The sequence below is a fragment of the Cupressus sempervirens genome, chromosome 5 (genome assembly GCF_028749045.1).
Source record: "Cupressus sempervirens isolate cs-2001-9-10 chromosome 5, ASM2874904v1, whole genome shotgun sequence".
NCBI classification, from domain to species: Eukaryota; Viridiplantae; Streptophyta; class Pinopsida; order Cupressales; family Cupressaceae; genus Cupressus; species Cupressus sempervirens.
The window spans coordinates 467,683,388-467,827,566 of record NC_143122.1 but is presented as its reverse complement, the minus strand read 5'-3'; the positions used below and the strand labels follow the sequence as shown (position 1 = coordinate 467,827,566).

At 33.4% G+C, this 144,179-nt stretch overlaps 1 pseudogene; it reads right to left on the bottom strand.

The window, feature by feature from the left end:
* Window positions 1-25,390: 25,390 nt before the first annotated feature.
* LOC149556781 (jasmonate-induced oxygenase 4-like) lies at window positions 25,391-95,496 on the bottom strand (annotated as a pseudogene).
* Between the last annotated feature and the right edge of the window lie 48,683 nt (window positions 95,497-144,179).

Genomic DNA, 144,179 nt, shown 5'->3' with positions numbered 1-144,179 from the left:
AACAATAGAACCTAGAGGAAAGGTTGAATTATGATATGGAAAAGGAGTACAAGAATCAATGAAGAAAATGATATCATAATGCATTGATAATATAATTATGGTTGCAAAGGGTGGTTACACTGAGCAAGTTTAGACGAACAAGTGAAATGAAGTTTGTCTACCAAGCTTGACCAAGTGGACAATAGGTGTTGAGGAAAGTTAGTGCAAGCCACGCATAAAATTGGCTGGAGCCAAGTAAAAGTCTATTTTAGTATAAGCCAAGTGAAATAGTTGATTCTGAGCACCAATAAAATTTAGTTTGTGTAGAGTGATTTTATAATGGATGTTGAGCAACACAGTATTGCTCAAGCATTAAAAGCTAGTTAATTTTGAGTGTCATCATTATTAGAAAGACCATAAATTTGATGGATCATGAGTTGTCAAAGTTGATTTCTTGAATTATGTGAACCAGATGGAAGATAAGATTGATTATATGGTGGCACAAAATTCATGGTAAACTATTTTGAGGTGAATTCAAGAGGATTGAAGGAGAAGTTTCTAGAAGGGAATGGAATGAAATAAGGAGTAGATTCATTGAATCCTACCTAATCTATCCTAACCCTAAATTAGATAATGGAGAATGAATGACAAAATATCTTAATTCTCTATTTATAGAGATGGTTGGTCAAAAGAAAAGGTTGTTGTTGGAAATATAGGAGTAACTGAGGGGGGAAGGGGGGGGGGGGGGGGGGGTGAATTAGTTACTACTAAAATAAATCTCAGATCCCTTAGATGTCAATAATAAATTTAGACTGAGAAAATTGATTACTACAGTTACTCGGTAAACACATAGAAAATGCTATCACTCGGTAAATGCAGAGTGTGAATTACTTTTAGCAGATCTTAAAACATTAATAGTAATTAATTTTCAAGCATAAGAGAAATAATATGAACACATGAAACACCAAGATTTAATGTGGAAATCCAATTTGGGAAAAACCACCAATGTAACTAGTTATTTTTTTTCACTCTTCTAAAGTGAGCCCTGTTAGAAGCCAACCCTATTAAAGGGTACAAAACACACTGTTAGGTGTTAACTTGTTAGAGGATTTTAATCACCCTGCTAGGAGAGGCCTTGTAAGAGGTCTCAAATAATTCAATATAATTTCCACCTTGTTAGAGGATTTACAACTGGCTGTTAAACCAACTCTGTTAAGAGATTTTATATCACTACTACAATGGTTAGAGAGTAACAATGAAATGACCTAATTTTGATGCAATTAAATTGCTGAATGTAGATCTTTTTTTTGCTTAAACTAGATCCTTCCTGATAAAATATTACTTTTTTGTTCCACAAGGATACCTACTTATCCTTCAAGTTCCCTCCCTCTCTTTTCTTTTCAATCTAATCAACACACTTGCACACACACTAGAAGTCTCAACTTGACCTTTTATTTATATCTTCCAAATTGTCAAGCTAGCCCAAATTTAAATTACAATAACTAATATTTAACATCATAGTGAGATAGAATCAATACATAAAGTAATTAAGCTTCATATGCCCAAATAAGAAAAATCCTTCATAAGCTTACCCTGCTCGGTAGAAACTAACTTTGGAACGATTTCCTATGTTAACCAATAGAAGCTTGGTTAATATTGTGAACTTGTAGAAATCCTTTAGCAACTGAGTGAACTTGGTGAATGTTAACTCTATCCAAATTTCCCTTCATTAACCAAGTGAGTTTAGTTAACAATCTTTTCTACCCAAATTCCTTCGACGTTTGAGTGAGCTCGATAGACACTATCATCTATTCAAAGTAAATCTATGAATGCTCAGTCGACAAGGAAAACTATCTTTACTAACCAAGTAAGCTTGATAAGCATTGACTATCAATTGATATGACATTTGTTTAACATTAAAGACAACACAAAATTAATCAATTGTATCCAACAATCTCCCTCTTTGGCATTGATGGCAACACAACATGTCATAACACAATGAAATTTTGAGAACAAGACTTCCTTTGATAGAAAGTTTCTCCCTCTTTGATTTCACATGAGAACTTCTTCTTTATGTTGTATTCTTTCTTTGCATAACTTCTTTTCAAACTTCTCCCTCTACAAAATTTTAGAAAGATAAAGATATGACAATAAACTTCTCCCTTTTTGACAACATGCCAATGACAACACATCTGAAATTTGTATCAATGTACCTTGAGTACTGATTCATATCCAATATTCTCTTGATTATGCTGCATCAATTGATTGATCTTTAGCTTGGTTCTTGTTGATACATCAGTAAACTTTATTTAGTGACCTTTAGATAGGGGAATGACCCCTAGCTTACAACTTAGATACAAGAATGCATCCTTAGGTAATGGCTTGGTGAATATGTTTGCAATTTGTTCTTTTGCATGGACATATTCCAATTGGATTTTTTTTTCTTGCACCAGTTCTCTGACAAAGTGATATTTTATAGCAATGTGCTTTGTTTTGGAATGCATTATTGGGTTCTTTGATATGTTAATTGCATTGGTGTTATCACAATACATGCCTACTAGCTCATTGATTTCAACCTTCATTCCTTCCAGCAATTGTTTGAACCAAACAAGGTTAGAACAATTTATTGCTGCTGCTATGTACTTTGCTTTTGCTGTGGATTGGGATGTGCAATTTTGCTTCTTGCTTGTCCAAAATACTAGCCTTTTACTAAGAAAGAAAGCTTCACCACTGGTGCTTTTTTTGTCATCGAGATTTCCTACCCAATCAACATTAGTAAATACCTTTAGGTCTAGGTTTCCTCCAAGTTTGTACCATAAACCATAGTCTTCGGTACCTTTTAGATATATCAAGATTCTTTTGATTTCCATCATGTGATTTTCTCTAGGTTTAGTGGAGAATCTTGCCACTATCCCAGCTGCTAAGGCACTATCATGCCTTGTGTGAACTACATACTGTAATTTTCCAATCATTGATCTATATAAGGTCTGATCTACTTCTTTAGAGTCATCATATTTGGTAAGCTCAAGTCCAATACACATGGGGGGTACCAAATGGTTTTGAATCTTCCATACCAAACTTCTTGAGTATCTCTTTTACATAATTTGATTGGGTGATATAGATACCATTTTTGTTCTACTATATCTGCAATCCAACAAAGAATTTTATTTCACCAAACATGGATATCTCAAACTCTTTGTTCATTTGTTCTAAAAATAATTTTCATAGGCCATCATTTCTTGTAAATAGAGTATCATCCACAAATATCTCTGCCAACACAATTTTGTTATTTGGTCCTTCCTTGATTTATAGACTATTGTTATCGTTTGTTCTCTTAAAACCAATCTGTATTAATTAGTTATGTAGTCAATCATACTAGGCTCTAGGAGCTTGTTTGAGACCATACAATGCTTTGTGTAATTTATAGATCATGTCCCTTTTGTCAAGATCAAAAAAACCTTTTTGGCTATTCAATGTAGACTTCTTCATCAAGAATGTAGTTTTAACACCCATTTGATATACTTTGAATCCTCTGTGAGCTGCATATGCAAGTAGGGTCCTAACACCTTCTAATCTTGCAATAAGAGCAAAAGTCTCACCATAATCAATTCCTTCTTCTTGAGAATAACCTTTACACACTAATCTAGCTTTGTTTCTTGATACTTGTTCATCTTCATTCAACTTTTTTCTGAATACCCATTATTTTCCAATCACATTTTTATCTTTAGGCCTAGGAACAAGAGTCCAAGTTTTATTCTTTTCTATCTATTCTATTTCTTCGTTCATTTCCTCAATCCAACTTTCATTTTCTAGAGCATCCTTGACACTTCTAGTTTCAAAATTAGCAAGTAAACATGTACCTTTTAATTTACTTCTTGTCATAGTACCTTCTAATTTATCTCCAATAATATGAACAGGTGCATGAGGCCTTCTGACATACTTGGCCAATACAGGTTCTTTGGCTTTTGAATGAATTGCACTATCTTCATTTTGAGTTTCAACTTCTAGCTCAGGTGGTTCAGACTTGGTAGGCATTAACTTGGTAGCTTGAGAATGTGACTCGAGTCTTTGTGACTCAGTTTTTACTTCTTGCAACTTGGTAGCTATGGAAGATTTGAGAGGTGAAGTCTCCTTATTGTTAGATGTGCCTGGCAATGTATCATGTTCAGAGTAAACAAATCTTTTGTAATCTTTTGGTTCCCTTTTGCTTTCTTCTTCAGTCTTTTCTGCAAATTCATCAATTCTCACATATACACTTTCTATGATTTTATGAGTAAAAAAATTCAAACATTTATATGCCTTACTTCTACAAGAATATCCTAAGAATATACCTTCATCACCTTTTACATCAAACTTGCCTTTTCTAGACTCTTTCAAGATAAAACATTTACTACCAAATACTTTTAGGTAACTTACATTGGGTTTGTAGCCATACCATAATTCATAGGGAGTTTTATGTGAGTCCTTCTTCAACTATACTCGGTTCAAAGTATGAACTGCAGTTTTGATGGCTTCCTTCCAATATTTGATAGTAATATTCTTTTCAATCATTAGAGTCCTTGCACATGCCATGATGGATCTATTTCTTTTTTAAGCTATTCCATTCTACTTAGGAGTGCTAGGGGTTGATACTTGCCTTTTAATTCCTCTTTCAATGAAAAAATTATTAAATTCATTGGAGATGAATTCACCACCTCTATTTGATCTTAAGCATTTCAATCTTTTTCCTGTTTCTTTTTCTACTCTTGTCAGATACCATTTGAATTTCTCAAATGCTTCTAACTTTTCTCTAACATACATAACAATCATCATTCTAGAGTAGTCATCATCAAAAAGAATAAATAAATTTTCTCCACTGTAACTTTCAATTCCAATAGGTCCAGATAAATCAGTATGCAAAATTTCCAAGACATCTTCATATTGATAGTTTTTGCTCTTAAAACTAGTCTTTCCTATTTTGCCAATTTGACAATTTTTGCATAATCCAACATCTGGTTTCTTCAAACTAGGGATACCTCTTACTTTTTTGAATTTTCTTATCTTGACCATATTATCAAAGTTTACATGACATAGTCTTTTGTGCCATAACCAAATTTCTTCCATTTGAGCAATAAAACATGAGAAATTACCAAGATCAAGATAAAATAAGTTACCTCTTATTTGTTTGCCTAATCCAATCAGATTCTCTTTGTCATCTAGTAGTCTTGCCTTGCCATGCATGAATTCTACCTTGAATCCAATGTTGATTAGCTATGCCACACTTATTAGGTTATGTTTCGGTCCTTCAACCCAATAAGCATTGTCACATACAAGTTTATTGGTTAATGAGATTCATTCTTTCCCTTTTATGCAACAAGGTTCATTATTTCCAAACCTTACACTAGCTCCATCATAGTGTTCAAACTGTTCAAATTTTGTTTTGTCTCTAGTCATATGATGTGAACATCCACTATCTATGATCGATGTGTCATTTTTACTAACATGAGAGATAAGTTCCATCTTATTTTCTTCTTCATCAGATTCATCTTTTACAGTGATATACACTATTTCATCTTCACTATTATCATAATGTTTAGCCATAAAACAAGTCTTCTTACCTTTGTCTTTGAAGGATTTGTGACTTTTGGATTCGTTCTTGCCTTTATACTTGTGGTTCTTTTTCTCATCCTTTCTTTCTCTATTTGTGCACTTGGCAACAATATGACCAATTTCCTCACATGAAAAGAAAATTAAAGGAAATTTACTTTGTACTTTCCTCTACCTCTAGAATATTTCTTTGCAAGTAAAGCTTCAACAAATTCAAGATCACTATTAGAACTTTCCTCTATTTCCTCTTCACATTGTAACTGAATGTTCTTTGTTTACTTTCCTTTTTCTTTGAATGAAAGTTTAGCTTCAAATGTAGACTCAACAGTTTTGGAAACTGGAACGTAATTGTCAAAGTTGTCTAGCTCAAAAGCTTTCAATCTTCCTACTAAGGCATCTAAACTTAACTTGTGATTTGGATCACACCTCTTTTCTTGAATATCATTTACTCTAATTGCATAGATAGGAAACAATGTTCTAAGAACTTTACTTACAACATTTTCTTCCTTGATTTCTCCTCTAGAAGCTCTGATTGTGCTGACACTAGCTTTGATTCTTTCCACATATTTGGCAAACAATTTCATCTTCTCTCATTCTCATTGGATAAAACTATCCTCTAAAGCTTTCTGCTTTGTCTCTCCTTACATTGTCATCACCACCATAGATGTCCTTTAGCTTGTTCCACATATCAAAAGCAGTTTTATAGTCTTTGATCTAATCAAATTCATCATAGCTGAGAGTGGATGCAATATTAATACTCATGATGTTATGGTTCTTTTTCTCAGCAATATCTCCAATAGATAATTTACAAGTAGGAGTTTTGTATTCTTCATCAAGGTATTTGTAGCCTAAATCACTAATGGTGGCTAGATGAAGTCTCATGAGTCTTTGCCATGCTAAAAAGTTGTCTTTGTTTAGCTTTGGAATCTCTCTCTTGTAAGACGTCATGATCTTTAGCTTAGGTCCTTGAAACCTTTCCTACAAGCACCAAAAGCTTTGATACTAATTGTTGAAAATATATAAGGAGTAATTGAGAGGGGTGGGGGGGGGGGGGGCTGAATTAGTTACTACTAAAATAAATTCTAGATCTCTTAGATGTCAACAATAAATTTAGACTGAGAAAAATGATTACAACTATTACTCGATAAACACACAAAAAATGTTGTCACTCAATAAATGCAGAGTGTGAATTACTTTTAGTAGATCTTAAAACATTAACACTAATTAATTTGCAAGCATAAGAGAAATAATATGAACACATGAGACAACATGATTTAATGTGAAAACCTAATTTGGAAAAAACCACCAATGTAATGAGTTACTATTTTTCACTCTTCTGAAGTGAGCCCTGTTAAGAGCCAACCCTGTTAAAGGTTACAAAACACATTGTTAGGTCTAACCCTGTTAGAGGATTTTAATCACCTTTCTAGGAGTGGCCTTGCAAGATGTCTTAAACAATTCAATGGAACTATCACCTTGTTAGAGTATTTATAACTGGTTATTAAACCAACTCTGTTAAGAGATTTTAGATCATTGCTATAATGGTTAGAGAGTAACAATAAAATGACCTAATTTTGATGCAACTAATCTACTGAATCTAGATCTCTTTTCTGATTAAACTAGATCCTTCCTAATCAAATATTACTTTTCTATTCCACAAGGATACCAACTTATCCTTCAAGTTTGCTCCCTCTCTTTTCTTTTCAATCCAATCAACACACTTGCACACACACTAGAAGTCTCAACTTGAACTTTTATTTATACCTTCCAAATTTTCAAGTCAACCCAAATTCAAATTACAATAACTAATATTCAACATCATAGTCAAACTTGTAAAAATCCTTTGGCAACTGAGTGAACTTGGTGAATACTAACTTTGTCCAACTTTCCTTTTGTTAATCAAGTGAGCTCAGTTAACACTCTTTTCTGCTTGAATTCTTATGATGCCCAAGTGAGCTTGGTAGACATTGTCATCTATTCAGAGTAAACATATGAATGCTCGGTATGCAAGGAAAACTATCTTTACCAACCAAGTGAGCCTAGTAAGCACTAACTATCAATTGATATGACATGTGTAACATCAAAGATAACACACAATTAATCAATTGTATCCAATATTTGTCATGTTCAAGAAAGACAAAGAGTCTAGGGTATTGCTTCATTTAGTGACCTAAGAGAAGAGTTTGCATTGGCAAGTTAAGAAAGAAGGCTTAAGGGTATGGATGCTTGAAGGGTGAACAAACTATTAGAGTTGAAGTGTGTGAAAGCCAAGAAAAATGGAGGACTGGAACTGAGATTTTTAATATACAAATGGTGTTGTAAGTTGTTATATAATCAAGCCTTACTATTACTCTCTAATAATTTTATCAGTCTAGGGTAAATCCTTTGGATTAAGTTTAACCTAATAGTCATTTGTAAATCCTTTAACCAGGTGACATTCCAAGTGAATGGTCTAAAGTCTTCTAATAGGGCTCACTCCTAATAGGGTGATTGAAATTCTTTAACCAGGTCACATTTAACAATGTTAATTATAACCTTTAATAGGGTTGGCCTTTCATAGGGCATCACTTCAAAAGAGTGAGAAAGAGTAGCATGTTACTGGTGGTTTTTCCCAAATTGGGTTTCCATGTAAATCATTATGTCAAGTGTGTTATTGAATTTATTATTTTTCAAGTTTATAAATTTGTAAATTGATTTGATAGTAACCTACAAGTTTTAAGTGATTGCATAATCTTATGGATGCATGCATGATGATAAATGTTTTATGAGTTCACTAAGCTATGAAAAGTTTTAGTAGTACATCTAGACCTTGGATAACTAATTCACCCCCCCTCTTAATTATTCTAAAGAATTCTAACAAAGAACTTGGTAGACACTGAAGGGCTCGATTAGCACTATAGCTTGGTCAACACTATCTTCCTTTAGCTTGGTTAACATATTATAGCTCAGTAGACATTGATGAACTCGGTAGATACTACAGAGCTTGGTTAACACTAAAATATTCATCAATTACACTAGTGAGCTTGGTAGACTCTATGAAGTTTAATAGAAACTTTTATCTTCTTCTAGAGCTTGGTTTACACTGCACACTACTTGTAATGCTTGGTAGAAATTGTGAAGCACGAAAAAATGCATATCTACAAGGCACCACCAAAAGGTAAAAGGAAATCACTATGTACCTTCAAAAGTATGGACATTTTCTTGTCCCAATTCTATTGGAAAAATTTTAAATTGTGCAAAGGTATTTGCACCTTAGCTGATAGTTACATCAAGTGATCAACTATTGAAAATTTATTGTCATGGATCAATTTTTTGGCATGTGCATATGTTTTTGCATTGCATCCATGTTTGGAAGTACCTTGTTCTAAATTTCTACTAGTGTGGCCCATATCCTAGCTTCTTCCCTCAACAATTCTGCTTGTAGATTTGTTAGATATTTGATTTTCACAAAATGTGCAAAACTACTACTAGGATCAAGTAACAACTGATGTGCACTTTCCTTCATGTCAACATCTATGTTAGATAACTTATCCTTTATTTCCTTAGTAAAATTTTTTGTGTCACTCAACTTCACAAATAAAATAATAAAATTATTTATACATTTCTCAAAATTTGCAAGAATAGTGAACAACTCCACTTGATCAATGGCTATTTTCTGAGCCACCTTCTCCAAAAATTTATTTTCAAACTTCCTTTATGCCCTCTATAGAAGTTTTTCTTGTCCATCCACTTTCTCATTGGTGAATAATGTCAACAAGTTGATCCATAATTGGTTATTTTTCATTAACCTCTACACTCAATGCATGAACAAATATGCCCTTAATATCTTCAAGCACTTGATTTCCCTATTTTCTTTTAGCTCTTAGCTTTTGTTATCTTTCCCTTTTCTTCCATAGTTATTCCAGGGTATCCATCTCTTCAGGAGTGAGATTATAGGTATCCCATTTTAGAATAACTATATTCTCATCCAGATCAATCTCTTCTTTAGAGGCTTCTACCTCTTTACCCTTTTCTTTCTGAACATCAGAAGGAATAATCTCTTTTCCTTTGCTTAAGTCCTATGTGCTCTGTTGAGGCTTAACCTCAAATATCATTGCACTTATTGTAGATACACTCAGTAAAGAAACAATATTGCTCAATGAATAAATAATAGTAATAATAGGAAAACTTACTATTGTTGGTTTAGACTCAATTTGATCTTCTGTAGTGACAACTGGAGTCCACTGCTTGATAGATGAGGTAGTCAACATAGCACTAGGTTGGATCTATCAAATAGTAAATTAGGTTCTTGATGGAACATTTTTTTCCATAATTGACTTGGTAGTGGCCTTCTTTGAGCTAGATGACACTAAGGCTTTTCTCAGAGAGAGTGGGAGGGAGGCCATTACCTCTACTACTATCTTTTCTGGATCTAATTCTTGAACACTCTAGATGTCAAGATCTCCACTTGCAATTTATTCCTATTGATACTTTTCATTATTGACCTCTTCTTCATCATCCTCTTTCTCCTCACCATACTTGTTAACATCCTCTTTTTTTTCATCATCTTTTTCATCATCTTCTTTCTCATCATCTATTTGCACAACCACCCACTAGGCTTGTGCAAACCATAGATTTTTTTCCATGAAATTGTGTTAGACTTTACAATTAACTCAATATCCTTTGATAGGATCAAGAATTCATTGAATTTTGGGGTCATATTTTGTTCATTCTTCTTCAATGAATCCTTCACTTCCTTGTTAGATAAGCTCGGCATAATTTGTCTCAAGGTTTGTTCTCTGATGTCCTCAACAAAATTTAGTGTATTCTCCTATTGAGGTGCAATTTCTTTCAGAATGACATTAGGAACTTGCTTGGTTAGTTCCTCTAAAGAGTACTTCCACTTTTCCTTTTTAGCCACTAGGAAATCTTCAATTTGTTTCTTCTCCTCTATGCTCCTAGTGTCATACTTAAGAGACTTACAATATGAGATACCTCCTCCTTCTGTTAGTCTTTTCAATCTTTCTTCCAAGGTAGGGGAGTCTTTTGAAATAAAATTTGTTACTTTTCTTCATCTTCATCTTGTAGTTTTAACTTCTTCCTAGACTTTGCAGGTCTCCTTGTGAACATTGTTGGAGAGGACTTTGTAGGTCTAGTTATGATAACCTTCACTTTCTTCTTGGGAGGCTCCTCTACTTTAGATTCTTCTTCCTTTGCATGTTCCTTAGCTTCTTCCTCTTCCTCAATGTCATCTCCTTTTCCCTTTGTTAGTAGAAGAGGAGAGTTGGACTTCTTGGTTTCTTTCAATATTTTCTCAACTTTCTTTCTTCCTCTCTTAAAGGCTTAAGGAAGTTTGATTTCCAATAAAATTCTAGCCTTGGATTCATCATAGGTACTAAAGTATGGTGCCTTAGGATCCATTGGCTCATTGATAAGAGCCTCAATTATGTCTTTTGTATCATAAATGTTAACATCATATCCTAAAGGTTTCACCCATGCTATCCTTGGACTTAGTGCCTGTATACACACCTTGTCATAGTCCATAAGGAAGCATATGTCTTGCTCATAATCATCCACAAGATATTTTGGAATTTTGAATTTTCTGTACATTCTTTCCTTGAATGACTCAAAGTATGAATCCATGATGCTCCCAAAATTTTCTCCCATGTCAGCTATAAACTCATTAATCTGATACACAATTGGTGTATCCTTCTTCCATGCCATAGTTCCCTTGGAAGGAAAAAAATTTTGAACATAAAAGAATAAATAGGTCAAGAGAGAACCAAAATTATATGGATTATTTTTTGAAGCCCAGATGCTTTCCATGTTTTTTCTTAGTTGGTTCAATAAAAAATCAGCAAGGTCGAAAGATAAATTGTTCTTCACCACCTTGTAAGCTAGGTGAATAACTTCATAAGGAAAACTTTTCAGTCTACTTGAAATTTAAATCTTATGAGTAATCACTTGAATCCAAAATTTGATCTCCATGTCTATCACACCATTCAATTTCATCCCTCTGCCATCCCACTCGACAAGAGTTTTCTTAGCCAGTTCCACCTGACCTAAGGTTTTAGTGGTCTTGACCTTGCTGAGCATAAGTAACCCTATTATCCTATGTACCATCTTCTTCATGATCATAATGGGTTGATCAAGCCATAGATGCATGTCATAGACTTGAATGAGAATACCTAATCCACTTTCCATGATAATCCCTTAACATGCATAGGATATAGGTCAAACCTTTCACTCCAAATGCTTATGCTTGAGTTTCAAATCCCATCCACATACATTGCTTCATATGCCTAGTTCATTTCTGGGGTTCCTAATTCCTAAATTGAACAATGATATAATGACCAAATATCATGAATTAGGAGTACCCTAGGAGGGATTTGAGATTGAGCTCTAGCTAGGTCAAGCTCCTCTGCAATCATAGGGCTCAATTTGAATACTGGGGCTTTGTAATCAACACCTTATACCGACATTTCTAAACCCTTCTTTTGCTTTGAAAAATCTTGGTGAAAAAAAACCTTTGATTTTCCTCTTTTAACTAAAATTTGTCTTCAAGTCACCATTAATGTGTCATTCAATAGTCAGCTCAGTGATAGGCTATCTAACTCAGCATATTCCTTCAAACTTGATAAAATCTCCAACTCGATAGAGTCTTCAACTAGACACAGTCTTAAACTCCCAAGGTCTTCAACTTGGTAGAGTCTTCAACTCAACAAGGTCTTCAACTTGGTAACAAACTTTGATCTTGCCATCTACATCCAAGCTCAGTTAGGTCTTGCAACTTGACCTTGCTCAGTGAGTTCTAAGACATCACTGCAATTATCATCCAACTCTGTGATCCTAGTGCATTTGAAATGCTAATTTGGATATTCTTTCTATGTGTTACAATGTTGACACACTTCTATGAGTCATTATATTCAAGATTGCTCAAGAATGAGGTCTTAAATGGTAGCTCATTGCTCTCTATTTATGGAGTGCAAGGATTTGTAATGGAAACCCTCAATTTGAACTAGTTTGTGCCCATGCAAGTACACCATAAAACAAGATATTCAAAGATCTAAATATGAATGCAAATGAAGATGAAAGCTAATCTAAATGATAACAATGCAAAGCAATGCAGTGTAAGAAATATAATCTATGAAAGGAAATAAAAATGAAAGATTAATCTATGAAAGAAAATATGGATCTAAGCTAATATGAAAATGCAAGGATGGATCATGATAATGGAAGCCATGGATGCATGAGAGAAGAAGACAATAAGATAGAAGTTCTCCACAAAAAGCTTTAATGCTCAAACTCCTTCTCCAAAAATTGTTCTCCAAATGTACAACATAACAATAGCATAATTGTGGATATCAAAAATGAGGAGAGGACTCTCCCTTATAAAGAAGAATAGACGATTAAGATTAAGAGGAAATAATATTTAATGAAGGGTGGAGAAAGAATCATCCGTGTGAGACAAAATTCCACCAATGAGAAAATAGGAGGAAAATTAAATGGAATCCCATTTAGAAATATGTGCATTTAAGTGTAGAGAAAAAAATAATTTGTTTAATTTTAAATTATTTTATTTCCTTTTTCAAGTGGGATTTTATTTAATTAAAAGGGAGCAAGTTCTTTTAATTAAATAGGAAATATTTAATTAAGTTAAATGAGGGGTTTTTCTCTTAATTAATTAAATGTGGATTAATTATTTAATTGAAAGAGAGGTTTTCTTTTAATTAAATAAGACTCAGGATAAAATGATAAAACCTTTGGAAATATTGAAATAATTCAATTAATTACAATTTGATCAAAGAAATTGATTTAATAAAATATTGCAAATTATTGATTCAAGAAATTTGATAAATTGAATAATGGGGACCCATAGTCTAGGGGACCATTTTAGGGTGCACACATTTGCCCCTCTTTAACTAATGTGTGATCGATTTGGGATCACAAAAAAACCTATATGTATGGTTGATTTGGGAACACATCAGGATATAGAATACAAATAAATTTGGACTTAAAAAAGTTGAGGATAAAATTGAAAAAAATGAATCAAGGATTGAAGTTGATAGGTATTGCCCCCTCATGATCAAAATCAAAATGAGATAGAGGAGAAACAACAAATTGATAAATTTGATCAAATAAAACAAAAGATAAATTTATTGATGTAAGATGAAAGATACAAGATTCGAAGAACCAAGGTAGAAAAGAAATATTATGTGCCAAAGGTGAATTAGAAGAAAATAAGTGGGGTGAAAGAAAATGGAAGGTAGAAATTTGGAAGATATGGAATGAAACAAAAAGAAGAAAAGAAAATTTTCTATAGGAAATAAAATGCTTGAAAATCAATCAACTGTTTAAGATAGAAATCTCAATTGAGATCACAAAAGAAGATAAGGAAATGAAGATCAAAACATGAACATAGTTGATTAAAAGTCCATAAGAAAGATGAAGGGAAAACCATCTCAAACTCATAATGTAGCCTAAAAATGAAAACTGACATGAAGTCTAATAATGCAAGCTACATAAAAATGAAAAGGTGTACTTGCAAAAGAGCAACTGTAACATAGGATTTTGTGATTCTCATCTTGGTCAAATATAGGTCCATCATGAAATATTAACATATTCTCAAAGGAGTTATTACTCACTTTCTCTCTCAAGAGGTCTTTGGATCTAAAATATGAAGACAATTAATGTCTTTGAGTAGAAGATGTAGACCTTAAAGAAGAAGATTTATATCTATGTCAAGGTCTTAAGGAAGATTCATGTAATGATGCGATCATTTTCTCTAGCACTTTCTTCATTTCTATCATGTGCCTAGGGAGACTAGCAAATAAGTTTTGATACTTTTTAATGACAAAGGAGAGATCATGATCATCTAGACTTGACTAAGGTTTGGTAGCATAGGGTTTGAAGCCCATAGTGGTACTAGGTGATAGAATGACCCTAAGCAACATTTATACCAAACTAGGATAGTAAAAGCACTCACTTGTCCAAAAGAGATGTGATAAGACAAAATTTTTGCAATAGGCATAGACCAACATTGCCATAGAGGTGCCCACAACTTTGGCTGAATACCCTAGCACATATGGACTAGGAGGATGATTTACCAAAATTGTAAATAATTAAAATTTGAATTTTTATTAAAGTGGATGGACAAGAGATTAATAAGACTCTCTAAATATAATATCAAAGAATCCAAAGGTATATCTTTCTCAACAAGGATGGTCTCTAACTCACCGACTCCAAAAAAGGTCACTTGCAAAATCAAAGATCACTAATTCAAGGGGTCAAAGGACAATAACCCAAGGTATAAACAAGCTTCCAACAATGGGGTAAGTAGCCTAATCTAAACTAGATCAACCTAGGGAGACTAGAAATAATAGGATAGCAAAGTAGTTTGATCATAAAGTCTCAAATCAAGAACTCAAATTTTATTTGTTTTAAATATCCAACTAGGTGTGAAAATTTTTGAATCATGAACTAGACACGCAAGATAACAATCATAAATTTCAACAAAACATCTTCAAACAATGAGAAAGGGACAAAACATCCTTGCACATGAACAAGAAAAGTGTCGTAGTATCATTTTAATCCCTAGAACCACCAGTGTGTATGTTCTCAAAATGTTTTTCAATTACACACATATTCTTAGAAAAGAAAATTTGACAGCACTATGGTTCTTAGTAATGTTACTCTCTACACCTTTTGCAATCTAGAGTGGGCAAAACCCAATTTTGGTGCACCAGGGTTTTGACATATTCTAAGAATTTAATCAATTAGAGATACTGAGGAGATCCAACAACCTAACAAAAGATTACACCCATGAGGATTTCCCCCACAAGCACATTTATGTAGCAGTTGCTACTACCATGTCAAAGATGACTATTACTGCTTGAGGTTCCATCCACATGGTTAACCCACTAAAGGGAATATCCACTATAGTTAACCCTCTCTAATAAAGAAAAACTCATAAATTTTTACCACATGAGGACTTGGTTTGGATTCAAGGGTTCTAAGTTTTTAACGTGCCTAAAATGGAACAAAGCATACTCCTCTAGCCTCTTCACCTTACCCAAACATAGCAAACAAGATTCTTTGACAGGCTTATTGGTGTTTTAAAATGTACAATGATAAAAATTTCCAGAGGGCGACATAAATGGGAATGTCTAAGGGTTAGGTACTTGCCCATCTTCAACAATACCCAAATGGATCTGGACCAACATAATAAAGCACAATGCTTCCTTCACTTTCGCCTCTACAAAACCAAGGTAGGAGTACTTAGAGATCCTACTATGTAACTAGGGCAAGCAAGCGCGGTCTAGAATCTAAAAAAAGTAGATTAAACCCTTATTTCTTCTATTGACTCATGCAATAATATAGATCTGCAATAGCTAAATACAAGACAATGTAATTCATAAATTGCGTGAAGGCATCCTATTCTAACTCTTCAAACATAAAATATAAAGATTATTTGAATTTGATTTAATTTTATGTGGGTTGGGAAAGTGGATGAAAACTAAGCATGGACAAAAAACTAATGATCCTATAGCTGATTAGTGCCTCATCCATTGGGCAATAAACAAATCTCTCTCATGCATTTTGGATATCTAAGATACATATCCTATGCCAAGACTCTAGATCTATGCATTTACATTGTAAATTGGATATCAATGTTCAATCTAAATCTCATTCTTTACCCTTTTTCGATGAGTCAAAATCTTGTTGACCTCAACCAGCCATAGTGGGTTTTTCCTAATGGGCTATAGCTTACAAAAGTGTATACCTCAAAGAAATCTTCCTAACTTTGTGTTTCTTTATTTAAACACATTAAGCATCTGACATAAAATGAATGTGGGATAAAGATCTTATCCTCCCTTTGCCTTGTTCAAAACCAATGCTTGGTTTTTCCTTATTGCATGGGATTCCCTTTATATTTTCTCCAATGACATTTGTATATTCAATCAATTTTTGTGTCATAGACATATGTCTACCATAAGGGAGGAAGAGGCAATAGCAGAGCTATAACCAAAGATTTTGAAACAAGCATCTGTCACTTCCTCTATTTTTCTCATCCACTTTAATCTGCAACTTCATCACATGTTCTTTTTTGTGTGATCTATTATTTTCTATTATTGGTTATATTTGCATGTAATTATTATTTTTGTCCATGGTTTAATCCTAACAAGTGGTATTAAAGCTAGGTTGTTCTTTCAGTTATCCTCTACAAGAAAGTCTCACGATTGAGTGGGAGTTTCACGATTGAGTAGGAGTGATGGTAGACGAGGGTAAGCTGAGGGTTGATAAGTTTACTAGGAAAAACTTTTAGTTATGGAAGATGCAAATGCAAGACTATCTTTATTAGAAGGATTTATGGAAGCCATTGGAAGGAAAAACCAAGAATTAGGGATCTATGTCAAATGGCAACTGAGATCTTTTGGATAGAAAGGCACTTGGAAGCATTCAATTATGCCTGACACCATTAGTGGCATTTAATATTACAACTACAAAGATGACAGAAGAGTTGATGCAAACCCTAGTGAAAATGTAGGAAAAGCCCTCTGCTTCAAATAAGGTATTTTTCATGACTCATTTATTTAATATGAAAATGGTAGAAGGTGGATTTATTGTGGATCATTTAAATGAGTTTAATACTATTACTAGTTAGTTATCCTCTATGGGTATCAATTTTGATGAAGAAATTAGAGCTCTCTTTATTTTATGTTCTTTTCCAGAAAGCTTGAATGGCTTGGTAATGGCTGTGAGTAATTCTATTTCTAGATCTAGTACCTTAAAATATGGTGATGTGATCGGTGTTATTTTGAGTGAGTAAACTCATAGGAAATCCTTAGGTGGATCTACATTAGGAAGTTCTTTGACTGCACAAGGAAGAGGCATAACGAATGAAAGAGGAAATAATTCTAAAAATTGTGGAAAATCAAGAGGAAAATCAAAAGGGAGGAGGTCTCAATTGATAGGACTGAATGACTGCTAGTATTGTGAGAAACCAGGGCATAAAAAGAAAGATTGTTGGTCTCGAAATAAAAATAAAGGAGATAAACCAGATGGAGACAAGGAGGCAACTATGGTAAGTAACAAATCTAAAGAGGATGCTTTGCTTCTATCTTTAGAAAGTGTTCATGATTCATGGGTTTTAGATTCTGGTGCTTCATTTCATGCTACACCTCATAGCAATTATTTGATTGATTATGTCTAAGGGGATTTTGGGCTTGTTTACTTGGGGGATAATGAGCCCTGTTAGATTGTTGGGAAGGGAAAAGTTAAGATTAAGTTGTAGAATGAGAATCATTGGCTACTACATGAGGTAAGACATGTTCCAAGGCTGAGTAGGAATTTATTTTTAATAGGGAAACTCGGTGATGAGGGTTGTGTAGTTACTTTTAATGATAAAAATTGGAAAGTTTCAAAAGGTTCCCTTGTAGTAGCAAAAGGTGTGAAAGTAGGCACCTTATATCTTTGTACAAGTCATATTGTTCCTTCTACTTTAATTATTTCATAGAAAAAAGAATGTTTAGGAACAATTGCTACAGTTGAATAGGGGGAACAAATAGCTATTGTAAATTCGAATATAGGGATATGTCACAATAGACTTGGGAATATGAGTGAGAAAGGTATGAAAGTACTTCATTCAAAGAAAGTTCTACCACGTCTGAAATGTGTTAATATAGATTTTGGTGAAAGTTGTGTGTATGGAAAATAAAAGAGAGTGAGTTTTGTGAAGACCAAGAAGGAAAATAAAAAGGAGAAATTAGAGCTTGTGTATACCTATGTATGGGGACCAGCTTAGGTATCTTCCCTTCTTGGATCTCATTATTGTGTTACATTTATTGATGATGCAACTAGAAAAGTATGGGTTTATTTCCTTAGAAAAAAATATGTTGTATTTCAAACTTTTAAGAAATGGAAATGCTTGGTTGAAAATGAGACTGGTAAGAAATTAAAATGTCTTAGATCTGATAATGGTGGTGAGTATTGTAGTCATGAATTTGAAGACTATTTCTTCACTAATGGTATTTGTAGATAGAAAACTATTCCAAGGATTCCATAGGAAAACAAAGTGGTTTAATGCATGAATAGGACAATAATGGAGCATGCAAGGAGCATGAGGTTACATGTTGGGTTGCCCTTACACATATGGGTGAAGTCTATCGATACTACTATATATTTGATTAATAGAGGTCCCTCTACTCCTTTGGGTTGTGGTATTCTAGAGGAAGCATGAAATGGTAAGAAGGTGAGTTATTCTTTTCTCAAAACCTTTGGTTGTGAAACATTTACTCACATAGATCCTAAAAATAGAACAAAATTAGAAGCTAAGTGAAAGAAATGTGTATTTGTTAGATATGGCATTAATGAATTTAGTTACAGGCTTTGGAATTTTGAAAATCATAAAATCGTAAGAAGTAGGGATGGCATATTCAATGAGAAAGTGTTGTACAAAGATTTGTTGCAGCAACATGAGAAGAAAGAAGATGATTATGTAGTGCTGGATAATATTCCAAAAGATGATTTTCTAGCTATTCCTCATGATGTGCCATAACCACAACAAAAAATACCACACACACTAGTGAATGTTAGATGGTCAACAAGGCAAATTAGACATCCAAAAACTCTCCCTCTTTGTATTATATTTTACTTACTAATTTTAGTTAACCTAAATGTTATGATGAAGCTATGCTAGTGGATACTAAGATTTAGTGAGAGTTTGTAATGAAAGATGAAATGAACTCTTTGCTAAAAAATAAGACATGGGGTTTATGCAAGTTGCTTGCAGGTAAAAGGGCTTTACAAAATAAGTGGGTTTATAGGTTGAAAGAAGAGGAAGGAGGTAAGAAAAGATTTAAAGCTAGGTTAGTTGTAAAAGAATTTGCACAGAAATAGGGCATTGATTTTGATGAGAAATTTTCTCTTGTTGTTAAAATGACTTCTATCCTTACTATTTTAACTATTGTGGCTATTAAAGATTTTCATTTAGAGTAGCTTTATGTTAAAACAATGTTCCTTAATGGTGATTTGGATGAAGAGATGTATGGCTCAGTTACATGGATTTGAGGTCAAAGGTAAGGAGAACTTAGTGTGCAAATTGAAGAAATGTTTATATGGCTTGAAGGAAGCACCTCAGAAATGGTATCTAAAATTTGACAATTTTATACATGAGCATGGTTATAGTAGGTGTCATTTAGATTATTGTGTCTACTTTAAGAGGTTGGATGATGATAGATACATTATTTTATGTTCATATGTTAGTGATATGCTTGTAGCTAGGTCTAACATGGATCAGATTAAGGAGCTGAAATGCCAGTTAGCACACGCATTTGCTATGAAGGATTTGGGGGCAGCAAAACAAATCCTTCATATGAAGATTTGTAGAGATAGAAAGAATAGGCAATTGATGCTATCTTAGGCTGATTATGTTGAGGTGGTGTTGTAACATTTCTCCATGGAGAATGCTAAAGTTGTTAGCACACCTTTACCTGGTCATTTGAAGTTGACTATGGAGATGTGTCCCAAGACACAAGAACAAGAGGATAAGATGTCAAAGGTACCGTATGCTTCAGCTATAGGAAGCTTGATGTATGCTATGGTATGTACAAGGCCAAATATTGCACATGTAGTGGGAGTCATTAGTAGGTATATGAGCCATCCAAGAATTAAGCATTGGAATGCAATCAAATGGATTCTTAGATATTTGAGAGGAACATGTAATAAGTGTTACTGACTTACAGGGCTATGTTGACTTTGATTTGGCAAGAGATATTGATACCAGGTAGAGTACTATAGGTTATGTATTTACTATTGTTGGGACGATCGTGAGTTGGGTTTCTAGGTTATAGAAGGTTAATGCTTTATCCACTATAGAAGTAGAGTATGTTTTTGCTATGGAGGTAGCCAAGGAGATGACATGGCTTCAATTCTTTGTGGAAGAATTGGGACACCCTTAGAGAGATAATTATTTGTCTAAAAATAGCCAGAGTGCCATTCATCTTGCCAAGAATTTAGCTCTACATTAAAAAAAAAAACACATTTATAGTTGTGATTCTATTTCATTCGATCAGTTTTGGATAATGGACAATTAAAGTTGGATAAGATACAAACTAATGACAATCCAGTGGATATATTTACAAAGGTTGTGACAAGGGAGAAGTTGAATTCCTCTTCAGCTTTGGTTGGTCTTCGAGATTGAACATGAAAGAAAGAAGAACCAAGTATAGGGTGTTTTGATCTAGTGGGAGCCCCATGTGGTAGCGATAGTGCTATAGGATCAGTCTCCAAGTGGGAGATTGTTGTCTAGGGTGGAGTTTGATCTCAGTCCCCAAGTGGAAGATTGTTAGTTTTTGGTGATTGATCAGGGAAGTACTATACATCATAAATTATTTAGGGTTTGAGTACTGTACATACTTCATACATATGGTCAAGATATGGCCGACATGTTGTAACCCTAAAGTGACATAAAAATAATTGTATAAAAGGGCTTAGGGTTACAGATTGTTTCATTGTTGTGATGAAAAAATTGGTTCTTGTAATGTTATTGAGCTGTAAGGGAAAACTGATTGTAAACAGGTTATAATCACTAGATTATAATAATATTGGACTTTCTGTTTGGTGGACGTAGCCTAGGGATTGGGTGAACCACATTAAATCTTGGTGTCTTGTGTTCTTTTCTATGTGATCTATTATTTTCTATTATTGGTTATGTTTGCATGTAATTATTATTTTTGTCTACAGTTTAATCCTAATAGAAAGGTCTTACTTTGCGAGGATGATTTTGATGATCAACCACTCTCTTGTGGTATACTCAAATGCCAGTAGCTAGAGGTCCTCTGCTTAATGCCCCTTCACCATCGCCTCCACAAACAATCCTCCCCATGTTACAAATAATGTTGCTTAACATGATTAATGACTTGCCAATCACAAATTACAAAATCTCTCCAAATGATTAACTCTCCAAATGATCCATTGTTAACCCATGGTTAGAAGCTCCCATGTCATTTATATATTCTCTCTCATGGTAATTTACTATTCTTTGTAGCATGAATGCCTCCTCAATAGTGCTAACAACTACAACTTCTACCTAGACCTTTTGGCTAGTTCCACACCAACCAATATGCATGCACTAGAAGGAGGAATTTGCATGCGGACAACCCCAACAATTGCATTGGAATAGTAGTGCAAAGGAAGAAAGAGGAGTGAGCATGTCTCGAGCCTCCCTTTCTCATAAACTTCCAGAATAGGGAGACATATATGCAATAGAAAGCACACCCTCCCTCCCTCACTTACTTGAGGTAATAGCTTCCTTGGTGTCTCGCATTCATCCCATGTACAAGATTCAATGCAAATTAAAAACCTTTTATTTGTCTCCATGGTAATTACTTGTGACAGAGGAGGGAAAATATAAGAGGCAACATGATCCATGTCTAATTTATACCAAGTAAGAAGAGGCTTTATATTTTTGCAAACTGAGGAGACTTCAAAATAAAACTTCAAACTTTATATGCATAAGGTTCACTCAATTGGATCAAAACAAACATAGAGAAAAGGCCGCCCCTCCCTTTAATAAGATACAATCTGATCTTTGAAAGTGCAACTCTAATTCCTAGATTCATATAAGTCTCAAAAAGTTTTTAAGCATTCATAACTAGAAACCTTTATATAGCCATAACTCATTGCTCAGGATTTTGCTTCCCCAAATTTGTACATTCAAACTCACTATAGGTCTCTACCCAACTAAAAAGAAAAAGAAGACTCCTTTTATTTAAAACTTTCTCATAATTGATTGGCCATCCATTTAATGTGGCTTTATTAATTCTTTTAGAGCACCCAAATTGAACCAATTTCCCTTCATAAAAGCTAATGAACATCAATTCAAACACAATTGTTTGCACCACAAGGGTTCATCACAACATTCTACTTTGTACTCTAGTGTGTGAGAAATCTATCACTCATTGGATTTTAATTGTAATATGTATAAAATGAATGAAAACTTGGTGATCAAAGTCATTCTAACCTTTGAGACATTTCATCCTTCATAGCATGTTGTTGATTTGATGAAATCAGTTGGGCCCCAAAATGGGTCAGGCTAATTTTTTTTTTTTTGATTTCAAACACCTAAACTATCAAACTAATCCATTAATCCTATCATATTGACTAGCATCAAGTTTGACCACTAAATGGTTGATCAAAACTCATTTTACCATTAGTCTGCAAATTGTCGATTTAGTGCCAGGGGGTCCTTTGACTAACCTTAAAAATTGATCCAAACACTTGATTGGGCTCTAAAATGAATCATACTGATTCTCTATTCCACACAGTTGTACCATGTTGCATCTCATCTCTTAAAAAATTCTCAGTCAAAAGATATTGACTGTCAAAGTTGCCTCCTTAGAACTACCTGCAAGAGAACATGTTAGAAATCCATAAAACACATTTGGATTTGTTTATGAAAATAGGGCAAATTGACACTTGGGGCACGAAAATTGGAGATTTACTTTACTATCATGAGGAAAACATAAATTTTTAATTTGGGATCATGAAGAATAACAAGATGCATTTGGTGACCAGTCAAAGTGGGCTACTCAAATTTGTAGAGCTAGGAACAATGGAAAAAAAACATTTCTTTCAAATGGAATAGACTTGAGAAAGTATGTAGATGGATTCGTCAAGGTTTAAAAAATGGCACACTTGAAGTATTTTTGGAGTAAAGCATAGTGGTACAATCCATTCGATCTCACCTATCACGGATCTTGAGTTATGACATCACGAATAGGGGGATTGACCAATCTGCACTTTATGAGACCAATAAAAGGTTACAAATTGCATATGGAATCATGTTCAAAAACTGATCAAACAAATTTTTCAGAAGCTCAAATTAGAAACATGATAAGTCTCTAACCTATTGAATGTAATGCAAAAGGAATTTCATCATTTTGGTTATCTAGGTCAAAGTTATAGAAAGTCAAATAGGGTCTCCCAGAATTCTAAACAATTAACATCAGCATGATAATAATAAATGGCCAACTTTGAGGGATTCAAAACCTAGTCAAAAAAATTTGAAATGACTCAAAATCTAAAGCATAGGCTCTTTGATATTGACAATAAACAATCCCAAAGTGGTGAGTCATGAAACATTATTGGGTGTGAGATATTCACATGTAAACATGGCCTCCTATTGCTATTTGACACTTGGGAAGAAATGTAGAATTGGACATCGCTCAAAATGGACTCCATGGAATGGCTTGGAATGGAAATTTATCTTCATGGAACACATAGGTGTACTGAATGCAAGGTGTTAGGAAAATTAAGCACCTCTTAGGCCTCAAAATACAATCAGGTACACACAAAAAAGTGCTTATAAGGCTTGATTTTTAGATGGTACTCAAAATTAGGGCTACAATTTTGAGTCCCAACAGTGGCTCTATCTGGGGATACATGTCCTTTGCAGGCATGGAAAGGATTCATATCTTTAGAAGAAGCAAACCACACACTTGACAACAAAAACTTCCTATCGAATGACTTTACTAAAAGCTAGAAACAACTACTCCTTGCATGTACAAACGATCGCCCTGGGCCACTAAACTTCAACAATTTTTTTTACCTCTTTCATAAATCTAATTGTTATCTAAAATTTCATGAGGTAAACTAGAAATATTTCTTCTATTAGTTTCACCAATCAGATTAGCATTATGAATCAACTCACTTGGCAAAACAGAATCTACATCTTCACTTTCACAACACATATAATAATAGATTCACTTTCTACAACTTGCTCATTATGAAAGTTTTGATCAGCATGCTCAAAAATTACAAATTCAAACTGAAAATATTCTTCAACAAACAAATCATGCATGGTATTAGTTTTGAATATGAAGGCTTCATACTCAACTTGGGGAAAAAGGTCACACATACCTTGAAATTGTGTATCCTTATGTATAGCCGAATGGTATTTAAATGAGCAATCGGACTTATACTCACAAATATCATCAATGTCAGAGTCTAAAACTAATCTGGGTTCCTCCAATGGTTCTTTGAAATCAACAAATGGATTAGTTATCACATTAGAGTATTCATCATAAAACTCATTACAAGGTGCATGCTAATTTTCAATAACAACTTCATCAAACACCTTGTTATCAACTTTATAAGATGTAACATCATTCTCATTCACATCTATAAAGAGAAAAATCTAAGTAGTAAGAAAATGTATCATCATTATCAACTAAATCTAAACATTCCATGCGCTCTTCAAGAAGTGGGTTGATAAATCCATGCAAATATCCTTTCTAGACTTTACAAAAAATGATGTGGTGGTCAACATCAAATTCTTCACCATACAAAAAATTCATGAAAAATTTGAAACCATTTCTAACATCACTGTCATGGACACTTTTAACATATGAAGAAGAAAAATTAGAATCATCACACCAAGACACACCATCCACTCCATCAATGAAGCATGTAGAATATAAATCCATGTTGCGTTGTCTTCATTAAGATGATTCAAATGTCTTGCAGACCTATCCTCTTTCATTTTATCAATAGGTGCCGATGCATTAATCTTAGGATCATTTATATACTGCTGATTACTACCACATGCAACCTTATGACATTCATCCACACAACTAAGCAATTCATCATTATAAATGATCTCTTTATCTTCATATTGTGTAGACAACTCTTCTTCACAACTTTCAACCTCAAGCTGATTTGCATAGTTCTGAAATGGAACTTCACTTTTAGATTTAGATAAAGAATTCATACCTTTACTCGTATAAGAGTACTCACTTCTATCATTGCTGTCTTCTTCCCAATTTTCATCTAATTCATATGAAGATTAACGTATAGTATCAATGTCCTCTTCTTGATTCAAGCAACAACCCTCATCATTGTCTTCACATAATGCTTCTTCATAATACATTGGATCAACAACCTTATCTTCATCACTTGAAAGATCACTTCCAGCTTCTTTGTTCTCATACTGAGATGAACATCTTTCAATTTCAAATTTTATAACATTCTCAACATATTGTAATCTATCAATAAGAGAAATAATTTCTTGCATATCTGACTAATAAAGTGAATCCTCCTTATCATCCACTACTAAAATATTACAAACATATGCACTGTTCATCAATAATAGAATCATCTATTCTTTGAAATCAAGAAACTTCATTTGCACACATCTTTAATTCTGAATTTTCAACAAGATTATCTACCACAACAAGGATACCTACTTGCTGATCTGAATTTGAACACTTTACATGACATTGATTTCTCCTTTGAACCTCATCTTGCTGGCAAACACTTCTAGAGAAATGAATCCTAGTTATTCCATACTTTATGTTATTCTCAATCTCTATTACTATCATGAATGCCTGATGCAAAGTCTTAGGTTATTTATCTCTTAATAGATAACTCATATTCTTATCAAATGCATCAAGATAAACTACTAAACACATTTGATCATCCAGCTTACCATTTTAAGGAATTTCATTTACAACCTTTGGAAATCTAATATTGAATTTATGAACTAGTTCATCACTCCTAATTTGAATCTTCAAGAACTTATCAAAAGAATCATAGATGCTTATTCTTTCCCTAAATTGCTTCATGACGGCTAAATTTAATTCATCCCAAGATGAAATAGAACATGTCGAAAAAAAGGAAAGCCAAGCCCTAGCATTACATTCTAAAGTTTGAACAAACAACTTCATATGCACATCTTCATGAGCAATTTCATAGTCACCCATTAAGTCATTGAAAACTTGAACATGATGACTAGGTGAAATAGTATGGTTCCCATTAAATTTAGGCAAAATTTTTCTAATATCATTAGGAATGACATTTGGGAAACCATAGATACCATCAAAGCATAATGGCATGTATCTCTTGGTAGAAAAAGATCTACAAATATCACTAACCAGTTGCATACTTGATGAAAGAAAATTTGTCATTCTTCAAAGCCTTGACACTCATCAACAATAATTCTAATTTGTAATTTGTAGTAGGCTTATAACCTTCTACCAAATGAATCTCTTCAAACGCTTCACAAAACTTTACAAGCTAGAACTTATTACAATGAAGTGTATAAAACTTGTCACACTATTATCCTCTTCCTAGTGCTGAAAATCACTTGATGAAGAACACATTTGTATACCACTTTCTTTCATGACAAGGACAACATCATGAAAAATAAAATACCTGGAGTGTTGCTACTAAAAGACTGATCTACTATTTTGGCACTGGTGCTAACTTCAATTCTTCACATCACATATGAGCCCATTATAGGGCTGCCACCTCCTTGAAGAGGAAAATTAAATCAGAGTAGTGATTTATTTTTAACATTCGAATTTCTTTTGGAAGTAGATCAAACACAACACTTCAAAACTTATTAGTCAAGAACTTATATGTTCTCTCTTCTTTCTTACACCTTATCATAATTTTTAGATCTACATAACCAAGCTGAAAACTCTTGAAAAAATTTATATAAAACCAATTTTCACTACTATAGAGATCTTTTAGAGATTTTCCACTCACAATTGTGAGAAAGATTTACAACATGACAAATCTGAATTGGATTTTCAACTTATGGGACTTGCAAATCATCAAACACTTTGAAAAGAGAAAATTTCTTTGAACAATTTTGATTCTGAACTTTCTCAATAGCACTTCAAAAACCTGAACTAATTGAAGATACACTTATAACAGTCATATAACCTAATTTACATCCAATTCTCACAACATACTACTGTCCATGAATAAAGCTTAACTAGGCAACACAAAATTTAGCAAGGATATGAAAAGAACACCACAATTCCTCATTGTCATAGAAAATTTTTCCTTCTGTATTGAATCTTTCTTTTTCAAATTCTCAAGATTTTTCTATCACACAGATTCAATACAATTCCCCAGTAGAGTCACCATTTTGTTGGTGTTTTAAAATGCATAGTAATAAAACCTTCCAGAGGGAAACATAAATAAGAATATTTAAGGGTTAGCTACTTCCCCATCTTCAACAATACCTAAATGGATCTGGACTAACATAATGAAGCACAATACTTCCTTCACTTTTGGTTCTGCAAAACCAAGGTGGGAGTACCTAGAGATCCTACTATATAACTGGTGCAAGCAACGATAGTCTAGAATATAAACAAAGCATATTAAACCCTTATTTTTCATATTGACTCATGCAATAACATAGATTTACAATAGCTAAATACAAGACAATGAAATTCATAAGCTGAGTGAGGGCATCCCGTTTTAACTCTTCAAACATAAAATCTAAAGATGATTTGAATTTGATTTGATTTTATGTGGGTGGAGAAAGTGGATGAAAACCAAGCATGGACAAAAAACTAATGATCTGTAGCTGATCAATGCCTCATCTATTGGGAAATTCACAAATATCTCTCATGCATTTTAGACATCTGTGACACATATCCTATGCCAAGATTCGAGATCTATCCATTTACCTTGTAAATTAGATATCAATGTTCAATCTAAATCTCATTCTTACCTAATATCCTCCTCAATAAACCTACAACCTTATTGATTTCCCTGAAGCATTTACATAACTCCTTGAATTATAAGCAATAATGAAACAACATACAACCTTAAAGGACTACAATTATGATCTAGGCTTTTTGTTCAAAGATCATAAAATATTACAAATCACTGAGAAAGGAGACAAGGTTTAAAATGAAAATCAACACTTGCTGTTCTTTGTATTGATTTCCTTGAAATAATACATGAAAATGCATGAAATTCACTCACAAAATACCAAATAAACTAGACTATACAATATACAAATGCCGTCATACAAGAGAGAAAATGGTGGGAATGAGAAAATGATGGGATGGGAAGGGGGCATCATAGCCAAAGCATAGCTTCATGGTCTAGAACCAACACATCCCAGATATTTTCCATTCAAACTTCATCAATTCCAAAATTTCCTTCCCAATTTCCAACTCCTAACTTTTTCCAACCCCCAAAATGAAAGAGAGAAAATACATATATACAATGAAATAATTCAATCCTAACCAAGAAATACTTTCCATTTCCTCTTTCATTCCAAAAAGATCTAATTCTTCAATCATAACTCCAACTTCAATCTTGAAACTCATCACCTCTGGAAAACAAATATTCATCATAACTAAAAATTGGAGCCAAATTATACTAGAATGGCATAATATTCTCAAAACTAACCCAACATACCTTTTACCATGTGTTTTTACTAGATCTGTAATAGTATTTTCAATTTTCACCAATTTCAATAAGAAGGCCCAAATTTCACATTTTGCCTATAACTTGAACCAGTGAAGACCTACTCAAAATATGATTCCATATCTGAATTCCTCATCTTGAGACCTTTGCAATGGTATATGATAATTGATATTTTGGAAGAAGATAACCCCTCTGGTAGCCATTTAAAAAATTAGGTCCCAACTTCACTTTTGCACATTACAATGCAAAAAATTGAAAAACTTAAAAACTCTATAGTATAAACTATAGGTTTTGCATTTATAACTTTGAAATTTTTGCAATTAACATGAACACCTCTTTTTTGAAAAAAAAATTAAAAATAATATTTTATTAACCCTTTAGTCGACCTGGATACTAGATATATGCCATGTGTTGGCCTTTGGTTGGCCCTCCTAATCATTTGCCGGGTCTCTTCACAACCTCACCAATTTTTATGTTTTTTGGGAGGTTTCCATATCATCACTAGTGAGATCTTCCCATTTTTCAGTGGTGACATGGTGACCATTGGAAAATTTACCCGTTTTTGGTGAGTCAAAATCTTGTTGACCTTGCAATAGGTCATGATGGGCTCCACCACATGAGTTACAACTTACAAAAGTGTATGCCTCAAAGAGATCTTCTTAAGTATGTGTTTCTTTATTTAAACACATTGAACATCCATCATACAATGAATGTGGGATAAAGACTCTTATCCTCCCTTTGCCCTGTTCAAAACTAGTGCTAGATTTTTCCTTGTTGCGTAGGAGTCCCTTTATATTTCCTCCAATGATGTTTCCCTTTGTCTTCATTAATTCAATCAATTTTTGTGTTGTAGACATATGTCTACCATAAGAGAGGAAGAGGCAATAGTAGAGTTACAACCAAAATTTTTGAAACAAGAATATGTCACTTCCTCTATTTTTTCATCCACTTTAATCTACAACTTCGTGACATCCTCATAGGCAAGAGCACCCAACAAGCCTGTGCCTATGTCTAGATCATTTTTATTGAAATATCCTATGTTGTGGGGATGATTTTGATGATCAATCACTCTCTCGTGGTATACTCGAATGCCAGTAGCTAGAGGTCCTCTGCTCAATACCCCTATACCATCGCCTCCATAAACAATCCTCCCCACATTACAAACAATGCTGCTCAACATAATTGATGACTTGGCAATCACAAATTAAAAAATATCTGGACAAATGATTAACCTCTCAAAATGCTCCATTGTTAACCCATGTTTAGAAGCTCCCATGCATTTTTTTTATTCTCTCTCACAAAAATTTACTATTCTTTGCAGCATGAATGCCTCCTTAGTAGTGCTAACAACTATAGCTTTTGCCTGGACCTTCTAGCTAGTTCTGCACCAACCAATGTGCATGCATCAGAAGGAGGAATTCGCATGTGGACAAGCCTAGTAGCTACATTGGAATAGTTGTACAAAGGAAGAAAGAGGAGCAAGCGTGTCTCCACCCTCCCTTTCTAATAAACTTTTGAAATAGGGAGACAGATATGGAATAAAAAACACACCCTCCCTCCCTCACTTACTTGAGGTAATAGCTTCCTTAGTATCTCACATTCACCCATGTACAAGGTTTAATGCAAACTAAAAACCTTTTATCTATCTCCATGGTAATTACTTATGATGGAGGAGGGAAAATATAAGAGATAGCATGATCCATGTCTAATTTATACCAAGTAAGAAGAGGCTTTATGTTTTTGCAAACCAAGGAGAATTCAAAATAAAACTTCAAACTTTATACACATAAGGTTCACTTAATTGGATCAAAATAAACATAGAGAAAAGGCTGCTCCTCCCTTTAATAGGATAGAATCTGGCCTTTGGAAGTGCAAATCTATTTCCTCGATTCATATAAGTCTTGAAAATTTGTTAAGCATTCATAATTGGAAGCCTTTATACAACCATAACTCAAAGCTCAGGATTTTTCTTTCCCAAATTTGTACATTCAAATTCGCTGTAGGTCTTAGCCCAACTAAAAAGAAAAAGAAGACTCCTTCAATGTAAAACTTTCTCATAATTAACTAGCCATCCATTTAATGTGGCTTCACTAATTCTTTTAGAGCACCTAAATTGAACCAATTTCCCTTCATAAAAGCTAACAAACATCAATTTGAACACAATTGTTTGCACCACAAGGATTCATCACAACATTTTTCTTTGTACTTCAGTGTGTGAGAAATTTGTCACTCATTAGATTTTAATTGTAATATATGTAAAATGAATGCAAAATTGGTGATCAAAGTCATTCTAACCTTTCGAGACATTTCATCCATGATAGCATGTTGTTGATCTGGTGAAATTAGTCAGGCCCCAAAATAGGTCTGGCTAAAAAAATTTCATTTTCAAACACCTAAACTATCAAACTGATCCATTAGTCCCATCATACTGACTAGCATAAAGTTTGACCATTGAACGATTGATCAAAACTCATTTTACCATTAGTCTGCAAATTGTCAATTTAGTGCCAGGGGGTCCTTTAACTGACCTTAAAAACTAATCCAAACATCTGACTGGGCTCTAAAATCAATCATACTAATTCTTTTTTCTGCAAACTTGTACCATGTCAAATCTCGTCTCATGAAAAATTCTCAGTCAAATGATATTGACTATCAAAGTTGCCTCCTCAGAACTACCTACAAGAGAACATGTCATAAAACCATAAAACACGTTTGGCTTTATTTTTGAAAATAGGGTAAATTGACACTTGGGGGCACAAAAATTGGGGAATTAGTTTACTGCCATGAGCAAAACATAAATCTACAAATTGGGCTCATGATGAATAACAAGATGCATTTGGTGAGTGGTCAAAGTGGGCTACTCAAATTTGCAAAGCTGGGAACAATGGTAGAAAAGCATGTCTTGCAAATGGAATGGACTTGGGAAAGTGTGCAGATGGATTTGTCAAGTTTTAAAAATTTGCACACTTGAAGTATTTTTGGATTAAAGCACAGTGGTACAATCCATTTGATCTCACCTATCATAGATCTTCAGTTATGACATCACGAATAGGGGTATTGACCAATTTACACTTAATGACACCAGTAAAAGGTTACACATTGCATATGGAATTGAATTAAAAAACTAATCAAATGGATTGTCAAAATCTCAAATAAAAAATATGACAAGTCTCTAACCTCTAGAACACAATGCAAAAATAATTTCTCATTTTGGTCAATTAGGTCAAAGTTATAACAAGTCATATAGGGCCTCCCAAAATTCTAAACAATTAACATAAGCATGACAATAATAAATTACCAACTTTGAGGGATTGAGAACCTAGACAAAAAAATTTGAAATGACTCAAAATATGAAATATAGGCTCTCTAATATGGACACTAAACGATCCCAAAGTGGTGATTCATGAAACATTATTGGGTACAAGATATTCATATGCAAACATGGCCTCTTGTTGCTATTTGACACTATGCAAAAATGTAGAATTGGACATTGCTCAAAATGGGACTTCACAGAATGGCTCAAAATGGAAATTTATCTTCATGGAACATATAGGCATACTAAATGCAAGGTGTTAGAAACATTAAACACCTCTTAGGCCTCAAAAGTACAGTCGGGTACACATGCATAAAAAGTGCTTATAGAGCTTATTTTTAGATGGTTCTCAAAATCAGGGCTACAATTTTGAGTCCCAACAATGCTAACTTGAAATCATCTTACCAAATTTTTGGAAAAGCCAACAACAAACACCACTAATATCGAAAGTGAAAGTACCAATGGATGTTGAGGACAAACCCAAATGAAATAGTGAGATAATAATAAATATCCTTCCCTATCTACAAGGGGATCTATCGTTGAGAAGAGCTTCACATGTAAGGTAAGAAAATGAAGCACATTCCCTCAAGAACTCCACAAATAGTGTTCATAGCACCTAATTACTATGTGAAACACATGTGCATGAATGCAAATCTAGATCCAATTTTAGAGCGCCAAATGAAGTGTGAATCTATGAAAGTATGTAAAATCACTCAAGCCAAACACATGAGAGGGTTCATTTAATTTATAAATCCAAATGTTATAGAGATATAAAAAAATACTTGGTAACCCTTGCAATGTGTCTTTTCTTTGTTCTACCTTTCATTTATGTTTGAATGTTTGCCCACAACAAAAAAAGTAACAAGCAAACATAAGATATGCAATATATATCCAACTTATGCAAAACTAGGGTTAGATCTAAAAATATGATTTTGAAGAGTGATAATAACCAAAAAATCACTTACGCCTAGGAGGATATTTAGCTTATTAAGGAATTAGAAATGATATTAGGAGCACAAAGACCCCTAATCATGATCTAGGAGGATACTAAAGTTTGGGACTTAACTTCTAGTGGTCAATTTACAGTCATATCAGCTTACAAACATCTCTTTAGTAAGGACTTCTACCCTCCATTATTGAGTAAATTTTAGATTAGTAATCTTCTCCCTAAAATTAATTTTTTCTAGTGGACTATTCAGCATGGTAAAATTTTACCTCTTGACAATCTGAAAAGAAGGGGCTTTTTTATCACAAACTACTACTATCTCTGCAAAGAAAAGGAGGAGAGTATCTCTCACTTGTTCGTTGAATGTCAGTATGAATTGAAGATCTGGGCCATGGTGTGGGAGAAATTTGGTCTGAATTGGGTTTTGAAGGACAACCTTTGTCAATTTGTGGAGAATTGGAGCTATCCCTTCTACCACCCAAAATTTGTATTTATGTGGAAAATTGTTCCACCATATATTTGCTGGCACATATGGAAAGAGAGAAACAACATAATATTTAGGGAGGTGGAAAAACCAGGGGAGGTGGTAATGGGAATCTATGGAGAAATTGTTGAAGGAAAATTTAAGGGTAGCTAAATGTAAGTTATTGAAGGAAGAACCAAGTAGGCTAGAAGGTCAGATTGCTGAAAAATGGGGTGTTCAAGAGGACTTTTATCTTTTGATAACTCTAAAGTGTTAAAGAGACAACAAGCAAGATGGAAACCACCAACCCTAACTCAATTCAAACAAAATTTTGATGGGGCTTCTAGAGGGGGTATAGAAGTGGCAGACGGAGTGCTCAAAAATGGGAATGGTGAAGCACTGTTAATCTACTCTAGGAAGGTGGGGGGTGGAAGTAATAATTTGGCTGAAGCTATGGCTTTGCTTTGGGGTCTTTAGCTGATCGGCGAAATGCAAGTTATGGAAATAACTATAGAAGGGGACTCCAAATTAATTATTGATTTGGTAAATGGAGTGTCCCAGTCAGGATGGAATATTTGAACTATCATTATGGACATTAGGCACATTTTGGAAGGGATGGGAAAGGTCTGGCTGTAGCACATCTATAGAGAAGGAAATAAGGTGGTAGATGTGGCGATGGCCATGGGTTTTGAATTAATGACAGTCACATGCTAGAGAAATATGGAAAATCTAAATGAGGACATTATGTACTTGATTCACAAGGAAATAGGGGGAGTATTAATTAATGATGACTACAAAATTTAAGACCGAGGCCAAATTTGGCAATTTCTTCCTTAGAAAGTTGAAATTCGCTAAATTTACTAAATGTTTTAGAGAAATGAGGAGAAGATGTTGCCATACAAATGGTAAAATGAATGGATGTGAATTAAAGAGAGTGTCATTTGCCATTATGGTAACTTAATATAGAATTCAAATTACTTCCTCTTTAAAAGTACAAATAATATCATTATTCAGAGTGTTAGAGATTTTAGGGGTGTAAAAATTATGATATTAATCATGCATGGTTCTCATAATGAATTTGCATAGGATTTTGAAGTTTCTAAAAAATGGGCTTGTATAACCATTTTTCTCTTCACAGAGAGGTACAGAGCTAAAAATATTAGTAGTGATATTGGAGAAAAGGAGGTTGAGATGCGCATCACTGAGGCGGGGGATTTAGAAGAAAGCAAAGAAGAAATGGGTGGAGATTTGAATAGGCTGGAGCCCAAAAAAATTGAGAATTTCAAAGACAAGATGGAAACTAGTTCTTGTTAAAGGAAGGGGGATTTTTACCTTACATGTAGGCAATGATAGGGTATGATGAGAATTGTGCCCTCCAATTCATCAATGGGTGGAACGACCACAAGGTAACCATAAATGACATTACTTTCCAAGTTAATGAGGAAGTAATTGCCATGGCCACTAGGCTGTATATGAAAGGAAGAAAATGGAGATAGGTCACTAAAATGGTAGATGAGGCCAATATGAGTAGTTTTTCATAGAGGGTGAAGAACCAGTGCACTACAAAGGAGGATTTAAGAGGGATAGGCTGCCAACTTTGTGGGATGATATTTTCCTGGTGCTCATGAAATACATTATGCTGGAAGGTAGGTTTGGTGTTTACTACTATTACCACTTTTCCCTCTTGAATCATTTTAGAAATAGGAATTTTATTTCTATCCCATTTTTTCTACTACATTCACTGGAGGATATGGTTAGTGATGTTAGGGAGAAGAGGAATAACTTTACCATTATTCACCAAGGCCTAATTTTTTGCCTATACCAATTCCATCTCGCCCTTTGCCCTCCTAGGGTGGTAGTGGTTGACAACCAACATCACCTCTAGGGTTCTCCTTGAGTACCGGCACTAGTACCAAAATTCATACCCCATAGCCTTCCCCTAGCCATGAAAATAAGAAAAATAAGAAAGCTAAAGTGGATGTCAAACATAAGGCTAGTAAAAAGATTAAAGTTGAAAAATTGGTGGAGGTGGAAGAGGAGGGCTCAGAGGAGGAGGGATGTGGAAAGGGTAGGAGAAGGTTAGGTAGACTTGCCAAATCCTAGGTAAGGCATAAACAAAAATATAATAGATTCAGGGTTGAAGAGGTGGAGGAGGAGAGCTTTGAGAACAATGAAAAGGAGGAGGAGGAGAATAACTCTGACTCCAAGAGAGAAAAAGGGAAAGAGGAGGTAGAAAAGAGTGATAATTCTATTGACAATTATATTGATAATGCCTAGATGTCTATAGGGAACACTCAGGTGTTGGCTAGAAATGCCATCACTATGAAGACTACCCATGTTTATGCCAGCTTCACCCTATAACCCATTACCTTCTGTGAAGATAGTAACAAAGTTGATACCTCCCCCATTACCATTTCCTCCCTGGTCAAGGAAAAAGCCAAGGTTTATACTAACCCAAAGGTCTTGCAGGATTATAACTAGGTGGAAAAAGCTAAGAAGGAAGCTAAAAAGGCAGGAACTAAAAACAAAGAGAAGGTCGAGAAGCAAATAGAGCTGACTGCCTAGTTGAATCAAAGGGTTAATGTTTTAGAGGAAGGATTCTCTACCTTCTCTAAATTTTCCTTAAAGGTCACTCATGCTGCTACCACCACCCTCCAATTACTGGCACAAGAGAAAGAAGATACAGGGATGGACATGGAGGATCATAAGCTTCTCTTTAAGTTTCTTGCTAATGATTGGGCTCAAGTTCTTTTGGAAGGAAAGGGAAAGGAAAAAATTGAGAAATAAGTTGTTTTATGTTATTATGTTGTTGCTTGGTTTGTTGGTTTCTAGCTGCTACTTAGACTTGGGTTGGCTTGACTACACCAACAATTTTTTTGTGAACTTTAGTAGTATAGTTAACTCTATGGAATTCTACTATAGTTTAGTTGTTTCTATTCATAGTAGTATGCTGGTTAGAAGTTTGGGTAGAAATATTGTGGTTAAATTACTTCTTAGTTTGCTTTTGGTTCAGTAATGTTCTCTATTGGTTCCTGCTGGTGATGTGCTGGTTACCAACATTTTGATTGTAAGGGCCAACCCCCTTGTTTTTGGTTGCTTTTAATTTAAAAAAAATCAGAAAATCACCTAAATGAAAGCTCACATCATGCAATAATCCATGTGAAAATTAAATGCAATCTATTCATTAAATACCCTTTTTTTAATATTGATTTTTGACCTAGTCAACAAGATTGAACCTCTATGATATGAATTCAGATCCAAAATCCTAAATATAAAAAAGATACCCCTATCAAAAACTAGAGAGCTTTCCAAAAATGTCAAAATTTTGAAAATATCTTTTCATTTGTGCCCTAGAGAGTGATTTTGTCAAAATAGACCAGTTTTTGCAAATTAAATTATTGAGCCTTAATATGATCTCCAAAATCAAAATAAAAAGAACCAACCAGATTTAGAATCTAGATGAATTTCCAAAAATATAGATTTTTTTTGAAAAAATTTCTAATTTGGGCACTAAAATTATTTTTCATGAAAAATAAAGAAAAAATTATAAAAAATAGAAAATACCTTAGAATCTAAAAATTTCACTAAAGCTTCTCTAATATGTCGCTAACTTGCAAGATCAAATTCTAACCAAAAAACCAAACCATTTGGGAGATAGGATCATACCTTTAAGATCTAGGTTTTTTTTGTCTCCAAACAAATCCACATAAGGGGGTTAGCTCCAAAAATATCTAAAACTAGGAAGTAAAGGTGGGTTTGATCATAGTGGTTGCCAAAAATGTGTGCTAAAATTTTGAAACACTTATATGAGTCATTACATCCAAGATTTATCAAGAATGAAGTCTCAAATGGTGGCTCATAGCTCTCTATTCATGGAGTGCAAGGGTTTGTAATGGAGACCCTCAATTTGACCTAGTTTCTGCCAATGCAAGTACACCATAAAATGAGAGATTCAAAGATCAAAATACGAATGCAAATGAAGATGCAAGCTAATATAAATGATAACAATGCAAAGCAATCCAAGAAAGGAAATCTAATCTATGAAAGGAAATAACAATGCAAGATTAATCTATGAAAGCAAATATGGATCTAAGATAATCTGAAAATGCAAGGATGGATCATGATGATGGAAGCCATAGATGCATGAGAGAAGAAGACAAGAAGATAGAAGTTCTCCACAAAAAGCTTCAATGATCAAAATCCTTCTCTACAAATCACTCTTCAAACTTGCAACATAACAATAACATAATCATGGATGTCAAAAATGTAGAGAGGACTCTCCCTTATAAAGAATAATGTATGATTAAGATTAAGAGGCAATAAGATTTAATCAAGCGTGGAGAAAGAATGATCCATGTGAGACAAAATTCCACCAATGAGAAAAGAGGAGGAAAATTAAATGAAATCCCACTTAGAAATATGTACATTTAAGTGTAGAGGAAAAAAAAAATTATTTAATTTTTATTTATTTTATTCCCTTTTTCAAGTGGGATTTTATTTAATTAAAAGGGAGCAAGTTCTTTTAATTAAATAGGAAATATTTAAATCAAATCAAAAGAGGGGTTTTCTTTTCATTAAATAAGACTTAGGATAAAATGATCAAAGCTTAAGAAATGTTAAAATAATTGAATTAATTACAATTTGATCAAAGAAATTGATTTGAATTGATTTAATAAAATATTGCAAACCATTGATTCAAGAAATTTGATAAATTGAATAATGGGACCCCATAGTCTAGGTAACCATTTTAGGGTGCATACACTTGCTTGATAACTAGAACTGATATAAGATGTCTTCTTTTGAATCATAGTTCCACTAATCTCCATAAATAACTAGTTTGAAATGGTTGAGTCACCCAACTCATTGAATTGGGTGTCAACAATTTTAGGACTTTGACTTGCATCCTCAGAAGATTTCCTTATTCATTGTTGCCTCATTTGATTTATGATATTGTCAACTTTTGCTTTCTTTTTATCTTCAACTCTTCCTCAGTTCATATAGTTCTTGGCAAGATGTCCAAGTTTTGTACATACAAAATGTCTCTTTGTAGTGTCTCTCTTCCTCATGTGGTATTTTATGCAATTTTCTCCAATGTGTCCATGCTCACCACAATAGTCACATTTGCACCATCTGTTATAATCCCAACCAAATATAGCTTTGACAATTTTTTCTGGTGGGTTCTATTTCTTGGTCTTGCATTTTGAATATTTGTACCCTTGGTTGTTGCAATTGAAACACTTTCCTTCAAACTTGGTTTTCTCTTTGCATTCACTTTCTCTATGTCCTGGTTTGTTACAACTGTAACATTTTCCACTAAACTTTGATTTACCATTGCTCCAATACTTGTTTGATGTATACACTATCTTTACACAATGATTACAAGTAGGTCTTGTGAGCTTCTCATTGAGATTTTTCACCTTCTTCTATGTATCCTAATCCGGCTTTGTCTTTGTGTCTAAATTGATTTTGCTCATTCAATGGATTCATGCTTTCTTGAGATTTCATCATTCTCTCATTGGTTTGCTTTTCTATGCTGAGATCATTTTGCAATCTTTCATTCTCTATCCCTAAGTTGATAAAATTTTGATTTGCATCATTGAGTTAATCAATCAAATCTACTTGCTGAAGAGATAGTTGATGATTTATATTGTACTTTTCTTCTATCTTTTTAGTAAGTAATCTCTTTTCTTCCTTGACTTGGTTCTTTTGTTCCATGTTTTTACACATTCTTACTGACTGAATTTCTTGGTCACTTTTCATTTTTTTGACTTCATCATGAACAGTGAGGTCTTTGACTACTGCATCAGCTTCATGTGAACTTATGTGTAGAGATTGTCATTCATTTTTGTTGCTAGATATTTCCTTCTTTTCAAGGATTGAGAGAGCTTCTCCTTCATTTTTTTGTATTGATCCATTGCCAATTTCAAATCCAACTTCTCATTCTCAATAGCTTTCTCTAGTCTATACACTTTCACTACCTCCAACATTTTCTCAAGCTACTAAAATTATGATGTGAGAACCAATGCTTTGATACCAATTATTGAAAATGTAGTATAAGCTAGGTGATTGAGGGGGGGGGGGGTTGGTGGGGTGAATCAAGAACTAATAAAACTTATACTTTAATTCACCAATTAAATCTTCACCACATAATTTGATCTAATTGCATGCATGAAAGACTGAAAGCAATAAAACATTCATAACACTTGGACACAATATTTGGTAACCTAGAAATCTTCCAAATAGAAAGTAAAAATGGGTTGGGGATGATACCCACAAGCTTTATTATTGCAATATAAAGTTATCCTTGTTAAAGCTTACAATTGATCATTTTTGGTGATTTTCCCTATTAGGAGCAATAAGGATTGTTACATTCACCTTGTGAAAGGATTTATACAATATAGTTAAGTATGCATTTGGTTAGGAGATTTGTACAAGATTGTTAATTCCATCTTGTTAGAGGATTTGACTGATGCACTTGTTAGGATGAACTAGTAATAGATCTCTTATCTGCAACTCTATTTGCTGAATGAGATTCCTTTGTTGTAACCTAATCACCTTGCTATGATAGAAAGTCTCTTCTTATCCTTATACTTTTTGTAGCCTTCTTCTAATTCACACTCATATTGCTCTTTCTTATTTTACATTCACACTTGGATATTACAAAATGTATTACATATATACCAATCCAAATCATTACCTTCTAGAGTTGGCTACAATAACCAATTCATCATAATTCACTAAGTCAACTTACTACTAAAACTTGGGTTCTGAAGACCACTCGAGTGTTGTTCTAACACTTGGCAACACTGTCAACCTAGAAAGCTACGGTAATTGGTTAACATTGATACATGGTCCACATTGATCACTCAGGAGTAGCTTGAACTCGATCAACACTTGATGACTCAATGGACACTAAAGAACTTGGTAAACACTGAAGTGCTTGATTGACACTATAGCTCAGTCAACACTATTTTCCTTTAGATTGGTTAACATACTACATCTCGTTAGACATTGATAAACTCTATAGATACTACAGAGCTTAGTTAACACTACATTTTTCATTGAGTACATTAATGAGCTTGATAGACTCTATGAAGTTCGGTAGCAACTAATATCTACTTCTAGAGCTCAGTAGACTCTGCTAAGCTCAGTTTACACTGCAAAATACTTGTGATGCTCAATAGCAACTATGAAGCATGGATTACACTACATTCTATCTCAGATGCTTGGTAGACGCTGTGAAGCTCAAGAGACTATTATTTCTACATATGGAGCTCTGTAGAAATGTAAAAAATTAACTATGTGTTAAGTCACTAATAGACAAAAGATTTGACCTTAATGTCAACTATATTGATCTAGCTATCCTATATCATTAGTTCATCTCAATTAAGAGGGATCCCCACAAGACTTTCACAATTTAATCATCACTTCTATAGGATGTATCAAAACCTGGATTTTCCTTACATTATACCACAAGAGGCTATTATATAGATCTATTTGGGAAAAATAGATTCATTAACTTCTATTTTTCTAAGAAGGCTTCCACCTAGAGACATTGATACCATTGAAAAGGTCTTCAAAGAGGTTACATTCAGGAAGTAGGTAGATCCTCGTGGTGGAGGGAACTTTGTGTCTTCCTTCACTTTGAATAATATAGTAGTCATACCACTATTTCTGGAAGAAGCATCTACTATTCCCAATCAAATGTCCTTGTTGAATTCGATACCTTTACTGCAATAGGTTATTGTTATTCCAATGCCAACAATTAAATATTCAAGGTATGAGCCCCAAAATACGATACACTTTGAGCAAAAGAATTCTTCACCTAGTAAACTCAAGAACAATATGGATAGTGCATTTAAGGCCATGAAGAAGATGATATCTCTTTAATCCAATGAACTCATTAGAATAAAGTTGAATTCAGAAAATCAAGGCAATCATCCAAGAAAACTTGTTGCCCAAAATAATTATTCTCAAAATTAGAGTAGAAATTTTGGCCCCTATGATAACATCAACAATGAGAATAATGGTATTACAGGTATGAGTCCAAGTGAATTTTTTTTGAGTAATAAAGTATTTTCTTATTAACTATATCATATTGATTTAATTAATAAGACACTTATTATCTCTAGTTTACTTAAGCTAAACTTTGGGTGTATAAAAATTAATTCTTTTATTAATTATTATCATGTAATCTAGGTTTTACCTATTAGGGTTTTGATCTCTTTTTATAAGGATTGATCTCTTTGCAATTATTCATTCACTTTTGATAATAGAAATCTCTTTTTCACTCATCAAGAATGTCTCATCTATAGATCTAGAAATTCCAGCCTCCATAGCTTTTGCTTCTCTCTTTCTATGATAGGTGGTTATATGTCGGCGATTCTTAGAAGCTATGGGGTTGATCTTTCATCAAATTCAACATGGTATTACAACTCCAAATTTTCATGCCCCTATTTTGTTTATGAGATTTTTAGCTTGGCTTTAAGATCTATGCTTTTTATTTTAGAGGGTTTCATTTTTCAGAGTTATCATGTATTGAATCTTGGGGAGGGGGATGGGGTAATTGATTTTTAGGTCACTTTGAGCCCAAATGAACATCACCATTGAGCTTAGAGCACCCAAAAACCCCTATTTTCATATAAAATTTGTCCAATTTGGATACAACTAAAATTTGAGGCAAAAACATGATTGTTCTCAAATTAAGCACATTTCCTGAGGCAAAACTTTTGTGATTTTTGGCATGAGAATCAAGATTTCTCAAAAATTGAGATTTTTGACATAGAAATTAAGATTTTTTGGTTCAAGAACTGAGATTTTTGGCACACAAATCGATATTTTGGAATGCAAATCGATATATTTGGCATACAAATTAATATTTTTTGGCACATAAATCAAGATTTCTGGCATGCAAATCATTATTTTTGGCATGTGAATCAAATTTTTTTGGGCATGCAAATTGAGATTATTTTTGTATGAAACTAACACATCTCTCAAGGTAATTTTTGGTATTGGTGGGAATGTTTTACAAGGTGGTATTTATTTATTTATTTTCCCTATCAGTGCTTTTTAGACCTACATATGGTTTTTTGGCCGTAACTTGGTCATTTAGACACCATTTTTCACAAACAAGATATCGCCAGAAAGATCATTTTGAGCCCATCATGATGGTGTAGTTTATTTGGAATTTTGATTCTATTTGGCTTCTAGTTTATGCAATCAAAGTTAGAGGTTGTATTTTGCACTCTGAGAGACACATCTTGAGACATTATATTTTTCAGATTCTGCTCTAGGAACATCCCATTCAATTTTTTTCTTTTTTGCATTCTGGTGGATATCTTAGTTGTTTTAGGTCCAAAGATTGTTTTTTTTTTTTTGTTTCAAATGATTTTTCATAGGTTTTACTATTTCTTATATCACCCTTATGTCTCTTTTGATATTTGTTGACATCCTTTTGTAGTATTTTTGTAAACACATTGAGATAAAGTGCCACTTTATTGCATTTCAGGATATTGCACATCTTTGTGTTTTTTTGTAGTCACACTACATTATAAATTTCTTTGGGGGGTTTCATGTTGGCCATACTCACCATCTTCCTTTGTCAAGTGAGTGTTCCTTTCATGACTTAGCATCATGATGTGTTGATGACATGTGCCATTATAGGTGTTTGTACTTTTTTTCCATTCTCAATGTTCTTGGTTCTTTTTTTTTGTAGGAAATATTATATTTTGTTTCAGTGTTCATGTCTTACCTCTCAACATTATAGGGGGCTTATGTTGCTTCTATTTCTTTCTTGATTCGATGGAGTGAGCTATGTATTCAATATTTGATCATATGTACTAGGCAATTGCAATGGCTGGATACCTATGCATTTCAGTGAGATGGATCATTTAACACATACAAATTCTTTCCTTCCTTTTTTTGGAGGCCATGAAGATACCTTCCATCTTCAATTGATCATCTCTTCAGACTTAGTCTTCTCTATGTGGTCATATTCTATACGGTGGAGGTTCTTTAGATCAGTAGTTTAGTAGTGTTTGCAAGTTCATGTTTTAGTTGTTCTTCATGATCATCTTTTGTTCCTATCTTGTGGAAAATTCCCTAGTTTGGAGGCTTTGTCAATCCTTCACTAGTTCTTTTCAGCATTATTTCCATATCTTTTTGGAGTAGGGTTTTTCCCATGTGTTTTTTTTTCTATTTCTCCTCTTTTTAGAGATTTGGTTGTGCTTGAGTACTTGTTATCTCTAGTTTACTTAAGCTAAACTTTGGGCATATAATAATTAATTCTTTTCTTAACTATTATCATGCAACCTAGGTTTTACTTGTTAGGGTTTTGATCTCCTTTTATAAAGATTTGATCTATTTGTAATTATTCATTCAATTTTGATAATAACAATCTCTTTTCTTACTCATCAAGAATGTCTCATCTATGGATTTGGGAATTCTAGCTCCCATAGCTTTTGCTTCTCTTTTTTCATGACAGATGTTTGCATGTAGGTGATTCTTGGAAGCTGTGGAGTTGATCTTTCATCAACTTCAACAAAAATGGATATGGGTACAATGATGGTTTAGATTAGCCTCCCCAAATCGAGGAGGAACAACTTTGCAATTTAGTGCAATGTTGTTTGAATCATATGACAAATCTGTAGGAGGAAAAAATGATGAAGATGATCAAGAGGAGTTTGTGCTCCCATTCAATGAAGAGAAAGAACATGGACCCTTTGGGATACAAGTTTATTGCAACAATAATATGAACACACAAAGTTTAAAAAGAAGAGAAGAGTCTTTAATGGATGATGCCTCTCTGCGGTTGCATCCTAATCCTCTAGGCATGTAGCTCTATAAAAATCCAATGCATTATGAGGCTCCAAAAATTTTTACCCTAATTGTTTAAAAGGAATTACATGTAAAGGATGAGGTTTTGAAAGGTTTTATGATAACATAACAAAAAATTTGATGTTAGAGAAGATCATAATCCAAACATCCTTTTGATTCCTAAGTATTGTCACCTCTATCAAAGGGTTCATTCAGAGTTGGAGTGTGCTAGTTGCCAAGATGTAGTGTTTAATGTGTTAGAACAAATAGATCGACTTATTAAAATTTTTGAAAGCAATGAAATTGTTTCAAGTTTTGGTAACCAATAATTGTGGATATCCCAAGAAAGTTTGAGGACATAGAAAATTTTGAAGTTCCAAAACTCCATGGAGTTACAAAAATTCTCAAAGTTGCAGAAAGTAAAGGAAATGTAGATGATTCTAAGGTTACTGAGATTTCTGAATTAGGAAGTCAATAATATGAAGATACCAATACTTTCTACTGTGATATTGATTCCCCATTGGATAATGGTAAGATATCTCCCTAGAACAAGATATGTCCTCAGATGAGATGGATAACACACTTAATTTGGTCTCAATCTTGACTAAGGAAATGTCTATTTATGGGTATTCTACACATATATCAAACTATGGAGTAATAAATTCATCTAGAGTTCATCCCTTTGGGTTCCATGCAAAAGTAAGTTAAGCTGATTTCTTGTTAGCTTGGGAGATCACAATGGAGGGTAAGTATGATTTTGAACATGTTTCTTTGGGATATGAGGGAGAAAACACCTTGATTAATGATATTAATAAACCCTGTAATTCGAAAGGAAGGTTGATGATTGAGTTTGCTAGTCCCAAGGAGCCTAAATGGGATAATTCATGGTTTAAGGCTAATGATGTTGATAATAAAGACCATAAACAAAATCTTCTATCTTTTGGGTCTTGTTATGATAGCTATATTACATTAGTGATGCTAATGTTTCCATGTGCACATGGAGTTGTGTACAATGAGATAAGACCACTAGAAGGAGAAATTTCAATTTGTGAGAGCACCCGTATGATGGGGGACTCGCTAGATTAGGTGATATCTTGATATTGTCCCTCCTAGTTTGATGATTTTCATTTTGAATATGACGTTGAAGGTAGGAGAACTTGTTTGTGGATTAATCATGGCCATGGAGAATTACTACAACTTTTGATTTTGTGTGATTTGTACCTAGAATTTGAACCAAGATTGCCCAAATTCTATTTTTTTAAGTACAAAGACAAGTCAACATTTTTTAGAACTATATGGGTTGGGTTATTACTATAGCACATAATGAGAAATATACTAAAAACCACCCCATATTCTTGTTATTTAGGGCTTTATGTATACAAATTTTTGTTTTTGTTTTTTTAGTCTTTTTAGTTAGGTGTTAGTTTTCTTTCTGTCGAGTCTATTTTGTTTGGGGTTTTTGCATCTTTTTCTTTTTAGTCTTTGAATTAGGGAGTTGCTATGTTTTGTCGAGGCTTTTCCCAACATGTAGTCCACTCCAACTGGTCTCAATTGTTGGAAGATTGTTTCTTCATCAAAACATTTGGATAATTTTATTTCTTGTATGGACTAAATATAGATGTTACTCGTAGGTAAAGTGGACTTTTGACATAAAAAACATATTCTAGATTGATCACTCTCAACACTTTACAAATATAAAGAATTGGTCATCTAAGTTGCTTTCAACTTAGGTACACAATGGCTAAGGGATAGTGCAAAAATTTTTGGTTTGAAAAAAGGATTTCCTCAAGAGCTTATCAAAATCACTTGTTGGCATATGAGATTTCCAAAATTCATTAAAAGAGGAACATGTGAGCCATTAGATTGGAAAAGGTCCACAAGAAAGGAACACCAACACCTTGACCACACAACCTAATCTTTTTCAAGTGAATTTTTTTTAAAAAATGGTGTCATCAAATAGAATTCTAAAACTTGGTATGAACCAAAATAAAGTGATCAATGTGAGTTAACACAATATAATCACTTGCTCACTTCAAACGAACAAAGTTTCAAAGAAGAATCAAGTGGAAATGCATGAGCTCCATAAAGTTGACAAATGGATCACTAGAAATATGAAAGACAAGTATTTGATGACTTATTAAGAGCCCTCTAAATGGTTTCTCACATTTGGTCATATAGTGATTGGAAATTTGTTGATGGGGATTTCTCAAACTCTCACCAGTGAATGAAAGATTGTTTCTATGTTACTGCACATTCATGGCAATTAGAACTTAAGAGAATCAAGAGAATTAAGAAACTAAACACACAATGAGTGTAAAATTGTAAAGTATGAGATTCTTGTTTGAAGTTCTCAAAAGCCACTAGTGACATTTGGAATCAAGTTGCAAACTTGATACAAGTTTAAAAATTGCTTGCCACTAAAGAAATGCCTCTATTATTTCTTCCTTTTGTCAAGGCTATTTGTTGTGGTTCCACATCACACATCCCATTTTCAACTTCAGAAATGGGGACCCCCTTTTTTTGGCTCACAAAAGATCATTCATCAGAATAGGGTATCTTCCAAGGTGCCTCAAGGAGTGGATTTTTTGTAGTTTTGGTTTATGAGTTTGGTTAGTTAGCATCATTTTAACCCTTGAAACTATTATATTGATGTTTTTTTTTTGTGTAGGTCATCATGGAATCCTCATCATCCATAGTATGAAAACAAATTACCATGGTATTGCATGTGCATTTTCAAAATAGGTGTCTAGGGATTTCAGATAAAAGAAGCATAAGGAGTTCAAGTCTAGCAATCTTGGTCTATAAAATGATACTAAATCATCAAAAAGTTCAAAATAAGTACACTAGAGTGCTCCTTAAACCCATCTAAGGAAAACCTAGAAACCATTTTCAAAACTAAGTACTTTGATTTTTTGGTGAATTGAGCACCTTCCACACTTCCCTGAAGGTGTGCATTGCACAATTTGAAGATTTTATGAAGGAATTATGTACAAAAGGTGAACATGTGCATAATAGTGAAGGTGTGCATGTGCATAGGTGCACATTGTAATTTTTAAATATGCACGAGTTAAAGGATTCTAGAAGGTGTGCATCTGTGAAGGTGTGCAGGTGCATAATTTTACAGTTTTGAAGAGAGAAGTGCATAGGTGAAAAAATAGGCCTAAATCATCAAAAAGGTTAAAATAAGTATAGAAGAGTGATCTAAAACCACATTTGAGCAAAAAATAGAAACCATTTTCAAAAATGAGGACTTTGATTTTTTGGTGAATTGAGCACCTTGCACACTTCTTTGTAGGTGCACAGGCACACAATTTTGATGATTTGGCAAATGAATTGTCTCTAAAGGTACGTAGGTGAACATAACTAAAAAATCTAGAGGTACCTAGAGATCTCAAACATTACCATGGCTTCCTTGTCTTCTGCAGTAGTTAAGATCACACTCAAACCCATGACTTTCAAGTTCTAGGGAATGCCCAAGAAGTTACACTTCATGATTTCCACCAGGAAGTGAGGGAAAACTATGAAACTTTAGACTTACTAGCTCCTTAAGAAATAACCTCTACCATCCAAAAGTTCAAAGGGAAACATCCACATATTATTTTTGTATAAAGGAAAAAAAACCTAGATGTTGGAAATCAAGTTTTGACACTTAGAATTTTTTATTTATTTTTGGGTCTTGTCATCAAGGCACATATGTGTATAGATGCACATCTGCATAGGTGCAAATGTACATAGGTGCACTTTTCTTAGAGGTGCACCAATAGCTTTGAAGAAGAAGAAGCAATGCACTGATAGTTAATTGACAGTTGCTATTTTATAGTATTCCATGCATCATAAACACATTTTTATGACAATTTTACTCCTAGAAACACCTAGAGAAGTGCAAGCTTGAATTTTTAGAAGTGACTCCCAAATCATCCCATGGTATCTATCATCTTATCTTCTCATTATTTTATTTTTTAAAGTCATGTAAAGGATCATGCATGCATTAATAAATATGAATAGGGGTGGAGACCTACTTGTTAAAAATGGATAATATTTGCGGGGGGGGGGGGGGGGGGTGAATTAGTGTTCTGCAAATTTTTGCCCACAACCATGTATTCTTAATTACTTTATAACTTGCATATGAAAGAAAACCAACAATATTGAACAATAAATATAACCATACACATAGAGAACTCATAACACCATTATTTGTTAACTAAGGAAAACCTGGCCAAGGGATTTAACCCTAGTGGGGGTGATACCCACTAGATGATTCACTAAACAATAGGATCCTATTAAGGATATTTACCTTGTTAGGAGTCTATGAAGTAAATATAGCATCTTGAGTCCTTGTTAGAAGCCTCAATGCTATTAGGAGTTGATAGATCAATTACAATGTATGCAAGAAGAGCCCATTTCCCTAACATGCAATTTTACAATTCAATTCCTTCATATAATAGATATACATACAATACTTGCTTGTTGCTGCAACTCACACTTGCTCTAATCTTACATCATATTTTGCATCACATAAGCCTCACAAATGGCTCTCACAATAGTTTGCATGTCACATCTAATCATGCAACTTCCACAATATCTGTGCCTTACACACATTTACTATGCAATATAGTTTTTCTATATTTGTGCAACATAAGATGTTTACTTATCTTCCACATTCACAAATTGTTGCTCAGTTGGCTTCCATGTCTTCACACGCTTGAAAAAAAATAAAATAATATCCACATAGTCAACTTAGCATGACTTAGTAATTGTTTTGAAATCAAAACAATTTACTAAAGTTGTACAACTCTATTTTCTACTATGCTCTATTCTGCACTTTTAAATACCAACATAGTTAAACTCACTATAACTTGAACCATATTGACCATACATACATGCACAATAGTACACATCACCTTGAAAATGTTACATACCTTCCTCAACTATGCATAAGATTAACTCTCTACTCATTGTCTGTACTGTTAAGATCTATTCACTATACTCCTGCAAATTATCTAATACTTAGACAATTTTCTGTCTCTAACTGCGTAAATGAAATGATGAGTATATGTTTCCATAAATGACAACCAAAAAAACATATAATTGACCATATTTCCAACAATATATCCCTTTGGAATTGATGGAAACATTTGGGAAAATTGGTTAAGTCCCAAAATGATGTCATACAAAACAAAAGCAAATAAAATAACTATACACAAATTGCTTTCAAAACATAACAATTTTATTCATATTTTGATGGATTATTACATTCCTTATCACTCCTTTACATTGATACATACATAAGCTACCCCTTACATATACATTTACATATATACAATTTTCCTCTAATAATACTCCCCCTTTGACATTAATGGCAAAGGTGTTAAAAAACTATATCACAAAAACTTGCTGCCCGCTATTGATCAACTCATCATCTTGGATAAGTAATCTACAAAATAAGTATTTGGTCTATCAAATTCCCTCTTTTAGTTTCCTTTGATTGTATTTGATATACTAATGAGTGTGCAAAGTGCATAGGATGACACTTCAATTACACTCAATTCAGTATAGGTGAAATTGTCATAAGAATTCTTTGCTAAAAGAAAAACCTCCAATTGCCTCTACATTATGGATCTTCTCAATTTCATTCTCAAAATCATAAATTTTGATCTCTAGTTGCTGCAATCTTGTAGCAAGTGATTGAAGCTCACTCATATGGCCTTTGATCTTTGCATCAAGATCAGATAATTAAGTATAGAACATTGCACACTGTCCATACAACTTCTTACCTTTACTAATACACTATCTCAACTCCTTGATGTTTCCATCAAGTGCCTTTGAATCATTTTGCACATTAGTGCATACTATGTTGAATAGTGTTGCGTCATGATTAGTCTATGCTTGCACTATTGCTACTTCAGCTAAGGTTGAGAATTCGCCATCAAAGGTCTTCACTAACTCTTTTGCCTTAGCTTACAAGTCTAGATTAGCTACAATTATATAAACTCTCTTCTGCATGTGCTCCAAGACTTCAGCAAGAGTCTTCTCTAAAGAATTTACTAATTTATTCTTCTCAAAAATTTTTTCCTCAAAGTTCCCAATAGCCATTTTTGGTCTTCATCATCAAATGGAATACGTATTGTTGTTGATGTTTCAATTGCTAATACTACTGAAGATACAATAATCCTTTTCAACTATTCCTTTGTACTCTTCTTTTCCTTAGCCTCTTTCTTCTTCTTCTCCTCTTTTTCTATCTTTTTCTCTTCTTCTTTTTTCTACTTCTTTTCCTTTTCTTCTTTCCTCCTCAGCTCCTATTCTACTTTCATCTTCTTTTCTTTTCTTGTCTTCATGTTCCTTTCTCTTCTTTTCTTCTCATTCCTTCTTCTTTCTCTCTTCCTCTTGATCATTAGAGCTGGTATAGGTAGTGATATTACCAACAATATTTTCCCCATATGCTACAAATGGATTCTCCTTTCTATCAACAGTTATGTGCCTACAATCCACTTGCATAGATTCAATACCCATAGCAATGTGAGGTGGAGATAGTGCTTATTGTGTCCCTTCTACCTCTTCTTCTTCTCTAGACAGTGTATTTGCCTATACATATATTGGACTATTAGCCTTTACTTGCGTACTCCCCTTAGGTGCTAAGGAAAAATATTTTAATATAGCCTCCTCTATTTCTTACTTCACCTCCTTATAATTGCCTCCCATCAGAAGAATTAATCTTCTTTTATTCCTCAGTAAGGGCTCAATACCCTTCAAAATTATTTTAGATTCCTCTTTTGATCCAACATCATATAACTTATTTATGGATGTGATCCTATTATTCATATCTTCTTCTACTACCCTTCTCTTTCTATTGATCAACCTATTGTATAGGTCGTCAAGAATCTTATTCTGAATGCTATCAAATCTTTTATTCCTCGAAATCATATTTCTTATTATGGCATTCTTTAATTTCCTCCTATCCATACTACTATACGTGCTATAAAATTTATTCAACTGAACAAAATTGTCATCATTCATAATCTAGATGTTCAAATTCTCTACCTTTGGTTTCCATGCTTTCTTTCCTATAGCTGTCTTGGCTTCCTATGCATCTTTCTCAATATGTTCATCTTCATCATCATCCTCTGAGCTTTTAGAACTACTCACTTGCATTAGTTTCCTCCTTTTTATAGGCCCACTGTTGATTTTCTTTACTCTTTTCTTCACTTGAGGTGTAGGTTCTTGCTTAATCTTCACCAATCTTCCAAACTTCCTTTGCATATTAGGTGCTTCCACCTCTTACGACCTCTTAGGTTTCTCATAGCTTGATCTTATAGGCTGCACTTGTGCAACTACTACATATGGTGCAATGGGTGCTTGCGTACATGGTTGTGCCACCGTTACTCCTTTGGAAGGTCTTGCTACTACAATAGGTATTGTTGCTAACACTTTTTTCTACCCACTAGCCTTCATCTCCAATGCAATTCCTTTTATCTCATTGAATTCCTATCTAGTCATGCCATATTCCTTGAGTATGGAATCTATCTCTTTTTCTACTTTCTTCTTACTCTCCTTGTGAAACTCATACTCTACAATCCTTAACCTTTCATCATATGTCCCCCATCTAGGACATTCTATGTCTTTCTTAAACTTGAGTATCTATACATACCCTTCAATAAGTTCCACATTCATCTTATAGCCCATAAGCTCGATGAACCTCACTCTAGGTATCACTACTTCCATGCAGCTATTGTCAGTTTCCACCATGAAGCACAAATCATCTTATACTTCTCTACCCTAGAGGGAGGTATCTTATATCTCAATTTCATCTTAGCTTGAATATTCTTCATCATCCTATCAATATCAATGTCTTTGACATTCTCAGGTCTATATCTGTAGCTTAGAGTTACAATTTTTATTGCACACTCACTGCTCTCCTAATTGATTACTCCAAGAAACATATTAGTAATATAAAAGAATAAATGAGTCAATAGGGACTCAAATCAAAATATTATGCTCTTTGTTTTCTTTATCTTAGCAATATTGTCCAAAAGCTACACTTTGACAATGTTGCATAAATTAACTTTCCACTTTGAATGACCATCACATATGTTGTATGAAGGAATCCAACTAGTACAAAGTCTACCCTTGATCTATGGTTGAACTTGTACCCTAATATTTTGGTCAACAACTTGACTCTATCTTGAAGAGGATCAACCCTCATATTTCTTCCATCAAAATTGGTTTTTAGGTTTGTCTCCACTAATTTTTTGATGTTTTTCTCATTAACAAGATTACAACCTTCATCAATAAATCATGTGACTTTGTGGATTAGGTCATCGTCAATGACAATTATACACATCACCTAACCAGAACATATCATCATGTATTCTACTCAATATAATTTGGGTCCACTTGTGATTTTTGAATTCCGTGTAGAGCATATACCTCACCAAATTCAAGTATTAAAGGTGAGCATATTCAGACTTTAGTGATAAGTCATTATTACACATGACTTCTAAGTCCTTGTGAATCTCCTCATCACCTATACTCTCAATTTTTCAATGTATATATCATTCCTTATATCTTCTACATGTAACACATTTCCTAGAACTTACAAAAATGCTCCTACAAGATCATCAAGTAAAGAAACAAATGGGTGTTTCTTGAACTCATACTTTGGTCTGTCACTAACATCATGCACTCTTTGACTATCCATTCCTCTATAATTGCAAAAACTTCAAGAAATTGGATGGAATACATCATAAAATATCTCAAATTCATGATATTAGGGATTTTGCAACTTTTTTCTTCACAAGCTTGCTTCACACTTCAATTGTTGTCAAATTGCTCTTCAATTTGCTCAAGACAATTCATATGAAAAAATGGTACATAAAATCTTGTTCACGATACTTAAATTATTTCAAATCACACTACACAATACATGCATATCTACCACAAACTCAAAATACTATCTTTGTTTACTAGTGATCTTGATTTTACAATTCCTACTTACTATGATGACATGAAGACTTGTATGTTGAACCATAGCTTTCTGTCTATGTCTTCTACCTACTATTAATTACACAATCTCTAACTCTCTCTAATATCAAATTTGACCAATGATGCCTTGCTACTAGTGCAAATAGCTTAATTCAGATAGGTTGAGTCACAGACAATATGTGATTTCAATTTTCCATCAGGTGCATCAAAGAATTATTCTTCCAATACTATTTGTGAACTCTTTGGATTACATGCCTTCATAAATGCTTCTTTGAATTCCTCAACATGTTCCTTGACTACTTCTTTATGACTGTTGTTACCTCCATTTTCATTCCTTCTATAATTCCTATTTTTGTTCCTTCTATGATTAGGGTTCCTCTTAAAGTTCCCTCTATCCATTCTATCGAATCTTGCTATGTGTCCAAAGTTATTGTATAACTAACATACAGGTGCATTTCTCCTCTGATTGTTCCCCTTCTAGCTTTCAACTATTTTGTAATTCCTTGTAATATGTCCAGGATTGTTACATTTGTAATAAACAAACTACTTTTTCTCACCACTAGGTTTCTCTCCATCATTAATCTACTTTGTGATATACTTCTTCCATTACCTATAGGGTTAGTATTCCTAAACATTCTACTATTCTTATTATCAAAAAACTTAGGTTTCTTACATTCTACTGCCTTATGTCCATAACCATGACAATTATAACAATAGAAATTAGTAATAGGTTTAAAATACTTACCTGTACAATCTCTCTTCATATGTCCAACTTCTTTGCATGTGAAAGATCTACCTTTGAATTCATGTCTTACCTCTTTGGATGAATCATCTTGCATAAGTTCTTCAACTTGCTCAATTGTTCTAAGTTCATAAAATTTCTTTGTCAATTAGTTTTCTCAACTTCATTAGCCCACTTGAATTCTTCTTTAGGAATTCATGATATAAAATTTGATTCTATCCTAATATCATCTTTCTTTGTTGACTTTTCTCCAAGAAGATATCTAAGGCCAATCTTGTCATAAGAAGGTCTTTGATGAAATATTTGTTCATTAATTTTCTCAAAACTTGTGTAAAGTTTCTCTAACTTCTATTTAGTTTGTGTCAACTCTCCTTTCACAATGATGTTGTATTTTTCCAACTTTGCATGCTTTATCTTAATAGAATCTAATTCAGATGTCACTTGACTTAATTGGGATCTATGGTCTACATTCTCACATTTTAGATTAGGTTCACTCTTATTGCCACTAGTCTTAAGACTTAATTTTAGTTCCTAGTAGAAAGAGCCCTTAGGACTTAACCCCTGATCCCCCCAAGTTTGAGGAATAGGAGGAGGAGGAGCATAATGCTAAAGAAGAGGAAATAGAGTTGGAGGAAGAGATGAAGGGGGAGGATAGTGAGAAGGTTGAGGAGGATATGACAATTATGCTAGGGAACCCCAAGAAAAGGAAGGCCGAGGAGGCTTCACTACTAGAAGAAACAAAAGACCAGATTCCTATGATTTTGGGCCCTGTTCCTTCTATTTTTTCACCATAGAGGAAGATATTTCTAGTGGAAGATAGTGGGGAGATGGTTTTTAAAGACAAGAGGAGGTCATGGAGAAATTTCAACACTAAAATAGTGAAGATGGGGATTGTCAGGGAGATGATGAACCCCCAAGTGATGGACGATAAAGATGGAAAAATCTATTTTGATGAACTTATCAACCTAGCTTTGGTTGCAATTTTTGACAATGCAAGAGAATATGGGCTCAATTTGCTCAATAATGCTAAAAACAACATGATAGATAACTTTTGCTCTATCAAGTGGCTATTTCATGAGATATAAGAGCTCAAGGCGAAAAGGAGCCAGAAGGACGACTATATGAGAAGTAGCAACCAAGGATGCCATGCTAACTAGGATGATCAAATCTCAAAGGTTGAAAAAAGAGTTCAAAGGATGGAGACTTCTAATCAAAACCTAGCTAATCAGGTGATTGCAACTTTGAACACCTTGAATAAGAATATCAATAGTTTGGGTGAATCACTGAAGGATGCTAGATTTGGTAGGGAAAAAGAAGATAAGGCCAATATGGACTTTGGACAAGCTAAGGGAGAAATGAAAGAGACCAAGGGATCAATGGATGATCAAAACTAGGACCAAGTGGGCGTGGACAATCGAAGGGCCAATGAAGTTGTAGAGACTTTGCAAGTTCTAGATAGGGAGAACTAATAGTTTTAGTTTTCATTTTTTGTTTCATCCTTATCTAGGGTTGCTGGCTTTTGTTTCCTAGCCATGGGCTTGTCTTTTGGTTTTGGCTTTTTATAAGTAGTTGCATTATAGCTGGACTTTACTTATTATTTCTATTTCAGATATTATGTAAAAACTTTTGGGTTTCAGGATCCCTGTTAAACCTATTTTACTTAATCAAAAACTTCAGTTCAACAATTTTCAACTCATGTTTCAAGATCTCATTCTCTTTCTTGATATTTTTTGTATCATCATTAACACTTATTAGTGTAGAAGATTCCTTGCCAAATTTTAGATCATCAATTTCATCTTTTAGTTTTCCAATGTAAACTTTTGCATCTCTGTATATATCTTTTGAGTTATCTCTTTCTTTAGTAAGAAGATCATTCTATTCAAGAGATTCTTCAAGATTTTTCTTCAACTATTCCATATTCACTGGGATCTTACTTAAGCTATTAAGCCTCTTCAAACTAACTACATTCTGATACCAATTGTTAGAAATAGATAATAATGGGGGGAGGGGGTGTAAATCAATATTCTACAAACTTCCACAATTGAGTATTGTTAATTACTTTATAACTTGCATATGAAAATAAACCAACAATTTTGTACAATAAGTATAACCATACACATAGAGAACTCATAACACTATTATTTATTAAGTAGGAAAACCTTGGACGAGTGCATTTGACCCCATTTTTCGACCAATATATGTAAAAATTTTGACCCAGGTTGGTCTATATTTTGACCAATTTACTGGTCGGTCAAAATTTTGACCAATATGTTGGTTGACAACTTTTAGAATGTTGGCTACTATTTCTACCAAGAATTGGTTAAAATTTTGACCAATGTTTGGTGGAAAACTGCCATGAATTGGTTGAAATTTTGACCAATACATAGGTCAAAACTTCTAGAACTCTTGATGTTGTTTTTGCTAGGAGTTGGACAAAATTTTGACCACTATAAGGTAGAAAACTTTTTGGCAATGGTTGAAATTTTGACCAATGTTGGTAGAAATTTTTTTGGCATTGGTCAAAATTTTGACCAATGTTGGTAGAAAACTATCAAGCATTGGTCAAAATTTTGACCAACACTTGGGTGTAATTTTTTTTGAAGCATTCTATAAAACAATTCACATGCCTTGCATATGATTTGGCATTTTTCATGCATCCTGCACTCTCTCATTCAACTGATGATGGATTATAGAGAGTGATCTGAAATAATGATGCCAAAAAACACACACAATCAAATCCAAAATGAACTTGCATTATAAATGGATTGTGGAAATTTGATATTGTTAATTTTGCATGCATGTCTACCAGGAAAATCACAACTTAAACATATATAAATCAAGATTTATATATGTTTAAGTTGTGATTGTCCTGGTAGACATGCATGCAAAATTAACAATATCAGATTTCTACAATACATTTGTAAAACATTTGTAATGCAAGTTCATTTTGGATTTTATTGTGTGTGTTTTTCAGCATCATTGTTTTAGATCACTCTTTGTAATCCATCATTAGAAGGATGAGAGAGTGTAGGATGCATGCAAAATGTCAAATCATACAAGGCATGTGAACTACTTTATAGAATACTTGAAAGAAGCTAAGAATATTGAAATGAAAGTATAACAGATCAAGTATTAAATATGGCTTTCCTCTTCATAGATTTTAGATCATCACTATCTGTAGAACTTTTAGCCAATGCATCACTATAATCAGCCTCAAAAAACTAAAACAATTATATTCAACATTGCAAATAGAAGAACATCTGAACAAAATTTATATGTTAAACTTTGCTATGTGTACAATAGTGACTATAGTCTCCCATTTTCATATTTTCCACATGCATCTTAACCTTTCCCAGTTCAAGCTTCTAAGTTCCACCTTTCATCTCTTGCTTTTAGGATCTAGGGTTCATGTGTGTGCATTTCTAAATGTCTTGAAAATTTGATGACTGCCATAGCCAACTAATGACAACTTTCAAGCTAGGGTATTAAGCTTTCACTTCTTTTCCTTATTTGTCTTTTGCTAGGCTTAAAATGAAAAAGAAAACTAGTGTGAGTGGAGAAGGAGGTCAATAACCAAGTTTTTATAAATGATAATCAAATTTGAAAATTAAAAAACACAATTGTAAAACAAAAGAATTTTATGTTATCCTAAATTGTATGTGTGATATTTATAATTTAAACCATACTTAAAAACCTAATATAAATTTAAGGACTAATTCCCAGCATCCTTCTTTAGTGCAAACATGTAAAAACTTTCACACTTTCAACTACAATAAGCCCAACTCGCGTAACTAATGAAAGGCACCTCTCATGGTTTTCACACATGTTTATCACAAATCTAGAGACTAATTAGGATACACTCATCAATATTGTCATGATGAAACCCAAATCACAAATAATAAACACCAAATAAATAGAAATCAAAATAGACAAAATAGACACATTCCCTTGAACACTCTATTAAAATAGATCATGATACCAAGCAAGATCATTTCTTGCATACTCTCATGGAGGGTTTCTTGTGTTGTTGTAGGTGATCATGAAGTGTTGGGCTAATCTTCAGCTCCTATAGTGTGTAGATGAGAAGTGCATCAAGGAAGGGTTCACTACAAGCAATAGCTCATCTAGCTGAACATAACTTAAATATAAATAGATGTTAACATATATGTATATTGATGAAATTGTACCTACCCACACACATTTATATTGCAAGCACAAAGCACATAACATATAAAAATCAATACAACATTACTTGCAAAAAATTTGTTTATTAAGTCTAGGCTTGAAAACTAAAATTAGGGAAGAGGAATTTGAGAAGCATACCAAATATGTTTAGTCCCAACCTCATATATATTGGTTTAAAGAAACCATTGAAAAACTGAACAAACCACCAAGTGATATAGAAAGTTATTGCAACTTGAAACATAACCACACTACCAAATTGTATTCAACATTTCAATCCCACAAAATCATCTAGTACACATTTCAACATAGATTAACAAAGCCCCAAATTTTTATTAGAACTAAAATTTGAAACAAATGAAAGGTCTATAGATCAATAGGTTTCAAAGTGCAGTGCAATAAATAGAAAAAATGCCTTCTTACCATTCACTGATGAACTTTTTTGAAACCCAGCTTTGTAGAACAACATAAAAAGCCTGGTCAAATACAAAACCACACAACTATGAATTACAAAAGCATTCAAGAATTTACTAAGCTTTTGACAACAAAAAAAGGAAAAATAATAAAAAATAACATCACAAGCACAAAACAAATTAAAAGTTAGAGTAGCATCATTAAAATCATAAAAAAATGTTATTTAAAAACAAATTAGAAACTTATTTAAATTATTTTTGGAATCCATTTAGATTAAAAACATTAGAGAAGTTTCTACACTATCTTATTAAAGAGCCTGAAGCACTTGTTTGGGTATATGTGATAAAAAATATGTACAAAAATCTTTAACAAAGCCTGAAATACACAAAGGAAATTAGAGCTGAGTAGAACATAATCTTTTCAAATGTAATGACTAACAGTTACAACATGCTTTACATGATTCTTCATAGTAGTAAGCTATATGAAGGATTATAAAAATATGAATCCTTGAATCATCTCACCTGGATCAAATCTGTAAGCTTTGCCTCATACTCCTCAACTGTCAAATTATCTTCTGTACCTAATGGTTGCCCTAGTTTAGCTTCAAGTGTAATGTTCTTTGCATGGGCCATGGTTGTTATTTGTTTAGTATATGAAATATTCTCACTAAAAGATATATGTGAACCATCCACCATTACAGAGTCAACACGCTAATAAATAATCATATACACAAAAATAAGTCTATGAATGTTTTTGCACATACAAAGATAATCATTCAATGTACTACGAGGATTTAAATCTGATACCTCCAAAAGACTTCATAAGTTATGATGGAAATAATTACATTGTACAAAAAAAATGCAGCAACTATAATGATCTCACCATGGAACAGGTGACAACACAAGCATGCTACTGTATGATTCATTTCTTTCTATAAGGTTCGACTGAATCATTTATTCAGATACTAAGAGATGTTATGAATCTAAAAAAGTTTTGTGATACCATTGCATATAACATACCATCTCCAAAGTCTCAATCAAGTCATGCTTTTCAGTTCCATGATCAATATGCATTGTGATAGGGACCTATCAAAGTAACTTTTATGTTAAGCATTATTCAGAAATGAGCCAAATTTAACTATCAAAGAATAAAATTGGGATAATTCATTATGTAATTCTACTGAAAAAATTTCACTTCACATTTAAATAGGATAGAGAATGATCAATTTTAGTTTATGGATGCCATCCTACATGAGATCATTCATTTTCCTTGAACTTCAAGCTTAAGAGCTAAATAAATTGTAAAGCATCTTCATAGCTACTTATGCAAATCACGTGCTCCAAAGAACCAACACTTGTTAGCTCAAAAAGTAGTAGCAAATCATTGAGGAGAAATAGAACAGAAAGTAGTGGTAGTATTTTAAGTAATATCTATACTTGATATTGAAATATTGTACAAGAAGCCCCTTGTGGATATGCATTAGGGGATTGTTTTCCATTTACCTTTACATAATATTTAGAATACTCTTGGGTCTTTTGACCCTATGACAGAGTAAATTCAAACTTGAAAATGGACAAGGTTTAATGTGTCATGATTTGATAGTAGTGATATGGTCAAAGAAATACTTGGAACATATTACTTCCTACCACACAAATTTTTGCTGTTGCACTTCAAAATATTTTAATAATATTGTTCTATATATACATTACACTTCCATTTTATTTTATGTGACTTTGCAAGGACACTGCCTTCTGTTCCATGCATGATTTTCCTTTCTAAGATCTCTTGTAATATTCATAAGAACCTATTTGCTCCATAAAACAAGTAATTCCAAAATGCAAAAATAGCTTAATTGTTTTTACAATGATATTTTGATGTACACAACATGATACGCTCTCTGGATACATATAGCAAAATGCTCTAAAATAGAGATACACCATGCAACCAAATGTGCTCCCCCATGCTTTAGGGCACTTGGATGGATCTGTGAATACAAGAAGAATAAATCAAATCAATAGAGACCAAAAGAAACATGTCATTCCAAAAAGGCTACCTAGTACAACTATGTTATTAAGAAAGTAAAATTGTCATTAGTTTTGATTATTATACTAACAAATAGACATCACCTTGGGTGTCCTTTAATTGTGGCTTGAATTATATAAAAGCTTAAGAAGAAAACAAGTCATGTAGTGAGGAGTTTGATGGAAGTGTAGTCATAGAAGAGATGGAAGTCTAAGCATTGTTATAGATTTACTTGGTACTAAAGGAGTAATAGGGGTCACTAGATGTTGATAACCTTAATCCCAATCACTGTTTTTGTTAAATTATCTTCTAATTGTCTTTTGGAATTTTTTGGCTAAATCATCCTATAAAAATTTAAAAACAAAATTGTAAATAACCTAACTTGCAAAATAGTTGGGCTTTTTTCAGCCTCAGCTACAACTATAATAGCTGCAGCTGTCTCAAGATTGTATACATTGAATGCTCCAACAACATATTGATGTCTTTTGGCTTCTTGAAGAAATAAATTAGTATTCTCCAGCAAATAATCTCTTAAGTTTTACAAGAAACCCATGTAATGATTACCAGCTCTTACCAAAAGAAGATCTTTCGTTGAAGATCTTGTTGGAACAACCCAATTCTTAACTATATGAGCCAATGCATCATTACCCCCAACATTACCTATAGGAAAACTTATTAGTACTTATATGGGAGTAGACTTATAGATTGGGGGATTTTATTTGCATATTTTGAAATACATAGAAATACAATATAAGAAACACCAAGGTGTCTACTTTCAGGTCCTAGCTGCCATAGGGGAACCCCAACCAAGGCTTGTCCAACCACCTCTGCATGATGTGCTCCCATTGCTTTGGTGGCTAGATTTGATGATGTGATACCTCCCTAAATAGAAGTCAAGAAAAATCCATAGCAAAAGGTTTTTAATAATATTTCATATTACTAAGAGAAAAATGCACCCAAACAACCTCCAATATGTATTATTTTGGCTTCATTCTTATAAGGACTAATTTTACTTATTGAGAAATTTTGCTTGATGTGGGAAATATTGGCTTTTTTTTATTTTATTATTATCATGCATTCATAATAAATAAAAGCATTTGAACTTTTCAATAGAGGTAATGTATAATAATCTAGAGGAAGAGGTTTTCATGGATATTATTACTAAAAACTCATGTTGATAACTAAAAATAATTTTTGGTTAACTACCTATGGGAAGCTTTAGTGAACGGGGGACCTAATTCTTTTTACTGAGCAACCACTAAGATTTTAGAAGTTGGCTCTTCATTCCATGTTGAAGGAAAAGGGAAAAAATATGCTAAACCTACTAAAGCAATGCATCAAGCTTTAGCTTAAATAAACCAAATACATAGGCTATTATGAAAGATGGAATATAAAAGAAAATCCTAGATCAAATATGAATGAAGAATAGTCATAGATTCAAGAACAACTATTCAAACATAAGATAAAGTAAAATGCTTAATAATAATTACAAAACAGAAAAGCTAGTAGCATTGGTAGTATACTTCAAAATGGCTTACTTCTTATCAAGAATTATTTGCTATTTCATATTTAGAAGTCTTGTCTAACATCTAAAATACCATTTTTCTTTAGCATAAGTAAAATTATTTAAACTGGTCAACTGTGAAATGTGGAGGACAAAAGAAAACATGAGATGGACACGAGATTAATAATTAACAACAAAACAAAACTACACATCTTAAATGCATAGTCTTTCACAACATAGATTCTCCTCTACTTCATGCCTCCCATCATTTCATTTGATTTTCTATTCTACCTGGTTCTATTTATCATCTTCCTTCTTTTGCAAATAGATAAGGTTATCTTCATCTAATTATTGGCATAGGATATGTTTCTCATAGATTTCCAAAAATAAAGATCCTTACTATTACTCCAAAAAAAAATGGAACATAGAACAAAGAATATAATCAGGACAATATTGCACATTCATAAATGCTCAACCAAAACAATTACCTTATGTGAACTAATGTTGGGCTAAAATAATTGATCTTTTACCTTGGCAAGAAGGTAGCATGGTCAAATCTAAATTCGTGTAACAATCTCAACCAATGCAGAGCTCACCTTACTATTTATGTCTAGACTTTCACAAGCACCTATTACAATCAGTTTTAGCATGTCTATAAATAAATAATCATGCTGCTTGCAAAAATGCCTAGGTACAATCTAATGAGGGAGTCAATTCTATGAAATAAAATGTGATAATACACATTTTCATGTGTATAAATATACAAAGGAATAACTCAATGGAAAACAAATCTACCAAGTTTAGTATGAAAACTTGAACTCAACTAAAACTTGCAGCACAAAAATTTGATAGGGACTTGGTGCTCAACAAGAATATAGAAAATAAGATATTTATATAAATACACAAAATAAACTTAATTAATGTAAATTCTATAACTTCATAATCTTACTATTTAGATAAAATAGATCGTATAGATTTGATTATAGAAATGATGGCTTTGAAAACCTATAAATATGTTATACTATCCTCTAGATAATTGGCATCTATCTTAGGTTAATTCTTGTTTGTCTAAACACTAACAAAGATTAGTTAAGTGTTACCTTGTCTAAATCCTAAATAGGCACCGATTTGTAAGAGACAGTCTGCACCTATTTGTAAGAGACATTCTTGGCCGACCTAGGAAAGGACATGTCCCTTCTAGGGTAATGTTCCTTAGTCATCATATTTATGGTGAAGTCAAAAGGAATAAGGAAACTTAGTTTGTAAAGGATATGCACAAAAAGAAGAGATTGACTATGGAGAATATCCTCCAAGTGGATTGAAGGAAAAAGGAAGGAATTATGTAAATAATCTTTATTATGTTCCATATCATTTGCCACAAGCTAAAAAAAGAAGGAATTATGTGCTACTTATGATTATGTATATTTGTTCATAAAATTGTTAAAGACTTTTGTACATATTTTTGGTCACATATACCCAAAAAAGTGCTTCGAGCTCTTTAATAAGATAATATAGAAACTTCTATCATGTTTTTAATCTGAATGGATTCCAGAAAATAATAAAATAAGTTTCTAATATGGGATATAAAGTGAGCCCACATTGTTCAAAGTTCATAATGATTGTAAGATTTCTTTTAAGGATTTCAAAGACTTTGTTTGAATACAAAGGATAAGAAAAGTAAAGGTCATGTCTCTTTGTTTCTTGAATGTGAGGTTAGATTTCATGAGGCAAAGCTAGACATGACAATTGTGTGTTCCTTTGCTATGAGAAATACTAAGTAGAAGAAAAGTTTGTCTACTAACTAGGTTTTCAACCCCAACGCGTGGATATGCTAGCTGAAATTTTTTATGCTGTGGCACTTTGTTTAAAAAGTATCTAATGATGTTCCTCTAGATTTTTTTCTTCTTCAAGTTTTTAATGATGCTACTCCAATTTCTAATTTGTTTTGTATTTACTATTTTAATGATGTCACTCTACTTTTAATTTGTTTTGTGCTTAATGCTGACAAAAGAGAGATGTGTTGTAGAAACTTAAGTTCAAAAGTAGTGAACTTCCTTAATCAATTGAAGACAACACAATCTTTAGATGTTGTAGGGTTTCAAAAATACTAACATTCCTTAGTTAATGTAGAAGTAGCCTAGACAACTCATCTAGACACAAACATTTGGAAAGAAAAGTTGAAACAAATAAACTACTTCCTATTGAATGCACTCATAATTCTAGTCTTTTGATTTTACATTTTGGGTGTTTGGTGCTCAATCACCATTCTAGTCATTCAATTTTACATTTTAGGTGCATAAAGAACCTATAGTTATAGTATGCCTATATAGAATTTCTACATATGACCCTATTATTGGGTCATTTGAAATCATTAGGTAACTTCATTGTCTTTTGCTTCACCCTCAATTGCTAAGCATGTAATCTTGGTGAATTGTTGCCACCTGACATGTGGCTCTTGGTCCTAGCTTTAAGAATGATATAGATAATTCTAGGTGTGCTTGGAAATCAAACATCAATGGTGTTAATAGCCTCAATGGAAGCAAGGCATTGTCAACCCAAAATCTAATAAAGAGTACAAATCAAGCTCATGATTATTTCTCAGCTCATTTTCATTGAGACTAGTTAACTGACACAACTGTGATTTTAGTCACTCCTTTTAGACATGAATGTGTCACAATTTTCTTGTATTTACAAGAAGATAAATAAAACCCACCTAAAATCACAAATTGTAGAAATTTCATTCACACTACCTACAATTGCACCATGAAGATTGTATAAAGCTTCACAAATTGTACATCATAGAAGTACCCAAAATTGAGTGCTGCAACCTAAATAGAGACTACCAATTAGGCATGCAAGGAGAAAAAATAAAAAAGAACCTTACTACTATAGTAAAGTTACTCACAGTACAATTAAATGAACGAGTAGAGAGAATATTCTATATAAATGCAAGGATGGATACCTTAGTTAGGCATTGCAAAGCCAAATTTCTATAAGTAGGCATAGGAAAAAGATTTAGCAAAGTATAGAGCTGTAAGTATCAAATACAAACAAATGGTTAGCAACATTACAAACTAGGAGGACTCTTGACACACATAAAGATAGACATCACTATGTTTTAGTAATTTAAAGCATTCAACATTCTTATTTAAAGCAATATGTGATAATAAAATAATTAAGGAGCAAAAGACATTTATATGAGATGATATATGTTGGATGAGAAACAAACTAGGGGAGATTCAAATATATAACCAAGAGGAATCCATGATAAAAATGCATGAAGAGTGGCAAGAGTTTCCCTTATAAGTTTAGGATGTTGTGATGTTGATAATACATAGAGACACAGTTCATGTATAAGCTAGAATTCACTGCAATTATCAAAGAGTTGACTTAGATTGTATTGAAAAAAATTATTCAATATACCCATTCAAATTTTATAAATAGAATTATCCATCAATATTTTATTAAAAAAATTACCCATCTTTTCCAAATTCAACCATTTGAAACTGAAAAGACACTTTCTATGTAATGCTTAAATTGACATATTGCTCTACCTATTCAACGATTGCTTTAGTTCCTTAAAATTCTGCTGTGTCATGTCACCTTGAGAGAAGTCAAAAATTTCTTCACTAAGCAACTAAGGATAAAAAATATAATATTTTTAGTAACATCTTTACGAGATACAAAGATACATGAAATCTAAAATACTTGATGAATCACCTTACCTTCAAAATAGCCATACAATTTTCACATATTGTTTCACTAATTTTTGTAGCAAAAACAAGATTAGGTATAAATCTTGGCCATCTGCCCGACCATTCATGCTTCAACACCTGGAATATTGTAGCTTTAATATTAGCTTTGAGATTTAATTTAATGCTTGAAATTTCCTCTCGAAGTATCAAAAATTTAGAATTAAAACAGACGGACTATTATGCTATCTTCTATATAGAAAACCTAGTTCTGAGCAATTGTCTATTAAGAATCATAGAGTAAAAACCCTCCTCGATCATGTAAAATAGAAGATAAAATCCCTTTGGCCAAAATACAAGCTCATTTTTAATTTTTGTTTGAACTTTGGGGTCATAGATCTTACATCACTAGTAAATTTAGCCCTAAATTTCAATGGGAAAAGGTCAAAATTGCAACTAGAGTTGGTCAAATAGATGACTAAACCTATCGTCAATCTTTTTAAGTTGGTTTTTCATTAACGTAATTATGTGTCAAAATTTTGACTCAAAAAAGGTTGACTTATTGATGTGAGTTTTGTCAATTTCCTTAGTCCAGCTTGAACTCTTATTTCCTCATTTGTGTCCATCACTAGTTGAAATTTTGACATACACCCCTTGACTTTTTTGACAATAAAGCCAAATGTTCGATGGCAAAAAAGACCAACTGTCATCAAAATTGTGACTTAGACCGCTTAATTTTATATGACAGTACCATACATGTGATGGAAAAAGGAAGACATGTTGGTCAAAATTGAGACCGATGCTTGGTAGAAATTTAGACGAGTTGTGCAAATTATTGCAAAAGTTTTGCTCTCATAGGAGCCTTCTAAACTACACAAAATTGGATTCTAAAACATAATTGCTCGGTGTGAGACTCAGGGTATCGTGCACATTTCTACCTCCACAAAATTGTTTCTTTCATATCACATAATTTATTTCATACAAAACAATAGGAAGGAGGACGAAATGTGTATGATATCCTGAGTCTCCACCAAGCAATTATGCTTTAGAATCAAATTTTGTGCAATTTAAAAGGCTCCTATGAGAGCAAAGCCTTTGCAATAATTGACACAACTCATCTAAATTTTGGTTCTTGAGACACCATTTCTTGTGAAGACTATAGGGAAAAATAAAATTAGGAAATAATTATTTATCAGGAATGAAAGCCAATAACACTAATTAATCTCTATTTTTCAAATAGATAAACGTGACAAAAAACTTATAGTCCTAATCACATCATCATAAGAGTGCATATATAACTATAACCTCTTATTTGGTTGCTTGTTGATCAATTCCTTGGCAAGAGCATCCAAGACATAATGTTAAAATGCAATAAATCACTGAGCCTATTTCTAGCAATTGAACTGTACTATAGAAACAAAAATGGCCTTAAAATTGACACCTCACCAGTTGTAGTTCATTTGCATCCATAATGGCTTTACAAAAGTTGAAAGCTTACCATTTTTCAAGAACAAAAAAGGCACTCATAGTTCAGCTACATCAATAAAAGTAAAGTTATTTGAATGTTCAAAAAATGTGATACTTCCACTTAATTGCTAGAAAAGCCATAATTCCTCAGTATACATCATCTTTGATGGAATGTTCATAAGTGAATGATTTTTTCTAAAAGCTCAAACTTATGCACAGAGAAGCACCATTCTCTTGAAGATATATATATATATATAGGTTACAAGACTGATACATCGAAAGGAACATGGTGAGGGCAAGAGACAATCATCAATATCAATTGTGGAGTTGCAGATAGGTAAGTGATAAACATAAAAAGGTAGTACAAGGCACCATTTTCCATGTTCTAATATGATGAATTACCTTGGAGCTGGTTCTAAACCTTGATTTCTTAATGTTGGATTTGATCCAACGTTACCATTATTTGGAGGAGGTCCCACACCCCACTTTCCTATTGATTTTGAAGGCTCGGTGACATAAAATCCTCTATCAATCATTCCAAGAGCGAACTAATTTGAGTCAAATGGATGTGATGCAATTAATAGAGGATAGGCACTGCATGAATAATCAAAGGATACATTTTGAGTTAAATCATACAATACGAGAAGGGTATCACATGAATATACCACACTTGAAATGGGAGTAGATAGATAATCATGAGATGTCCACTATAGTACAAATAGATGTGATATCAATTTACAATCATATAGAGAAGGTAGCTTATATCATTATCACTTACTAAAGTTGAATTCTAAATTGTTGACAAAGACTTCCATAACACAAATGGTCAAACTTAGAAGCATCATAAATAGAAAGCTGACTATCATGAACAACCAACAAGTGAACTTGATCATTATGGAATTGTACTCTTGTATCCCCAACTAGTGGTGATGATCTTCCTATCTGCACTTGTAAAATTTTTTACTTTGGCTTCTCCCATCTATTAATGCTCCAAAAATAGAGCTGCTAGAACATTGGCCAAAAATTTAGTAATTTGAATCTATAAACATGTGAATGTACAAAATGAGATGGCAATGGATATACAAAATGAAGACAAACCTAGGCATTGGCAACAGAAGATACCAATACATTCAAAGTGTGTGAAAATGCCAAGCCTGTAATTTTCTTTTGGTGGCCTTTAAGCTTCATTTTTATTTGGTTAGTTTAAACAAGTTTTAAAAAGACACAAGTTAGAATGTCATCATATTGGACAATACCATCATATTGAATGACCCCAAATACTCTTCCTATAAAATAAACACCAAAACAAAATGAACAAAATGAGGACAATTCACTTTGATCATGTATAACATTTTTGCATCAACTTTGCAATTCATATTTTAGAATCTATAATCTAGACAGTGAATTAGTGAAAAAGAGAACTGCCATGATGTATCATTCAGTATAGTGAGCTTGAAAAGAAACAAAAAGTCATGCTAGATCATAAATATAATTTTAGAGATACTTGTAATCAAGTCTACAAGCTTTCCAATTTAAGATACAAATTAAGACTTTTTCATATGAGTGTGGTTAGGTTAATAATGGATCAGACAAGATAATGAGATAGAAAAGAGAAAAGTTATGATGATAGATAAAGCTATGATTTCTAATTTCGAGTTTACAAAAATACACAATCAACTCAAAAAATGAAAATTTAGAGCGAATAAAGATTTTGTTTATAAGTAGTTTACTTAGTGCACACTATTTTTCTCAGAATTTAATGAATTTCAAAGATTTTGATATGAATTCATAAATCTCTTTTGCATCAATATTTATGAGTTATTAACAAGACATTATGGCAATGGTGCATACTCCATTATCTATCATGATCAAGATAGGAAGTTAGAGAACACAAAAGTTGTGATGGTAGATCATAGAACATGATCTAAAATATTGATAGGAAAAAATGATAAAAAAAATTGAATCTAAAAACAAATTAGGCTGTCTTACTTTCTTGGTCTATAATAAAGATTTTCAAATAGTTCAAACTCCCATCAATATAATGAATTAAAATAATAATAATAATCCTGATGATGGATTGTAAGAACATGGATCATACTCTATAATGCATTATTGAAACAATGATCTAGAAAAAACAAGATGATAATGGATCATAGAAAATGTTGACACAGATAAAATATATGCAAACAATTTCAAGAGCACTCAAATTTGTAATAAATGTGGTAGTCATACTCTATAGATCTACATTAAAGACCTTAAATATTTGAATTATTATCTATCTTGAAGATACTAAGCTAGATAAGATAAGTTTGATACATAGATCATAGAATTTTGACAACATACTCTGTGATGCATCAAAATAATAAATCACAAAGGAAGAAAGCTATACTAGTAGATTGCAAGAATGAAATCTAGAAACCTCCTAAAAAGAAATCAAAAAACATGTAACATTTCTCCATTCAAGCACTCTTACAACTAATGAGAGATGGTATCAAAATAGGAAAAGTTGAGCAAATTATTTAATTGATCTAACCTGTTGGACTCTAAGACAAGAGAGAATTAAAAGTAACTGTAACAAGCCAACCACCAAATGAAGCAACAAAAGACACCAAGCTACTAGCATTGCCCTTCATATTTATAGGAAATATCTACATCAAACCAAACATAGATAAATCTATAGATTATGAAATTCATATAAATTAATTATCAATATAAATAAATCATTGATTATTGATATAATTGCTTTTAATATTTGGAAGGTTGGGTTCAATTTTGACTAATGTGACCTAAAAAATAAAGTTCAATTACCAAAATTTCATTGCAGAATTGTCTTTTTAGTCTATATTAGTTTTGTAAAACTTTTGGAGAACACTTGCAAGCTCCAAAACTAATTGGTTTACTAAATTGCTTTATCTATTTCGTAGTTAAGGATTTGTTTTAAATTAATGTGGCCTAGGGATTAAGTTATAACCCATGTTTCAAAGCTCATCTATTGATAGAGAGATTCTATATTGGCGAGGTACATGCATCTGTAGCCAGGGGTAGGAATTCCTAATGATCAAAGGATTACACCAGGGTGTTGAGAATGATTGAAGTGGGATATAAACATTAAATTCTTAGAGAATGAAGAGTTTGAATGAAAGAATGATTTAGAAGAAAAACTCTCTAGATATTTTCAAGGTGGGTGAGGATGAGGGTATATAGAGGAACTAATCCATAAGACATTGGGTCTTCTCATTAAAGAAAATTCTCTTTATAATGATCACAAGGTCCATTCTTCTCAAGAATTTTGTCTAGCCTCTGGTAATCAAGAGTTGGGTACTAAACTCAAAAGAAATGATAAGGTAGGAAGTTTTGATTCATTAGTGTTTATTGATAGATTGACTTCATCTCTGCATTTTCTTCTTAACCTAGTCAATTCACTTTTCTAATGAGAACTAACCTCAGACATTATAACCTATGGAATTCTGCCAACCCCTAATGAAAATGTTGCAATATAGGCCTGTACAACATAAATACAAGAAGATCTTATAAATAATAATTTTTATCAGAAATGGATATTGAATTATTGAGATCTGAATAAAATATTGCCTCGTTAATGATGTAATACTCACCAATAGACCAATTAGAGCTAGCCTACTCCCAATCAACTGTAAAAGAGATTGTGTAGAGTGTTCCTATAGAACAAGGTAGACCAAAATAATTCAAAATAAACATCATAATTTTGATGTTCTATTTAATTGTAATTTTTTGTAATTTATGTACTTGGTAATTATGTTGAAAAATTTGTTGCCAACTTGTGGACTAAACTAACATTAGAACTCAATTATCAAATAGAAAATATATGCATGTCAATAATTGTTCCATTTTTAAACACATTGACACAACAATGGCATTCCCTTTATAGTCTTAGATGATTTAACAAGAGAAATGGCTACTTTCTTTTGCATGAGCATTAGGTAAATGAAATTAAATCCCATTAAATTGAGTTAGTGGACATAAAGTGTTATAATGATAGGAAAGTGTAATTACTAGTGTGTAGAATGACAATCCAATAATAAGGCAACTGATACTCATTCCTCCTGTAGCAATCTAAAGAAAGTTTTCTTTAATATTGTTCAAATTAATACACAGTAAATGTCCTTATAATAGTCTATATTTAGGACCTAACTCATACCATGAGAAGTGGTCTCCTACCAGATTTGTCCATCAACAATGCACCTACTATTGTCATTGACACCTGCTAAGCACCACTTTCTAATTAATAGGTAAGAAAAACATGTTCAATCATTGAGAGGAACTAAATAAGATATTCTTATCTAGAATTGACCATTGTTGGCACCTGAACTATAGCAATTGCAACTGATGCTGTCTAACTTGAAGAATAGCCTACAATGAAGTCCAAATTAATTATATTACATTAAAGTCCAAAAGTCTTTTGACCTCTTATGAATTCCTTTTGCCTATAGTTTCTACTTGATATTACTTTTTAAGATCTTTTTGTTTCTTTATTGTATGGGTTTGAACCCTATCCCACTTTATCTAATCAGAACAATTATATTACATCTAAAACAGAAAAGAACACATTTATATCAACAAAAATGAAAGAGAAACATCTAATATCCTAACGTAGCTTCTCACCAATAGCCTCAAAGATTGCACTAGTGTAAAATATAACACCATTGATTCCACCAATTTGTTGGCATACCGCTAGGCAACACCAACTTGATACATAAAATACAATTATTAAGTTGTAAAGGATGACTGAATAAATAATTAAGATTCAACAAACAAAATTTCATCAAGTACAGTACATATTATGAAGTTGTAAATGATGAATGGATTATTGGAAGGAATTGTGGATGAGTAGATAAATTATGGAGAATCAACAAATTGTTGAGTATATTGCTTACAATGATAGCAAGAGCATAGTTTCTGTGAAACAAATCAAGTATTTTGATCTTGGGCAGATTTTCCAACTCCTTTATATATTCTTGTATAATATATTCAATAGATTGATAACCTAATATCAGCAGCAATCAACTATTTTTTTTAATGTCTTCATTGGAATTGATTAGCTCCAAAGTTTTACTCAAATTTTAGCTTAAATTAAAATTGGAAGCTGACCTAGTTGATACTAGTGAATGATATATATATATATATATATATATATATATATATCTAGAATAGACAAAGATATGCACTAGGATTTTAGTTACTTCATATGACACGTCACATTGGCTTCCCCTAAGAGCTTGTAATGCTTCTTTAAAATCTTTATCACAACCAGCCTTTTCTTGGAATGCATTGACAACAAATGTATTAGAAAGGGCACCGCATTTCGAGCATGTAGGGTTTTTTAAATTAGATATTGTATAGTTCTTAGATGGTCATTTTAAAACATCCCACATTAATATGAAAATTGAACATGGAAAATAAGACAATTTTGACTATTTAATACTTTTAGTTTAGAAAACAAGTCTTAGTATGTGATTTTTAAACCGTCTTTCATTAGATATCCCAAATTTCAAAGTTACAACTACTATATAAGCAAAGAGCTTCATGAATGAGACCACTGTTTCTATTATAGTAAGAAAGGACTAAAAACTAGGAAAAGAGGATGACAAAATCAAATAGAACTAAGGCAAGAGTGTACAACATATCTGTGAATTGTGAGCCTCTCAACTCAATTAATCATGAAGCATAATAATAATTGATCTTAGCTTCCACCTGTAAAATCATGGTAGATGACATGATTGTCATAGTTGTTAAGAGCTAAATGCATCCAGTGATGGTTTTGTCTAGATTCCCCTCATGTAGAAAGTTAGGGAATTGATGTTTTCTGAGCTGGCTCATAGCAAGACCATGCAGGAAGCTCATGGCCATGGCTCTGAACACACATAGCACTGTACCCGCAATCTTGAACTAGCTACTTGTAGACTTAATGTCTACTTTCTCCATCCTACAAACACAAAAAAGTACTAATTAGGCCATAAGAGTATAAAAGCCCAATCTTTGAAGAAGTAGAAAACATTTGATTAGAGAGTACTACTCACCCAAAGTACTCACTTTCTCACCACCTTGTTTATGAATACTTATCTTTCTCACCATCTTGTTTATGAATACTTATCTCCATACTTAGCATTATTTTGTGTCTAGAGTGTCATCAATGTTTTTAAATGTAGAATAAAATGGTTGTAAGTATGCATTTCTACCACATGCAAATGATTTTGAGATATAGACCTGGGCAATCCAATCTCCCAAGGAATAGACAACACCACTTATCACCATCTTTGCCAAAATAGGATTTTTCATAAAGCGATGTTAGAATAGTTACTAAAATGGTCATAAATTATGTTCTTATAGGAAAAGAATACTTTGACTTAAGAAAAAAACTACACAATATTAAAACATGACATTGTGCTTTAAAAACTAAAAAGGTACCTATAATGAAGAACTTCATTTGGACTTGCTAATTGGTTGTCACTATTAACTATAAGCTTATCTTTAAAGTTTGAGCTTCACTTGGTTTCGAGAATAGTTTAATATTCTCTACTAAACAAGGCCAACCACATGAAGGTGGAAGCTCATTTGGCCCCTCTCCCCCCCCCCAACATCACTCTAAATTCTCCATTAACATTTAATAACATTCATTCATTCATCCATTTTTGAAATATAACATTCAATCATTATAATCACATGATAGCATTCATTAACACTTAAAATTCATTAACACAAAATTCATTGATACGCAACATTCAAGAGTAATTCATTAACACAATATTCATTAACACCCAACATTCATGAATAAGTCATTAACAAATAAAATTCATTAACACACAACAATAATTTCTTTTTGGCTTTCTCGCAATTTTTTTTTTCATGAAATTTCTAAGAGGAATATCAATTTCCTAGTCATCCCCCTCCTCTACTAGTTCTAATGCATGTCTCCTCCTCATCCATTCAAGAACATCATGAGGCCATTGCACCAAAGGGGGGTCTACTGCAATAACAAGTACTTCATGAATTAAATTCACACCATTTTATATTAGTGAATTATGAGTTTTTATTTAAGTAAAAGAACTATAAATCAAAAAATTAATTTAAAAGAACAAAACATAGATTTTCTTTACCTAAATGTGTGACATGAGCTACCTGCTGATCAGTTTGAACATCCTTCGGCACTCATTCAACATGACATGATTCTATATCCTCTAAAATATACACAAAAAGGTTACACCAAGTTCAATTAAAGATGTTAAATTTTATTAATAATTACATAATTAGTTTTAAATAGAAAATGAGCACCTCCATGGATAGTATGATACACATCAGGGGCTTCATGATGCAGTGTATGATCTGTATCATGATTAACAGGCTGCATTGCAATGTCATGCACATTATTATCAAATAGATTGTTGCTCAAGTATTCAATTTCTAATATATTTTTTAGCATATTTACCTATGCACATGATGCAGGAGACTATTTGGTTGGGGCAATGGAAGCTTACCATAGGCATTCAGCCATGACTGCATAGCCTTGCTTGAAGGCAATTCTTTTGTGTTCTTCTATGGCCTCTAGATTAAAATTAGTGCCCTACATTTTTTTATTAATTTAAAAAATTATTTGTGTTTTATAAATACTTTTTCTCTGCAATTCATTTATTGCTACTTACAACTCATGCTTTGATTTTAGAATATCCCCCAGAGCCAAGTTTGTACTGCCCAACCTTTTCTAGCCTGGCCTTTGTTGCCTTTGATGTGTCCTGCAACCTATGAAAAGTTTGAAATATGTTAGATGATATTGATATAAATATTAATACTAATTAGTGCATTATTACATTAATTTACTAGTAGTTAATACTATTGCATACCTTCTTGCACTTGTTGGTGTAATTTCTCTTTGATCATCCCCTTTCTCCTTTGCATCCCCTTTCATACCTTCTTGCACTTGTTGGTGTAATTTCTCTTCGATAATCCCCTTTCTCCTTTGCATTATTAAATTAATGTACTATTATTTAATACTATTGTATACCTTCTTGCACTTGTTGGTGTAATTTCTCTTTGATCATCCCCTTTCTCCTTTGTTGCCTTTGATGTGTCCTGCAACCTATTAAAAGTTTGAAATATGTTAGATGATATGGATATAAAGATCAGTACTAATTGGTGCATTATTACATTAATGTACTAGTAGTTAATACTATTGCATACCTTCTTGCACTTGTTGGTGTAATTTCTCTTCGATCATCCCCTTTCTCCTTTGCATCCAAAATGAACTCATTCTATTTGCTCACTCTAATAAAGGGAGGATACTCGTACTTCAGATTTAGGACAAGAATCTTTTTATATGAGTCCCTCACAACCTTAAGATGTTTGCAAGCTTTTTGTAACATTTTCTTATGATCAAAAATATTATTACCAAACTCATGCTCTAAATCTTTGATGAGCTGATCTTTTAATTTTTTATCTTGAAAGTTCCACCTTGTAAGAAAAACATAAAATTGTTAGATATAGCTAGTGAAACAAAAGACCCAAATGAAAGGAAAAATGTTGCACCAATTAATGATATGAAAAAAAAAATAGTGGGATAAAATTAGTTCACTTATGATGTTCCACCTTGTACTTATGGTGGGCCCAAATATTTGCAGTGTGAGGTCATAAGGCTTCCTATAAAATGTATCATTTCCTACAAAAAATGTCATGGGATAATCAATCCAAAGCTTCTTATGAATAGGTAAATGCATATCATAATATAAAAAATAATTATTTAAAGTACCTAGAATCTTAGGACATTTTAAAGGCATCGATTCATCATTGTCAATCAATAATGACGTCTACATAGCTCCCATGCTAGAAACATGGGTAGCTCCAAGAAATGATGGTGAATTATCACCAATACTTGCATTATGATTTGTATCTGGCATAGCAGATGGTGCATCTCCCACCTCAAAAAAATTAATCCACTATGTGATGCACCCAAGATAAAAGTACAAATTATCAACTCATAATTAACATAAAACCAAATATAGCAAAAGAAGGATTTACCAACTGGATGTCCCCTTGTTGCCGACATTGTAGTTGACAATCTTGTGTGGACGTCTGTCGACCTCCTAGGAGTCTCTTGCACTTGATGACTTGAACAATACATTGCTAGCAAAGGCATTTTGAAATAATAAAAGTAAGAGTTAACTTAAGAATTTTTTGAATGTTTGAAATAAAAAATTCCTTGTAACTTGTCAACTAAAAGATTATTTTACCAGTGTCAGTCAGAGCTTTGCTACTACTGGCCTCACTGCGTTGTCCTTGACCAAGTTCTAGATCAGTTGCTAAAAAATCTTGTAACAAGAACACATATTACATATTTTACTTCACAACATAAAATATTATAAAATATAAATCTTTATTAAAAAAATTTTATAACTAAAGATTCATTATTGCTTACTTCATAATGATGAGCTTGCACTCTCAAATTAGATAGCCTCTTCATCATCTCCTCGGATGGAATATTTGCTTCATCCAAAGTTCTCATTATTTCTAAATTAATTTTTAAATTTTTTTTCTTCAACATTATTTTTACATAGGGAGTTTCTACAATATCATCATCAAAAGGGGTAGCTAGTGGCTCTATACTTACTACAAGTGCTTTTCCCTTATCCCGAACATCAATTTGTGAGAGGAATATCAATAAAACTATCATAAAAACTCAAAAATTGTAAATCAAATAACGTAATAATATAAAAAATTTCAACTATCTAATTTTTACAATTTCAATAAGGTTTACCCTTGTTGAAGAATGGGTGGGAGCAACATCCTCATGGCCTCTATCATCTGGTAGATCCATATCATCTTGTCACAAAGATTAAAGATAAAAACTTCAGCTAACTAAAAGCAATGGACAACAAAAAAAAACTTATTAACAAAATGGTATATAGTACTTACAACCCTCATGATAGTAACTTTGTTTGTATCTATGTGATTTAAATGATAATCTATTAGCAGTTCTTCCTCTGCATTTATTGATTTTATTGCAAAAACAAAAATTTCATTCCCCTCACGCGCCTCAAATATGCAATTGGGTTGCTCACTAGTTGAGGAAGGTCATGTACTATTTATAAAACCTACAATATTACCTGTTGCTTTTGGTCTCCCATCAATGTACATAGAAAATATTTTGCTTTGATCATTTTCTTTCCATTGTATATAATTAGTTGATAGTGCATACCTATGCATACTTTTTTTTATATCAAACAATCCACATCCAATCACTATAATTATAACATGGACCATCATAATTGAACAATTAGACAACTTTATTGTAACATACCTTTATCCCATCCATGGAAAATAGGCCCAAACTATGTAATGAGGATGGAACAATGTGATATATCCTCTCATTAACACAAAAATCTACATTAATTGGAGGTAGCTCATTGGGTACCCATTCTTTCTCAATGTGTGTGTACTGAAAGGGCACCTTGATGTTGCCTTTGGTCTCATAATCATAAGAACATGACCCCCCATTAACAAGGAAAAATTGCATGCATTTATCAAAATTTTTTCTAATCTTTTGACCTGTAGTTGATCTCCCTATTTTAGCTGTACTACATGTAGAACTTTCATCTACCATTTCCTCATTTCCCTCATTTGATGTAGATAGATCTGACAAGTACCTATTTGGTGGCACTTGCAACCCATCAAATGGAAATTTGATAACATTTAAACTATATATATATATATATATATATATAGAATAATCAAGTTGTGACTCATATGTGCAGTTCTTCCTTGTCTATACATGAGAGATATAAAATATAGTAAGTTGAAAGTAATTATATAGTTATATTTCTATGTGGACCTTCTTTGTCTATATATACATTATATGATTATATATTATGTCTATTTATAACATACGTGGTCAAAGATAAACAAGAAGAATATAAGAAAATTATGTCTATTTATTGACTTATACCTACTGATCCATGTCATTGTGCATGATCCATGCCAAAGGGGTCAAATTTCCAACATATGTTAATCATTTATCTTAAGTTAGCTAAAAATTACATAATACGCATATGCTCCAAATAACTTAGAAGACAACATGAACAATATGCAACATCATAAAAATGAACAAATTTACCTTATATATGGAATGCAAGATCGTCAATAGAAGGGGTGACAATGTTTGTAGTTAATTGATTGTTTGCAAAATGGGTGATAACCAAATAGAATATAAACAATGGCAATTATAAATAACATATGTTGTAATCATTAGAATTGAACACAATAAATATGTAATCATATTTTCTACATATGTTAATCATTTATCTTAAGTTAGCTAAAAATTACATGATATGCATATGCTAAAAATAACTTAGAAGACAACATGAACAAATTTACCTTATATATGGAATGCAAGATCGTCAGCAGAAGGGGTGACAATGTCTGTAGTCATTGATTATCTTCATCATCATCATCATCATCATCGCCATCATCATTGCCATCATCATCACCGTCATCATTACCATCATCACCATCATCATCGCCATCATCACCATCGTATCATCATCACCATCATCATCATCACCATCATCGTCATCACCATCATCTTGATCTTCATCATCTACTTCTTCATCATCTTCAATATCTTCTTCTTTCATAACATTATGCTTTATCGACCTTCCTCTTGGATCATGTCTAAAAACAAACAAAAAATCCTATTTATGTTGAACCTCTGAGTAAAACACTTGCTCACATTGGTTTGGAAGAACATAGGGCTCATCTCCAATTGGCTCAAATGACCTTGTATTAATCATTGTAATTCCATTATCATGTTAAATAACCGTTCTATTTGGATCATTTTGATTTAGTCATAACTTGTACCATTTGATGATGAATAGAACTACTTTGAAGGAGTTAAAGTGGCACTCAATTATATCATCCAAGATGCCATAGTATTGATTTTGATATTTTTGAGGATATATGTCATTTCTAGATGATATATTGGTGACCTCAAAAATTGCAGTTATCCTAGAATCACAAGTTTTCTTTGTGTCATCCAACTTTTATATGCAAAATTTATGGCCATGATAGTACATAGCTTTGTGGTGCTTGACCTACAATTTTTGAAGCATTTGTAAATTATTTGCATCATGAGTTGATAGAAAACATACATTGAGTTATGATTATTAATAAATTTCTACATACCTCTCCACCTCTTAAACTCTTTACTAGATCAACTACCATCGGCATAACATTGGAATCTCCATTAGAATGAGCTTCTATAACCAATAAAGCAACACCTTCCCATGTTAATTAGCAACCATTTTGTTGACATTGTTCAATCCATACTGTCATCCAATCAAAATTTTTTGCAATATACAAATGTATTGCATCCCACTCTCGACCACCTGTATCAAAAAAAATACACCAATTATAAATAACTTATATTGAAGATTTATAAGAATTAGTTAACTACAATAACATCTTAACTTTACCTCTCACTTTCTTTGATCTACCTTTGCCCATCAAGTAGTCCTCTTCAAATTTGTTAATTGAGTTGGGATGCCAAATACGATCTACATGGATCTTTGCTGCAAACTTAGGAAGATATTCACTATGGTATGGTATACCATATATCCCTCCACCATAGAACCCTTAAGATGTGCTCTCTATCAAACCAAGCCTATCAAAAATTTCAAGTGCCTCTCAATCATCCACATTGACCTGGTTGGTATAGGTCCACACAATTCAATCTCCTCAACTTGATGTATGTGGTAGTGTTTTTGTGCATTGAAAAAACTTGAAGGTAGACACTTTTGCATTTCACACATAAGAAGACGAATTTTTCTCTTCTAATATTTTATTTCTTCTTTATTGAATTCTTTAGATGCCAACCACCTCATGTATTTTTCAAGATCATATATAACCTATTTGACATTATTGGTGAAGTGTTGTGGGAGAGATAGAGGTAGAACATATTGTAATATTTGTAAAATGATCTTGTCAATATTTTATAAAAGAATGCAATTAAAACTACATGCAATATACAAATATATAGTGAATACAAAATAACATGAATTACCTTAATAAATGTATGCGAATCATGTGTTTTCAACCCTAGTCCAAATTTACTTTTTTTTGATATGAGATTGTTTATGTTTGTAGCAAATCCCATGGGAAATTGTATTTTTTTATGACTTCTTTTATAGCATTGCTTTGCTTCTCTGGCAATAACCAACTAAGGGCACTTGTATCAATCTAGTCTTCATTATTATTTGATCGAATGTCATTTTTCATTGCATGGTTGGATTATTCAATGTCACTATAAGTTTTGACAATTTGTTCTTTGTCACACCTTCCATACAAGATTTTCCATAATGTCTCTATTACATTCTTTCCAATATGCATAGGATCAAACAAATGCACAATGAGGAGTTTCTTGTAGTACAGCAACCTAGTTAATTGTGTAGGATAAATTTTTAGTCTTTTTGGAAGTTGGTCATTGATGCCTTGACGAACTTCACAAGCATCAATTACATCATTAGTAAACAAAACACAATATCAAAATATAAATTTGAAACAAAAACCATCAGATGGAATGACATTACCTCAATGATTTATTTTATTGTATGCTAACTTCCATAGGCGAGGTGTCATTCTCTATGGCTTTGATGTAGTTTCTTATTTTCCATTAAAAATATTTTTTTTGATAATTCAATACTTATGATTTCTATGCAAAAAGTGTCTATTCTCATCGAACACCTACTTTCTTAAACTTTTTGAATGACAAGATTTCATCTTTGGACCACAAACTGGACATGGAAATTTTCCCTTTGTTTGAAGACCTACAACATCATGTATAATTGGATTAAATGTGTTACTTTGTGTTGTCACTATAACATACCAAAAAAGAGGTGTTAAGAAGAGAACATACCATAAAAATGTGTTAGCCCAGGAGCGTCATGTATTGTCCATACAAGCATTGCATGAAATTTCAATTGTCTTTGTCTAATTGGTCTATAGATGTCATACATAGTAACCCCATTCCATAACACCATCAACTCATCGATAAGGGGTTCAATATATACATTGATATCTTTAACTTGGTACTTACCTAGTTGAATGGAAAAAAAATTACATAATTATTATGACCATTTTGATGGATTAGTAATAATAAATTAATTTAGATGATCATTAAATCAAAAAATACCTGGAACAATCAGTGTCAACATTATGTGCTCTCTCTTTATGGACAACTAAGGAGGTATGTTATTGGTGATAACAAAAACAGGCCACACTAAGTAAGTAGATCTCATCTCTCCAAAAGGATTGATATAATCTATTACCAATGAAAGCTTGAGATAACGAGGTTCTTCTTTAAAGTGTGGCCATTTTTCCTCTATTTCCTTAAATGTTGAACCATCTATAGGCATCCACATAATGTCATCTTGACTTCTATTACGTGCATGGTAATCCATAAATTGTGACAGGCTATTGCACTTGAATAATCATTGCACATGTGGAATAATGGGAATATGCCAAAGAACCTTGCGAGATACCTTTTTTGTTAATTGATCTAATTGATATCTACTAGTATGAAAAATAGGGCATTGTGTTGCAAATTCATGCTATTTATGATATATAATATGATCATTCAGACATGCATGTATTGTTTGATACTCCGTTCCAATATCTTTCATGATGGTAGATAATTCTCATTATGAGTGAGGTAGAATGTTTGATGGTGGCAATGAACTCTCACCTATCAACCTATGACCAAAAATATAATTTGTTAATTTCAAGAATATTAAGTGCTACATGAACCCAATGTTAATTGTAAGGGAACTATGAGTGAAATAATGAAAGAAGATGACATACTTTAACACACATGTCATTACTATGTTGGATAAACCATTCATAACCTTCAATTTCACCATCAACAATACAATGGCAAGAAGAGTTGTTTCAGAGCCTTCATATAGGGACTTGTGTGCCTTCTCAAGTATAGGTACATCAAGCTCTACATCAACAACAACAACAACATCATCATCATCATCTTGATCATCGTGATCATCTTGATCATTGTGATCTTCATCATCATGGTCTTCTTCCATGGTATCATTACCTTCTACTTCAATATTCACATCTCCATGTTCCCTCATTTGGAAATCCACACTCTCTAAATTGTCATGGTCCATAACATGAAACTCAAGGACATTGACCTATATGAAAATGATGACCTTATATTAGCCATGATCATAATTTCATCATTAAATTATGTCTTATGTAATTTATAAATTATTAAAATACATACCAATGGACGATATTCATTCCCCCCTTCAATGTGACCATGTTGCCTACAATGTTCCTCGGCTATTTTGATTAGATGTCTTTGAGTCTTTAAGCCCTTACAATTTTTGCAAGGATAATAACATTTTACATTGCCTTTTCTTTTTAAGTTAGACCACATTCTAGCAATTGTCTCCCTATTCTTTTTTGTGTTGATATTGTCAGACATGGTCTTTCTTGCATGGAATGACTCATTGGTGGAAGAAGGATGATTTCTTTGTAACCTACAAATGGAGTAGTAAGAGGAAGACACATATATAAATGAATACTAAAGTGAGATAGATAGAAAGAGGTATTGATAGAGAGATAGATTGATAAAGCGATAAAGAAATACAAAAAATGAAAAGAAACAAATACTTAGTTGACCTTCCATAACTCTACCTCTACATATTGCATTTGCTACATACAAGCACTTCCTAAGAAAATGGGTAGCAACAGCCAAGAAGGGAATAGGAGAGTCCATTTGGCTCAAGAGGAGGATGCACAAAGTGACCAAGGGGCAAGAGGAAATGCTGATCCAGAGAGAGGATAGTCTCTGATGTTCAATAGAACCCTGTTGAAGACTGTCGTAGGGCAAGAACCTCCCCAAAGAAAGACATTATTTAGAACTCTCTGCAAGGTAAGTGGTAAGGTCTGCAAAGTTATTATAGATTCTAGTTCAACTGATAATATATCCTTAGTAGAAATGGTAGAGAAGCTTGGATTGTAGAAGTTGCCTCATCCTAACCCTTATAAGGTTTCATGGCTAAATAAGGAGCATCAGGTCATAGTAAATGAATAAGTTCATGTTCAATTTTAAATAAAGGAGTACAAAGACAATATTTTCTATAATGTTGTAGAAATGGATGCTTGTCACGTATTGTTAGGCAGGCCCTGGCAATTTGATGTCAATTCTAAGCATGATGGAATGAGTAATGTTTACATCATCTCCAAAAATGGGAAGGAATACACCATGAGACCATTGCCAAAAGATAGGAAGGAGATCCAACATGCATCTATCATGATGATGGTTGGAGAGAAGGAGTTTTTGAATACCCTCAAGGTAAAAAAAACCCCTTGCTTTGCCATAGTAGTAAAGCCAAAACTTGGAGAAAAAGGAAAGGAGTTAGGTCTGTCAACCAAGTAGGAGTTAGGACATGCTGGAGTGGGGTTAGCCCAAGATATTTTGGAATCTTTAAGAACCTGGTAAAGAGTATCTAAAAAGGTGAAAATGAACAAATATTTTTATAGCTACAAAGGAGGAATTGAGAGCATTATAAATAATGAAGAAGAAACTTAAATCCATACGGCTTCACCTCTATTTACAATTTGACCTTTCTGCATTTGAAATATGATAGTATACAAAATATCTAGTCACATTTTCACTTAAAAAAGAACACCAAATATACCTTTGGTACAATATCTTCTTTAGATTCTTCACTATTAGATTCTTCAGAACTGCAAGCTCCTATGCAGAAAAAAGATGAGATGTAGTAAGTAATTTTTGATGGGCAATATTTATACAAATCAACTATCAATTTTTTTTTTTATGAAATTCAGTTTCTTTATTATTTACTGAAGACTTGGCTTAACCATGGAGTACCTCATTGGAAGACTCATCCTCACTTGATTCTTCTTTACTATTTTTTAAAGCTACAACTGACCCATTCTTCATTACAATTGGGTTATTCTTTCCCAAAGCACTTGGTTTTTTATGTGTTTCCTGTAATGCACTTTGAATAATGTTAAACACAAATTTTTTATCTCTCTTTCAAAAAGTACAAAAAAAATTTATAAGATGAAAAATGTCCCGATAGTATAGTAATATTTAAAGATAAAAAATAAATATCTATTAATGTTATGCTAGAAAAGTACAATGAATGTCTTCATCATTTAGAGAGCAACAATTTTTTTGTTTGATTTACAATTTGAAATAAGGAATTTCAATTAACCATTTTTTCACTATTGAACATTGAAATTCCATAAGCTTGTGATTCCATTGAAACATGATTATGTTCTATAGATAATTATCCACACCAAAATGACTGACCTCCTCAGAAGAAGAATCCTCATGCTAGAATCTTTTACTGGCAGCTTCTTTGTGATGGCAAGATTTTTGCTTATATGATGCTTCACCTTTATCTATAGAGCATTAACACAAAAATGAGTACCATAAAGTCAAAACATATGTTATATTATCAATATGATCCCAAAAAGCAACAAAATAACTGGCATTCTTTAGATCTAGTTTTTTTTTCAACATAAATATTCTAGTTCACTCATCTAAAATCTCAATAGGAGGGGTCTCAAAATAGTTAGATATGTTAATGACTTGACCCTTTAGGAGTGATCATGAATTTCCAAGTCATCAAAGTGAAAAAATTACAAAAATTGTCAATGACAACTTTGATAGCAATATTAGAAAGTCACCAAGAAATGGTTAGGGATCAATGAGGAAAGTTGGCACTTGGACAATAGAGTTATATAAGCTCATTTGAAATCATTTTGAGGGGTTGGAGTTCCCAGTGTATGAAATATTGACTAATAAAGCAAATTGTTTGATGAATCATTCCAAGTGATTTCTTAGTGCATTAATTAAGTTCCCATTTTAGGTTTTGGTAGTTGCAAATAAATTTCTTCTTCTTGGCTAGTTCACAGGCCTAGGTAGAGTAGTTGGTGTAGGAGTCCCACACACAACCAAGCCAATGGTGCAGCTTATGAAGACCACAAAGATAGCTAGAGGAAATCAGGGAATTAATTGGCAAGTTATAAGAATTAGATTAATATGATGATTCAAATATTTGTAATGTCCTTAATAGGACTAAATGAAATTCTAATGGATTGTCTTTGTCCAAGCACAAATAACATTGGAGTTTTTAGAGTCTAGGAATGTTAGTGATCATAAAAGATCAAAATCTGGTTAATGGTCTTTTTGTTTAAAGAGATTCTATAAAATATATGTCGACATTAGTTTGGGTTTATTTTGTTTTAAAACCAAACCATTCAACTAACCAATGACAATTGTATTGGTTTTGAGTTAGTTTTAGCTATTTCTATATTTTTGTTTTGAGTCTCTGTTATAAGAGAGACAATCAGGTGTACAGACAGATGAGAAAGAAAACAATAAGAAAACTTTATTCTTTGCAATTGTTTTTCATTACTTTGGATGTCCAATCAATTGGTTTGTATTTGAAAGACTTTGACAAGGTTTTATGCATGAACTACTATGTTTTATTGATACATTTCATAACATTGTAGGCTTGCTATCATACTAGTCTTGACTTAAAATAGTTACTCTTGATTTCAATTTGCTGTTGTAGTAACACCTTAGGTAGAATGAGGATCATCCCATGAATGTAGAGGCCTAACCTTAATGGGATCAAATTGTTAACATGTATTATAAATCGTTAATAGTGCATATGTAGTTTTGTAGGGTGCAGAAGTGATCACATGTTGAAGATATATTGGAATTGAAAGCCATATATAGCAAGGAATATTCTACTCGAATGTGGAGTGAATCCTATGTTGGAAAAACATATAACATATTAAATTTATGTGTGGAGGTAAGAGTTTGAGGGAATTCTAGTCAAATTGGGTTTGAGTCAAGATCTAGGCATTGTGGTGTTGCAAAGCTTGAGAGGTCAATCATTTATGAAATTTTATCATTTGTAAACATCTCTTGACTTTGGTGTGAGTTTGGAGAGATAATGATAGCAGGTGTGATGTCCCTTATTAAATTGATGAATTTTCATGCAAAGATGTGGGGTATAGTTATGTATAATCCTATTGGTCTATGGTAACCATAGACAATCCTTTGCTATGTTATAAAACTCTTTTAAAAGGGTATTAGGAAGTGTCTTTAGATTGTCAAAATTTTTGAGGAAAACCAAAGTTGTCCCCATTCCAAGCATGCAGCAGGGCTGACAGGTAGGGTATTGTGCATTTGAGCCAAATTTATAGAAGTATGGTATTGTCTTAGAGTCTTAAAGATCCCAGTGCCAGTTAATTGGGTGTTTAAGAAACCAAGTCAAAATCAAGGAATATTGTGATAGACTTAAACAAGTTAATTCCTTGAAGAATTTGAAGTTTTCGATAGGCACAAGTATCTAAGTCTCTAAAGTTTGCAACTATTATTGTGTATTTAATACCAACCACCCTTCCTCTACATCAGTAGTTATCATAGAAATTGCTCTAATTTGATTTCTAATTGTTGGAACACAATAACCCTTAGGTGAACTATAAACAACTTGGGGTCAATATGAAATGATCTTTTATTTTTGGAATCAATCCCTAGGTGGATTCAAGCATACCCGACAAGGTGACTTGATGGTTATAGGGTTTGGATAAAGGAGTAGTTTGATTGGTTTGTGCCAATCAAGGATTAGAGTATGTATAGAAATATCTAAAGGTATAGTTTCCAAGAACTAAGAAGGATTTGAATCTTTTTGTGTTCCTTTTGAATCTTTGTAAGGCCTGTCAACAAGTAAAGTCTTAAAACCCTTATAAGTAGGCTATTTTATAGGAATGAGTTGTACGAAGGGGTTGAAGAACTAAAATCTTGAAAATATTCAAGCTCTCTAAAACCATAACTTAATTGGTATCTTCTTGAGTTTTTTTTGAAATATTTTCAAAATGGAAAATTTGGAGGCCTAATTAGGGTAAAAGGCTACTAGCCCTAAAATAAGGGTTTGAGGAGATCGGTAAGAAACCATGGAATTTTGTGAGAAAGAACACTTTGAACCTAATCAAATAGACTTGTATGGGATCCCTACATCCTAATACAACACTAGTGAAGTCCTTGCTGAGTTGAATGAATCTTGATGCTTTGAGTCTTGCATCTTGTTAAAATGGAATATCAAAGTAGGAAATTTGTAGAGATATCATTGGAAAGAATAGGAGGATTAATTAAAGAATTATCCTAGTGTGGGGTCTTGGAGTAAACCCTAAGAAGGCTTATTAGTGATCCTTGTGAGGTCCTAGTAAAGGTTAATTAGTATCTACTTACCATTACCACAAGTTGACAACTATAAACTTCCGACAACATTCCATACATTTTTTTGGCCCCAATTCATAGTTGTCAAATGATTTTTGTAAAAAGAGAAGCAGTGAGTCTGTTCAACAAGAGAAGAGAGTTAACTGATTTACTTCATTTCTTTACATTATTTATAAAGATTGTAACTTCCAGATATATATGAGATTGTTAATTTCTTAAGCTTTAATTTTGTTGCTTTATGTGAATTCTACTTTGTAGATTCTCAAATATGATAATAAAAGCATTCAAATTCAATATGTGCTTCAATCTTTTAGTGAAACTTTCATTACTTACCTCATAGTTGCTAGAGGCTTTGGAGGTCTTTGAGCTCCCATTTCTATTATTTGGTATTTTAAACCTTACGAAGACAATGCAAATGTATACACTTCAAAGAAGTTGATGGAGGTCATCCGAATTATCAAATTCCTATTAAAATGGAGTTCAATTTATTACGATATAAGGTAGTTGACTTCATGTGAAAAATGCATCTATGATGACAATAAAATACTTAAGAAGAATTCATTATAGGTAGTAATATAAGAAACACAATAAACTTATAAAGTATAAATCTCATATCAACTACAAATTATACTTACTAAATAGTGCAAAGACAATTCTTCTATAAATTGGGCAAAGCAAGCTTTTGAATAATTTATACTTTGAAACAAGGAATCACCATTTGGCCTACAATATACACCAAGCATCATGCACTCCTTGAATTCAACACAGAGTTTAGTAGAGGAGAAGCACTACAAAGGAAAAAAAAATTCCATATTAATTACATAATACTTACTACCTAGCATAGAGGAAGCTCTTCTGGAAAAGTTCCACAAACCTCAATTAAAACTTTGTGAATGACCCATTTCCTATTGCATAGACTCCTTCAAGTTAAAAGGTAATTAGCCAAGTTGATTTGATAAAATGCACCATTGATTATGTACAAATAAATATAAGCCTGAGATTTAATATAGAATATATACAAAATCCAATATAACTCCTGTTAATTTAATAAATATACTTACCCATTATTGATCTACTTGTAAAGCAAAATTCCATATAAATCCTAGATTAACCTTCTTTGCAGGGCATTCGTCAAGTTTTACACTAGTACATTACTATGCACTAGTCTGTCAACTAGTTTCTCCTCTCTTGAATTCTTCATGTAATTGCACAAGGATCCATAGTTCATGCATGTTTTACCATATCTATGAAAATCTCCCTGATAGAACTAGGATCTTCTCTATGGAGACTGAAACACTCAATAAAAGCTTAGGGGAGAGTACTAGAATCCCTAATGTGGCATTTAGCTATGGGATTAAAATCTGAGGACCTAGTTTTATAGGTTAAGCATTTGTTGGAATATATTATGTAATAGGTTTGGGGAAGGGGCCTATTTTATTCACCTCACAACTTGGTAAACTTGTTGGAATAAAACTTCTTACTACTTGGTGGACTACACTATTTCTCCCCCCACACAAGTTAATTTATATTGGGGTAGACACCATTGAGGTAGTCATTGAAGAAATTGATGAGCTATTTTCCTTTTCTAAGGAACATATTTATAGAGACCTTTTACTAGATTGGGATAAAAAAGTTTTTGTTGATGGGGTTCTTCTTCCCATCCATCCCAAGGTTTGGAGTATTGATGTTCAGGGAAATGGGAGAACTATCATTGATTTTGGCACCACCTTGACCTATATTGTAGAGCCTACATACTAAATAATCCTTCTAGCATTAAGAATGATTGTTGTATCTAAGAATAAGACTTGTACAAAGCTAATTTTATCTATGATTCAATGTCTCAAGTATTGCCAAACTCTAATTACCAAAGCTTACAATTATTTTCAAGGGTGGCACAATATTTAATTCTCCTCCTTTAAACTATTTCATCAATGTTGTTAATGACAAGTGCTTGACATTATAGGGCGTCTCTTCTCTTATTGTTTTCTCTATTCTTGGTAAGATTTTGTAGCAGAACTTTTTATCGTGTATGATAGGGAATTTTCTAGACATGATTTTGCTCATATTGATTGTCCCACATCTTAGGATGTACATTTTTCTTGAGATTATTATCATTTGAAGTGCTATCATTATAGATAAAAATTCATTTTCCTTTGATTCTGACTATGCTCCTTAATGTACATTTGCTAGCCATAGCATTTTTCAAACAAGAAGCTTGTCTGCTACACTTTATTTTCTAAGTGATTATATCTATATGCCAACTTTGATAAAAAAAGAAAACTGCGAATAATTTGGAGTATTAGAAAGAAAACCTTCATAGTGACTCAAGGACGATGACAAAGTGCAACATAGGGTTCTTAAAAATAAGAGGACAAGTTTCATAAGGAATTGTTTTCTTTTACTTCAACAAAAAATAGCCCCACATACACATTTTTTCAACTTAATTTTACCAATTCCAACAAAAGAATTATATATTACCTCTATTACAATGGTCCAATATCTTCCAAGATAGGTCCAATATCTACTCCTCTTTAAAAACTTATATGAATGTCTACTCCTTCACCTTTGTAGTAGCTACACATATTAGTTTATCCCTTTCAAGCATTAATTATTTAATATGCATATTTATTTATATACTTTTCTATATCCAAATTAGATATTGATTCCTATTAATATAAACCTAAAATATAATGTACAATAGATATATATCTATATATATTAATATAATTATTTGTTATCAAATAATTATATTAATATGAATGATAGAAACAATCATGTCTACAATTATCAAGAAGGGAAATCATCAATAAACTAGTCAAAATGCAATAATAACCATAAAAAATTTAGGGATGTAGAGAACAAAAAACTTCAATAGTTTTAATATTACTAATGACATCAATAATGAGAGGGATATTTATTGCAGATACAACTTATTCATACAATTAATTCAAAACTTTCATCAAAAAAATTTCATATTGCACAAGATATTAATCAATATAGTAAGCATTGACATCTAGAGAAAGACATGAATCAGACAATTGTATAAAGAGCAACAACTGGTATATTCCAAAAGTTCCTACCACTTACTCGTAAAGGATACATCATGAGATTTGATCTCACATCTGGAAGGGTATAATTAAATATTATTTTTTCTTATTTATCCATACTTGGATTGCTCAAAGTGAGTAGAGGCTCCCTTAAGACAATCAATTGAACATATTAAAACATTGAGAATGACACAAAAAGAGATCACCACTTGAATTATTATATCAGACAAGAGATTACCCTAAAGTAAGTGGTTTGATCAAACCAAAACTGTAGAAATCATTACACATTTCTAAAGGAATATTAGGAATGGTAATTATTGTTATGTCATCATGAGTGATAAGGAAGGGATTAGTTGCTTAAATTACATAGTAATATTTGAGACAACCAAATAAAGTCCTTTCCTTATATATATATATATATATATATATATATATAATTTTATATATATCAACCCTAACATTATAAATTATTATTTATATAAGACTGCAACAAATCAAACCATCAACTATGTAGTACCCAGATGTACCTAAAATTGGCATCGAGAAAATAAAATACTTGGATAAAGTACTGTTGCCATTCATATATAAACCCAAAAAAAAACATTCAAAGACATCTCTCTTTACAATCTCCATGTGAAAATGATAATCACAGCTCCATATGACCAAATTAAGCAAAATGTGGCAAAATTCACAAATCTTAAGATAAAAAAGACCAAGACTCAAGCCACTATCTATCTGAGTTAAGACAAGACAAGTTCACGCAAAATCATTAGTCATCCAAGCCTCCATATTTGTTTCAAAATACTCACCAAAATGTAGAGACAAATTCTTAAATAAAGGGTTAATACACCATAAAATCCCTTACTATGGATGTCGCTCTCAGTTTATGTCTCAACTTACAAACCCTCCCATTTAGGCCCTCATAACTAGGGCTTCCTCAAACCGCACCTTCCCCCAATCAATCCCCAATCAATGATTGTTTAAACAAGAATGTATCAACTCACCTATTCACCTATTCATCAGTTGTGATGTGAAGCCAAGCAAGTTCATGTATACTCGAATACTGGCTGGTAGTTGTAGTTTAGGGTTGTAGTAGATGGGAATGCAAATACTCCAAGGATGAAGAATGATGGAAATCCTCAAATTATCTACGAATGATGCTTGACTAGTGCGGCACTAAAGTGAAATGCTCAACTAACTTGCCGCTCAAGTGAAATGATTAACTAACCTGCTACTTTTTTTTTGTCTTTATGTTGTCGTGTTGGTCACAATTGAGACCAACACAAAATAGAAAGCATTGGTCACAATTGCGACCAACACAGGCATGCATATTTTTTTTAAAAAAAAGTTTCCTTTACAATGACGACCAACCAAGCCATTTAAATTTTTTGATCAAAATTTAAGGTCAAAATTTAGGGTTAAATATACTAGTACATGTATTGATTTTGAATTAATGTACTATCACAATAGCCATGATTATAAGAATTTGAATTTAAATTTGTAATAGCTATTGAAGCAATGCAATCTAATTTTTATAGAGACCCCCTTGTTTTAATAGCTAACTCTAATGTTTTATTTATTTTGTGAACCCAACCTTACCATGTTTGGCATTGTAAGTTCAATGCAACCTCATTAACAATTGATACCATTGCATCCATTGTTGTTACAACATTTCTTTGAACTATTTTTAGACTTGTATAATACAATAAATCTTTGTGATTTAGCAATCTTTTGGACCTAGTTCCTAAACTGCATGTTCATTATTAATGTAAAAAATGTGTTTTGTACAATGGGTATAAGTGTTAATGTATAAATGTGAAGGAAGATTGAAGGTCTTGGTCGAATTCTACTGAAACCCAAAATATAAGGTGGATTTGTTAGTTTGGGTGGGCAATTATATGTGCAACATATTAGTTTTTCTACTAGAATAGCCTATAATTTTAGGATTCAAGTAAGTTGTGTACCTGCAACTAGAGATATTTTAGTTTTGGTAATACATTGTAGAGATATTTAGAGGACAAGCCCTTAAAGTGATATCATAGCAACAGAATAAATAACATTAAAAGAAGGTTAGTAAACTAATTCCTCTAGTATTTAAACCACATAAATATTTGAAGTGTATTTACTTATATGGATACATGCAACCACACAATGCAAGACATTTAGTAGCCTTCCTTGTTGCACTGATAGCAACAAGTGAAAAAAATTTGAGCTGATTGTGTGATCTAAGGATCTAAATTGATGATTCTGGTAAAAGGCCATTTACTTAATATCAACAATAAGAAAATTGCTAAGAACCAAATTTAATTCAGGACATGTAGACCAAAAGCACTAACTAATACTAATCAATAAGAAGCAAGGTGAACACAAATGTTAAATCAACCATCCATATAAGTTGATCAACAAAACACAAGAACCTATGTAAAACTTAGCACTCCCCCCAGCTTTAAAAAAAAAATGGACCAAAAAACCTAAAGAGATTTAAGGAGTCACTAAAATTTGGGATATTTAGACCAATCAAAAAAGAATCATACTTCAAAAATTTACCTAGACCAATATTTCTAAGTACAAATGTTTATGTAGACAAAACAAATGTTAGCACAATTCAATCATTGACAACTTCCCTAGACCAATATTTCTAAGTATGGTAGTTTATACACACAAAACAAATGTTACCACAACTATTTTATGTCATATTCTTGAATTCTACTACATATTTTAGAATTTGAATACAACTACTTTACTATTTTGAAGACATGCTCATCTTGCTCCAAGGACAAGAAGCATCATCCTATTCTCATCCCATGCATTTTTAGATAATAAAATCTCATTTTCATTAAAAGTCTCCCATGATTTTGAAACTACATTGATTTCCATGAAATTCTCATTTCAACATTATTATGGACAACTTAGCCATTTTAGTACCCTCTTTCTTGTTATGCTGGACTCTTTGAATCACTTGCATGCTTATCTTAGTTTTTTGTTTTCTTTGGTAGTTTTGGTTCCACACAAGGAAATGAAATATGGTGATTATCTAAAACAATAACCAAAAAACCCTCTCCACCTTCTTCTTGTTATATCCAAATTCTAGCATTGCCCACTTTTCCAATGGTGACTTCTTGTTATAACTACATTCAATCTTAGATTATACTTCTTCTAGTTTGGTTTGGCTTAAACAACATATTCAAGCTCTGATTTGTTAAGATGATCTAAAATCATGCTAATAGATGGACATTATTGAAAAACTACTAAATTTTTAAATGAACCATCTAAACATTTTAAAACTTAAAATGTATTATATAAGTCTAGCCACCTCTACTCTATGGAATCAGAAAGTAACTATCATCTCTATCCTTTGTATGATCCAATTCATATGTTAACTAGTCACAAATTCTACTACAAACAAATTAATATCATATGCATTATGTCTTATATTCTAGTGTGTATTGATTGTTATATAAATTTGTATGCTTGTGAGTGCAGTGTGAGGGTAGCTAGTGAGCTAGGGGCTGGAAATGGAAAATGAGCCAAATCTACAGTTATTATTTCTGTAATTACTTCAACCATGATAGGCCTTGTTTTTCTAGGAACTTGAACTAACATGATGGTCAGTATGATCAACCTACTCTAGAGTAGTATAGAATTGGTAAAAAAATTGGTAATTTTCTAAATGGAATCAACATTTAAGTGTGTACCGTTTAAGCTCATGATCATTGAGCAATGGGTTATGAAGATTGTCTTAACATAAAAATCCAATTGCATATAAAAAAGATGATTAAGACATGATAAAATTCACTAAATTTTACTTACCTGCAAGAGATCACCAATGTTGACAATGAGTGATCCAGGAATAGAGGATATAGTAAAACATTCTCCATCTTTCTTAACTTGAAGACCCTCAACCTAATCATCTAGTAGGGCAGTGATCACACTCCCATCTAAATGGGGTCTTAGTCCATTCACCAAATTTGGCTAAGGGCAAGGAGGATAATAATTGATTTTAAGTTGAAGCAGTGGTTCCTTGGTAAGGGGTTGAACATAATTAGTATCCAACCCCAAACCCTTAGAAAGCATACCAAGCAACTTATCTGTAAGATTGAGTACATCTTCTCCATATTTTTCATATTCTTCCCTTCATTTTCCACCACCAATCAATCAACATCAATTTATACTCCAAATTACAAATTTCTTATGCATGTTGTAATTAAATTTACTTACCTGTATGAGAGGATTTATTTTAGCCAATGTTCAACTGCCTTTATAGAGGGTGGGGCGATAAAATAAACAAGGGTATCGACCCAATCCAAGACTATGTCATTAGATATGTCAAAGAAGTGACCGTAGCCTTCAAGCATACAAGTATTAGGTCTTACTGGGCATTGTCTTCTTTTTTCTTCCAAAGGAAAATCAAAAAATTCTTTTGACATGCCTTTAACCCTCTCTGACAATAAATGATCTATCCCGTGATTTATTATCTTCAAAAGTAGAAGCCAACCCCTATAATCATTGACCTAGATAGAAAATATTTAAAATACCTAATTTGGGTATGTATGTTTTAATGGTGTTAGGGTATAGACCTGGAAGAATCCCTAGTCTTGGGCTACTTGGGTCAATTGTGTTACTATCTCGGAGTGTTCACCTGCTAAATCAATGAAAATAATAGATTGAGGAGCTTGAAGAGAAAGATATGGCCTTTGATCATATGGAAGAATATATTGAGTAGGAGCTTCTTTGATTTGACGGTCATGGAAATTTTGGACCAAGTGTATTGGCCTCTATAGCCTCTCATATTGCTTCAGAAGAGCTTCCATTTCTTAGAAAAACCTTTAGCACAAAATCAACTTCAGAAAATAAATGCTTCAATAATAAATGAAGCCTTTATTTAACTCATAGCCACTTATCGCTAGGAAAACCTTTGACTCTCCCGACAACAATTATAGCTCCCACGTGTGCACCGAAACCCTTTTTAATTTTAACATGTTAAGCTTGTGTTAGTCAAAATTTTGACCAACATGGGCATGGATTTAAAATAGAACATATTTTTCCTTCCATATTCTAACTAATCTAAAACATTTTAATACATGGTTGAAAATTTTGGTATAAAAATGGGGTCAAATGTACTAGTGTTGGCCAAGGGAAAACCCCAATGGGGATGATACCCACTAGATGATTCACTAAACAATATCGACCCTGTTAGGAGTCTATGAAATATATAAAGTGTCTCAAGTCCTTGTTAGAGGAATAGGTCTTGTTAGAAACCTCAAACCTTTTAGGAGTTGATAGATCAATTACAATGTATGCAAGAAGAGTCCACTTCTCTAAAATGTAATTTTACAATTTAGTTCCTTCACAGAATAAATATACATACAATACTTGCTTGCTACTGTAACTTGCACTTTCTATGATCTTACATTAGATTTTCCATCACATAAGCCTCACAAATGGTTCTCACAATAGTTCTTATGTCACATCTAACAATGCAACTTCCACAATATCTATGCATTACACACACTTACTATGCAAAACATTTTCTCTATATTTGTACAACATGAGATCTTTACTTATACCTTGCACATTCACAAATTATTTCTCTGTCAGATTTCATGTCCTCACATGCTTGAAAAAATATAAAATAATATCCACATAGTTAGCTTAACATGACTTTATAATTATTTTGAAATCAAAACAATTCCTAAAGTCGTAAAACTTTGTTTTTTGCTATGCTCTGATTTGCAATGTTAAATACTAACACGGTTAAACTCACTATAACTTTTGTTGTACCAACCGTACATACATACACACTAGTACACATCATCTTGATAATGTTATAGAACTTCCTCAACTACATATAAGCTTAACTCTTTATGCATTATCTGTACTATTAAGATTTGTTTATTGTACTCCTGCAACCTATCTAATACTCAAACAAATTTATGTCTCTAATTGCATAAATGAAATGTTGAGTATATGTTTCCATAAATGAAAACAAAAAAGACATCTAGTTGACCATATTACCAACACTACTTAGCATCATTTAGAGAGTCAATTTGTATAAAATTAGAGTTGTTTTTTAGTTTTTGGCATGAGATTGCATTTTAGAAGTCTCACTCCTAACACCGAGGAAGGAGATGATTTCTTATAAATACATGGATGTAATATGTACTCCAGTCCATTATTTTGATGTAATAATAAATGATATTGGTGCTCTCATTTTAATTGTAGTTATTCTTGTTGGAGTGTGTTATTTTTGTGAATGTAGGTTCATGAATAATGATGGAGCCAATGGTTTTATTGTGTTGTTATGATTGTGCAATATTTTAGTTCTAGTGTTTGCCTCATGTTATTAAATTTCAATGACGTATCAAATTGGAGAAATGATCACCTATTGTTCTTGCATAGCTTCTTATCTTGCATGAGTATACTTTCTATGGCCTCATGATTTGATGAGAATTGAAACATTATTCAGTTATTATTTAGTTCCCATCATTGATTTCATTAGTGGAATTGAGGTAGCACTACTCCTATTTTCACTAGTTTTGTACTCAATCTTTTTGATGATTTAACTCGTAGACATGTTGTTACCATGGTTTATGTCTATTAGGAATTTTCCTTTCAAGTTATTTGTTTAAATATCTTATCACCCTACCTTTGTTATTTTCTTTTCTGAAACCTAATTAAAATATGAATTCATATAGTTGCATTGATAAATTTCATTCATCATAAAAATAGAAAATACCAAAAATATGTCTCTTTTGTGGTTACTTTTCAAAACAAAAAGTAGATCAAACATCTTATCCAAAATTGGTTTGAACCAGTAAAGGCCTCCTTATGAACATACATATTTATCTTTAGTTGAGCAGATTTCAGTAGGTTGCAAGATCTCCTAGAACCTTGGAGTTGATCCTTGATTAGTTTTTCAAGAGAGGAGTTTGAAAGGATTCCTGCCATTCAGGATCATACAAAATGAAAACTCAACACTAAATATGACAAATATAATGAAAATGGTGATGCTTACCATCATATAAGACACTTCTATGCTCTTAGCATGGACTTTATGCACACATACACCTACCTCATGAGGTTGTTCCCTAGGAGCTTGAGGGGTCAAGTAATGGAATGGTTCAAAAAGAAACCACCTCCTCTACATTCATTTGATAAACTCACATGATGGTTCATCCAATAGCATTCCTATAACATTCAATATCTTATCACTATGCTAGACTTGTGCAACATTAAATAGAAACAAGTTTAACCCTTTTCTACATGCATCCAATGATGAAGATCTTTACACTCTAGGTATCCAAAATAATAACTATCATGATAACTATCCTTCTAGATAACTCAAATACAATATGGGGATCCAAAATCTAGATAACTATCTCAAAAATATATATAGTACAACAAAATGTCATGAGGACACCATCCTAGACCTACTCCTAACCTCATGGGCTGGTGGTGCTTATGGAGGTGGAACCTATCTCCTATATGGTGTTTGTACCACATCCTATGATCTCCCTATCTACTCTAAGTAGTTAGGTCATCCCTGTCCTAGTGACACAACACCGCTGTACACAACATAATAGTAGGTCACTTGTGTACCATGATACTCTTCCTTGTATCTTATAGCATCCCTCTCTCTCTTGAGTTCCTCACTCTGTGACATCTCATCTATAAGCTATTCATCTCGCATGACTATGGTAATCCATGCTACCTATAGTTCTATCTCTAGGGCCCAAATCAGAGCATATCAACCATCCTTTCCACCCCCTCCTACTATCTACTCCTATGGCTCTACCCTCCTACATCTCTATAGATGATTCTTCTCCTCCTCTTCATCCTCACTCTCCTCCTCTCTAGTAGTTTGGTCCCACATTTGCCTCACCCTAGTAGCTTGGGAATTGCTCTTGATCTCTATCCATCTCCCATCTCTACTTCTACCTCTATTTCCATCTCCTCCCTATTGGTCTAGTGAAATGGGTGAATCGATGCCTTTACATCTCATAAAGATATAATAGATTAGCTCTTGCACCTATCAACTCAAGTCAATAATCCTAGGGCTCATGAATCAATGTTTTTGTGTTCCTTAGAGCTATTTGGTAATCCAACATAGGTAACCAGCGGTCCTCCTCTTAGAAAAAGTTGGAATATGTGGCGGTCTCCATGGAAATCACCTATCTCTAGATGAACTGTCTCTAGACTTGGCTAATGAAAAACCTATCCATGATCTCAGAATATATCCCGATGAATGGCTTGTTGTAGTACATGTACTCTAGCTCTCACCACATATGACCATTTGAAACACTAACAATATGGCCTCTAAAATAATGATGTGAGCTCATCAAATAGTCATTGATAATATGTCACATCCCCACTATGAGACTAAAAAATCAACCTTATGTTTCTATAGATAAATGGGTGGTTGCACTGCCGTGGTTGCACCTATGGCCATATAACTGTTATGTGCTCCAAGGTTCATATCTGCACTAGAACTACACTGCATACCCATGTCTAGCCATCTTAGTAGAAAATATAATGAAGCTCATAGTACATATCAATAAGAATGGGGGGTTCACATGCCATCCATGTTAGTTGACCTATCAAATTAGCAACTAGTCGACACCATCCTAGAGGGAAGCTCTTCTAGCCCCTATTAGTGACCAATAACTGAGAAACCAATGAGAAAAGAAGGAACGCTAGGGGATTCTAATCCCCATACTCATATATCAACCTATCATAGCTAAGGTATCAGTCTAGGATGGTCACATCCTTAAATGTCTACTAGACTACAACCCTACCCTCTGTTAGGGTTTGATCCTAGCAAGCCTGTGACATGATCAAACCCATATCAGCATACCTCATATGAAAATTAAAAAAATTTAAAAAATGAACATCAAAACATGATGATCATACTCACAAGGTCTCCTTGGCATGACACATGAAGGATGTGATATACAACCACTAGAGTAATAGTGGCCTCACTAGTGGGAAAATAAAAGGTGTTATGCTGACTATGCCACCACTTAGCTAAAATAGTCAATAATCCATGATTCACCCATATGTGGGGCATGCATAGAAACCACCTCAATCCCATACTATTTATTGTGGCCTTCTCATCTCTCTCTAGAGGATGAAGGACACATGACCCCACCACCTTGGGGGATCTAGTCAACAGTGCGAGGAAGATAATGTGTATAACCAAGTCAAGTAAACATCAAAATGTTAGTATCAACTGTAAATAGACCAATAATATAATAAAAAGATCAAAATGACAGAAAATAATAATCTCATGCTCAAAATCTACTCCTAGACATGTATAAATGCTCAACATATAAGCATGCAATACTTTTCATAATATGTAGGTGATGCAATTTATTGATTTAGTACCATGTGATACTTTCTTGTTGTGTGATAATTCACATCGTATCATGTGATTTTTGGGTGTGCTTGAAAAGATAAACCTTCATAAAGCATACTATACAATTTGGGTAGCAAAAGTATTGGGCAATACTTCTTAGAGTAGCCATGTGATACTTTCAGAGTATCACACAATATTTGTTTCAAAACTCATAAAAAAAAATCAAAACATGATAAAAGCAAATTAAATGAATCAAAAAATATAAAAGTTTTGAAGACTCACTAGGGCCTCATAGTCAAGTGGTTGGTTGTGCAACTGACTACGCTTGAAATGGTGTTTATGGATTAGAATGCCATCAAGAGCCATCATTCTCTCTCAAAATCACACAAAATCTCTCAATACTCACAAAAGAAAAATGAATTTTAAATGACCCTTGGACCCCATATTGACTCATTTTTTAAGCTCCTTGGAATTCTTCAAAAAATGCACTCCTGGCCAATTTTGATGTCTTGGATCTATTTTTGGCATCAAAATCCAAGTTTATCTTGATAGTCAACATCACATTTCAAAATTCCATCTTCTTTTATGTAGCAGCTAACATTTTGAGGTCTAATCTCCAAATCTTTGTTGGGTCATCTTCATTTCTCCATGTCTTCATCATTTCTAAACTTCATACCAACTTCAATTCACATTTTTCTCTTCTAAATCATCTTTCTACTAGATTTGACCTAATTTTTAGGCTTTATCCTTCTTGGTCAACTCTAGTCAAACTAGGGCATTCTATCATTTCCTTATGGTCATTCTTGGGTTTTGATCACATATCTATCATCATGCACTTTTATATATCTTCATTTTCTCTTATTTGGCTCATTTCATCATTCCCTTTAACTCATTTTGATTTCAATCCTGAGGGGACAAAAATATTTTATCATTGCTTGCTTGCTACAACTATTTATTTCTCAGGAGCATATGCTTGATCTCTTTGCTTTCTCTAGATCTATCTTCTTTTGTTGGTACTGGTAATAGTGTTTAGTACTATTGCTATTAGGTTGTACATTCAGGACTTGCTATTTCACTCTCTGTATTTTGTTCTTTAGAATTAGATCTCTCCATCTATTATTGCATACTTGGCTTCTCTATTTCTTTGACTTAATGTCTTCCTAGATCAACCACACATTATTCAAATAGGGAAAAATGTAACCACCCAAAAATTGTCATCTAGACTATTAGCTACCTTATTAGTATTTTGGCTAAATTAATTAATTATTTCCCTTGGACAAATTGCTAAAAAATCAATTTATTTGATTTACCCTATAGTTTTACTATAATATCCTAAGTCCATATTTGATTAAAATAACATGTCCCATTTTAATTAAATAAAATATCCCATTCTCATTACCCACTCAATGTGCACACATAAAGTCTTTTTCCTATTTACAAATTAAAAGAAAAAGGCTTTTGTCTCACATGAAAAGTCAACTCATTTTTATTGGTTGACTTGCTCTTATAGATGGATCATGTCAAAAGTCAACCCCCACCCTTGATCATCCACTTCTTTATCTTGATCTCAACCATTTGTATACCTTTGAAAGAGAGAGCTCTCTCTCCTTCTCAAAGGATCCATGTTGAGCTAATGTTATGTTGCTCATTTCTTGATAGGTTTTCTTAGAGCTTTGTCGAGAGCTTCTTGCCTCTTTTCTCATTCTCTTATTATCATCCTCATTCTAGTTTAGATACATTTACAAAATATTATCTTTTCTATTTACATTAATATAGATCACATAGCTTAATTAGCAATGTTTATAACACTCTCATCTTGCTTAGACTAGCTGCATTGTGCATTTCATCCTAGTTTAGTTTCATTTCTGGCATTGCATCTTGAGAGTTCTTTTGAAACTAGTATTCTTTCTCTTGTCTCAAGAATCTCCATTTCATGGTTTACTATAAAGGGATTAATCTATAAGGCTCATTTGAGAGATCTCTTTATGCTTATTTTGTATTCCTCTTGCACTCCATGACTAGGGAGCTCTAAGACGCCATTCAAGTTTTCCTATCTATTGAATACCTTAGATAGGATAGTTTAGAGAAGTGCACCATTCTAGTGTACAATTAGAAATTATGATTACTACTTAGTATTTGTGATGGATGATTTTGATAAGGTTGTTATACTCTCGATGAAAATCCCATAAAAAATCAATTGGCATTGAAGTGCTCAGTGTCGTTGTAATTGAGACGAAGACATAATTTTTTGATGACATTTTATAAAGTCTACATGTTAGAAATGTCTTCCAACTAGTTTGTAATTTTTGATGGTTTTTGTCAATAAAATTGTGATGAATGCCCTTTCCATCACAATTTTTGACTAAATAACTCTGACATTGGCTTTTGTTAAAAGTTTGACAATTGACGATGGGGAAATTTGATAGTTGGACTTTGAAAATTACCATCAAATGTAGTATTGGGTAAATTTTAAAACTAGGCACATGCTCATTGCCTTCTTGACCTTGTAAAAATCACCCATTCATCCTATAAGCACCTAAAAAAACCATGTTTTGTGAGATTCATAAGTGGTGTTACAAGCTAAGAAATCCCCTTCACAAATGTCCTATAATAAGAACATAACCTTGAGAATCCTCTCAAGTTAGAAACATTTATGTGGTGGCCAAATCTATTATAACTTGTATCTTTCCTTGATGGACTTTGACCCTATAGGAATTTGTCTGAGGCTAAGAATTCAAATTCCAAGTTATATTATAAGTTCAATTGATAACACAAGAGAGATAAATGATATGATCCTCAAATGACTTGATTCATATACAATTGAAAATAATGGGTAATGGATGCCCAAATCATAGAATGAGATACAATACATGTAGATGTACCTAAATATATAGTAAATACAAGATAACTAGGATTCATACAAGTGATAAGAATAAAAATTAAGCTCATGTCCACCAAATGTGGATTATCCTCCATTATGAATGAAAGTATGTGTAACAATGAGAGGATAAGAACACAAAGGTGTATCACACATAGTGATATGTGAGACAACATGTGCTCAAATAAAGTGTAAAGTCTTATGTGTCTACATGAAATCTATTATGAAAATGCATTATCCTAAGTAAACTTAAGTAAAGTGTAATTAGTACTATTTAATTACACATAAAATGGAGAAAGAGGGAAAACCCTCCCACAAAAATAGAGATGCAAAAGCTAGCAAGATGCATGGATGGATGGGGTAATCAAGACCCCATTATGAAATATATTGTGTGCATACAATAAAGAATCACTCCATAGAGAGGAAACAAGAATATATGATACACCCCCCATAATGAGAAATCTCCTCCAAGGATGGTGAATGTTTGAAGACAAAAGATAGTCCAACGCCTGCAAACAAAATTTCTCCCCTTAGGAAGAAGATAAACCAAACAAAAATGCAAGTATGCTTCTCAATGTGGATATGAAGAAGGAAGGGGAACCCAAATGAAGTGTGATGTTATGCCACCATGTCCTTGGTTGATGAAGATTGTACAAATCAATCAAAATAAAACCTAATAGAATAAGGTGACAAACAAGGGACCGATGATATCTAATCCATGTAAGAATGTGGATCAAACTCAAAAGATAAAGATGTCTCCTCAAAAGAATAAGCAAGAAGAGAAGAAAATAAGCCTCCCCTTAATGTAGAATGTACTACAACAAGGATAGATGATCCTGGATCAATGTAGAAGCTACTCCAAGAAAACTAAATGATGTTCTGCCATTTAGGAAGAAACAACACCATAAGTGTGTCAAAGTATCATCTCCAATTAGTAGAAAGAACACTCAACCATGTAATATGACATATAAAGTGAAGTTTGAGACTCGTGTATACTAATCTCCAGAGACTGAAATGTTTTCTCTAAAGTAAAAGAGACCTCCTCCAATGGATATAAAAAATGACCCTCAAAAAAATAAATAAAAATCATTCTCAACAAAGAGAAGATGAATATCATCAATGATATCTCCCAAATTGTCAATGTAGGACTTCATAAAAAAACCAACAATTTTTGACAAGAAGTTATCACAAGGAGTTATAATTGGAAGACAAGGCATGTATTGTTACATTGAATCACCTAAATCTATGGTTGTGTGAATTCAATCATCTTAAGGAACAAAAAAAGATGTGATCTCAACCCAAGAAGTAGGAGATGCAACTAGAGGCTTTGGATCATCAATACTCTCAATATGTTCATGAAATGTGCAATTTTCGATGATGTATTCTCATCATAAGGAATATATTTTCATCATCAAGTGGAATGAGAAAATATTGAAATAGATCTTCTAGAAAAAGTGGAAAATGTGGATCTCCAAGATGTGTTCATATATTTTGTCAAAGATTTATGTTGTAACCCTAGCTCAAACAATGCTTCCATTTTGAGAACACAAATAGTATGTAGGCATCCTCTTTTCTCCTAACAATTGACTCCAACATGGTTTTCTACCACTTCAACCTAATTAGCATGAAACATTGGATGAACCAACATATTGATGTCCATATTTTATGATACCTTTTTTCTATTTTCCCAATGTAAGACTGTTAGATTATCTAAACAATCCAAATAATATCTTTCTCAAGGAGTAGCCTATCGACAAATTAATTATTAGATATGCTATAATATATGTGTTCAATTTTTAATTGCATATTGATTGATTAATAATTGATTATCAATAGATTATTTATTTCTATTTATTAACATGATGACATTAAAATTATATTACATCTATAGGAGAAATTATATGTATAGGTTCATAGGTTATCATGATTGAAGACAATAACCACAATTCATTATATTGTTATTCTATGATATATTAATTTTTCAATGAATAATCTTATTTTAGTATAATATTATGAAGTTACTAAATCACTTCAACTTACACTATTCTTTTTTTAGTGTATATATTTTAGATTGTCCATATTTTTCATTAATATCTCCTATATTGATGTTGATGTTTCCTATTAATTATCAAATTAGTCTACTTTTGTATTTTCTCCATATGCTACAACTGTTAGCCTTTATATTTAACTATATAAATATATAGTTATTATTTTTATTTTTATTTTATTTTATTATTATTTATTATTTATTATTAAAAACCATCAAATAGGGGGATATGACAGTCCTTCCCTCCTAATATTGCTTGTCCTCAAGCATTTCCAATTTTATACGAATCTTTTAATGTGAGTATCTTTTATAACATCACTTTTACATTAAATAATGTACTTTGATGGTTTTCCTAAAGTCATCTCTAATCATTCTAGTAACATGTGTTGAGATCATGCATTTCTTAGTTATTCAATCATTCTAGGTTCATTAAGAACTGTTACCACATTTTGTTTGCCCCGCCAAGTTTCAAAATTTGAATGTTACCCTGCCCAACGGTCACCTCCCCGATTACTAATATTTTAATACCCACGAAGATATCAAAATTACCTAATTTCTGAACCTTATGATATTTTTACGCCTCGCAAGTTCTCTGCCGTCAGATCAGGGCTGATCAATGGTGATTGCCATATCGCCATTGTGAAAATGTGCGACCTTTACTATAGCGACATAGCGATAGGGCACCATGTGTCTGGTGGGTCCAGCTTGTAGGATAGAGGATGGCCCAGGTCAAAAATGTTCTGCGGTGACATAACACCTGTCGAAAAAGGTGTGTCGATGACGGTGAGTCAACATGTTCGGCGGCAAGGTTTGACAGGCCGGAGAAGATAGCAGCGAGGTTTCAGGAAAGCGGTTGGGTTATGTCAGGTACTTCATCTGCCCAGTTGGCAGAGTCTGGTGTCACGGCGGTGAATCAAAAGGAGCCACGTGCACCAGATCTTCAGTTTAGCCAGCACAGTCAAGAGGCGAGTCTTTACGATCGTCAGATCTGTAGAGATCTATGACTGGTGCTATCTTGCCATTAGAAACCGCTTGAGAGATAAAATCGGTGACCTAGTGACAGGGCACCATGTGTCAGTGGGGCTAGGTCTCGCCAGGGTGCGGTCACTAAGGTATTGCCAGGTGTCGGTTGGATACGACAAGGTTGCAGAGGTGGCACCAATTATGATGGGCTCGGGGTAAGGACAATATGGAGTATGATGAGTCTTCATGATCATCGAATCTAGGCCGATCGATGGTCGTCGCCACCTCGCTATGGGTAAGTCGCTCGAGGTTTATGTTGGCGACACAGCGCCTTGTTGACATGTGTCTCGCTGGTCCGGTCAGAAAGGACAGTCAGTGGCTGATAGTTAACGTAATCATCACAGTTAATATGAATATCTGCAAGGGTGGCATGGTTAGTCCGATGACAGAAGGTCAACCATGAAGACTTCCCCAGGTGGCAAAACGAAGAAGGGTGATTGGCCCGCATGACCCAGCTGGCTCGTATAGCTTGTTTGACTTGCTTCAACCCTGTTGATTCACGAACCAGGAAGAAAAAATGATCAAGGTTATCTTGCGATCTGATCTTCGTGATCAATTCTGACCTACCTGAAATGAATGCAAGGCATAGGGAAACACTCTACCGTCTCAGTCGATCCATCTACTTTGTCAAGATCATTCATTGGCATCGCTTTTGTCTACTCGAGGTGTTCTTTTAGTTGAATATCTAATTTTGTACTTCAGAACCATGCTCGAGTGTGATCTTTGATCGAATATTTTGGGGTTCAATGGCAGTAGTTGAGCAGTTAATGCAGAATCATTTCCCTCAGTTATGCCTGAACTATAAAGGCAATTTTGTAATCTTTTCCAAGGGTCGACTCTTTCCGATTTCTTTGATATTGCTCTGCAACTCTCAGTGTAACATTCCCTTTGCCTTTGAACTAAATGTTTCTCTGTTTTATCTCCCTCAGCCATTAATGTGTATGTGCATCCCTTTTGCCTCTCATTGGTGTATTGTCGAGACCTATAGCCTGTATACTGTATCTATTTTTGCCTACTGGATAATATATAAGTGAGATTCCTCTTTCCTTGTGTTATTGAGTTTGGTTTCTTGATCTGCATGAGGTTATTAGATCAAAACAAGCCTGTATGTATATATCCTTAGTTTCATTCTGGTGCAATAGTGCATATATGGGCAGAAATGGGTCTGAACACTCTATTTTGGTGCATCACCTCCATAGTTTAGGTAGGGTAGAGTTGTTTTCTGCATCTCCTTCTTCCCCTTTTCCTTTCAAGAGTAGTTAGGTGCACCCTGATAGTAAGAGGAAGCCGACCTTCTCTAGAGACTCAACCTCGCAGTTCAAGTCCCACAGCTTGGAGGTTGTTTCCATGTTTCACTAGGTTGTCCTCACGCATAGGCCTTGGACAAGGGTGCAAACCTAAGTGACAACAGTTTTTGGCACGCTTGGTGGGACAATCCTATTTAAGATTTAAAGTCTACTGGTGTCAAAGAAGGAAGAATTTCAGAGATTAATGCTAAAGAGGTAGTGCTGGCTTCAGTATTCAAGCCTTCGAGAGGTTGGTCCTTTAAAGTACTTGGTGACTCTAAACATCAACAAACCTGGTTCCAGGCCAAATTTGCAGTGATTCATGCCCAGAGCTGAAACAAGGGTGCAAACCTAAGTGAAAAGGGTGCAAACCTACGTGACAATAGTTTTTGGCACGCTCGGTGGGACAATCCTATTTAAGATTTAAAGTCTACTGGTGTCAAAGAAGGAAGAATTTTAGAGATTAATGCTGAAGAGGTAGTGCTGGCTTCAGTATTCAAGCCTTCGAGAGGTTGGTCCTTTAAAGTACTTGGTGACTCTAAACATCAACAAACCTGGTTCCAGGCCAAAGTTGCAGTGATTCATGCCCAGAGCTGAAACAAGGGCATCTTCTAGAAGTAAATTTCAATATCAAGAGCTTTCCCTTTCAAATCCTAGAAGAAGGAGGACTAGAATTTCATTATCACCAGTTAGGGGTGAAGAAATAGTTAACATACCTATAAGGTCCACCTCTACTCCTCCTACTACTCGAACTCAGCCTAGATTTCCATCAACACTCATTAATAGAACACTTGTTTATATGGCACAGCCAAGAGTTCATGCTTTTGCCACCTTTAATGGTGGAAGTCCTCTGTTGTTAGCCCAAAGACATGATATACCAATATCTGCACTAAAAAGTATACCTGATTTTACTGGTGAAACTTCCATCTCCCCTTTAGAACATATCCAAGAAGTAGCAAATGTCTATAATATTCATGGTATTACAGAGGATGATGTTGCTGTCAGACTTCTAGCCTCATCTTTAAAAGGAAAAGCATTACAGTGGTATAGGGGCTTAGTTCATGGTTCTATAACTAATTGGGATGAACTAGGAGCAGGATTATGTAAACATTTTGAGGATAAGAGTGACCATTTGTCACTATTAGAGTAGTTGACTACAATAAAAAGAGCCCCCCATGAGTGTATGACTGATTTTAATTATAGATTCCAAAAGACATGGGATAGAATACCTACTATAGTGAAACCTACCCCTGGTAATGCCTTCTTGCATTACCTTAGAGCTTTTAACAGTGATATTGCCACTACAATCCAAACTATGGGAGGGGATACCTTGCCTAATGCTTATGAGATAGCCATAAAAGATGAGAACATCCTAATATAAGGAGGAAAATTGGCTCCAAGGCCCCCTATGCCTTTCTTTCCTGAAGTTCCTAATCACCAACCAATAATGGCCCCTCTTCTTAAAACTTCTACATCACAAACTCTTACTCTAGTCCCTCGAGCTTCTACATCCTCAAATGGGATAGATGAGCTCAAAGAAATGCTCCAACGTCTAGTGTTGAATACAGATAAAAGAGAGTAGACCCTGGATAAAAAACTGCAAGAGCAGGGGAGGGAGTTGAAGGACCAGGGGAAGAGATTAGAGGATAGTCTCTCTATGATACAAAAGATGAGTAATAAGGTGGTGGCCTTAGAAAGGCAACAAGCTCAAAGTGGCAAGCCTCCCCAACTACAATATCAAGCTCCAAGTGGTGGTAGGCTTCCTAATCAGTGGAATAGCTCCTTTGATCAGGGTAGGAAAAATAGTCATGCTTTTGCTTCAAGCTCAAATTAGAATAGAGCCATAGTCCCTCAAAATAACTTGGCCCAAGATCAAGATTTCTATCCTTCTTGCAACTATTCTTATACCTATTGCATGTGCCAGAAGGCAGAATCTTATATGGCCCTAACTGTCCAAGAACCTGCAACAAAGCAATCATATGAGGAGGATCATCCCAAGGAGGCATCATATATTCAAGGATGTGATGATTGCTCTTTCATGAATCATCAGGATGGGGAGCATTGTAATATAAACCAGGATTCCATTGCTCATAACACAAGGAGTAGGAAGAGAGCTATGGAACATGCTGCCCCTCTTTCTCCTAAGCAGGCCTCAACTTCGAGTGCTACACCTCATATACAAGCAACAAATGAACAAGCAAGTACTTCACAACAACAAGAGCAATATCCAAGAAAGAAAGATGTAGGTGGCCCTTATGTTGCCCCACCTCAACCTCTTATAAGTGCAACTCCCAAAGTTTCTACCAAAGTTCCTAATGCACCCTTCTGTGTGGTAGAGCAAATGAAGAAAACCAATGTGAATATCTCTATGTGGGACACTGTTGCTACCATACCAATGCAAAAGAGGATGTTGCAATAAGAATTAGAGAAGATTGAACTCAAGGATCAACCATCTATCATGGAGAATGCCACGAGTCTAGTACAAACAGCAGGGGATGTGGAGACAAATAAAAGGGTTAGACCTCCCCCATTCTATGTTTCCCTGATTATAGGAGGCAAATTAGTCCACAATTGCATGATAGATTCAGGGGCTAGTAGCTCAGTAATGCCTCTGTGTGTTGCTGATGCTTTAGGGATGAAATATGAGCCCATTGTTAGGGATGTGTTACAACTAGATGGTGGTACTGTCAAAACCATAGGTATCCTTAGGAATGTGGAGATGGCCCTACATGCATGCCCCGGTTGCACTGTGATTCAAGATATATATGTTGTTGATATCAAGCCCTATTTTGCCATCTATCTTTCAAGAGACTTCACTGCTCAGATTGGTGGATTCATATCTGCTAATTGGTCATATATGTCATTTAAGACTAGATATGGAGCCAATGCCTCAATTAGAGCAGAACCTCAAGCCCTTCATCACACTAAATCTTACACCCCCAACTTCATCAATATGAATTGCCCTATTCTAGAGATGGATGAAAATGACATAGTAAAGGAGCCTGTCACTTCCATAGCAGGGATTCCCGATTTCTTCTTGGATGAGTGGGCAAATGCATATCAGTTTGAGCCTATGTCAGAAATTCTTGAGACAGGCCTTAGTACATATTGCATAATAGAGAAAGAGGCTCAAGCTCCTGATCTTGTTGGGACTAATGATGATATAAATGGAATATGGAGTATGTACTTTGATGGCTCAAGGAATAGAAATGGATCAGGGGCCAGTGTTATGTTGGTCTCCCCTACATAAATAAGATACTACTTCTCCTTTAGGCTCCAATTCAGTTGCACCAATAATGTAGCCGAGTATGAATCCTTGATTCAAGGTCTCCTACTTGCCCAAAAGAGGGGAATCCAAGTCTTGAAATTATATGGAGACAGTGACTTGGTAGTGAATCAGGTGAGAGGCTAGAATATCACCAAAAATGGCCTACTCAAGTCTTACAAACATAGAGTCTGGGATTTGCTTGAGGGTTTCAATGCATTTAATATTCAGAGCATTCCTAGGAAAGAAAATAAACATGTTGATAGACTTGCAGTGGTGGGTGCAGCTTATGATGTACTAGGGAATCTTAAGGAGGAGAAGAAGTGACAAATTAGGTTGGTAGTGAGGCCTGCCATCCCTGACAACAACACTCATTGGCAAGTGTTTGACTCTGATGAGAAAATTGTGAGTTTCTTGCAGAATGAGGTAGAATTCTCAGATAGAAACCAGTCAAGGCTGTAAGATCAGTATGGTGATTAGATCATTCACCTTAGTTCTAACAAATTGCCCAAGGGTCTCATTACTTTGGAGAGTGTTTTTAATCCTGATGATCAAACAAGAGGCAAAGGAATAAATCTAGCTGCAGAAAAGGATGATTATGCCCTAGTTACAATTGCTGGTGGAAAATCTCTGAATATGGGGAAGGTATGTTCTGAAACTGAGCAAAAAAACTTCATTCAATTATGTCAAGAATTTAATGATGTATTTTCTTGGACATATGATGACTTAGAAGGGTTTGACCCTAGTTTGTTTCAGTATACTATAGATCTAGTTGACAAGGCCAAACCAGTGAGGCAAAAATAGAGACCAATGAATCCTAAGATTGAGCCCCTAATGAGAAAAGAATTATCCAAGTTGATAGAGGCCAATATAATATTTCCTGTCAAACACTCATCATGGGTAGCTAACCTTGTCCCTGTAAGGAAGAAGAATGGGGAAATTAGATTGTGTGTAGACTTTAGGGATCTTAATCAGGCTTCTCTTAAAGATCACCATCCTCTCCCTTCCATGGAGCAAATTCTATCCAAGGTCAGTGGGTCAAGGAGATTCTCTTTTCTTGATGGATTCTCTAGTTACAACCAAGTGCTGGTTAAAGAATCTGATAGACATAAAACATCATTTACTACTAAATGGGGCACCTATGCTTACTACAAGATGCCATTTGGACTAACAAATGCAGGTGCCACATTTCAAAAGGCAATGGAGATGGCCTTCAAAAAATTAATTGATAAGTTTGTCTTAGTATACCTTGATGATATAACTATATATTCAAAAGATGTAGAAGATCATTTTGATCATTTGAGGCAGGTATTTCTAAGATGTAGAGAGTTTGGGGTTTCCCTCAACCCAGCCAAGTGTGTCTTTGCTACAAGCCAAGGAAAATTATTGGGACACATTGTATCTGAGGATGGTCTAACCATTGATCTAGAAAGAACAAAGGCAATGCTTGCCCTTCCTCTTCCTAAACACAAGAAGGGGCTGCAAAGTTTCCTTGGTAGAATAAAATTTGTGAGAAGGTTTATCCCTAATCTTGCTACCATGGTGAAACCTCTTACATCAATGCTCAAGAAAGACATGGTTTTCTCATGGACCAAGGAGGGGAAGGAGAGTTTTGAAGAGATCAAGACAGCCATAGCCTCAGCCCCTACTCTCATGAACCCAAATTTTGAGAAAGATTTCATCCTCTACACTTTAGGTGGTGAGTCGAGTATCTCTGCTATCTTGGCTCAGAAAAATGGCAAGGATGAGGAGCAGCCCATAGATTTCTTTAGTCAAGGGCTCAAAGAATATGAAGATAAGTATAGCTTTGTTGAGAAGCAAGCCCTTGCAGTCATCAGATCCTTGAAGAAATTCAAGCACCTCTTATCCCACAATAGGATCCATTTGTTGGTGCCCCATGCCAGTGTAAAGGATTTTCTGTTAAGCAAGGATATCAGTGAAAAGAGAGTAGGATGGATCACTAGGGTAATGGAATATGATGTTGATATTTAGATTACCAAGCTGGTAAGAGGGAGAGGATTGTGCAAAGAAATGTTATCAGGTCAAGATTCTGATGAAGAGGCTGTTATGGTATTAATAGAGCAGCAAGAGCAAGGAAATGTTAACGGCCCAAAGAGCTTGATAAATAATATGAAGAGCTTCTTATCAGGGGATGGATACCCTCAAGGATTGGATAGAGCTAAAAGAAGACAATATAGATTGCAGTCCATGCCCTATGTTGTAGTTGATGGTATCCTATTCAGGAGGGATTTTAATGGGACCCTGTTGAGATGCATTGAAGAGGACCAAGCTAAAAGGATGATTAAAGAACTTCATGATGGCCCTGATGGTGGCCATTTCTCTGTGAGAACAACTGCTATGAAGATCATGAGGGCTGGTTAATATTGGCCATCTTTGTTCCATGATTGTTATAGGTATGTGAGAAAATGTGAGAAATGTGCTTTTTTTTCAGGCAAACAAAGGCTTGCAGCTCTCCCCCTTCATCCTATTCAGGTGGATCGACCCTTTACCCATGGGGGTTGGATTTTATAGGCACTATTAATCCTCCATCTAGTGCAGGTCATAAATGGATTTTGGCTGCTACTGATTATTTCACTAGATGGACAGAGGCAGTTGCCTTGAAGGATGCCACAGAACCATCAGTGGTTGAGTTCCTTGATGGGATTGTATCTAGGTTTGGTGCTCCTTCTACTATCATCTCAGATAATGCTAAATCTTTTGTTGGAACCCAGATTTGTGCATGGGCAATGAATCACAATATCTACCTGAGCACATCATCAAATTATTATCCCCAGGGAAATGGTTTGGCTGAGTCTTCCAACAAGAATCTAATCAGAATCATGAAGAGGACAATAGAAGACAATCAGAGGGTCTGGCATAAAAAATTAAAGACTACTCTGTGGGCTGATAGAATAACACCCAAGAGATCTATTGGGAATTCACCTTTTTTGCTGGTATATGGTAGGGAGGCTAGACTCCCAATTTCACTGGAATTCCCTTCCTTGGAGTTGGCTCATTAGCTGGAATTGATTGAAGATAGTGCCATGTCAGTAAGAATGGCAGAGTTGATGGAGCTAGAAGAAAAAAGGGATAAATCTATAAAGACCCTGGAGTTGCATCAGCAACAGGTGAAAAGGAATTTCGACAGGAGGGCTAGGGACAGGACTTTCAGAGAGGGGGGTCTAGTTCTAAAATGGGATGCTGATAGGGCAAAACCAGGAAGACATTCTAAGTTTGATGCATTGTGGAGTGGCCCTTACCTAATTGCCATTTTCAAACAGGCTAATGCATTCCAACTGAGCAGACCCAACAGTGAAGTTCTGCCCATCGCAGTCAATGGGATTTATCTTAAAGCTTGCTTCTGATGAAGATTGTGAATCCATGTACATAGTTAGTCTAGTTCCTTTTCTGTTATTTCCTGCCTTTCAAGAAGTGCACGTGCACAAGGTTCTCCTTTTGAGTTGCCAGCCTCTGAAGTTTTGACAGTCTCAGGTTGCAGAGGAAGTTTTGTTTTGCTTCAGTTACAAGGGCAGATCTAGGGTTTTTTTTTTAATGTTTTGATTTCCTTGCAAAAAAGGGTTAGGGTTTTGTAGTTCTCAGATTTGTACCCTTCAGACCCATTTTTGACTCCATAGCCTAATGGATTATTTACAGGCATTGGTCTTATGCATCGAGCAGGCTCATGCCCCCTGTGAGTCGCCAGAATGTTACCACATTTTGTTACCACATTTTGTTTGCCCCGCCAAGTTTCAAAATTTGAATGTTACCCCACCCAACGGTCACCTCCTCGATTACTAATATTTTAATACCCACGAAGATATCAAAATTACCTAAGTTCTGAACCTTATGATATTTTTACACCTCACAAGTTCTCTACCGTCAGATCAGGGCCGATCAATGGTCGTCGCCATATCGCCATGGTGAAAATGTGTGACCTTTACTATAGCGACGTAGCGACAGGGTGCCACATGTCTGGTGGGTCCAGGTTGTAGGGCAGAGGATGGCGTGGGTCGAAAATATTCTACGGCGACATAGCGCCTGTCAAAAAAGGTGTGCCAATGACGGTGAGTCAGCATGTTCGGCGGCAAGGTTTAGCAGGCCGGAGAAGATAGCGGCGAGGTTTTAGGCAAGCAGTTGGGTTACGTCAGGTACTTCATCTACCTAGTTGGTAGAGTCTGGTGTCACGACGATGAATCATAGGGAGCCACGTGTGCTAGATCTTCAATTCAGCCAGCACAGTCAAGAGGCGAGTCTTTACGATCGTCAGATCTGCAAAGATCTACGGTTGGCACTATCTTGCCATTAGAAACCGCTTGAGAGATAACATCGGCGACGTAGCGACAGGGCACCATGTGTCAATGGGGCCAAGTCTCACCAGGGTGCGGTCACTGAGGTATTGCCAGGTGTCAGTTGGATACGACAAGGTTGTAGAGGTGGCACCAATTATGATGGGCCCGGGGTAAGGACAGTATGGAGTATGATGAGTCTTCATGATCATCGGATCTAGGCCGATCGATGGTCGTCGCCACCTCGCTACGGGTAAGTCGCTCGAGGTTTATGTTGGCGACACAGTGCCTTGTTGACACGTGTCTCGCTGGTTCAATCAGAAAGGATGGTCGATGGCTGGTGGTTAACGTAATCATCACAATTAATATGAATATCTACAAGGGTGGCATGGTTAGTCCAATGATGGAAGGTCAACCATGAAGACTTCCCCAAGTGGCGGAACGAAGAAGGGTGATTGGCTCGCATGACCCAGCTAGCTCGTATAGCCTGTTTGACTTGCTTTAACCCTATTGATTCATGAACCAGGAAGCAAAAATGATCAAGGTTATCTTGAGATCTGATCTTCGCGATCAATTCCGACCTACCTGAAATGAATGCAAGGCATAAGGAAACACTCCACCGTCTCAGTCGATCCATCTACTGTGTCAGGATCATTCATTGGTGCCGCTTCTATCTACTCAAGGCGTTCTTTCAGTTGAATATTTGATTTTGTACTTCAAAACCATGCTCAAGTGTGATCTTTGATCAGATATTTTGGGGTTCAATGGCAGTAGTTGAGCAGTTAATGCAGAATCATTTCCCTCAGTTATGCCTAAACTATAAAGGCAATTTTGTAATCTTTTTTAAGGGTCGACTCTTTCTGATTTCTCTGATATTGCTCTGCAACTCTCAGTGTAACATTCCCTGTGCCTTTGAACTGAATGATTCTTTGTTTTATCTCCCTCAACCATTAATGTGTATGTGCATCCCTTTTGCCTCTCATTGGTGTATTGTCAAGATCTATAGCCTGTATACTGTATCTATTTTTGCCTACTGGATAATATATAAGTGAGATTCCTCTTTCCTTGTGTTATTCAATTTGGTTTCTTGATTGCATGAGGTTATTAGATCAAAAAAAGCCTGTATGTATATACCCTTAGTTTCATTCTGGTGCAATAGTGCATATATGGGCAGAAATGGGTCTGAACACTCTATTTTGGTGCATCACCTTCGTAGTTTAGGTAGGGTAGAGTTGTTTTCTGCATCTCCTTCTTCCCCTTTTCCTTCTGAGAGTAGTTAGGTGCGCCCTGATAGTAAGAGGAAGCTGGCCTTCTCCGGAGACTCAACCTCGCAGTTCAAGTCCCACAGCTTGGAGGTTGTTTCCATGTTTCACTAGGTTGTCCTCACGCATAGGCCTTGGACAAGGGTGCAAACCTAAGTGACAACAAGAACAAAACCATTCATTTTAAAATATTCAGTATGGACATACAAAGCATACATGAATTATACACATAGATGCATGAAGACACAAAGTATAAACAAGACATACACATATTGTCAGATTCCTTTTTATCTTTATTAATTTTTTCCCCTTATTTACCCTTTTATCTGACAATATGTAAAGATCATGCCTTGATACCACTATATTGTCTCCACTATTGCGGTTATCAAGAAGAGAATAAAACCTAAAAAATAATTGTTAGAATCATAATAATAAAAAATATAACTATTATATTCTACCCTCTATCCTAACCTTAGCCTTAAAGACATCTCTAGATCAGGTTTCCTAACCTTTAGTTATTTCATCATTTTTCTAGAGTGCACCCCTTCAGATTATTTTGGGTGGGACATCCTCTCCCCAAGGCCAATCACATATGCCTACTACCCATTATCTAATTCTCATCTAGCTATTCATACAAGGTTACTAATATCTTGCACTAGTACAATAGTCATTCATACGAGGATCTAACCTCCTCCATCGACACTATGAGATTCCATTTATTGCTCATCTAGCCATTCAAATTGGATTGTACTAATCTCTCACATTGAGATGATATCCATTCATTTGAGTATTGTACTAGAATCTTGTATTGGCACTATGTGGTTCCATCTAGCCATTCATATAGAGACAACCTCAAACTCTAGAATGATACACAATAATTCATATAGAGATGAGTGTGGACTCTATACTGGCACTATAGAAGTTGATCAATTATTTTCCCATAAGAAATTATACTGATTTATTATAACATACATCAATTAACTCTATATGTATAATGAACAAAATGTCATCCTTATTGAATTAGAGTAACTTTATTAATTTATAAAAAAATAAACTTATATGATAATCACAAATTATTTATGTCTTAACATAATAATAAAGTTAGTTTATTTTTTAACCATAAATAAAATTATATATTATCTATTCTTTTAAAACCTATTCTATTCTACTTTTTATTAATTTAGTAATAATGTATATTATATTTATTATTATCAATTAATGTAGGCAAGTTATACTTGCCTTCCTTTTTTCCACTATTCTAATTGGGTGGTTCATCACCTTCACACTTGACTAGTCATGCTATGCATTTTTGTCCATTTTTATTTAAATATAGTGCTTAACCGGGTGATGTTTTGGTCATTTTTAATGTCTAGCTTATATGCTTTTGTGTTACTACTAGGAATAATGGTCTAGTTCACACTTGGATATGTTGGCTATGTGTTGTATTGATGACATATTTTGTCATTAATTAAAACACATTTTTATGAGAAAATGATAGAAAGATATTATGTATATCAAAAAGGATTATTGGCATAATATAGTGTTTAACTTTTATTTTACCTCTATCACAAATGTCCTATGATTCCCTACTCAACACTAGCACACCAAACCAAGGTGATATTCATGCCATGTGGTGGGTGATGGTTAGGTCATTTCTTATGTCTAATTCATATACATGAGTGTTAGTGCTAAGAATAAAGGTCTAATTGGCACTTTGGATCTGTTGGTTATGTGTTGTATTGATGGAATGTTTTGTCATTGATTACAATATATGTTTATGAGATTATGATAGAAAGAGGTTATGTATATCAAAAATTATTATTTTCAGAATGAAGTTGGTATAGAAAAAGTTAAGCTATGCAATCTTAGGATTATGTTCATGGATGAGTTCAGACATCACATCTATGTTAGATTGAGTTTATGTTAAATATTGGTTGAGTTACAATTCATTTGGTGAAGACTAGTAACATACTAGTGTACATGAAATATTAAAATAGATAGATGTTGGTATATTATAAGAGCTTGGATTATGGCTGAAGCCATGATCGTGATTCTATGTTCATGATAACATGGTTTAGAGATTTTTTGGGAAGTTTTTTGAAGTGAAGCATGTGATATGTTTTATTGGAAGTTGACTGGGTTGGTGTAACATGTTGATATTTATTGTAAAATGTATAAATTGTATTGAAATGTGTGTAAACTTGAATATAATAATTACAATGATTCTTAAGAAGGTGTGTATGGCACAGTGAGGTCGTATGTAATCAATCATACATTAGTGAAGCTTTAATAGGCCAACCTAAGTAATTATTTGTAAGGATATAAAGGAAAGATGTTGATGATCTATGTATCATATCTATGGTGATATGATGTAAACTTGAAGAGCATAGAAGAGATTGATGTTGGTACATGGTTTTAGGCCTAAAAGGAATTGTTTTAGCAATTAATTTGTAGATCATTCAATTCAATATTGTTGGATATGTTATCCTAAAGTATTGATCTTCACAGTTGCTAGAAAAATTTAGACTAGTTATTTACCTAGTATCCTTTAATAGGGTTAGAACCTTTGATAACATAGTGAAGGTGAGTAACTCTACTGTTGTAAGTGATCTACCAAATATTGTGAAACCCTCTAACATGATGTGCAAGGAATCTGTGATGGCTTAATAAACAAGAGTTCATTTCCTAGAAAGGCATTCACTACTATAGTAAAGTTGGAAATTATTTACATAGATATATGTAGTTCTCAAAGAACATAACTTTCTATAAAAGGTATTTCATTCTCTTCATTGATGATTATTAACAAATGACATGGGTTACATTTTTAATGGAGAAATCTAAAACTTTTAAAAAATTCAAGATATTCAAGGATAAAGTTGAAAATGAATCTGGTATGAGAATCAAATGTCCAAGGTCTAATAGAGGGGGATGATTTACTTCTAATAAATCTAATTATTTTTGTGAGAACAATGGAATCCACATGCAAGTTGTAACATGTAAGACTTTGCATGAAAAATATAATAGAAGAAAGAAGGAATATAATAGTAAGTGAAGAAGCTAGAGAGATATTGCTTAAAGGAAATGTAGTACATGTCCATTAGAGAGAAGTAGTTACCATTATTGTATACACTATGAACATAGTTTAGATTAGCCAAGGAATAGTTAAACCACCTTATGAGTTATGGTTTGGTCTTACCCCTACAATAAAGTATTTCATAATTTCTAGAAGTAAGTGTTACATCAAAAGTGAAGATGATATAGGGAAGTTTTATCCTACAAGTGGTGAAGGTATTTTTCTTGGATATTATATTATGAAAAAGGCATATAGATGTTACAATATGAGATTAAAGAAGATTATTGAGAGTGCAAATATTAGGATTGATGAAACATTTCAAGCTTAGGAGAGAACACTTCATTATGATTCAAATAAAAATTCAAATCAAGCTAGTACAAGTCAAAGATCAATGATAAATTAGAACATATAAGAACAAGAAAAATTATTTGAGTTGGATGATGATATAAAAGTACAAATTAAAGAAGAGCCTAGAAAAGAGAAAAGAGCACCTTATTATGCTACATGAAATCTTCCTGAAGATAATATCATTAGAAATGCTATTAGAGGAGTGATGACAAGAGTAAAAGAAATAGAAGAAATTTCTTTGATTTCACAATTTGAACCTAAGACTATTGATGAGGCATATAAAGATGAATTATCGATAAATGGAATAAAAGAATAACTTAATCTAAGAGAAAAGAAGAACACATAGGAATTGGTGCCTAGACCCAAATATAAAAATGTTATTGGCATAAAGTGGGCATTCAAGAACAAAATAAATGAACAAGATAAAGTTGTGAGGAACAAAAAAATGTTAATATGTAAGGGATATTCACAACAATAAGGTATAGATTTTGAAGAAATATTTTCTCTTATAGCAAGACTAGAAGTTTTAAGAATTGGCTTATGTATATGAAGTCATCTTTCTTAAATGTAGAACTCAAGGAAGAGGTATACATTGAACAACCTGATGTGTTTTTGTTGACTAGAGATAAAGCCATGGTATGCAAGTTGAAGAAAGCATTGTATGGATTAAAGTAAGCACCTAGAGCTTGGTATGCTGTATTAGATAAAAAAAATTACCGAGTGAGAAAGGAATTGTAGACAATTACATGTATCTAAGGAAAAATTCAAATGGCTTATTGATCATCGTAGTATTTGTTGATGATATTATTTTGGAAGTGATGATTAAGGAAGTCATAAGTTTTTTGATGGAATGAAGAATGAATCTAATATGTTTGTGATTGGTGAAATGAATTATTTTCTAGGATTTCACATAGCATAGAATAAAGAGGTATTTGTATAGCTCAAACTAAGTATCTTAAAGAGGTATTAGTGAAATTTAGTATGGATATTTGTAAACCTATTGCAACACTCATGGTGATTAGAACAAGACTATCTAGGAAGGATGAATTACCTAGTGTTATGCAAATAAGTTGCATATCCATGCTCATACAAGGCTAGACATTGGTAATGTAGTTAGAATAATAGCAAAAATTCAAGAAGATCCTTAGGAGACAAATATAGCATCAATAAAGATAAAATTTACATATTTGAAGGGAATAATAGACATTAGCTTATAATATGATAGATCTAATAATTTCAAGCTCTGTGCATATACTAATACTGATTGAGTAGGTAATGTTGAGGAAAGAAAAAGTACAAGTGGTGGATCATTATTTCTTGTTGGAAGATTGGTATCTTGGTTGAGCAAGAAACAAGATTGTACAATATACAACAGAGGCAAAATATGTTGCAAAAGCTAATAATTTCAATTATATTATGTAGATGAAGAAAATGTTGAAGGACATTGCTATTGTATTTTCAAAACATAGTATTGCACACTATGTTAACAAAAGTATACTGAGTATGTCAAAGAATCATGTTTTACATTCAAAGAATAAACACATTGCAATTAAGTATCATTTTCAAAGGAAGAGTTATCAAGAAATAGGTCACACTAGAATATATGAGCACAAAAGAATAGATAGCAAATATATTTACAAAACCATTAGTGAAGGACACCTTTGAGTATCTCAGAGATATACTTAGGGTAATGTCCCCACCTGATATATAATAAATAATGTAGCATTGCATCATTAAAGTTCAATCAAATCATTATTCTTGCATCTAGATGTGATGCTTGGTACTTCTCCTTAGGGGGAGTGGTCATAGTAAGTAGAGTAATATATAACCAATGATTTGTAGTTTTTACTAATTCTACTAGTTTAGATCCATTATAGCTCCTTGACACAATAATATGTTATTACAATCCTCTAGTTGTTTGTGATCATAACAATTCCTCTATACTATCAATGGCCTCCTCTATTTTCCACTATGCTCATTTCTATTCATCATGATACTAAATGTCTCCTTTCTTTTAGACCTAGATCCTAGATCCAAATAATCATAAACCCTAAACACAAAACCAATGATTTAGAATTCACCATCAAACTTGTTCTTCCAAACTTTATCATCTCCATAAATCAATTTTAACCTTGTAGAAACTTTCAAGAAATTATCCTTGTCCTTGCCTTGATTTTAGTGTCATCACCATGCTCCTTGAATTATGTCATATTCTTCTTTTGAATTAACATATGCCCTCTATTTACTTGTTGTTCACTAATAAGTCACCCTTTTCTCTGATAAGATTATGCTCCTAGTTATCTGATAAGTCCTTTTGATAGGTGTTTCTTGTTACAATCTATTCTCAATAAAACTCCTTTTCTTTAGTTCTTTAGTTAACTATAGATTATTTCCTATTATTATCCTCTTTTATATATGCATGTTTATCTTTTGATAAAAAATCAAACCATTCAACTATCTATTACTATCTCTTCTAAGTATTACATGATAAAATCCTTATTGACATAATTGTGTTCCCTTCTTATTATCTCTACAATGATTTTTCTAAATATATGGTAATAAGTCAAAATAATATGTCATGCAGTTTTACATCAATGAAAAATAGTATAACTAATATTGTACTTATCAACCATGTTCCAACCATCAACAACTTATATTCTTTAACTACTTCATCAACTAAATTAGTTATGTCAATAGAGGGTAGGGCAATATCAAATGTTGTGGAAGTTTATTCAATTTCTGAGATGGCTTCAAATTAGGAAAAGGAAGAAGATAGAATTGGTAGGGAAACATTGAGATCCCTTAGGAAAGGAAAAATCCATATTTTTGATGTATTACAATAGCTCACTAAGGTGATACACTAATTAAATATTAGACTAGGAAGACCCCAAATTCATCACAATGAGGGTGGTAGTATAGTTGGAGGCATTTGAAAACCAACTCATCCCACATACATGCCTTTAATGCTTATATTCATTAAGAATAATGAGGATGCTGAGATGGTGAATGTAGGAGCAATAATTATTATTATAGACAATGTAATGGCTATGCATGTTGAGTGGGATCTATTCCTTGATAATGTTAAGGTGGATTTGAACTTTTTCTAGTATACAAGACAATAATTGGAGATGATAAGAGCTAGTCATGAATGAAGGCCTATAGGCCCAAACATGGGCTTGGAGAATACTATGAAAAAAAAACTTGTATTTGATCCTAATGTGAAAATGATAGCTAGGGCCTAGATACATAAGCTAGATATATTTCTCATATCAAAATCCATGACTAAAGTTGAGGTATTTAAGTTTTCTAGTATGTACTTGGATAAGACAACTTCTGATTGGCAATAACATAGATGTGCTACCCAACATCATAGAATGATTAATTCATTTGAGGAATTTAGTAGAAATTTTCTTGATAAGTTTGATAGGAAGGACATAGAAGTCTATTAAAGAGAATTGTCCAAACTTAAGCATAGTGGAGAATTGGACACTTAAAATTATGAGTTTCAACAAATATCGATGATGGTGCCTAACATGTCTGAAAATAGGAAGGTAATGCTATTTGTGGAAGGATTAAGTGAAAGATTCAAGGATTTTTTAAAAACTTAAAACCCTAATCTCACTAAGATGAAATCAAAATGGCAGTCAAGTTGGTTGTCTCATCAATGATAGCTAATACCCCTAAAAATACTTTCAAGGGGTCAAATATTATTCTAAATTCTTCAAATTAGAGCAAGATCATTCTATCTAAGTTATATTTTGAGTCCATAAATGAACTAAGAAGGAATAACTCGTGCTTCAGATGCAAAGAGCCTTGGACCCCAAATTGTAGATGCCTTGGAAAAGTTAAGGTTCATTACATTGAGATGGTTTCAGATGATGAAAATGAAGGTAACAAATTTGATGACAATAATGAGGAAGGAAATCATAAGCAAACATAGGTAGAACAATTGAGAGACATATTTTAGATTAACCTCGTACAATCACCACCATCTCTAGAGTAACTATAGGTGTTCTTATCCAATTGATAGGAGTGGTAAAAAGGAAAAAAAAACCAATTTTCTTAGTGTATACACAAGCTAGACATAATTTTATTAGTGCCTCCATAACAACAAAAAGGAAGTTATGAGTAAACATAATTTCTAAATGTGATGTTAAGGTTACTAGTAGAGATTTAGTTAAATGATCCAAGATGGTTATACATCTCAATATTTAGTTGGGGAGTTAGATATTAACTGTAGATTTTTATGTGATTGAGTTAGTAGGGATGGACACTATTTTGGGCCTAAATTGGCCTCAAAAATTTGGTAGATACACTATTGATCATGACAAAAAATAGATTGAGTTTATAAGAGGTGATCAATAACTCATACTTAGATTAATGATTAACAAATGCTCCAAGAGTGTCTCAACTCATAGGATGGAGTCCATATTGAGGCATGATGACACAAAGTGGGAAACATATTGCTTTATCACCACAAAATTCTCTTCAGATTTGTGATGACAACATCACATTGATATATCATTAGTGCTAGAAGTTTTTTGGTGATAGTCCCCCTAGCCTACCTCCTGGTTGAGGATTTGAGCATGTAGAGTTAGAAGAAGGTATGAATCCTATCATCACTATACCTTAGCATCAACCTTAGAAATTATAAGGAGGAGATTAAGAGGACCATTAGGGAATTAATCAACTTGGATACATTCATAGAGCTCAAGCCCATTTGTTTTATTAATGGTTTTGGTTAAAAATAAAGATGAGACTCTATGAATGTGCATTGATTACAAGGCATTAAATAAGTGGAATACCAAGAATAGGTACCCCATTCCTTGTATAGATAAGATATTGGATGAGTTGCATGCGGCTACTTATCTGTTGAAGATTGATCTTGGTTTAGGATACCATCAAACTTAGGTCCATGAGAAGGATGTACACAGGACAACATTTAGATGCCACCATAAACACTATGAGTTTTTGGTAATGCCTTTCTAACTCATCAACACACCTACTACATTATAGTCATGTAAGAACCATATCTTTAATAAGAAATTGTGTAAGTTCATGTCAGTATTTTTTGATGATCAACTGATATTTAGCAGGACATGGGAGGAACACTTAAAATATTTGGATGAGGTCTTGAGTATTATAGAGAAGAATTCATTATTTGATAAAGAGTCCAAATGTGAGTTTGGAATGATAGAGATCTTATAGCTTTGTCATGTTATTGGAGCTAATGGGGTCTATTGGTATAATTACATATTTCTAATTAAAATATGCTTAAGCTTACTTAGGATAGTGCATTTTTATATTAATTTTCATGTAGATGCATAGGATTTTGTACTTTATTTGTGTGATAAACCTTTTTTTCTTATCATCTCATTTTTGGACATATATTCATGCACAATGGAGGATAATCCACATTTGGTAGACATGTGCTTAGTTTTAATGCTTATCACTTTCATGATTCCTAGTTATCTTATATCTCATATATATTTAGGCACATCTACATGTATTGTATCTCATTATCTAATTTAGGCATCAATTAAGCTTTGTTATTGATCATCTACAAATTAAGTCATTTAAGGATTATATCATTTTTCCTTCTTGTAATCACCTAAAAATGGTCATCTAGACTATTAGCCCCCTTATCAACATTTTGGATAAATTAATTAATTATTTGCCTAGGGTAAATTGCTAAAACTCAATTTTTAAAATCTAGCCTATAGTTTGACTATAATATTCTAAGTCCATATTTGACTAAAAGAACATGTACCCCTTTTAATTAAATAAATTACCCCATTCTTTTAATCCACTCAATGTGCACACATAAAGTCCTTTTTTTATTTACACATTAAAAGAAAAGCCTTTTGTCTCACATGAAAAGTCAACTCCTTTCCATTGGTTGACTTTCTCTTACACATGGATCATACCAAAAGTCAACCCTCACCCGTGATTATCCACTTCTTGAACTTAAACTCAACCGCCATTCTAACATTAAAAGAGAGAGCTCTCTCCTTCTCAAAGGATCCTATTTTTGAGTATTGTTATGTTGCATGTTTCCTTAAGAGCTTTTGTGGAGAAAATATTTCTTCTTATTTCATTCTCTCATCATAATTCTCTTATTAGTTTAGATTCATTTTCAAGTAGTTTAGTTTTCTTTTGCAATAACTTAGATCACATGGACTAATTAAAATGGTTGTAATATGTTCATCTTGCTTAGCCTAGTTGCATCCTTACACTCATATTAGCATAGCTCATTCTTGCATTGCATGCTTGAGAACTCCTTTGGACACTTGCATTCTTGTTCTTATCTAAGTAACCTCCCATTACATGGTTTAATAGTAAGGGTTGCATCTCTAAGGATCATTTGAGAGCTCATTTAATACTTTCTTTTATGCCCCTTGCACTCCATGGATAGGGAGTTCTAAGCTAGAATTTGAGTGTTCCAATTCATGGGATATCTTAGATAGGAGGGTTTAGAGGAGTGCACTTTCTTAGTATACATTTTAGGCACCCACCATGGGGTAGAACATTCTGGTTTTACCTCATAATCTATACTTATCTTGCATTTTCCACTTGTTGATTCTATCTTTTTTTTTTTTGTAGTCGTGATTATTGTGCAATGCTTTTTCAGTATCGTACGATAGTTCACAATACTATAATTTGATAATTTTCCAATAAAAGTATCACACACCCATAAAAAGGTCTATCATACTAGTATACAAGAATCTATCACTCGATTATAGTGTGAACTATCATATAGAGAAGAAGTATCGTACCCTTATACTAAAAAATATTGTATGATATTCTATCAGTAGAAAACTATTGCCCAATCTAATTTTTAGATTTTTTAGATTCATTACTCTCTAACAAAGGTTTATTGTAATTATTCACATTGTTTTGGGACTAACCTTTGTTGGACTAACATTTGTGCTTGTAGGATTTCCCTAAATGCTTGAGAAATTTTCCTAAAAGAATGCATGTCAAAGCTTTAAATGCAAAAAAGCTACTAACAATTATTTGCAGTGCTGCCTAAAAGCATAAAAACAAATGAATGCTTGTATTTCCATTTTTTTTGTGTGCAACAATATTACTAATTTTTTATCTTTCATAGGAACATAAGACTTGTGATTCGGATCTCTTGGTGGTAGAAAAATATGCTCTTCACCCTTTTGGAAAATTAGAAATCTTGACCCACCTTTAGATTTCAAAAGAAAGAGGGTTAATGGAACTTGTTTGACATGTTTGGGAGAAGCAATTGGGATAGAAGAGTATGCTCTTCACCCTTGCAGTGAATTAGAAATCTTGACCCCCAAGAGTGGATCCAATATATTTTATTCTAGAATCCTTTAGAGGGCCTACTCTTAAGAAATCAGGATGAACGACCCAAGTGGGGATAAGAAAACTTAGCTATTCCAATCCACTATAAACTCAAGGCTATCAAGGACAAAAAACCTTGGTAGACATAGTACTTGTCTTCACTTAGTGTGAGTACTTGTGTGATTGAGACCATGAGGAAAATGCTAAGAAACAATACTTAAGGTACATTATGTTGACAATTGGCTAATAGAGATATGTAATTGTTGTCATTTATGGCACCACATGATGTACATGCTTATAGGAAACCTTGGAAATAAAGAGACTTACCTTTTGGTAATCAAAAAATTTTAAGTATGGAATTTGGTATACAACAGTGTATTTTTTTAATAACTTATTAATGACATCATATTATGACTAACAAAGTTAGATGGAGATAGTATACATGTTGGTGATGATGTGTATAACCTCAAAAGTTAGTACAAACTATACAAAATAGAGATAATTATGTTTAGCAAAATAGGAAAATGGAATTAAAGGAAAGAATTGGTTTGTTTACAAAGTAATTACTTTTCCAATTAGGGTCAACATCCTAGATGTTTACTCTAAGTTGGAAAAGTGGATTGTGGTATTAGCCTATCCAGTAGAAATTTGTGAGGCCTCACCCCGACCCATCGTAGCTTAGTTGACACTTTATTATTTTGATACCCATGACTCGATATGTCGAGACATTATTTGATGCACTAAACATTATTATGCTATTTTATGATGAGTGATGCTTTACTTTCAGATATTTGATTTAGTCATTTAATGCTTTATGAACATGTACTACGATGAAGTAAATGAATGTAGGACTAACACTTGATTATGCGAATTTAATGGTCAAAATATGAGTAGAATGAGATAAACAATTGATTATTAGAAAGATGGATGTTTTAAATTTACATGATTTTCTTGATACATAATTTACATATATGCATGTGATTTCTTGAACTACTGATGTGTGCAATTAGTGTGTAGGGTATTTAACTGAGAAACCTAATGGAAAAGATGGAGTTGAACCCCTTGCTGATTGTGCTAATTTGTATTCTCTTTCTTTGAAGGTTGTTATATAGTCTTAAAATTCTCTTAGCTTTTGTTGATTTCTATTAAGTCTCTAAGGCCTAAAATAATTAAATTTAAGTACCCTAGGGGTAAGGGTAGGGGTTGGGAGTACTTTTCACCCCCTTAGCCTCTTAAGTTGACTTTTAGGGTCACTCAAAAACCCTACTTTTGGTTGATTGCGAAAATTGATTTGTCTCCTTCATGAGTTGGTGACTCAAACTCCACCTTGGGGTTACCTAAAGTCTAGTTGAGTTAGGGTCATATTTAGAGGCTTTTTGGGGAAAGTTTTGGTTTTTGTTACTCAATCTCTAGTTTTTAGAGAGAAGTTGAAGATTGAAGAAAAGGGAGGATAAGCTCTTCTCAACTTGTCATTTTACCATAACTTTTTGTGAAGGTAGGCTTCTTCACTCTTTTGATCATGTTTCTTCTTATTGTTCATGCTTGATTCATGCATAAGGCATTGTGATGATCTTTGTATTGCTTGTATGTGTGTTGAGAGTGTTTTGGGAGGAATCTTAACTTGTTTTTGGATTTTTCTTTATGCTTTGCTTTGAAATTTTGAGGGGACTTCATGGGGGTTGTTGTGGCATTACTCACCCTTGGATAGAGAAGAAGTGGCCAAGTATGGGGGAAGGGCCTTAGTTGGACCTCAATAGTGTAGAGTCTCCTCTCATGGTGAGAAGAGGGAAAGAGAGTAGGGTGTATGGGCCCCTACTTGTCATCACATACCTTGTATGAAAATTTGAATTCTTGTGGAAGGGAAGGAATGAAAATTCTTGTTGCATTGGCTTCGAAAGGGCATTTGTAGAAAAATGGAAGTTCTTTAATTTTAGCCCCGAAAGGGCTACGTTATGGTATGGTGATTGATGCTTCCTATTGAGAAAATCCACCTCCCCCCTATTTTGGTTCAATATTGAACCTATTGTGCAAAATCGGGTTGGGAATGCATGCTTGAATTGTTCATCATAAATGTTGTTTTACCTCTGAGTTAGCTCTTATCTTTTCCATGGTTCCCTTGATGCATTGAAAACATTGGGAAAGATCTCTTGTGAATGACCTAGAAGAGAATTCAATTGAATTGTAACATTATGTAAAAACGTATTTCAATTTTGATGTATTTGGCAAAGATGTTGGGTTTTCTTACTAGTTCTTTCCCGATGGAGCCTTGAACCAGGTTAAAATAATAAAGAGAAAAGATTGAGAGAAATTTAAAAAAAAAAAAAATTAAAATTGTGTGTGCATTTTACCCTAGATTTTGGGCATGACAAAATTTGTGTAAAGGCATGGTATTTATGCAAAGGACATTTTGCATTAAGAAGTGTGCTATCATGTAATTGTGATATTGAGCAATTGTATGTGAAATTTTGTGAAAGTGATATATGTGAAGTTTTGTACAAGCTATTTTGTGATCTAAGATCGACCTAAAGATTAGAGACCAGTCAAGGAAGAAGTTATAGTGTGATTACTTGTTTTGGTAGTGAGCTCTTCTTGTAATTAGAAGTACATGTTTGGATAATGGGCTCATCTTTCATTCTCTGTACTACAACTCCTAACAGGGTTGGAATCTCCTAACAGGGACTCCTTATACTGAATTTTCTTATTGACTCCTAACAGGGTCCATCCTCTAACAAGGAACTTATATATCAGTATATTATCTAGTGGGTATCATCCCCATAGTGGGTTTCCCTTGGCTAGGGTTTCCTAGTTAACAAAATATGGTGTTATGAGTTATCCTTATGCATTGTTATTATTACTATTCAGCATTATTTTATTGCTTTGTAATGCATGGTTAAAGTAAGAAATAATATCCAATTGGCAATTAAAGTTTGTAGATTACTGATTCACCCCCCCCCCCCCGCCCCCCTCAGTAATCCCTATTTCTAACAATTGGTATCAAAACATAGTTACTGAGAAGAGGCTTAACAACTTGAATAAGATCCCTATAGATATGGAATAGTTGATGAAGAACCTTGAAAAAGCTTGAACAAATTGATCTCCTTATTGAAGAAAGAGATAAGCTGAAGGACAAATATGAAGACTCCAAAGTGTACATTGGATAGTTGAAGGAAAATATTGAACATCTCAAATCCAAGCTTGAATCTATTGAATCTAGAACTACTGATGATGATTATTCAAAGCTGAAAATAAAATAGAAGATCTTGAAGCATGAATTAAAAATTATTAATCTAAAGTTGACTTTGAGGAATGATTGTAACAAAGTTGAGTCTAATTTGAAGATTGAAAATGCAAATCTGAGAGCAAGTCTAGCAAAGAAAACATCTGAGTTTGAAAATTTGAAAGTGATCATGAAGAAATCCATAACACTATTGTGAAAGTTGAATTAATTTAGTGCAAGAAACAACTTGAGAGGCTTTATTCTAGCAAAGAAAAACTTGATGATTCAATATCAATATAGAGACCTACTTATGATAAGACTAGTCTTGGTTATCTAATTAACATGTCAATGAAGAAACCTGATATTAGATCAAATTCTAAAGAAAAAGATAAATTTGATGATAGGATTGAATCTAGTCAATCTTCTAATAAATCTAAAGAAGTTGGGCAAAACAAGGAAGTTAAAATTTTAGATGAACTAAAGCAAGTGGAATCTCCTAAGAAAATTAGGTATGAATTTAGAGGTAAGTGTTTTTTATGTAATGAAATAGGACATATGAAAAGAGATTGTACTAATAAGTCATTTAATCATGTTAAGGATTTTTATTGTTATAATTGTCATGGTTTGGGTCATAAGACAATTGATTGTAAAAACTTAAGTATGATAATGATAAAAGGAATAGTAGAATGTCTAGAAATACTAACCCTATAGATAGAAGAAGATCTAATCAAAGGACATAGAGAAGATCTTATGAAGACATAAGATAGATCAAGTGTTATAAGTGTAACAACTTAGGACACATTGCTCAAAATTGTCATGCACCTGTTGATCAACAGAATCCTAGAAGTAGAGCACTAGTATGTGAGTTATGCAAAAACTTTAGACATATAACAAAATACTATAGAATGGATAGAAAATTTAGAGATAGAAACAACAATGAAAGAAACTTTAGGAATAGAAGGAATGATGAAAGAAATGCCAAAAATGATAGAAGGAACCATGAGAGGAACTCCAAAACTAACAAAGACAATAAGGAACAAAGAAATGTGGTCAGTGAACTTTGAGAATAACTAAATGAGGCATTTGTAAAAGGTGTAGATATCTCAAAGGAAAATCTAGATGATGATGAGATAGGAAGATCGAAGTTAGTTGTTGAGTTTGATTCAATTAAGTTGAATTAAGCTTGTTCATAGCATCAAAATTTGAAAACTTCATCTAGAGATGGAACTAGAGGTAGTGAAGTTGGGAAAAGGTGTAATGAGATATGTTTAGATAGTACCTAAGCTCATGTTTAATTTGGAGCTTATCTAAACAAGTTATGAAAAAATTCAAAGTTACTAGTATTACATAAAAGGTTAATTTTGTAGTAGGAGATGAAAATTATGTTTTTATATAAAATTTTGTGAAGTCTTGTAGAGTTGTCATGATTGAAACTAGCTATGGAAAACCTCGGGTGGTATCAAAAGATTGAATAGATGATCTTGAGCAGTTATTTGATTACAAAATGTAACTAATATCTTTTTCATGTTTGTAAAGTACACAATGAATTCAAGTTCAAGTTGATGGAATAAATGGAGTACATAATTGATTTTTAGTTCATTACAAATACATTTGAAGAAAAGAGAACTTGGTAGCAACTTGTCAAGGTGATTTTGAAGAAAACCCTATTTTCAAAAAGAGGCATTTTATCATTTTTTCGCAAATTTGTTTGGTAAAAGTTTTTATTTGATAGAATCATGGATATGTCAGTAGTGCACAATGTTGAGAATGAGGATAGACCTAAGTTGAAGGTTGTTTTTGTAAAACCTACTGAAGGAAACCCTAACTCAGTGTTATCAATCACTCCAAACAACATATTATATCTTGAAGATGTAGGAAGTTATCTAAATAGTAAGTTAGAGTCTATTGGTAGTGAATACATGAACAAAGATATGGAATTAACTTTTAAGCACGACATGAATATGAAGCATGGATTTGAGCATTTAAAGGAACTAGATCTGTTCAAATATCATTTCTATCATGAATTGGACACAGATGAATGGATAAAAATCATATTGAGTAGGATACATGATGGAAAACTATGGATGTAAGATAATGTAATTGATATTTTTTTCGACCTAATTATTGATGTAACTGGTCTTAGTAAACAAGGTAGTGTACCTATAGGTGAAAAAATGGTCAAGAAGAAAGTAGAGAGCTATATTAAAGTAGTATATAATTGAAAGGCCATGGTGATTAGCACCATTAAGCAAGATGATATAAGATTCTTGAGTAGAGTCATTACCTATTTTGCATGTGCAAGCTCAAAGATTTATGAATTATTAGCCGGATTGATCTATGTAGCATATAAGATATGTGTAGAAAAGGAACAAGTAAATCTTAGTGAAATTATAAGAATGCAACTCCTAAAGAACCTAGAAAAGATCAAGAGGATAAAGAATAGTGTGTTTAGATTTTAGTCATTGATCAATCACATATTCTTTCATGTACTTAAAATATTTTCCTATTTATCAATCACAAACATAATAAGCAATGACAGATGTACAATGGAGAAGATCATAGAAGTATGCAAAAGGCATCCTATAGATAAGATATTGGATAGTGGTAACCTAGTAATGAGAACATTTTAGAATGAAATGAAATAAAGATTTAGAATTGTACCTACAATTGTAGATAGATTTAAGGAAGACATTTTCATTATGGTTGATACAGATTATACCTATATTCAAGTAGTGGAACCTTGGGAAACATTTCTTGATCCCTTAGGTTATGAATTGAATGATGATATAGTAGTTAGTTATATCAATTTATTATTAAAGTCAAAGAAAGATAAAGTTGAATACAGATTCGAAACATATGATGAGATTACCCAGTCAACTCATCAAGCATCTATGGAGAAGGCATCACACAAAAAGATAGAATCTATTATGAAGAAAGCTTTATCTAAGGCCATAATGACTGAGATTGAGTCACAAGTTGGAAGAAAAACTATGAAACAAGGCATACTAAATATACAACCTTTGTTAGTATCTATTACAAAAACCTCTTCAGAGCAATGCATACCATATGTAGTAGTGTTAGATGTGCAACCTAGTGATCCAAAGAGAAAATCTAAAAGATTGGTGGAAGTAGTGACCACTAAGACAAAAAGGGTCAAGCAACAAGCCATTGGACTAGGAAAAAGGCAAAAGACATTGTTGATAATTGTTGAGTCCAGTGATGAAGATGAGGAAGAACAAGAGGATAAGCAAGTAGAGAAGGTGACATCATCAAAACAATCAACAAGAAAAGCTTGAGAACCTTGGAAGCAAAAGATAGAAAAGATCAACACAACTATTGCTAATGAAGGTAACTTTGTTCAAATGAACAAATTCTATGATTTGTATAATAGTTTTGAGAAGGACTCGATTGATATCTCCACTATGAAATATATCATAGCTAACAATCTAAAATTGAAATATATTGAGGGTATAGTGAACTAGAAAGCCTATAAAAGACTCATAGAAAAGAAGGTTCTAGCAAGAGAAGAAGATCTAGAACTTTGGAAGTCTATGCTTAGAACTATTTGCAAGATTGATGATGCAGAAGAGATTAAAAGATTATTAAATAATCTTGTATCATATTTGAGAAATAAAGTAAGATCATTCCTATTTATGGTTGGTGAAAAAGATAAGCTAAGAAGTGAGACTATTACAACTATAAGTCAAATGTTGACAAAATCAAAGGTAGTATCTCCTCCAGCACCTAGAACTTTGGAAGTGTCAGGGAGCAGTGACACCATGCAGATTGATCAGACCAATGTTACCATTAACATTAATGATATTAATCCATTTGAAGGTTTTGAACTAAATGAACCTAATACTGAGGATATTTAAGAAAAACTAAGATAGATTGTAGAGGAAAAGAGGTTACTTGAAGAAGAAAAGAATAAAACAGAAGAGGCCAAGTAGAATCGCTTGAGGATGAGAAGAAAAGAAAGGAAGAAGAGGGAAAAGGAAGAATAATAGAAGAAGAAATAAGAAAGAAAATAGAGGAAGATAAGAAGAAGAGATTGAAAGAAGAAAAGAAGAGAGAAAATGATAGGAAAGAAAAAGAAAAGAAAAAGGAAGAAGAGATAAGAATAAAAGAGGCAGCTAAGAAAGAAAGGGAGGATGACACTAAACCATCTAGTTCATCTACTTTGCTCTCTCTTTCTAGCTTAGCATCTGATGATGACGATCAAATTGATTTGATCTCATCCCTATCAAAGCTTATTCAAAAGAATAGACAGTGAAGAAGGAGGTTACTGATAGACTGCACAGTACTTTGGCAGTGCAACACATAGAATCAGATCCAGAACAGAGGGCACAAGTAGTGCTAAAATCATTTGATGAAGAGTTTACTAACTTGTTGAATGTTGCAGAAGCAAAGACACAATTTTCACATGATACTAATTTGTTTAGCACCATCTATCAGAACATTAAGAATGATTTGGTTAGTCTTGATACTTGTATCAAGGAGCTTCAGAAATGTTAATAGGATGGAAAATTTGTGTACATTAAGTGTACTGTATCATACAAACTGACTAAATACATTGACTACCATATAGAAGGAAAGATTAGTGAGCTAGGCTCTATCCAACCAGATCCAACATCCATCTTGTAAAGTTGATGATTTTAAAGTACAAGTGGCCAGTATTCATAGTGATGTTAGGAAATTGGAACTTTGAAAAGAACTAATTTTAAAGAGGATATTGGAATTTAGAGAGTCTATTGCTTTGAAATTATCTTTGGTTGAGAAATAGTTGGAAGAATGTGTCAAGGACAAAGAAACCTATTCTAACTTTTTGTATTCAGATCTTAATGCACTTGAGATTGCATCATGTGCTCTATGTGTAATTCTCACCTTAGCTAAATCCACCAAGGAGACATGTACTAAAGGTATGAATAGTCTTAAGGAAAACTTTTAAGGTTGCATGAAGATCATATCAACATAAGGAAGGAAATCATTTTTTTGATAGTTCTGGACAATTTTTGACATTTTGACCTTTGCCATTGATGTCAAAGGGGGAGTAGTTGCAAAAAAATTGGAAAGTTCTTGAATTGTCAAAAAGGGGAGAATATTGTAAAGCATATTATAAGGGGAGATTATGTAAAGATGGAAAATTGTAATAGATGTAATGCAATGTGTTGTTTACTTTTGTTGTGTTAAGTTTTTGTCACATAGCCAATTTTCCCTATTTTGTATTGTTTTGTTTATAACATTTTGTTGACATCATATTATGACTAGTGAAGTTAGATGGAGATAGTATACATGTTGGTGATGATGTGTATAACCTTAGAAGTCAGTACAGACTGTACAAAATAGAGATAACCATGTTTAGCAAAATAGGACAATGAAATTAAAGGAAAGAATTATTTTGTTTCCAAAGTAATTACTTGTCCAATTAGGGCCGACATCCTAGATGTTTACTCTAAGTTGGAAAAGTGGATTGTGGTCTTGTCCCACCTAGCAACAATTTATGTAAAGGCATAGTATTTATGAAAATGAAATTTTGTGTTAAGAAGTGTGCTATCATGTAATTGTGATGTTGATTAATTGTATGTGAACTTTTATGAAAGTGATATATGCAAATTTTTCTACAAGCTATTTTGTGATCTGAGATCGAGCTAAAGATTAGAGATTACTCAGGGAAGAAGTTATAGTCTAATTACTTGTTTGGGTAGTGAGCTTTTCTTATAATTAGAAGTGCATGTTTGGGCAGTGGGCTCATCTTCCATTCTCTGTACTACAACTCCTAACAGGGTTGGAATCTCCTAACAAGGATTCAAAGTCTCCTAACAGGGACTCCTTATACTTAATTGTCTCATTTACTCCTAACAGGGTCCATCCTCCAATAAGGAACTTATATATCAATATATTATCTAGTGGGTATCATCCCCACCAGGCTTCCCCTAGTTAACAAAATATGGTGTTATGAGTTATCTTTGTGCATTGTTATTATTACTATTCAACATTATTTTATTGCTTTGTTATTCATGGTTTAAAGTAAGAAATAATATCTAGTTGGTGACTAAAGTTTGTAGATTACTGATTCACCCCACTTGCCTCTCAGTAATCCCTATTTATAACACTTTAGTGATTACAAGGTCCTTTATTTTCCACAAGGCAAGGTATCCTGTGATTGGTTGCAAGAGGGGTACTACAAACCAAAGCTCAATCAAAAGACCCGAGGTTAGAGTTAAACCTTATTTTTCCACTCAACATCTTGGTCCAAGGATGAATCCTAGTGGATTACCTGGATCACCCAAAGATTTTATACTCACCATTTGTGTCCTCTTGGTTATGCTAATGACATCTCCATGATAAAGCCAATATCTCTTGTTGGCAACCACTTGGTGTGAGGTGAAGGGGCACTTAGCATGGGCCAAGTTGTTGAGTAATGATTTGTGACTCTTAGGTATATATTGTTTGGCATATGTCTTTGAATGTGAACAAACCCATGTAAATGTTCTTGCAAATCAAACATTTCATTAGCATTGGTAGGAATTTTCTTTGGTATCAAAATTGCATGTTGGCAAGGTTGTTTGTCCCTTGTCCAATTGTTTGAGACATGTAAATTACCCTTACTATTTGTAAACCATGCTATTCTCTACCAAAACTTGAGGTTTTATATTGTCTACATCACATTCTGGTATGAAAACATTTGAAAATAAACTTGAAACATAAGTTTTCTAGCTCAAAACTTCCTTTTTTACAGTTCACTAGCCCATTATTGCATGACCTTTTGAGGAATATTATATGACATTTCATACTGAAAATGTATTGTTTGCCTATTGTAAAGTCTATCATTTGATAGTAGTGAAGTCTATCACATTCCTTGGGGGAAACTATCACCTAGATGAAAATTATTGCCCAAATATTGTGAAGTATATCATATGATACATTTTTTTGTCCCAATATTACCTACTTCTCTAAGAAATATTGCCCAATTTTCACTACTTGTAAAACAAATTCAAAATTGCATGTTAGCTGATCTAGGGGTGTCGTCACTTCATCCTACTTGAACTTGGTCTACAACCTCCATGTTAGGTATTTTTCTATGTTGAAAAGATGGGTTTACTTTATCACGTGTAAGCTAAAAATGTCAATAATGGCCACTTGTCAAAATATAGTTACTTTTGTATGCTAGCTAATTGCTATCAAGCTTCTTGTTCACTCTCTTGGCTCATATTGTTAGTGTTTTAAATTCTTGAGCACTCTTGACAAGCCATGCACTTATTTCTAGCATTGACAAGTGATTGTTCTTGACCCTACAAGCTTCAAATCTGAAACACTTTTCTCATTCTATTAAATGAAGAGACACCCCACATCTCAATTGCGACTAGGTTTGAAGTTGGTAAAGGTAGTAGTCCTTCTTTCACCTTTTGAAAAATTGGAAATTCCAACTAGGTGCCCTTGTGGAAAACCTTACATGGTGAATCATGTCTCTAATAAACCATAAGATGATAATACTTGGAATAACCCACTCTATAACTTTAAAAATTCCACTTGGTGCACTCTTTGATACACCTTGGTTTGAAGACAATGTGTCTTTCACCATGCATCCTGAGGAGAGGAAACACCACTTAGAACAACATATTGATGCCACCTATACTAGAAAAACCTTTGATAATATAGATATCAACTACAAATTCTTCCCTAAGAGCACTATTATCAAAAAGTCAAGTCATGAGACTGGAAAAGAACATGGTATTTACTACACTAGTCACACTTTGGCAGCTTATGAGATGAATCACAACAACATTGAAAATGCTTTCTTTGCACTGGTATTTTCCTCCAAAACCTTTGACACTACATGCTTGCCAAAACAATGCATCTTATTGAAAATATTGATCCCCTCAAATATTTACTCAATAAATATGCACTTACCAAATGCCTGGCTAAATGGATGATGATTCTCTCAAAATTTGACATTCAATACATCAAACACAAAGCTATCAAGGGGAAAGCCATAGCTGATCAACTTGTTGATTTTCCATTGCAAGATACCACTCCTATGAAGATTGAACTTCCTAATGCTTCCATCATGTATGTCGCTAAAAGGACATGGAAGATGTTCTTTGATGAATCTCACATCTAGAATGAAGCTAGTGCAGGAATCTTGTTTGTCACCCCTCATGGTTATACAATCCCTAAGTCCTAGAAACTATTTTTTCCTTACACCAATAATATAGCAGTGTATGAGTCCTTAAATAATCAGATTAAAATGGCTTTAGAATGGAGGATCATAGAGCTACACATTTATGGAGACTCTCACCTTGTTATTAACCAAGTTAATAATGATTATCAAATCGAAAATGACAAGCTTGTACCCTACAAAAATACTTCAAATTTGTGACATTCCAAAAAATTCCTAGGGTAGAAATTAAGGTTGCAGATGCTATGGCCACTCTAGCATCTATTCTTCAATTTCAAGAACATGAATCACATTTTTAGTTCCTAGTGGAAGAATTACGTCACCCCACATATGAATTCCAACAATCATGTGATCTATACTATTGTCAGTCATGACTCCTCATGTTATTCCACCATTTTCTCCTACCTATGTGATTAGATAATTCATGAAAATCTCACGTGCAACCAAAAATTCCAACTCCTTTGCAATGCCTCACATTACGCCTTGGTCTCTATTGACTTGTATAGGAAGGGTCTAGAAAAAACACTTCTTTAGGCATCTAGAACTAGAAGAGTTCAAAAAGGCATTAGCCAAAGTCCATAAAAAATTTTTGGGGCACACTCTAATGGCCTTGCACTTTCTTAGAAACTGCGTAGGGCGTGACATTGTTTGATATGCTAAATTTTGTAATAAATGTCAGCTACATGGTAACTTGACTCATGCTCCTACATGTGAGCTTATACCTTCAATTACATATTGGCCTTTTCAGCAATGGGCCTTTATTTTGGTGGGAAATATTCACCTGAGATTTTCTAGTGACCACAAGTTTATCATTACAATGAAATAGTACTTTACAAAATGGGTTAAAGTTGTGCCTTTTTCTACTACTATAGGGAAGCATGTTGCCTTGTTTATTCTAAACAACATTATTTATTGCTATGACATCCCATCCTTCATTGTTACTGATAATGGAGGATAGTTTAAAAAAAAGGACCTAAAACAATTTTGTAATAAATTCAAGAGAAAACAACACTGGTCCTCAATATACTACCCCCAAGGGAATGACAAAGTTGAGGCCTCTAACAAGACATTGCTCAAAATACTACACAAAACGATCCACAAATTAGGTAGAGATTGGAACTTGTAGATCAATTTGATATTATAGGCTTATAGGACCATTATACATACTCCTACAGGGGCTACACCTTTCTCATTGGTCTATGGCTTTGAGGTTGTCTTACCTTTAGAAGTCAAGGTTCCCTCACTACAAGTCTCCCTACATGGGTTGATAACTGATGAAGACCATAGGGCTATGAGAATACATGAGCTAGAAACCCTTGATGGGCACCATAAGGCTACTTTTGATCATATAAGGGCTTATAAAAAAATGTTCATCCTCATGAGTTCCAAGTGGGTGATCTTGTGCATTGAGAAAACCCAAAAAATAAAAAAAGGTAGGGAACAAAAAGGGAAATTCGAGCCTAACTAGTTGGATCCTTACATTGTCATAGCAACATTTGCATTTGGTGCATATCAACTTTCTACTTTTGAAGGGGAAAAAATTGCTGCACTTATCAACATTATACATCGGAAGAAATTCTATGCTTAAAGGCTCACAACTCAACTATCTATATATATCTATTGATCCTAAAAAAATCCTAAAAATTAGAAAATGTCCTGAAAAGAATGATCACCTCAGTGAAACCTTAGCGATAAGCACTTCAATGTATCACCAATTTTTTTTTGAAAAGAAGTCCTAAAAAAATCTACCAATTTGTGAAAACCTAGAAATAGGCGCTACTTGAGACCCTCACACCTATGTTTATCAGTCTTAATCATTCACTCCACAACACATTTCCTAGCCTAGGATTGTCTCTTGCCCTCATTTAGGGGGCACAATTGCTTAACTTATTAGGGTTTTCTTGTGCTTTGGGGTTTTTTTGAAAACTCATTTAAAATAATGTTTCTCAACACTACCTCCCTTGAAATTGAGTGTTTCTTAATGCTTTTTAGATACCTTACCTATGGTCTAGAATGCTATGATATTTCTCACTTTCAGATTCAAGTCTTGAAGAAATGGCCATGTGACTTACACACATGCACCTAAACATTAAAATTGTTGAGCTATGATGAACTTTATCCTCTTTGTGTGCTATTTATGATGATTTATTTGTTGAGTGTTCCCTCCCTAATAGTCTTTTGAGGATATCATGGACTAGAAGTATGGGGGCATGGGACATGTTTTACTTCTTTATGCTTGTGGGTATACTTTGTTATTCTAAGGAGTCAAGAGAATTCATGCTTGTCCTACTTAACACTTTGGGCCTACAATGTATCATCCTTGTCTATTTTTGCAAGACTACACTTAGGGGTTATCCTGGTGTTTATGCCTTGATATAGGAGTAATCTTGCTATAATAAACTTAGGGAATCTAACTACATTAGTCATCCTAACTTACATGCCTTTGATTCTTAGCTTGGATTCCCACATTTCTATCTAACAAAGATCATATTCATATCCTCATAGTTATGCTAGTAATTATTGTATGATCTTTTAATGTCCCTAATAATGTTCAATTATTAAATTGGAGTCTAAATGTTTTGCATCCCTTGCAAACAAACCATTTTTCATAGTAGTTTTTACAATAGGTACATTCTAGCTTAGTCTTGCATTTTTCATATGGGGAGATCTCTCTCTTCATCATACACAAACACATCAACTACTTTCTTTCATATTTTCTTCACTTTCTTCTTGATCACATCTTTTCATTTTCTTCATCTTTCATGTCATCTCTTTGCTATCTTGCCATCACAAGGGGTTAATCTAATAATCACATCTAATCTATCCAAGTATCACATTTTCAAAATGTAAGTCTACATCATATGCATGAGAGCTAAATTATCCATGAGAAGGATCTATCAGCATATAAACATGAACATAAAATTGAGCATACATAAACATGAGTAGAAGCTGAAATATCACATGAAAACATAAACTCAAATGCTGAAATATCCAACCATCACATGAGCATAAAATGACATAAATGAGAGAAGTACCCAACTACATCAATTGAATCTAGTATCTCATATATATCAAATGTGTCAAAGTACAATATAGGATACAAAACCTGGATCAATATCTCAAAAATACATATGGTACAACAAAATTTCACAAGGACATCAACCCAAACCTGGTCCTATACCTAAGACTAGCTTCCCCCATCATGAGTAGGTTGTGCCTGAGGAGGAGCCTTTGGTTCCCTCAATGGTGGCTGATCTAATTTTCCAACCCTCTTTGAGTACATAGGAGATTAGACTACTTCAAATTGGAAGGTGGTGGATTCACTAGACATGGTTGAGAATGTTGTTACTTTATTGTACATTTGTTGAAGAATTTAATGAATGAAAATGAACCAATGGAATTTATATTTTATGATAATTGAATGGTGTTATAATAGGTTACCAAAGGAGTGATATCATATGAAAATCATGATATTGTGAGTAGATTAGGTGCTGATAAGTTAAATGATGTCAAAGGTGGAGTCAAGATAAAAAAAAAGATAAATCAAACATTGGTTGATGGCTACAAAGGTGAAAAATGTAGAAGAAATTAGTGTAGTGAGATTGATTAGAGGAACATGACACAAGATATTAATATGTATGCTATGGAGGTTGTGGTGAGGAATTACATAAAAAAATAGTATGATTAGTCATTTGCAAAGTCAACACAACCATTTTCCTTCTAATTAAGAGGACATGTGAGTCAAGAATGAACATGAGATTTATTTCTTAAATCCTATGAGATGTTCATTAGTTCTTGTTATGGAACATCTTCTTATTCATTTGGGGTTTCTAACGTAGGAGCATCCTTCAGTTGTTGGCATAGTGCATCACCCAAAAAATTACTTCCAGTTTGTCTATTTATTATTCTAGTTAGAGAATTCTTATTTTAGGCAATGATAATCCTAGTTGTCTCATTATCTTATGAGATGCTTACGACATGGTATATGCATAAAAAGATCCCATGTCTAAATTTACAACTTGTTATGAGGTTCCAAGGTGAAGTTATCTTATGAGAAAAATCTCATCCTATATTTGGTTTCCTGCTCTAACGACGAAAGTGAAAAGCCAATTGAGCTTGTAATATGTTTTTATGATATGTGATCCTAATTGTTTCATTTTTCTATGTTTTTATACATTTAGAAAACCATCTTGTGTATTCACATGACATGATGTATCTATTCCAGGGCATTATTATGGATTTGGGTCATGACCTATTTGTTTGTAATATGTTTCCTTTATCTTAGAGATTGTTGATTGAATAAGACAACTTATGGTTAGCAATCTTGTATATAAGTAGAGTATGATTCCTTGTTTTAGGAGGAATGGGAGAATGGTAGTATATGGAAGATAGTTATTAGTATAGCATATGATTTAGTAAATAATCATCATGATATGTGAGCAAGATTATGTCCTAAATCTATAATCTTTGTGTAGGCGAACTTGATGATAATTTAAGTTCCATTTTTTATTGGCTAGGGCAATTATTACTTTATGTTATTAATTCTACTATGGTTTTCTTGGTGCAAGATTAGACATCTCTTTTGGGGACTTCTCTGAACTTGACTACATCAATCTAGTCCTTTTTTATTGAAACAAGAAAATATGAAGTGCAAATTGTTATGACATAAATATCCAAAGTACATAAAATACATGAAAATCAAATAGAGAAGGAGAATGATACATCATGTAGATATCACAAATGAGTGACTACAACTTCATCTCACTTTGTACTAATACAAATGACATACTGAATTATAATTATGTAGTAAAGTAGTGAAAATTACACCATTAAAGATAAAAATTGCATTTGAATTAAAATAGTTTTAATAAATCATTTGATTGCAATATGAACATAAACCAGTAAAAGTAAACAACTAATACATCCACAACATATAAGACACACTGTATACCAAGAATTTATGATAGTTATCATAAGATATAATCCTAAAGAATAATCATACAAATATGATCAGAACATTAATAACAACATAATCTAATAGACAAGTCAACAATATTGCAGTAACTAGAATAAGACATGGTAATCAAACACACCACATAGTGCAACCATCAATTTGCATCTCACGGGTATGTTTTAGATAATATTTTCATGATATAATAAAAATCTAGGTAATCACTAGCATAAAACTTAGTGAAACCTTCACTCATACCATTTAGGTGCAACTCACAATACCAACATAAAACTATAACATGAGAATAACATTTGGATCCCATAATTATTTCAACCAATCACATTGGAGAAATAAAAAACATCTCAAAGCCAAATAAATGCATCACAAATAAGGTGTGCAATTAACCAAAACACAATGGTCTCACAACTAGACATATAACATGAACAACCTATTGATGCAATGACATAAATCATATCACCCTAAGGGTGCAGGCCTCACATGAGTCTAATGGTAATCAAACATATCACATAGTGCAACCATCGATTTGCATCTCATTGGTATGTCTCAGAGAATATTTTCATGATATAATGCAAATCTAGGTAACTACTAGCATAGGCCTTAGTGAAACCTTCACTCACATCATAATCTCAATAGTAATCCTAGGAATGATCATAGGAATTAACTAAATTAGGTGCCAACCACAATACCAACATAAAACTACAAAATGTGAATCCCATAATTATTTCAACCAATCGCATAGGAGAAATAATTTTTTTTCAAAGCCAAAGCAATGCATCACAAATAAGGTGCACAATTAACCAAAACAAAATGGTCTCGCAGCTAGACATACAACATGAACAACCCATTGATGTAATGACGTAAAACATATCAACCTAAAGGTCACATGAGTGCAACATAATCATGCAATATGAACACGAGAAGTCAAAGTTACATGTCCTTTAGGATGTCTTTCAAAAAAAAAGGGAGACACACTACAATTCTCTTCA